Source organism: Pelodiscus sinensis, chromosome 27, assembly GCF_052426305.1.
Source record: "Pelodiscus sinensis isolate ZL-2025 chromosome 27, ASM5242630v1, whole genome shotgun sequence".
NCBI classification, from domain to species: domain Eukaryota; kingdom Metazoa; phylum Chordata; order Testudines; family Trionychidae; genus Pelodiscus; species Pelodiscus sinensis.
The window spans coordinates 6,233,243-6,376,016 of record NC_143078.1 but is presented as its reverse complement, the minus strand read 5'-3'; the positions used below and the strand labels follow the sequence as shown (position 1 = coordinate 6,376,016).

Genomic DNA, 142,774 nt, shown 5'->3' with positions numbered 1-142,774 from the left:
TAATTTCACCTCTGCAATGCCCAGCTTGGGTAATATTGCATAACAGTTGCATAAAACATTGATCGTATTGCACACCTGCTGGGGTAATATACAGTAAGACGGCAAAATCCATATCTTTACAGTCTCTTTATTCTATCCTATCATTCATGAAATGCAGCGGCTTGGTGTATTTACACAGAGTACTTTCCACAAATATTTCTAATTGCTTTACAAAGGGGCTGTGTCTACACTGGCCACTTATTCCAGAAAATCATCCGCTTTTCCGGAATAACTTGCCAGCTGTCTACACTGGCCCCTCGAATTTCCGCAAAAGCACTGACGATCAACTGTAAAATCATCAGTGCTTTTCCGGAAAAACTATGCTGCTCCCATTTGGGCAAAAGGCCTTTTCCGGAAAACTGTTCCGGAAAAGGGCCAGTGTAGACAGCACAGATTTCTTTTCCACAAAAAAGCCTCAACCGCGAAAATGACGATCGGGGCTTTTTTGCAGAAAAGCGCATCTACATTGGCACGGATGCTTTTCTGGAAAAGTGCTTTTCCAGAAAAGCATCCTGCCAATGCAGACGCACTTTTTCCGGAAATACTTATAACGGAAAACTGTTCCGTTTTAAGCATTCCCGGAAAAGGATGCCAGTGTAGACGTAGCCAGGAGGTTAGTAGCCTTCTACTTTTAGTGATGGGAAAGCTGAAGCAAGGTCAGGTAAAGTGTTTTGATGAAAGATCACACTGTGAAAGAAGGGCAGAGTAGGAAAAAGAAACTCAAGTGTCTTGATTCCTGGCATCTTGCTCTAACTACTAAATAGCGCTGCCTCCAAATAAATAATTGCTCTTGTAAATGCTATTTCCAGAGGGTTGGACGGTTATTTTGTTGTTTGAAGAGTTCCTGGGTACAGCCCTGGTTGTTCAGGCCAGTTAGAAATTTACTTGGTACTTCTGAGAGAAGCATCTGACCTTTGCTGTGCTTTGAAAAGTGGCATACCACATTGATGTCAAGGCTGCTTGTGAAGCCACAATTCATGTAACCGCCACAGGCTTTAGAGTAAACGATACCAAAAAAGAAACCAGAGGGTTAAAGGAAACATCTGGTGATGCAGAGGCAAAAGTGAAGACAAGACTAGAACAGAGGAGAGCTAGCAGAGGATAATACATGCAAGTGATTTGCTACCAGAGGTATAGTAGGAGTTTGCACTTGTCTTCGTTGATTTTCCTCTTGTTGATTTCAGATCAATTCTCCACCTTATCAAAGTCATTCTGATTCTAATCCCTCCCTCAAAGTGCTTGCAAATGGTCCTAGCAATAGTCCCACTTTTAATCACTTCCCCCCCTTAAACCCATAATCTCTAGAGAGAAGCAAAATTTTGTTATGGGCACTGGGGTGTATAAACTAATAAAGGAAGTTTCCAGTTCCGCTGCTCTTGATGGGGCTAGGAGAATGATGCTGACTTTCACTCATGAGCGAAATGCATAATCATTGCTGAAGGGACAAATCTAATCTTTAAAAAAAATGAGTAGTCCTGTGGCACCTTAGAGACTAACCAATATGTAAGGTCACGAACCGACAGAAGCTCATGATCCTATATATTTGTTAGTTTCGAAGGTGCCACAGGACTACTTGCTGCTTTTAAAGTTACTAACATGGCTACCCTCTGAGAATTGGAATCCATGTTAGCCAGAGGTTCTTGATAGATAAGGCTGAGATTGTGAAAAGCACCAGGTCCAGTAACATTTGCAAAAGTACGTATGTTCTATTATCAAACGAAGTGTGATTTAAAAGGTATTTAGGCAGTTAAAGATGCAGAGAGAGGGCCTAGCTGGAATTCCTGATGCACCTGGGCACTTAACTCCCATTGATTTCTAAGTTGCTTTGATTTTCATGAGAATTAAGTGCCTGGGCACTTTTGAAAATCCCATTAGGTGCCTATGGGCATTATTTGTAGCTAAAAACCTTCAAAAATATAGCCCACCAGCCCTTAGAAGTCTCCCATTGACTTTGGAATTAGGTACCTAAGTCACTTAAGAACATTTGAAAATGTATAGGAACTGGGCACATCATTCCTTCAAGAACCTTTGAAAAGCCCACCCTAAAAAATAGCAAAACATCTTTGAAGCACAAGATCAGTTGCTGATCAGTGTTGATTGCATTATTCCTCCAATAATCCATACAATAGGGAGGGAACAGGTACAGTAATTCCTCGTTTAACACGTGACCACTTAACACGTTTTCGCGATAGCACGATTTTTTTGGGAACATTTTTTGAATTACATGACTGTCCGCGGAATAACACGATTTCCCCAGCCGGCCCATTGCCAGCGGCTGTGCGAGGCTTCCCCCGCTTCCCTGCAAAGTGGCAGAGGGTTCGCCGCTCGCCACACTGTTTCCTGGTGACACCCCCTAGCCAAACGCAGTGCAGGTCCTGGCAGACCCGTCACAGGGGCATACTCACAACCCAATACTCCTCTCCTCTCCTCTCCTTCCCCAGAGCCAAACACCTCCCCTCCCAGCTGTAACCTAGTCCGCTTTCTCCCCCAACCTTATGTCCTGGTCCCAACAGACGCCACCACTTGAAACGGAACCCCCACCTTTTCCATTTTCAATGGGAAAATTGACCCTGCATAACACGTTATCACTTAACACGATCATTGTCTGAAACATCTCTGTAGTGTTAAATGAGGAATTACTGTAATTGCTAGGTAACCTGACTGTGCACACACCAGAGAAGCTTGTCACTGCACGTCATTTCTTGTGTACTAACGTGTGGTGTTACCCGGCTGCATGGCACATGATTACTGTTGTTAAGCCCCTAGATCTCCAGACAATCACTGTATTTCTTCCCTTCCTTTTCCAACCCCCCCCCCCCCCCCATTTTACAGCTGTATATATGTATGAAATCCCATCCTTTAGTTGTGACACTTTTGGGAAAACACAGGAAACAGTCCTTGAACATCTGATGAGGATGGCACTTATTAAGCAATGTTGTTTGCCCATGCTCTGATGACTAACAGTTCCTGGGGAGATTCAACATCAAGGGGATCTCTTTCTTGGCATGTTATTGCTAGTAAGCATGACATGGGATTTTTCACTCTCGGACACCTGTTCTTTTAGAAGGCTTGCTCTGAATTTAGCAACATGGCCGATATCCTTAACTACTAAATCCCATACAACTCTTTGGAAATTTAGCTGAGTCTCCGATTGTTCATTATGACACACATTCATTTTCAGACTAAACTTCATAGATTTTTAGGGCCAGGTGGGTCATTGTGATCCTCAGACTTAACAAAGAACCTCACCCAATAAGTTCTTCTTCAAGTCCCTGGCTTCTGTTCGAGCGGTAGCATCTCTTTTAGAAAGCCAGCAATTTAAAGATTTCCACAAAATGCCTGGGTGAGTTGTTCCAGATGTTAATTACCGTCACTGTGAAAAGTTTAACTCTTTTCTAGTTTGAATTTCCATAGCCTCTTCCAAACATTGGATATTGCTAAGCCTTTTTCTGCTAGATCCTACTGTCAGAAATCCTTTCCCTACCTAGGTACTTGCAGTCTGTGATCACATCACCTCTTAACCTTTTCTTGGGCAAATTAAATAGATGGAGCATCTTTAAATCTCTCATTGCAAGGCAAGTCTTCCACGCCTCAAATAACTATTGTAGCTCTTTACTGAACTCTTTCCAGTTTTTCAGCATCCTTCTTGGAAGTGCAGACACCAGACACACAGTATTCCAGCAGTAGTCTCACGAATGCTATATGTAAAGGAATACCATGCCCTTACTCAGACTACATATGAAAGCACAGTGAGGGCAACATTGTATGCTTTTTGAAAATAATACAATTTATATGCACTATGTTGCTTTGTGCAGGGACAGGATGGAATTCTGCATTTCCACAGGAAAAGGGATCAATCTAACAACTTGGAAAACTATTTGCAGTCAATTTATGAACAGTGTAAAAAAACATACAAAAGAACAGTGAACCATAATGAATTTCACAATAAGCGTCACTAATGTCATATGCCTTGTGTGGCTATATTGGGCATGGTAGGAACTTTGGACACTCCTGACTGGAGGGGTCCTTTCATAATTCCTACTTGATGAGCTTCCTTAGTTACTCATGTATAGTAATTGCTTGGGGGGGGGGGGGTGGATTTTCCATCACGGAAAGGGTTTCAATTTAGCCTGTTAAGACCTATGCTCTACCTCTGCTAGAAGTTATGGGCTTGATGTAGGAACTGCTTGGTGAAATCCTGATGTCCTATGCAAGAGATCACATTAGGAATTCATAATGGTTCCCTATTGCCTTGGGATCCCTCAATCTATAGGACTAACCATCTGAGTATCAAGACATGCTTCACAGGTGCTAATTCATTAACCCTGGCCATAACATCCCTGAGATGCAGGTAAGTGTTATCCCCATTTGGGGCCAGATCCCGAGATTGCTGTGTCTATAGGCACAAGGTAAAAAGGGGACCTGACCAGGAAATAATGTAAGCAGAGATGAAGGTGGGCCAGCGTGGTGTACCAGTAAGAAGCGGCCGCCAGTATCCGCCTGTATGTAGCTGACATTAAAGTACTGTAGCAGCAATGCGTTAAAGTTGTTGTCCCTTTTACTCCCTCCTTCTCCTTCTGCCCCCATGTCAGTGATCTGATTTATCAAATAGGCCACACTCAAGGCTGGATTTTCAAGTGCCCAGCACTCACTAACGGAAGCAGGTTTTCTAAAGAGTTCAACTCCTGATTATGCACCTAAACCTGGGCTATGTTTTTCAAAGTTCCTCCGCTTCCGAAGTGGGTACTGAGTTCTTGGGTATCTGGCCCCCAAAGGCAGAGCTGAGTCTAGGTTTAAAACCAGGCTGGCCTAGTCAAGGTCAACAGCAGCTCAGACAGGTTCCTTGCCAATGATCTTTGCTAACTTGCGGAGGCTTTGCCATTGCCGCCGGTGGAGATGCTAAGCTGTGGATTGAGTTGTTCTTGTTTCATTCTTTCAGAGCTTTGAGGATCACCACCAGGGCTGTGAAGAGGTTCCTTCTGTGCATGCGCAAAGTGGCTCACCCTTGAGAAATTCTGGACTTTCTTTTTCATTTGATAACATGACAGGGAGCACTGGCAGCAGTAAGTGACACATAGGGCACCACAGATGGGAGTGGGTCATCACAAGACCTTGCAGGGTAACCCGGGAGGTTGAATATCAGTAATAGTTTTGTAAGAAGGGGCTTTCCCCCCCTTTAAAAAAAAAAAACTGTGTGCGCGTTATAATGGCTGCCCCTGAGGGACTCTCCCTTTGCTATTCCCTCATGAAGAATTCTGTCAAAACCAAACTGCCCTGCTGGGTTTGGGTGTTACTAAGATAGAAGAATATCAATTGGCAGGCAAGTATCTATTCAAATCTGACATTTGAACGAGTTTCTGTAACACCCTAAATACAGCCTGTCTGAAAAAACAGAAAGAGCTTGTTTGTGATATGGATTCTCAGAATAACTGTCTCATGAAACCGTGTTTAAAAAGTGATGGTGTGCATTTATGTGTATATAATAGATGGCCACCATGTGCACAGCTTAGAACGTTTGCACCAGAAAAGTGTTGTGGGCAGACACTGGCTATGAGTGATTTAGCACAAAACTATATTTCTGTTTCCCACGATTTGGGCGGGGAGGGTGAGCGGAAATGGATTTGATCCTTCATGTACAAATGATTCTATGTACAAATGGAAATTTTTCAGTAATAAATTACACTTTAAATGCATTGGACACAAAGACATAAAAGGTCTTAATCTCTGTGCCTCAGCTGTTACAGGTTTGTTAACTTACCCATGCTGGTAAAGGATCTTCAGACTGAATAGATGTTTTGTTGCTGTACTGTATCTCAATTAGAAAAGATGTGCTTAAAATTTATGAAGGGCAGAGGGGTTACAAGACATGAAGGCCAGAGGGGTTAGCAGTTCAGCCTGATGGTTGATAATCATATTACCCCCTCGCCCGTGTCAAGAGGTTTTCTCAGCTCCCTCTCTCATTTCAGATACAAAATGAATGTTTGGTACACTTCATTGTCTGGTCTACTGCCTGATAGCTTGCTGTGCATACGGGATGTGTAGTCTAATAGATGAAAGATAGTTAAAAGTTAAAATAATTAAAAGTTCTGGTATGGCTGTCCTAGGTTTGCTAGTGCAATGTGGTAGCAGGTGTATATAAATAAATAGTGAGAAGAGAAGATTTGGGTTTTCCCAGCTGTGTGGACAGAGTAGTCTGAGATCTGTTGTAAAGATCAGCTTCATTTTCTACTTCGGTAGCTTTTGCTGAAGAACAAGTCAATAAGTGGCTCTGGAAATCCTTCCGTGTGTACAGAATGTGTCCTAGATAGCAAAGATGGGCAGTGTCTGCTGAACATATATTTCTTTTCCACCTATGGAACAGTGGTTGTGACATGAATCCCTCTCTTTAGCCAATATCTTAACAGGGTAACCATGATCCCCACTTTGATCAGATCGCTGCTATTTTGGTCTTGGTGGAAACAGTGGAAAAGCAGAGGGCTAGGAGGGGAATCCTGTTGAGGAGGTGAGTTGGATTCTGCTGTCACTGAAGGCAAAGGGGATCCTGCTATTGATTTCAGTGGCAGCCAGGATCAAGCTGACTTCTGTGTTCCTTTATTGGAGTTTTGGCACTGTTTTTGACTTTTGTAATATGGGAAGTGGCAGATGAATATGAAATCTGGAAAATCCCTATCACTGAGTTATGTATATCAATGTTAAAAAAAGAGAGACAGAACAAAATCAAGCATTCTCTGCCAGGTTTTAACTCCCTAGTGTTGAGTCTGCAGTTGATGGCTTCTCTCCCCAGTAAAAGCAATTCTGGCAGGCAGTCCTTTCTTCCCTAAGTGTATCTTTCTCTTTGAATTTTTAGTGTCCGAGTTTTGCATGGCAGTACTTTCCAGTTGGCCTGAGGTAAATCCTGTAGTCATGGAGATGGGGACCCTCTCTTTCATCACAAGCTGACTCTGCTGATTTGGAGGAGGTTCCTGAAATTTGGTGTCTCTTTGTAGATGCATCTTTTTGAAAAAGTCCTATAGAATTCAGTAGAAAATAATTCTGAAGTTGAAATCTTCCCATAGATTTTCTTGAGCTGCTCTATATAATTTAAAAAGAATTCAACCCTTGCTATAGTCTGGAGAAGACTGAGAGGGGACATGATGAAGGTTTTCAAATACAAAAAAGGTGGTTTCAAGGAGAGAGAAAAATTAAACCTCTGAGAATAGGACAAGAAGCAATGGGCTTAAGTAACAGCAAGGGCAGTTTAGGTTGGACATGAGGAAAAGCTTCCTACCTGTCAGGGTGGTTAAGCATTGGGATAAATTGCCCAGGGAGGTTGTGGAATCTCCGTCACTGGGGGGTTTTTAAGAGTAGGTTAGACAGACATCTAGATGGTGTTTGGTCCTGCTGTGAGTGCAGGGGACTAGACTAGATGATTTCTCGGAGTCCCTTCCCTTCCAGTCCTACTGCTAGATACTAACTAAAACAGTGTTTCTTAAACTGTGCGCCACGGCGAGACAGTTGGAGGTGTACCATGGCCTCTTTTCACTTCTTTTTCCCCTTGCTCCCGGCAGAGACAGAAGCTCAGTTGGGACAACATGCACCGCAATTAAAGGAGCCACAACCTTTTTCCTTTTTTTTGCTCAACATTCCCCCCCACCCCCCCGGTGTTCCGCATTTAAAAAAAAAAAAAAAAAAAAAAAAGATTGTTTGGTGTTCCGCGGTCTTTAAAAGTTTAAGAAACACTGAACTAAGATCATGCTGGACCATGGATATTGCCCGACTGGAGAGTGCCAGACTAGAGAGGTGTGCCACTATAGAAAGGATGTGGATGCATTGGAGAGGGTCTAGCGGAAGGCCACCAAAATGATTAGGGGGCTGGAGCACAAGACCTATGAGGAGAGGCTGAGGAATTTGGATTTATTTAGTCTGCAAAAGAGAAGAGTGAAGGGGAATTTGAGAGCAACCTTCAGCTTCCTGAAGGGGGGGTTCCAAAAAAAATGGAGAGAGGCTGTTCTCAGTAGTGAATGATGGCAGAACAAGGAGCAATGGTCTCAAGTTATAGTGTGGGAGGACTCGGTTGGATATCAGGAAAAACTATTTCCTTAGGAGGGTGGTGAAGCACTGAGATGGGTTATCTAAGGAGGTGGTGAAATCTCCATCCCTAGAGGTTTTTAAGTCCTGGCTTGACAAAGCCCTGGCTAGGATGATTCAGTTGGATTGGTCCTGCTTTGGGCAGGGAGCTGGACTTGATGACCTCCTGAGGTCTCCTCCAGCCGTAGGATTCTATGATTCTATTGATTCAACTTGTATTTCTTTCAAGCTGATATTAATTTACATGTTTGTACTGCATGATTCTCATTGCTTGCCATTGAACTTGCTTGAGTATTAGTCATTTTAGCAAGTGTCCTTTATTTAGCATAGGGAAATATGATCACCCTACTTCTAGTGAAACAGCCACTTATCCAAGCAGTTATTTCATGTGTGTTCAGGACAATTTCCGTCCAGCAAAACTGAAACTTAAATTTGAGAGCTGAGTTGCCTGCGGCATTTGCAGACGACTTATTGAACCAGCAGGTTTTGGTTTTGGTGAAAGCTAAATCTATTAGGGTTCTTACTGGCTATTGGAATGATTCATTCACTTCTGAGCTATTTTAAAAAAATTAAGCCAAGAGAGCACTGAACAGGCAGTTTCCCCTCTATTAGGCACCATTTATTGTACGCATCATCAGCATATTTTTTTTTTTCAAATCTCTCAGGCAAACGAAAGCAGCATTGTGGGGAGAGTCTCTTGCATTGCTGGTGTTTGTCCTTTACTGGTAGGAGTAGCGTTGAAGACCCACAGAGATGAGTAATGGGGCCTTGAGTGTGTGCTCTTATTCTCCATGGTTAGCCAAGGCCCAGTCATTTTAACACACAACGAGGCTTTTTGCCATCTCAGGCAATATCAGCAGCGTGTGACTGTTGCGACTCCCATCCCCTGTGCTAGTCTTCAGTTTTGCATTTGGGGATTTAATTTATTAAATTATTTCTTGGTGGTTATGCCAAGTGGGTTGGGGGTGAGAGGAGAGTAATGGCTGAGGAACATATGTGAGCAGGGTCTTCTGGATAGTCCTCCTATGTAGGCCTCAATTCTCCAGGGCATGGGAGGTGGGTAATATAGGCAAGGGAAGGCATTGCCTTCCCAGAAAGGCAGGGGTGGCTCTTTCTATATTCCCCAAGCCACCCATGCCCCTGGGGGTATCCTTCCTCTTCCAGTCTCTCCTGAGCTCAGACAGCTAACAATTGTGCTGGACTTCAGAATGGTAACAGCATGTTTAAGGTGAGGCCTCATTCGCTGTTCCTCTGTGCCTTACGTAACACTTTAGGCCCAGTGCAAAGTGAGCATATCAAGTCAGAATCCTAGTGTTTTACACTCACTTTTCCCTCCCTGTGTCCTGGAGCTTTTGGAAATATGTGTTAAATTTTTTTAGAATTTCATAATTTTGTAGCCGTCATGATTTTTTGGGAGGATAACTTATGAGTTTTGAATGTCTGAGGCTGGTAACGCTGCAAAGTTAAACTGTGGGACTCATTGCTGCAAGGTATCACAGCAGGCAAGAGTCTGGTAGAAGTTGAAAAAGGGTTGGACATTGATATGACCAAAGCATCATGAGAGCTATTTTCTGAAACAAGAGCACAGATACTTTGAAATAGAAGATAGGAAGTGCACAAGGCTCTGGGAGAGATTTAAGGGGGCCAGGGTTCCAAGTTCTGCATCTATGCCTTGGCTGGAAAGCAAATGTATAACATTCAGGGAATGATGTACACAGGTGTTTTTTGTGACTCTTAAAATTCATGTGTGTAGAATGAGAAGCTCATTCATTGACTGAAAAATTCCTCCTAAGAAACAGCTCCCAAAAAAGTGTTATCCTTTCTACTAAATAGTTAGATCTCTTGATGAACCAAGATCTAGGACATCCTGGGACTTACAATGCCTTGAGGATCCCTAACCTCTTTGAAAATTGTCTATTTTTCATTGGTTTCATTTTTCACTCATCACTCCTACCATTCGCCTTTTAGAAGTCAAAATTCTAAAATGTCACATCCCCACATCAAAAGAATTCCTAAACCTTATGAAAACTGAAACATACTTGTGATTAAGTTAGTCTGAGATCTTGCCAGTGGAGTAGACAGACTCTTCAAGGACATGCGCGTTTGCTGAATAGGGTAAACCTAGGTCATCTGAGGGTGTTGGATTTTTTTTTTGCACTTCTTATCAGAAAGCTTGGAGCGATAGTCAATTCCAAAGCAGTTCTTTATTCGCATTTTCTTCCTTGTTTTTGCTGAAAGGACAAGTGTGATGAAAATGGTCAAAAATGAGAACAAAATTCACAGCCTGTGAAATTACATAAAAATGGATTGCCAAACTGCGAAATTCACCCGGGTAGGGTGAAAGTTAAACCCTTTGGAAAATTCCCAGAATGTTGTAGTTCTCTTGTGAAAATTTCACAAGAAGAAACAATACATTTCTGCCTCCAGCTCTTTAAATTAGCAAAAGTTCATTGAACTCCCTCATCTTGGGCCCCAATCCAGCAAAGCATTTAAGCACATGTTTAATTTGAAGTACACAAGAAGTTCCATTTGGACTTCATTTGGCTTACTTGCCCTTTAAATGTGTGTTCAGATGCGTTGTGGGATCAAAGCTCTGAAAAAGAGCTTATTCTAGTTCATGTGATGTATGTTTCTGGTGAAATCCATGAATTCACCCTTTCACGATTAGATGCGATGTAAGATTAAATTGTAAAGACATTCAACATGCATTTCTTTCTGGGGAAGATGACAGCTGTGGTCATTAGAATAATGAGCTCAAGTTTTAGCATAGCTGTGAAAGCCATTAGTTCATCTTCAGGTTTTTTTTCTTTCTGGGGACTCAATTCCTATGTTCATCCCCAGAAGAGGTACAGCAGAAGTAGTGGAAATGGAAGCTTCCTCAAAGGGGAAATCTTCATGGAGTTGGAATATTTAATTTTGTTGCATATAGGAAATCTTGACTCCCATAGGAACTTTGCCAGTAACAGGAATGGGTCAGAATGGGTCTCAAAAAAGATACCTCGGCACTGGAAAAAGTTCAGAGAAGGGCAATTAAAATTATCAGGGGTTTGGAATGGCTGCCACATGAAGGGAGATTAAAAAGACTGGAACTTTTCAACTTAGAAAAGAAGAGACCAAGGGGGGATATGATAGAGGTCTATAAAATCATGACGGGTGTGGAGAAAGTGAATAAGGCAAAGTTATTTACTTGTTCCCATAACATAAGAACTAAGGGTCACCAATTGAAATTAATAGGTATGTTTTAAACAAACAAAAGGAAGTATTTCTTCACACGGTGCACAGTCAACCTGTGGAACTCCTTGCTAGAGGATGTTGTGAAAGCCAGGGCTTTAACAAAGTTCAAAAAAGAGCTAGATAAATTCATGGAGGATAGCTCCAGCAATGGCTATTAGCCAGGATGGGTAGGAATGGTGTCCCTAGCCTCTGCTTGTTATAAGCTGGAAATGGGTGACAGGGGATTGATCACTTGATGATTCCCTGATCTGTTCATTCCCTCTGGGGTATCTGGCATTGGCCACTGTCGGCAGACAGGATACTGGCCTCAGTGGACCTTTGGTCTGACCCAGTATGGCTGTTCTTGTGTTCTTATGTTATGATTTCAGTGCATGTCTCTGTTATCTTCTATCAGGAGGATAGCTCGGTTACCAAATGCGATGGTGCTTTTCGTAGTGTGGGTTCCTCACTACTTATGACCTGTACTTAGAGGCCCCAGAATAATTTCCTGTAGGCCCCACATGGTGACAGATTTTGGGCACCTTAGTGGAAACAGTGACCAGTGATCGTGGACTGAAGGACTCTAAATCCCATTTCCTGTTCCCCATGCTATTTATTTTCCATGTTAAGGTAGAATTTGAACATATACATTTTGCAATACCTGCTGAGCTGTAATTAGCTGCCTGTAGAAAACTGTTCCTTAAACATGAATATAACTTTTTTTAACAGTGTTTGTGCCAAACTGAGGTAGTGGTGCCTGGGGCAGATCTGCAGATTTGCAGGACTGCTGAAACTGATTACAGCTACTTAGGACTCCTTTTGCCTCTGTGCTTGTGTGTTGGAAACTAATTATTAGTAATTATTAGCAGAGATAACTGACCAGTTGTGGATACAATAAGTAGAGAAGTGATTGATCCCCTGGACTAGGACATGGGAAATCTGAGTTCAATTTCAATCTCCGTTCAGACTCCACTTCTTTGTTCCTCAGTTCCCCAACTGGAAAATCAGATGATAATGCTTCTTCTCTCCCAGCTTTGGTCCCTCTTGTTGATTTATGACATCAGCAGTGTTTCCTAAAAGCTCTGTGCTTGTGCAACTGCCCAGGAAAAATTCAAACGCCGCCAAGCTGATTAGCAGAGTGCCCACAGCCTAACATGTGTTCCTTCTGGTGGTGCACATTCACACAAAAATTTATTTTGCACATGGATGGAAAAGATTAGAAGGAACATTAGCCATAAGCTCTTTGAGAGAGAAGTGATGTGTTTGTACAGTCCTGTGCACAGTAACATCCTTACTGGGGCTGGGATGTAAGAAATGAAAAGAAACGAACTACAATTTTGTTAACTATTCAGCAAGAACTTGGAATATTTTTTTCATTTTTTTTCAAAGTAAATTCATTTTTAAACTTTCCATAAGTCTGAAATAAGCCCCTGAACTTTGGCTGTCACTAAAGGGTTCATTATCTTTGAGTCTGTTGCACACCAGGGGTGGAGTCTTGGCCCTAATGAAGTCAACAGCAAAGCTCCCAGGAACTTTAGCGATGCTCAGGATTGGTCTACCTTAAATACATGTATGACTCCCATTTCCCTAGTTCTCGAACATGGCGCAATCATTAATGTAATTACCCTACCCACACACTTGGGAGGTCAACATTATTATCCCTCTCATGCAGATGGGGAATTGAGGTACACAGAGACAAAGCACCAGATTTCTAATACTCCCTTGGGTTTGCCCAACATCACAAGCTAGCAGTTGAACCTCTAAAATCTGGGACCCTTTGGTCCAGCAACATCCAGAGTCCAGTACCACCACGGATATTGCTGGATCAGAGCACCCTGGCTGGCTAGGTTCAGGAGCATGGCCTGGACTCGGCAGGCAGTGGGGAGCACAGCTCAGGCAGGCCAGTGGCAGCAGGGTTGGTATGCTAGGGAGTATTGCCCCAGCCGGAGGGCTGGAGCAGCGAGGATCACAGCCCCAACTGGGTTGGCACCCAGGAGCAGGGCAGACTGCTGGGAAGGGAGCCTTGACCTTTCCTGGTCTGGCAAACTCCATGGCTTAGGTCTGGTCAGGTCCTGAGGGTGCCGCTACATCTGTAGTGGAGTCAGGAACTGAACCCTACTTGCCCAAATTCCAGTGCAGCACTCTCAGTTCTGGAGCACCCATCAGTCTATAGCAGGGCTACTCAACACATGGCCAGTGGGCCACATGCAGCCCGTGGCCCATTTGTTTTCAGCTGGCGGGTGGGAGCCAAAACAAAAAAGTCATCAACGTAATGGTCTTTGGTGTGTATTCGTTTTGGTAGTTACATTCCTGGACTGATATAGCACTTTTAATGAGCGGTCATATGGATGGAAATGGGGTAAATATTGCATTTTATTAATATCAGCAGAACTGACTGAAATGGGGCCTGCATGATTGTGTAGTCTTGCCTTAATCTTTGTATTCATGCCCATCGGTGTGAAAAGTTATTTGCATATATTTGCATTTATATATTTTGCATATATATATTTGCATGTCTATGCAACCACACTTAAGTTGCAGCCCTCGGCATGTGCTGTGAGTATCATTGTGGCCCTTGGGGCTTCCAAAATTGAGTAGCCCCGGTCTATAGCATTCTTGTAAATAAGGTCCTAGGTGTCAGGAAACATGCTTTTTCTATGCTGAGTAGAAGGGCAAATGGAGAGCTTTTGAGGAAGTAATCCTCCAGTTTTGTAAGGTGATTAAACTGCTATTTTTATCTCTTGCCCTTTAGAATATCTGTGTGTGCGCTGAATAAAAGTTGTACTTTGTTAAGCTTAGCCATGAGTGAGCCTTGTGATTCTCCAAAATGTAATGGGTCCTATCTGATTTTCAGAATTATCAAAGCGGTTATGGTCAGAAACGTGACTGCAGAGACAGCACTGTATCATGCCTATCAGCCCATATCAGCTCCCAGCCTTGTCTTCTGAGTCATATCGGCTCAGTTTACTGAGAAAAGCAAATTTTTGCTGCTGTCAGCAACCCTGCGGAGCTGTGGGTGAGCGAGCCGAATCTTACCTTGAGTGTTAAGATTGGCAACTGTACTCTGATGTCAGAATCTTCAGTGCTGTTAATAACATACTGTGCCAAGTGAAAGAAAACAAGTGCAGCCAGATTTTTCCGGCGGCTGGAGGGAGCTGAGCAAACAGTGATGCAAGAATGTGATTCCATCTTGTACAGAGAGCAATTTCAACATGGAAGTTTATTGATGGAGCAAAGAGATTAATTCTGATCTCATGGGCACTAGTGTAAGTGTATTGACTTCAGCAGAGTTTCCCTTCTACACAGGGTTTTCTGCACCCCCCACCCCTGTTCCAGCATCCCTGCATGTGAGTGAGACCAGAAGCTCCTTTTATTTCATAGTTAATTTCATGACCATTAAGCCTCCACTTTTTGGCTGTCAGAACTAAGACTTTCAGGCTAATGCAGCCATTCCGCAAAAGAATTATCAATGGTTACCGTTAGGCAGCACCTGTTACATTTATAAATATGGTATGGTATGATCATTTCTGTGACAGATTGAAGGAAACAAGCAAGCACTAAAGCATCACATCATTAATTCTACTTTTAATCCCCTCTATGTAAGCACCTAATGGAAGCAGCTTCCATGAGATGACAGAACTAAAATGCTTAGCAAACCCATTAGCTTTCTTGCTTGTTACCTGGGAGTCACTGATGATGTTACTTAATATGTGTGGTCATGAGAAACAAAAAGAAAAAAAAACCCCTGTGGATTAGGGTCATTGCAATGCATTTGTACCTGGAAATAGGCATATTAGAGCAAGACTTCCAAAGCCGGGCCCCTAAAATTAGGTTCCTAAATCCATAGTCAGGCTCCTAAATAGGTGGGCTGATTTTTGAAAATGCTGAGTACCTAGCAGTTCCCACTGATTTCAGTGGAATCACTTCTACTTACACTGGAAGATGGGAAATATGCTTCTATGTCTTTTTCCCAGGAGTAGTGTAAATAGGTGAGAATTCTGGTTATCTGATTTAATGGAACCTTGAGGTCTGATAGCTTCTTCCTCCAACTCCCTCCCCCTACCTGTTTTCCTTAACCTTGTATCAGTGCTGGTTCTCAAGGGTCTTTCCCGGAAGTATTTTGCAAACAATTTCTTAATTGGCATTCAGTATGAGTTTTGCTTGTGCATCACTAAAACTTCAATGAAGGCATATTTATAATAAACATCTTCCATTACCTAATGGATAGGAGAGACACACCCAAACCTTTTCTGGAAAATTGGAGAAACATGAAATAACCTGCAAACCAGAAATATTTAGGAAAATGTTTTCAGGTCTGTATATTGGAGCAAAGCTGCCGTGACATGCAACGGATATGAAATGTAGTTCAATCACAAAGTGTACTAATGCAGCTGATGTGTAACATTTTCAAAAGAAGTGAGGTGAGGTGACTGAAGAGTCTAGCCATCATTTTCAAAAGTGACTTAGGAACCTATGTATCACTGAAGTCAATAGGAGGCTCCTAAATCCTATATAATTTTTTACCTGAAATCTAAAATTAAAACTTAAATGAGCAAAGCCATGCCCAGGGAGAGCTTTCACCTCTGGACCAAGACATATGGAAGTGTTTAGGATAAAACAGAGTTAGGTTAACGTAGAGTGTGGGGGTTGTGATGACTATATTCCCACTAGCACAAAGGACTCTGCGTGCTTGGATCCCTTATACAGAATCCCATTGACATAAATACTTGAGTAGGAGCTATGTTCATTTCTACTATTGAATTTCTGTGAACTAAGGTGTCTTTCTGTTTTCTTGAGTGGGAGTCTGTTTTCCTACTATGCAACAAGGTTGCTTGGTTCTTCGTCCTCCGCTCATTCAGTCACTCATTATGTAGAAACCTGGCCTTTTTCTACAATGACTGTAATTATTTTTGCCGACATAATTGTAACGCTGCTTTTGCCATTTTCACAGTGACGCGGCTGCAGCAGCTTGTTTTGCTTTGCAGCGCTGATGGCACTGAATGATAAACACTTTAGTCACTACGCTAATCGGAGATGACTGTGGAGAGATGATCTCGATAGGTAAGGGGGTAGGTTGCCAGAGCAGGAGGAGTGGTTTCCAGAGGAGGACAGCCGTGCTAGCAAGGTGAATGCCTCATGTATGTCACTGGAAAAGAAAGAAACTCTGGACACATCAAAGAAAATGACACGGAGGAGAATTTGAGACTGACGCAGTGCTAGAAGGGAAATGAAGAATGCACATTTCAGTAATGACACTCTAGTTTTGCGTGTGTATGTGTAGGCAGCTGAGAGCACGGCGCAGGTGGGGGAAGGACCGATCTCAGGTGCCCTATCATGTTCGGCATCTTATTTTAATCTCTATTCTAGGTTTCGATGCTTTGCATAGCTCTGTGAGTTCGCTGCTTTTCAGCAGTCCTGTGGTCCCAGCCGGGACCAAGTAAGTGTCCAAGCAGGTGACACGAATCACCGGGGAAGGAAGCTTCTCCAGCAGCTGTATTGGGAAGGGGGGGAGAGTTACTTCCATCTTCCTCCCCCCATCACACATCTATGCCATTCACTGCCTAGCTACTCAGATCAAACACCGGGTTTGGGAGCTGGCCCCTAGGGATTGTCCAGATAAGGAGAATTTCCAGTGGCATAAGGCCCTTGCTCTGATTGAGTCTGGTTACCAGAGCAAGCCTCGTTGGCATCGATGCAGCACATCTCTATGGGAAGTATTCAAATTTCCCTCGTCTTAGACAAAACAGAACCTTACATTCTCCAACTGTGGTTGATAGTTTATTGCCCTCTAGTGCTATCTAGTGGGATTGGATAAACTTAAAAAACCGAAAAATGGTCTGGTAGCACTTTATAGACAAACAAAACATGTCAACAATATCATGAGCTTTCGTGGGCACAGCCCACTTGTTCAGATGACTGGAGTTTTGAGTTTAGATACCCAGACCCAAAATAAATAGGGGAGAAGGGAGAGGGGGGAAGGGAAAAAATGGAAGGGGGCGGGAAACAAGAAGCAGAGGGTATGTGAATATCAAAGGGAAAACCAAACAGGCAACACTGGTAATCTATAAGCACCTAAAGATTGGATAGTTAAAAGAAGCAGATAAGGATCAAAGGATAGCAAGTAGAGAGGAAGAGTACTAGCACAAGAATCTACACAGAGCTGTTGGCACCTTCATTGTTTGTTTGGTTGATAATGTCCTAGCCATCCATTATCTCAAGGTGTGAGAATTAAATTTTTGTGGGTGAATTGTAATTCCAAGCCTGCTCTGTGTACTTGGCTTGTAGAATTGGTCTGTAACAAGACAGCCACTTGGAGATCTTTTAAAGTGTGACCAGGTAGATGGAAGTGTTTCCCCAACAGGTTTCTGTATGTTCCTTTTATCTATATCTGATTTGTGTTCATTGATTCTTTCCTGTAGGTACTGTCCAGTTTGTCCAATATATAGAGCACTGGGGCATTGTTGGCATATGACGGCATAGATCAAATTACTGGATGTGCAGTTAAATGAGCCTGTGATTTGGTAGCTTATGTTGTTGGCTCCAGTAATGAATTGGCTTGTATAGCTATGTGGGCAGAGTTGGTACCGTGGCTGATTGCAGGGCTGGATTCCTGGATGCTTATGATGTATCTGTGTAGCATGGTTACTGGAAATAATTTGTTTCAGGTTGGGGGGTTCTCTGTAAGCGAGAATAGGCTTTTCCCCCAAGGCCTCTGAGAGTGTGGGATCATTTTCCGAGATCGGTTGCAGATTGTGTTTAATGCATTGGAGGGGTTTGAGTTGTGGACTGTGGGTAATAACAATTCTGTTATTTTCTCTTTTGAGCCCGTCTTCAAGTAGTTCATGTCAAGGGACTTTTTTGGCCCTGTCAATCTGTTTTTTTCACTTCTCCAGGTGGGTATTTCAGTTTTAGGAATGCTCTATAAAGATCCTGTAGGTGTTTGTCTCTGTCTATGGGATTGGAGTAAATCTGGTTGTATTTTAGGGCTTGGCTGTATACAATAGATTGAGAAATGTGTCTGGGATGGAAGCTGGAGGCATGAAGGTAAGTGTAGCAGTCAGTGGGTTTCCAGGATAGGGTGGTGGAAATGCATCCATTATTTAATTGTACTGTAGTGTCCAGGAAGTGGATTTCCCATGTGGATTGGTCCAGGCTGAGGTTGATGGTGGGGTGGAAGTTGTTGAAATCTTTGTGAAATTCTTCAAGGAATGCCAAAAAAACCTGAAAAAATTGCTCATGAAGCTCCCTGATGGAGCTCAGGAACAAATTTACACTAACGCACCCCTAATCAGGAGCTTTCTATCTGTGACCCAAAATACACACACCTGGAAATCCCGGACAACCCATCATATCAAGCATTGGCACACTTACTACAGGATTATCTGGCTATATCAACTCCCTCCTCAGACCCTATGCTACCAGCACTCCTATCTACCTCTGCGACACCACTGACTTCCTGAGGAAACTTCAAAACATCAGTAATCTACCTGAAAATACCATCCTGGCCACTATGGACATAGAAGCCTTTACACCAACATTCCACATGAAGACAGATTATAGGCCATCAGGAACACCATACCCAACGACAGCACTGCACACTGGTTACAGAGCTCTGCGACTTTGTCCTAGAATCATAGAGCTGGAAGAGACCTCAGGAGGTCATCAAGTCCAGCCCCCTGCCCAAGGCAGGACCAATGCCAACTAAATCAACTCAGCCAGGACTTTGTCAAGCCGAGACTTAAAAACCTCTAGGGATGGAGATTCTACCACCTCCCTAGATAACCCATTCCAGTGCTTCACCACACTCTAGTGAAATAGTTTTTCCTCATATCCAATCTAGATCTCTCCCACTGCAACTTGAGACCATTGCTCCTTGTTCTGCATCCGTCACTACTGTGAACAACCTCGCTCTATCGTCTTTGGAACCTCCTTTCAGGAAGTTGAAGGCTGCTATCAAATCCCCCCTCACTCTTCTTTTCTGCAGACTAAACAAGCCCAAATTCCTCAGCCTCTCCTCATAGGTCATGTGCTCCAGCCCCCTAATCATTTCCGTTGCCCTCTGCTGGATCCTCTCCAATGTGTCCACATCCTTCCTGTAATGGGGTCTGTCGGGAATAATTCCGGACACACTGGGTGAAGGTGAAAACAAGTTGAGGATTTATGGGTTCACACAGCTGGTGGCGGGCCAAACTTAACCGAAACATACATTAGATTATATAGGCAGCAGATGGATGGAGGGGAAGTGATTTGATAGGTCTAGCAGTGGAAATTAGATGAGCACATAAGCCAATGAACTACGAAGGTTACACAGTATCTCCGCCCATTGCCAATTAAACATGTTATCACTAATACAGGTAGTTATTCCTAACAAGCTAAATGAGCCAACATAAACAAAATGGACATGTTCATGTTAACTTTTGTTTTGCTGAAATTATGATATGTCTACTGCGAGATGAATACTTCCTTGCATTGGCAGAGTCCTTGGAAGGACTGCCAAACTGATTAATCTGAAATTACAAGCGACAGTGAGAAAACCGCACAGCCTGGCTGGTACCAGCCAGGCCTTATCAGAGTGAGGCCCCGTTGGAATGTAGATGCCAGGGGAACCAGGCTCACGGTAACAGCCTGTCTGTGTGCTTCCTAGGCCTGGCCTACTGATTTCGGATTTGAGTACTCAGTTCTCAGCAAGATACCATGGACTGCCTCGGTTTACCCCTACAGGGTCCCAGCACTTAACACAATACTCCAGTTGTGGCCTCACTGATGCTGAATAAAAGGAAATAATCACCTCTCTAGATCTGCTACCTCTCCACAGTGTTGGCTCTTTACATCCGCTTTACCCTGGTGTAAATAGCAACACAATATGCAGGGTAATGGACCCCCAAAATTGACACCATCTGATATCTCTTAGGTCACCTATTTGTGAAATGAGTTTTGATGGTGCTCAGTCCAGTTCCTTCTGCGCTTAAAGAAACTAACCCCAACCACCCATCATAGGCAAGAGCAAGTTTGCTGGGCAGGCTAAGCAAAGAAGCCAGGACTGAACAAGCTTTGGAGGGTCAAATGTTCCTTCCTCCACGTCAGAGAGGAGACGTGTCATTGGGGCAGGTGAGGGGGAGAGTGGGCGGGGATGCCTGTGTTACTGCTAAGCACGATGAACCTGTTCTTCAGGCAGAAGATCTTGCTTTCCAATGATCATCTATTTGGGAGCTTTCACCAACATGGAATTCATCTTCCGTTTTCAGTTCATATTTGATCTGTGTTTATTACAGGGGCTGCTGGCTGGCATTTAGAAATAAAGCATTATGCCTAAAATTTTTCAGCTGAATCTTGATGATACAACTCACAGATAGAAGGTGGCTGGATAGGGTCTGTGTAGGCCTCCTCCCTTGACCACCACCCTTATCTGCTTCTTGAGTCACAGTACTGATGGACTTGTGGATCCTTCTCTCACTGTGGGCCTGGTCTGCAGCCCTCCAGGCAGCAAAGTCCTTTTAAGAAGTTCTCCATCAAGAAACTGCAGAGGTTTCACGTTGCAGCTTTGCCTGGGATACGTGTATTGACTCCAGCTCTCTGGGATCTTGGCAAGGAACTGCGAAAGGAGGCGCCGATACTCACAAAACGCTTCAGTGTCTTCCTGAAGTCCAGCAGCATGTTGCCAATAGTGCCCACGTTCCGCTTGATGTCTTTGCTGCTGTTGATTGCTTTTGGTAAGACTTCCTCCAGGTAAAACCGGATCATGTCTGACACAGATTGGCAGCCCAAATAGCCCTTGCGGAAGAGGAGAGTAATGCATGAATGACACGCCACCATAAGTGGAGGATTCAGCATAAACATCTGTCAGAATCTGTCATTCTGTTGTCATTGCTGACCAGAGGTTTGGTTCTATGGGTTATACAATGTAGGTAAAAGTTCTTTCTTAGTGCTTTCCATAGTGCTGTGCTGCCATCATGTGAGACTGGTAAGGAAGAATTATTGTGTCTGCTTTACAGATGGAGAAATTGAGCTGTAGGGAGGTGAAGCTATTTGTCGGAGCCCATAGATAGCATCAGCACCCTGGAAATCCAGCGTTCCTGGCTCCCAGTTCTGTGCTCTGACCAGTAGCCCAAACCAAGCATGAAACCAGAAGCAGAGCAAGCTCACAGGGAGTGACTAGGATAGAAACCAGACAGGCAAAGATATAATGAAACTGGGCATTGTATTTTTATCATATTACTGTAGCAGTTTTAACACACCCTAAGCTTTGTATAAGGCTTCAAGCTGCCTCTCTTAGAATGGAATATTAACTTAGAATTTGATTCACCATACACAGAAAAGTTCCACCTTACCTTGAAATCTTCCAGTAAATTGTCCTTTAGCAACAAGATGTCAAGTTCATCATCTTTGGCTTGCTGTAAAAGTAGGCAACAGAAATTTCAGTTTTACAAAGGCAGGCAGCCTTTAAAACCTACATTTCTACCATGTGAAAGTATTTCTGTTAATCAAACTCACTTTTTCCAGTATATGTGTGTGTTGTCATTTTAAGGTAAACATTAGAAATAAAAGCCTCTGATACAAAGTCCCATATTTGGCTTTGATAATCCTATGAACTTAGCTTTAAGTCAAAAGATAGGAACAAATCAAATCACACGTGTGGGTGGACAACCTACATTTCATACCCCACTTACTTTCTCTTGATTTCTCATAGCGTGCACGTAAGAGTGCCCAAAATTATGGTGATAGATAGTAACAGGTCTATTTGAGGGTCTGTTACCAGCACATTACTCAGAGACTGGTAGGAAAATTTGATTTAAAGTCTTAAATCCTATCCACCTACCATGTGTCATGTTAATTTGACTGATAATACAAACCTGATGACATTATTTGGTGATCTAACCTAGGGGGAAGACAGATCCATTTTTTATATAACTAGGAAATAATGCCTTTTGATTTTTATATTGCAGTTTAGAGGCATTCAAGGCAATATTATTTCTAATACAATTACAAATGTTACGTATGACTGCTTTGCTCAGCTGTCAGCAAGACCCATTCAATACATACATCTCCCACCACAAAGGTGTAATTCTTCCTTGCAACCTATCCACAGACAGTATTCCCAGGCAGGAGGAGAGGGAAATGGGCATGAAATTCTCTAGACAAAAAATAATTTCGTTCTTGCTCTGGTTGTGTTAAAGAACAAATATTAAGCTACAACTTGAAAGCTATAGTGAAATATTTCCATCTCATTCATCATTAACTTCACCCACTTACATATGAGTTGAATTTATCTCTGTCAGCAAAGGAAACAATTTAAATGCAATATTGAAAAAATTAAAATGCACTACAATTCACTGTGAAAGCTGCTGAGTTTTCCGCAGCTGCATCTGGGTAAAAGAAATGATTTTCTCTCCCCTTAGCAAGATATGAAACTAAACTACTTATTTCACTCCCAGCACCGAACCCAAAACAGAGTGTGCTTGCAGCTGAGCCTTTTCTGAGCGAAGGAACCTGCCTCCTCCGTGGGGATATGCCAAATCACTGAATACACACAAGCAGTAGACAGAAGGTGGTAGTTTTGACAGGTGTCATACTCACAAAATAATCCTTAATTTCAGCAAATGCAATCCTCAGGGCTTTGAGCTGCCGGAGCAGCTGATTGGAGAGGTTCGTGCAGCTTTCTTCAGAGAGCTGGCAGCTGGCATGTTGGATGCTGGCAATTAGAGCTTGGAAAAAGACTGCTGTGAGTAGCTTCATTTCTGAGATGAGTTTCTTTCTTGTGGTCCAGCTATTAGTTCAATTTCACAAGTGGCAAAAAAAGACTGATCTGAATGCCTTCACCTTGATGGAGCTCCTGATTTTATACACTCCAAATATGCATTCAATTTCCTTTCCCATTTCCTGGGGACTAATATTGGGGTTTTAAGACATTCAAAGGTCACATGAGTTTCCCGGCAAGAGTTTTCCCGTGCTCTGCACTTCCCATTTTCCACACCCCATCAAATTGTTTGTTAGACACTGCTTTTTTTTTTTTTTTTTTTAAACATACCTTGCTTCTTGTAAATTTGAATGTGGATATAGATGAAATATGAACAGAAGCAGGTGCGGTATGGAGAACACTTCTGCATCATGGGTATCTTCAATTTTTACATAGAAGGCCCGTGGGGGAGGGCGAATGTTTCCATTTTTAAATCTCTGTAATGCACTTACCTAATTTAGACTTTTGTCCAGTCCATGACCAAGCAAATGTCATTTTAAAGACACTTGAGCCTTTTGAACAGGTAAGTAATTCACTACTACTCGCCAAAAGTATGAATTCCCCCTTTTCCTGTCCTTTCTATGATAAATAACCCTTTTTATATAAAAACATAAGATTGGCCATACTAGGTCAGGACAAAGGACCATCTAGCCCACTACGCAGTCTTCCTACACTTGGCAATGTCAGGTGCCCCAGAGGGAATGAACAGAATACATAATCATCAAGTGATGCGCCCTCTGGGTATGTCTACACTACAAAGTTAATTCGAAATAACAGCCGTTATTTTGAATTAACTTTAATAGCGTCTACACAGCCAGCAGACCATGCACCTGGCACAGCATAAGCCAGCAACCCGCTGCCACCCAGCCCTCCACCGCTCCCCAGGAAAAAGGTGGCGGTTCCCAGGAGTCTGCCAGGGGCCATAAAAGGCGGGCACCTGCCTGGTCTAGTGCAGAGATCGTGGACCTCATTGAGGTTTGGGGGGAAACCTTCAATGCCCACGATCTCGGCACTAGGCGCAGGAATGCGGCCGTCTACAGCCGCATGGCTGCCAGCCTGGCCACCTGAGGCCACATGTGCAGCCAGGAGCAGGGGCGGAGCAAAAGTAAAGAACTGTGACAGGCCTATGCCAGGGCCTCCCAACCAGGGGCTGACCTGGAGGCCTGCCTGCAGTATGAGGCCCTGGACCGCATCCTGGGGGTCAGATAGTCCGTGCCCCCCTCGTCGTCATTGACCCCAGGGCAGAGGGCCCTGCCCCTGACACATGGGAAAAGGATGAAGAAGAGGAGGATGGCAGCCAGGAGCCTGCAGGGAGTGTGCCCTGCGCCCAGGACCCCCAAGCTGAACCAGAGAGCCTGTCAGCAGCCTCATCCAAGGCCGGGGAGGCCTCCACATGTGAGTGACATCACGGTCCCCTTATGCAGGGCGGCGGGAGGAGGGGAGCCCAGGGACCGTGCGCGTGGGCCTTGCTGACCATGGAGCATGTGGCAACCTGTGCATCTGCCGTGCCAGACGGGACATGTGGCCCCAGCTGGGTGCCATGCAGGGGCTCTGGCCTATTCCCCACACGCGTCTACGTGTGCAGGCACATGACAGGTTCCTGACCCCGGGGAGAGACACTGCACACTGCCCTCCCTCCAGACGCCCCCTCTACGCAGAGGCAGGGCACATCTCTTCTCCACCCCCCCCCCCCACACACACACTCCACACTATAGGCAGCACAGGGGCTGGGGTGCAGTCCTGGGCCAGCTCACACTCCAGGGGACGGCAGGACGTGAGGGTGCGGAGACCTGCCATCCTCGCCCTGCAGAGGGGGGCTGGGTTTCACCCACTGTGTCCCCAGGGAGAACTGACCACTTCTCTTGTTTCACCACAGCCACAGCACCTGCGAGTGCAGGGCGCATCACCCCACCTGGAACATCCACCTGCACCCGGGCCAGCAGGCGCACCCGCAACCAGGAGGAGTACCAGAGGCAGCAGCTGCGGTTACAGACACGGCAGGTCCACAGCCAGGAGCAGTGGGTGCAAGAGGACCTGCAGCTGCAGTGGGAGAGCTTCTGGGAGCTGAGGGAGCAGGGCCATGTGCTCCGCGAGCACCTGCAGCCCCTGGCGGACCAATTGCTGCCTTCTGCTGCTCCAGCCCCTGCGGTCGCCCCAGCTATCGCTCCTTCTCCCACTCCTGCTCCCCCTCCCACTTCTTCCTCTCCCCCCCGTCCCTCCTGCCCCACCCTCCATACCCACTCGCTAAAAAAAGCAGCAGAAGAAATGCATCCCTGGACGCGGAAGAGTTTTGTAGTCTAGCCGTATCCTCATTGGGTTGAGACACGAGGTGTGGGCTCTGGGGTGGGAATGAGGGATTTGGGTGTGGGAAGGGGTGAGAGGTGCAAGCTCTGTGAAGAAATTTGGATGCAGGAGAATGTAGAGAAGGGGCTGCTGGCTCGGGGAGTGGGCTCCAGGCTGGGGAGTGTTGGGGTCAGGTGGAGGGTTGGGGTGCTGGGGTATGAAGGTGCAGGAGCTTGGGTTTGAGTGTGTGAGGGGCTAGGGCAGGAAGGTTGAGAGTATGATGGGCTCAGGACACAGAGATTTCTGGTGTGTGGATGGTGCAGGAGTGTTCTGGCAGAAGACTCAGGATGTGGAAGTGCAGAAGTTTGGGGATGTGAGAGGCTCAGGACAGGGAGTTCCAGTGTATGATAGGCTCAGATTTGGGGTAGAGGGGGGTTCAGGAATGTTATGATGCTGTGGCCAGATGGGGGCTTGTTGGCCAGGCTTCATTTTTAAATAAAATATTATGTCAAATACAAAAAGTTTCAGCATTGTCTTTATTTATGAGAGGGGCAGGGAACTTGTTTTGGGTCACAGGTCACTTGCTCCAACTGACTTTTCTGTGGGTCACACAAGGGAGATGCAAAGAAAACCAACCCCTCCAAAAAAACCCAAGATTCACTAATGTGGCCTCAACTGTGCTGGTGGGGACAGGGGTCAGGAAGCTGATGTGTGCTGGGACAGGGGACAGGGTGCTGGGGAAGGGGACAGGTTGCTGGTGGGAGCTGAGGCAGAGTGCTGGTGGGGGTAGGAGATGGTGCCAGTGGGTGCTGGGGCAGAGGACAGGGAATCCCCTGTGTGCGTGCACTCCTCCTCCTGGGACTCCTCTCCTCCGTGTGCAGGAAGGCAGCAGGGGAAGGAAGTCCTCGGCGCATACCTTCTCCCGGGGCTCCTATCCTTCTCCCCACCCCCACAGGGGAAGGAAGTCCCCGGCATGCGTCTCCTCCTGGGACTCTACCCCTCCCCCATACAGGGAAAGGAAGTCCCTAGCATGCATCTCCTCCCAGGACTTCTACCCCCTTTCCCCTCCCTATAGGGGAAGGAAGTCCCCTGCATGCGCATCCTCCCAGGACACCTATCCCTTCCCGCCTTCAGGGGAAGGAATTCCTAAGTGCACCAAAGATCCGGCTTCAGGAAATGTGCTGGCTGTCTGGGGGAGGGGGAGCAGCCCACACACTTCCTGAGACCCCGGAAGTGGCGCTCAGCGGCAGGACTGCCCCCCCCAGCATGCAGAAAGCCAGCACTACCTCCATTGTCACTGGAGGTAGTGTCAGTGGGGCTTCTTGGGGGTGGGGAAAAAAGAGGGGCCCCCGAATGCCTCGTGATCGACTGGTTGAGCCCTCCTTAGTCTCCTCTTTTACAAGCTGAAAAGTCCCAGTCTTTTTAATCTCTCTTCAGATGGCAGCTGTTCCAAACCCCTAATTATTTTTGTTTCCCTTTTCTGAACTATTTCAAATGCCAAGATATCTCTTTTGAGATAAGGTGACCACATCAGCATGCAGCATTCAGTATGTGGGTGTTCCATGGATTTATAGTCAATGAGATATTCTCGGTCTTATTCTTTATCCCTTTTTAATGATTCTCAACTTTCGATTTTTATCAATAAACAAATGTTCTTATGGGGAAATAAATGTCACCTAGGGTTTATGGAAATCAGTACAGAGCAATTAAAAAAATCCTTAGGGACTTTTTCTGTAGGAAAAACTATGTGAGCATGCATTGTCTGGCTAAATGCCAACTTTTGTAGTAATTTTGCAACCTGCGGAAGCTCCCTCTTCATCTTTCAAATATGTTATCCAGTTTGTTTCAACTGGATCTAGTATCCTTTATAGTAACCTTCTTTCTTCTGGGTATTTGACATAACTCCCGTGTCTTTACTACGCTATGCAGACAATATACAGCCATATTCTCCTTTTGTACTCAACTCGGCCCTGGGTGCATGCTCAGATACCACAGAGAAGAGCATTTTATAAACATGTAACAATATTGTTAGTATCACACACCATAGTTTGGGGTATGATCCCAAATTACAGAAGTAGTCAACAAAAGTCTTTCTATTGACTTCAGATCAATGGGTGTTGGCTCTGTGTCTGATCTGTACATGCGATTCCCAAATCTGATGCAAGTGCCACAGTTGTAAGGGAGAACAGCCATGTGGGTCAATGAAGAAAATGTGACCGCACTTTGTAAAAGTGATTCTGGGTGAAAGGGGGTTATAAACACCAACTATTTTCAGACATCTTTTTTTAAAATTGTCATTGTTTTCCCTTTTCTGCTCATCCACTATATATTTGAGAGAGTCTGTCTGTGTGTCTGCCTGTCTGTTCAAGAACTCCTCCTAAATTGTAGGAGCTAGGACCACCAAATTTGTTAGGCAGCTTTCTCTTATCCTATCTTTAAAGCAAGGTCGGGGTTGGTTGTGTGTGGACAATGGGATGTGCAAATGGAATTGCTTCTCAGGAACCATAGAGAAAAGAATCACCAGGCAAGTGAAAGGGGCTAGCAGGGGGCATGCACCCCCTCCAATCCTGCCCCCTGGGATGCCTTTTAGGAATGGGAGGGAGGCTGAAGCTTCTCCCCTTCCCCCAAATTTGTTCAGGAACATTGCTGGCTGTTCCACTTGGTTAGGAACAGAGGGGGAAATGCAGTTTGCTGCATTCCTCACTCTGATGGGGGAGTGTAGGGAACAGATGAACTTGGACCTGCCCCAGCTGGGGAACATGCACCCTTCCCCGGGCTGTGCCTGCTGGCACCACAACAGCCATGGAAAGGTGCTTCTCATCTGGTCCCAAGCTGCTAGGGTGGGAGTCATTCATTGTAAATGATCTTTACTAATCACACATCTGCGCCATGCACTGCCTAGTTACTCAAGTGAAGCATCGGGCTTGGGGGCTGGTCTCTAGGGATTGTCTAGATCAGGAAAATTTGCAGTTATGTAAGGCCCTTGCTATGATTGAGCCTGGTTACCAGAGCAAGCCTCATTGGCATGTATGCAGCACCTCTGTATGGGAAGTATTCACATTTCTCTGGTCTTGGACAAAAGAGAACCTTAAATTCTCCAACTGTGGTTGACAGTTAATTGCTCTCTAGTGCTACCTAGTGGGATTGGACAGAGGAACTTTTTGCACAAAAGTCTCAGAGGGGTTGCCTTGTGAGTCTGTAAATTGAAAAACAAGTAGTTCTGTAGCACCTTAGAGACGAAGAAAAATAGATATATATGGTGTTGTGAACTTTCATTTGCTTTTGTTTTGCCCATGAAACTCATCTATCTCCCCTCATCTCCCCTCATCTCCCCATATCTCCCCATATCTCCCCCTCTCCCCCTCTCTCCATCTCCATCTCCATCTCCATCTCCAATCCCAATCCCAATCCCATCTCTAAGGTGTTACAGACTATTTTTGAATAACTTTAATTCATGTGGTTCCAGAAAAACTTTGTTCTTTCTCACTTCCCCCCAGCAATGAGAGCCTTATTATTGTAGGCTCTGGTGGAGTTTCATACAGATGTGAATTTGTTTTGGCTCCATTTAGCTGTAAGGGATCCTGCCACAGGAATTGCAGTCACCTTTGCAGTCCCCAGAATGCAGATCAGTAAAATCTTTAAAAAATCCTCATTAAGTTCCTTGCTGTTTTTGGTGTGACACCTGTGAGAAATGAGGAATGTTCACTCCCATATTTTAAGGAGAAATGAGTTTTCAGCCAGTCAAGTACATCTGAAGTCACACTGGGTCCCAGAGTTCAGGGCCACATTATGACTTTCGTGGGCCCTAGGCACTTTTGCCTTCATGGGCTCCTCCCACCATAATAATATCCAGGGCTCAACAAATAATGCAATCTACTCACCTGTGGTGTGTAGATTGCAACCCTGAAGAGCCGGGTTCGGGTGATCTCCTCATGCACAGGTCGCCGGACAGCACAGTTGGCGAGCGGGGCTCACCGCGGTTCGGCAAGCCCTGAAATATCAATATTAAAAATTATTTTTGATATAACTTTAAATACTTCAACATTATATTTTTTTTCTGTTTTAGGCAAAATTTAATAGATTTTCGTGGGCCCTAAAAGTTTCATTTTTTTCTGATGTGAGAAAAAAATTAAAACATTTTCTTCGACCCTAAAAGTTCATTTATTTTCTTCTGATTTTAAAAGAAATTAAAACATTTTTGTGGGCCCCTAAAAGTATTGTGGGCCCTCGCCACTGTGCATACTGTGCCTAATGGATAAGTCGGCCCTGCGAGGGCTAAATACACTGCAGTTCTGAAATTGCCCATCACATGGCTGAGAAGCAATTTTTATGATAAAGAATTAATGGAGGAGTTTCTGTCTTGTTCTGTCTTAGTTCTGACTTGTCTAAACAGCAGTCTAATCCCTGGATGTTGCTAGGATTGCTAAGGAACATAAACTTTGTTTGATCATTGGCTCTGTTAACGTTATTTAGGTGCTTTTATCGTTACAGGAGATAGCCTCAAAGTATCAATCCCCTTTTTACCATTCAATGTTCTATATGTATTGTCATCACAGGAAGTTCCAGGAATGCTAATTATCAGGAGGGGGAGGATAAAGGTTCCCCTTCCTTACCAGCCTGTGCGAAATCTGGTTTCATACTGTGTGCAGATGTCATTACCTCATCTCAAAAAAGATATCTTGGCATTTGAAAAATTTCAGAAAAGGGCAACTAAAATGATAAGGGGTTTGGAATGGCTGCTATATGATGAGATTAAAAAGACTGTGACTTTTCAGCATAGAAAAGAGGAGACTAAAGAAGGATATGATAGAGGTCTATAAAATCATGACTGGTGTGGAAAAAGTGAATAAGGAACAGTTATTTATTTGTTCCCATAACACAAGAACTATGGGTCACCAAATGAAATTAATAGATAGCAGCTTTAAAACAAACACAAGGCAGTATTTGTTTACGCAATGCCCAGTCAACCTGTGGAATTCCTTGCCGGAGGATATTGTGAAGTTCAGGAGTTTGACAGGGTTCAAAAATGTATTAGATAAATTCATGGAGGATAGGTACATTAATGACTATTAGCCAGGATGGGCAGGAATGGTGTCCCTAACCTGTGTTTTTTCAGAAGCTGGGAATAGGCAACGGGGGACGAATCACTTCAAGACCCAGTATAGCTGTTCTTATGTTCATATATCCTTAAATGGACCCATTTTCCATGTTTTTGACATTTGTTGGAGAAGTTTATATAGTCTATATCCGGGGACTGGTAGATCCTGAAGCCTCTGACAGGTGATCTTAATTGATTTGGCCAGGAAATTCTCAAGTGCTGGCACTTCAGCTGCTGCTGCTTCCCTCTGCCTTGGACCTGCCCCCTGGGAGCCTTCTGCTTGCTGTGCAAGGTGGGGGAGGCGGAGAAGCGGGGCGCTGATGTCAGGGTATCCCCATCCCTCTGCCCTTCTACCTCATATTCACAGAGAAAGCAGGGTGGGGCAGGGCCACAGAGAAAGGGCCGGCAGGGGTATTTGGGTCTGAGGTAGATCCTGGATTGACTCAAATTCAAAAAGTGATCTTGTGCTTAAAAAGGCTGGAGGCCACTGGTCTAGATCATACACCTGAAAACTTTGTAGAGAAATTTACTTTGCCCCAACCCTGGTTTTCAGTAAAGGAAAAATGTTCTTCATTGTTTTTAGAACACTTTCAATAACATGTTGTATTAAAATGTCGGGAAGAAAGGTAAGCCCTTTTCTTGCCATGCATGGAACACTGCCATTTTTTTTTAAGTTTTCACGGGGGGGGAAGAAAAGTTGTATTTGAAAAATGCAGCCGTCTCTACTATGGTAAGACCCTAGTGGAATGACCACTGCTCAGCTATCTTTGCTTGTAAGTTTCTCACATGTGTGTCAGAGTTGTCAATTTTTAATGAAACATTAGCAACCTTTTTGTGTGTCTGTATTTAAGGTACTGCTATGGCCCTACCGCCTCTCTGAAGTATCTGACCACCTCCCAGTCTTCTAATGTATGTATTCTGCTAACGTGTCTGTGAGGTAAAGCATTTTACAGGTAGGGAACTACAGCAGAGAGAGACTAAATGGCGCGCCCAAGGGTACAAAGGAAGTCTGTGGCAGAGCAGGTAATGATCGTGGCATCCCAGGTTAGTGCTGTAATTGCTGGACCGTCCTTCCTTTTCCTGTCTGGTCTGTGTTTGGCAGACCCACCATTGCATTTCTTTCATTAGTCTTTAACCTAATTTTGTTTTTTGAATACTCAATTGAGCTTTAAAATTTCCCTTCTTCTCATCCATGATTTACATAATTACTGAGTAACAGTTTCCCCCGTTAGTTCCCTACTGGGATTTGGGAGTGGCTTGGGAAAGCTGGGGGGCACATGGGGAAACTGATTTGGTCAAGTGCACCTAACAAGTGCCCGTTCCCTTCTTGCGGGAGGAGCGTATGTTCCCATTGCGTTTGCCAGGTAGCAGCCAGGAACCCAGGGAGGCGTGCACTGTGCAACAGTGCTGCAGGCTACAGGGAATCTTTTCAGCACATTGACAAGGGGAAACCACAAACCGCTTTGGATTTATTTCCGCTTCTAGTTGCACTAACTGTTTTTCATTATCCTGCAGAATAACAGCCATGGTGAGACACGTTTTTCACGGGCAATCGCAGGTGTCTCTCGTATTCCGTGTTCCCATCTGCATGGTCTGGAGCCGCACTTGGTGGCAGAGTAAGTTAGACATGTGCCAGGTACTCGGGGGGTGGAAGGGAGGGGAGACTTAGGTGCCTAACATCACAATGGCTGTGTCTACATTGGCACACCTTTCCGGAAAAGGGATGCTAATGTAGACTTCGGAATAGCAAAATCCGCGGGGGATTTAAATATCCCCCGCGGCATTTGCATTTACATGGCTGCAGCTTTTTTCCGGCTTGGGGATAAGCCGGAGAAAAGCGCCAGTCTAGACGTGATTCTCCGGAAAATAAGCCCTTGAAAGTAGGAATAAGAGATCCTCCGGAAAAGGGCTTATTTTCCGGAGAATCACGTCTAGACTGGCGCTTTTCTCCGGCTTATCCCCAAGCCGGAAAAAAGCTGCAGCCATGTAAATGCAAATGCCGTGGGGGATATTTAAATCCCCCGCGGATTTTGCTATTCCGAAGTCTACATTAGCATCCCTTTTCCGGAAAGGGGTGCCAATGTAGACACAGCCAGTGGGTATAACTCAGCCTTACCTGTTTGTCTTGAGAATTGACAAGGCTGAGGCACATCATCTACTTGTGTGATCCTACCATACTGAAAGACAATCTAGATCAGGGGTGGGCAAATACCGGCTCGTGGACTGGATCTGGTTCGCCAGAGTTAAGCCCATGGCAGCCCCCGACTGCTAGATTTATCTGCTCCTCCAGAGGTTCAGGCGATGGCTGTTGATCGCTGTTCCCAGCTCATGGGAGCTTCGGGAAGTGGTGTCTCAGTCTGCATTCCTTCTCGCTGCTCTCATTGGCCAGGAATGTCAATCTGTGGCCAATGGGATCTACGATTGCTGGTTCCTGTGGCCCTGCAGGTAAACATAGTAGCAGCAGCCCGCTAGGCACTAACTCTGACTTATAGGGTTGCCAGGCATCCGGTATTGGCCCAGATAGTCCGGTATTTGTGGCCTCTGTCAGGTAAAAAAAAAACAAAAACAGAAAATACCGGACATGTAAAATGTCATATTTTCTGTCCTGTCCTTCTTGGATGGAAGGATGCTTGGGACATTCCCCCCCATGCTGTGTCTGGTGGGGGCATGGGGAGTGGTGGGAATTTAAAGGCAAAGTGCCTCTTTTTTTTTTTTTCCTCAACCAATTTTTTCCCACCATATTCAGTATTTTTTTTAAAGTATCTGGCAACCCTCCTGATGTACCACCACTATTTTATTGTCCACCCTGGGCTAGATGATCACAATGGCGCCTTCTGGCCTTGGAATCTATGACTCTATAAACTGCCCTCCAGCCTGAGCTGCAATACCGAAGAGCTGACTACATGGCTGGCTTTAAAGCACTATCCTGAGGTGGACGACCTGGGCTGGGAGGCTCACTCTTGCAGGCTCCAAGATTCTGTGTAGAAATATCCTCTGGTGGGCATGTGTGTGGGTAGAGCCCTGCACAGATACAAAATTTGTATCCACGTCTGCATCTGTATCTGCAAAAATGAGCCACGGATACCTGCATTTACATCCGTGGATGCAGATCCCCAGGGATATCAAACAGATACCTGCAAATTTGCAGGGTTCTAGATACAAAATTTGTATCTGCATCTGCACAAATGAGGTATGGCTGTCCTGCAGATATAAAGCAGGTAGCTACCGATTTGCAAGTCTCTGTTTGTGGATACTGAGAGAGCATTGTCCATTTCTGGTTGTCCTCGTCATAACAACTTCTGTCATGGATTCCTTGCTTAGTTCAGTGCTATGCCTCCTCCTCCCATCCCTTTTATCCCCAACTTTATTACTGAGGTCTTTCCTTCTGCCCCAGAAGGCAGAAGGAAGCAATCTCAAGTTAGACAAGTCCCAAATTGTTTAGGGCTTTATAGGGGGAACCAAATCCTTTATCAACCTCTAGAAATTAGTAGTCAGTGGACCGGACATTGTCCTTCATTGTACAGTGTTATTTCAGCTTTAATTGCACGACATCTCCCAAGTCAAAGGTCATCTTCTGAGATGTTTAAAGCTCTTGAGAACTGTAGATTACTATATGAGGATCAATCCTCCACTGATCCTTAGGGGAACAGCTTGGGTGAACTAAATGTCTGCTGGTGACACCTTTGATTCTGTGAATTTCTGCTCCTTCAAAGACTGTACAGTATGGAGTGCCCAGCAAACCCCATGTGAGTCACTGAGTTTCCACATCATGGCATGTTCAGTCCGATGTTTCCAGGCCTGTGACTGTCCCATGTTTCCGACATCATGTGTCTCTGCTCCTGCATCGTGGATGTAAGTCAAATATTCAAATTGCTTATAACAAAGTGATGGCCAGTTCGATATCCATAGCAGTTAAATCCCCTGATGGAAGGCCACTCTTAGACCTGCTTATTCAGCTTTCACGCTGTCCTTATTCAGGCAAAACTCTTGCTGAGTTTTAGGACCGAGTCAAACTGGAGTAAGGAGCTCCAGATTTGGTTCCTAATAACTACAGTGAAATCTGTATTGTGGCTCAACTCCCACAAGCCAGCACTCTCTAAAATATAAAGATAATTCTCTCCTATTGGCCTACTATTTGCCACTGGGTGGTTGTTAAAGGCAGATGTCACCATCATAATCTCTGCTTGGGCAAAAATTGCATTGATGCTGCTGGGTTGGGAGCAGTTCTAAGACATGGGCGGATTTTCTTTTGGTCGACGTGACCGGAATTCTAACTTGGAATCTAGAAAAAAAGATGACCAGGGCATAGTTACATGTATGTGGGTAACTTGGGACTGTGCAGAGCAGGCACCCAAAACGTTGGCTTGCCTGGAAATCTGACCACTTATTCCGGTGCCTACATGAGAGCTAAGTTCCTTTGAAAATTCTGGCCTCACTGTGGCTCTGGAAATCTCCACTTACTGGTTGATGATGAAATGCAAATAGCTCCGAAGGATATGTCTATACTGGAGCAGACATATACTCACATAGGGTATGTCTACACTAGCTGGTTAATTTGAGCTAGGTAGGCAAATGAGGCGACCGGAGTTGCAAATGAAGCCCAGGATTTAAATATCCCGGGCTTTATTTTCATGGTCCCGTCTGGTTGCCATTTTGAAATTCCACTAGCCTGAACTCACTGCCGCGTGGCTACACGCGGCAGTGAAACGTTAATTCAAACTAAGTCCGCGCGGCAGTGAGTTCGGGCTAGTGGAATTTCAAAATGGTGACCGGACAGGAACATGCAAATAAAGCCCGGGATATTTAAATCCCAGGCTTTATTTGCAACTCCGGTTGCCTCATTTGCCTACCTAGCTCGAATTAATGAGCTAGTGTAGACATACCCATATATACTACACAGGTGGGGAGATGGGTTAGCACAGTCTGACCCGAGGCCTCGGACAGGGATGGGCAATAAAATAGCAGCAGTTCCCCAGGGATAGCCCCTGATGGGCTGCTGCTGCCATATTTATCTGCACCTCCACAGGTAATTATGGCTCCCATTGGGCAGTAAGGGTGATCTGTGGCCAATAGGAACTGTGATTCCCCCATACCTGCAGAGGCACAGGTAAATATGGCAGCATGGAGGGCAGACCGGATCCAGCCTGTGGGCTGGTATTTGCCCACCCCTGCCCTAGGAACATACCATGGGACTGCTAGGTGCTCCCATTATGCATGCAGTTGCAGCAACACTGCTATTTTTAGCTCACTAGTTTGATCAGAGCTAGTACAGGTATATGTACTGCCTGGAAACCCCTTCAGTGTAGACATACCCTGAGTGAAGCAAGCTGCTGTCAGGCATCCTATGGTCTGTCCAATTGGCCTGCAAGTCTGAGGGCGATGCCCCCAACCATCCCCTGTACAGCAGTGAGTTCATCATCTGGCCCCTGTGACTGACACAGCGAAGTGAACAGTGGCTGGGAGCAGCATGGCCAACTCTCACAATTTCCTCGTGAGTCGCACCATTTCAGCTGGCGCCAATCTAGACGTGACACCAGAAGCTCCAGCCTTCCGCGGTTTCAGATCTGTTTCATATCTCTGCTGTGAAGCACCATCCCACACACAAACGTCTTGTCCCCTCATGGGGCCGTAGGTGCGGCCTTTTTCCAGAAACCCCCTGGTAGCACAATTCCTCTGAGACAGGAGGAAGCTGGAGAAAGGGGAAAAGCATGGGTGCTGGCAGCCCCTGGACTCCATCAGATCCCGTATGAGTGGCAGGTTAATTGAGGGAACACCTATGCAAAGCCCTGTTTCTCCCCCGCAAAGGACAACTTACAAGGAAGCTCTGAGACTTCCCATTCCCATGTGCAGGAATAACACGCATGGGGGAGAAAAACTTGGCCCCTTTTAGAAACTAATTAAGTCAGAATATTAGGAAAGGAAATAAAGTAATGAGAGAAGTGGGAAGAATCCCAAAAGTTCATCCAAAGGCGTTTCCTCTCTACTCTTGCATAAAAAGGATCACTGCTTTCCAGGTGAGGCAGCACATCAAGAAGCAAGTGAATACATATTCTTGAATAAGGTAAGGTACCAATATTTTTGTATATCTCTGCAGCCGGTCCACCTGTTCTACCTGTCTAGGATTCATATACTAACTTACTCTACATAGGTATATATGTATATTCATGCATATACACATGCATACCTACCTATGAGATTTTGTTAATTAATTAGTTAATTTTCAGTTGTATCAAAAACGTTAGTAAAAGTATCAGAACTATTTTTGTGATAACCCAATACTTTCAGTGGCTCCTAATTTTCTGAGGGAGCTTTCTTTGGGATACAGATTTACATTCTGAGTCTCAGCACAATTATCAGTCCTGGGGAAAATTTTAAGACAGTTTCTTCCACTAGAGCTGCTTTTAAGTTCAAAACAGTTTGAAATATGTAATTAGGACAACATGATCTTTTCCATGCAAAGTTTTGTTTGAGAAGACTTTTTTTTCATTCAAAATGTATGTAATTTAACAAGTTTTCAACTAAACAAATGAAAAAGAAAACTTTTTTTTTGATAAATTTTAAATCAAAATGTATTATTTTATTTCAATTTTGGTTCTCCTACTCTTCCTTCTGGGGGAAACTGAAAGAAATGGGGTGAAACAGGGAAGAAAAGGGAGGAAATACAAACGAATAATCCAAAAAGCCCAAGCGACAAAAAAAAAAAAGATCAATTTTGACATAATGAATTGAACATTTCAATTTATCTTCATTTTAATCAAAATATTTTTTTAAAAGTCATAGGAAATATTATGTTGAAGAGGGAACCAGGGCTGCAGTCCTGTCCCTATAGATGCATGTGAAATTTTTGCTGCTGATTTGGGGGGGAGTAGGGTGGAGAGGGGGGAGGGAGTACATCCTAGTACAAAACCCTAAGAGTTGGAGAGTATATTTTTTAAATTGTGTAGATAAAGGCTAATGAAGAAATATTTCCTCCCTACTGAACAGCTATCCCGGCTAGCCAGAGCTTTCATATTCTACTGCAATATGAAGGTCTCCTGCCTCTCTCTCAGCCTCCTTTCTGCAACATGCTGGTTGTATCTGACACCAACAATTACGAGCAAAATCGTCCATTCTGGACACTGCATGATTTCAGTGAATGTGAAGGAAATCAGAGCCAGCTTCACAGCGATCAAAGCAACCATTGTAAGTATTGTCCAGTATGCTGCAGAGGGACAAAGCCCTCTGCAATTATAGTTTTCCCAATGAACGTCTCTTTAAAGTCAAATCTCACAGGGGGAGCCATGTTGGTCTGTATCTGCAAAAACAACAAGCAATCTTGTGGCACCTTAAAGATTGAGGCCTGATCTACATCACTGGAGAAAGTCATCCTAAGAGATGCAAATCCAGCTACGTGAACAGTGTAGCTGGAGTTGATATACCTTAGGTCAAATTTCTGCAACATCCCCCCTGTGAGAGGTCAACATAAAAAACTCTCCCATAGACTTCAGACTTCTCTTATTTCTTGTGATCCGGTGGAGTGCCAGAATCAGTGTGTGTTTGTGTGTGCGTGTGTGTGTGCGTGTGTGTGTGCGTGCCATCAGTGGTTGATTTAGCAGGCCCTTAGTAGACCTGCTGAATCAAACCCGGAGAGATGGATCTCCACAGCATTGATGTGTTGGTAAGTGGAAACAAGCGCAACCAGATTTATTTGGGCATAAGCTTTCGAGGGTAAAAACCACTTCATCAGATGCATCTAGCAATGTAATTTTTACTCATAAAAGCTTATGCCCAAATAAATATTTTAGCCTTTAAGGTGCTAGAGGACTCCTCACTTTTAAAATCGGTTATCTGGGGACTGCTTGCCTCAGGAGATTGAGATATGAAGCTTTAGTAGTGACCCAGAACCAGATTCTTCCTTGCTCTGCATCTTGTGCAGCCATTTACATCACTGAGTGAGTGCAGAGCAGGCATACTGTGCTACCTCTCTGTGGTGTTGGCTCTTTACATCCACTTCACACTGGTGTAAATTACAACACAAGGTAATTTACACCATTTGATGTCTCTTAGGTCACCTATTTGTGAAATGAGTTTTGATGGTTCTCAGCCCAGTTCCTTCTGAGATTAAAAAACCCAACCCCAACCACCCATCATAGGCAAGAGCAAGTTTGCTGGGCAGGCTAAGCAAAGTGGCCAGGACAGAACAAGCTTTGGAGGCACAACTGTTCCTTTCTCCACCCCAAGTTCCCTCCATGTCAGGGAGGAGACATGCCATTGGGGCAGGTGAGGGAGGGCGGGGATGCCTGTGTTACTGCTAAGCACAATGAACCTGTTCTTCAGGCAGAAGACCTTGCTTTCCAGTGATCATCTATTTGGGAGCTTTCACCAACATGGAATTCACTTTCCGTTTTTAAGAAGAAAAGTTCTGTTTATATGCTGGATTCATTAGCTGTCTAAAGATCTCCGTAGCTGACATGCATTAACACCATTGTATTTTTCTCTTACTGTCTAGCAAGCCAGAGATGCTGTGAGAACCATAAGCATTTTGTCATACCCATCCTCTCTGCATAATTTCACCGTAGGTATCATTAGCATCTTCTCATACAACTTTCCTTGTGTTGAATTTATCCTTTACCACTAATTTTAAGGAGGCTAATTCTCAAGTCTCAATTCTCAAATTCCACAAAGGTGTGAATTAGGGCTGATTGCAAGGTTCCAGTGGGACATCTTTCCATCAGAAAATGGAACACAGATGTTTTCTATGGGAGTGTGTTGATTTCAACAACATTTTATGTTGAAAAAGAAAAATCAAAACAAAGTGAGCTTTTTGGTATAGAACAGTTTGATTTTTTTAAATTTCAAAATGTATTTTATTTAAGATATATTAAAATAGAAAAATAAAAATTGAGATGAAATACTTTGATTGACCTGAAACCATTTTAAAAATTTTGTTTCACGAACAGTTTAGAAATGGAACATTTTGTTCTGATTGAGAAGGAAAACACGCTTCAAAATTGCAGAATTCACCTTGAAGCAGGTTCCCACGTGGCTGTAATAGGAATATGTTTACATAGCTGAGTGGACAAATATTGTCCGATTACATGAATTAAGAGCACCTGTTAGGGATGGTCTCGATTGTGTTTGATCCTGCTGTATGGGCAGGGGACTGGACTTGTTGACCTCTTAAGGTTCCTTCCAGTTCTATGATTCTAAGAGTCCCTCTTTTGAAAACAAGATTCCACGTGGCTAGTGTTTGATAATGAACAGGGGACAAAACTGTTTTGCTCAGGAAGTATATTACTGTCATTGATTCTCTTCTGCTCCCCAAGTAAAGAAAGCTCACACTAGAAGATCAATCTTTGGGATGGGAAACTACTAAGAAACTCAGGGACACTGCAAAAGGGGGGTAGTATTGATAATTTAATAGGTGGCCTCAGGTATGTTGGAAGATGTTGTACAGCTGGAGGCATCATCTTTTGGAAGAGGCGTGTGGCCAAATTCTTGGCTGCTTGTTGATATTAAAACCGCCTAGAACTTTTCATAATGGGTATGGCGGATACCCCAGCAACCGTATCCTATTCCAGCTTGCGTAATAAGCTTTTTACTTCTACCTTTCCCTGGCAATTTCAGTTGTATCCTTCATGGGTATTCTTGACTTGCTGCGAGACTTTACACTGTGTGTGTTTCCCAAGCTCTGGGCACATGGCAGGGTTGTATTTTCAAAAGTGCTCCACTGTCTACAACTTCTTGTTGTTCACTTGTAAAAGTCAGGTGGCTTGTTTAGGGTCTTTGTCACAAGCTGGCTCGTCCCCGAATGGAGTCAATCCAGTTCCAGTGTGTGTGGACAGATCATAGAATTGTAGAATCCCAGGGCTGGAAGAGACCTCAGGAGGTCATCGAGTCCAGCCCCCTGCTCAAAGCAGGACCACTTGATCCCATTGGGCCATGTGATGGGGCAGGGCAGCACCTGGGGGCTATAAAACATTAGGGCAAATCAGAGACAGGAGAGACCTGCTAAGTCAGAATTGCTTGAGGGAGAGTCACAGGGCCAGGGGAGGTCTGTCACAGACACTGTGTGCAGAGCTGGGAGAGAGCGGAAGGCAGGAGAATAGCAAGAGATGATGCAGGCTGGTGAGATGGCTGGGGGAAGAGTGAGGGATGCTCCCCTGGGAAAGACGATCTCCCAGCCGAAGACTAGAAGTTGCACTTTGGTAAGAAGGTTTGTGGAGGCTTACCTGATAGCAGGACAGAGGAGAACTTCTAGAGTGCTTGGGCGTGGTCAGTGGAGCTGGTGTGTGATATGCGGAGGATTGCGGGATACTATGGCAGGTGATCTTAATGGTAGTTTTCACTGGGGCAAGACAAGTGTTTGGGCTTGTGTTTGGGACCATTTGCCAATGTCTCACTAGAAACCAGCCCAAAGAAGGCTTCCATTGTGTCAAGGAGAGTGTGCATAGAGTTACGGCGGTCTCCGAATGGGGAAACTGAGGCACGCATAACTGCCGTACCATGGCCTGGTGCAGGTTTGACCTAGAACAGTCCTTGGGAGCTGAGTGCTTTTGAAAATCTATCCCAAAGCTACTGTCAACCGTGTAATACAATGTATTAAACAAAACTTGGTAACAAATAAATCTCCTTAGCTGTCGTGTTCAGCCCCAAAAGGGGCTGTCTGCTAGTGGTGGGTGGTGTGGTAGCAGATTATGGGATTTGATAGCCGTTTGTAAAGCACTTAAAAGAAAAGATGCTCTTCCTTTGAAGTCTACAGATAGATGTTGCATCGTCCATCACCTTTTACAATTCTACGTGGACAAGGTCTTCAGACACTGTGAGATTGAGGATTCTCAGGTCAACCGGAAAATCAGCAGCATAGCCAACTCTTTCCTCAGCATCAAGAAGAAATTCAGACGATGTGTATGTCAGGTTTCAATAAATCCCACTTATCTCTAAAATGTATGTTGACTCCATTAAAATGAAGGATAGAAAACTGCGCACAGATTAAATAAAACAGTCTGATCATTTCCTGAGATTCTAAAAAGTTTGCTTAAAAGAGAGTTCAGACTGCTGTGAGCTTCAGCAACGAACAGAAGCATCAAAACACCATGAAAAGAATTGTTCACATGTACTCAGTATTCCCTGGAAGCTGAGAGCTCGGGCAGCCACCCAGGAGAGATTTAAATGCCACCCAACTGTGATTAGCAGAGCACCCACAACCAGCAGCATGTGTATATTCTGGTGGTGGATGTAACAAAATGTATTCTTCATGTGGACAGAAAAAATTAGAGGGAACACTGCTGCGAATCTTTCAGATTTACCTTTGCACCACATAACTCCTATTTGAATCTGAAAATTAGTATTTAATTGGGATCTTGGACTAGTCCTCCACTCAGTGGCGAATGTCTTCCTTAGGTGAGGATGTCTGATTTAAGGGAATGCAGTATTTTGTACAGTTTAGCAACAGCTAGCCTATAAAAGAGTGTCTGTATTAATTAGAAAGCCACGGCTTGCTAAAGCAAAAAAAAAAAAAAAAAAAAAAATTAATGAATTCTTTCTTCTTTTTCTAGCATGAACAAAATGTGTGCAGTTGTGGAGAGGAAGCAACAGAGAAATATAAACAAATTCTCACCAATTATGGACAGGTACATTGATAAGGCTTATTTGCTACCACAAAGACTCTCATTCCTTTTTGCTCATGTTCAGAATGCCATAATTATTTACCAATATTTCTTTGAATTTACTTCCAGATGAACATTACTTCGGCAGCAATGAAATCCCTTGGGGAACTGGATATCCTATTAGACTGGCTGGAGAAGATTTATTAGAGAACAGAATGCAATAACCAATATGCAGCATTTAAAGGTTCTTTAAAGTTGTTCTGTGGCCATAATGATGAGTGTGGAATAAGGACTTAAAACAACTTTCTTTAGGGGTCTTCCCAATTACTTGAATTGGCACTTAGTAGGGCCATGAATGTTGAAACAGAATCTTACATATAGAGACAATTACTTCAAGCTCATCTGTGGGTTTTTTCCCAATTCACAGCACCCCTATTCCTGATTAGCCTTGAATGACCTCTGCTGATAAGTTTTTAATTATTCTTTTTATTGTTGGTTAGATGGGTCTCTTGTAGCAATTTAATGCAAGTATTGCTGAGATTGAGTGCTCTTTGGCACAGGAACTGTATCTTCATCTATGTTTGTAAAGCACCGAGCCCACTTTGGAATCTACTTCAATCTAGCTATTAGTAAAGAATGATGTTTACAAACCAAGGGCTCAGTCTTGCATAACCCCCACAAGTAGCAAACTCCCCTTGAAGCTAACGGGAGTACAGACTGTGGAAGGCTTGCAGGATTGGTCCCCCCTATAATTATTTTTTAATTGCTAAAAGTATTGCTATTGTCTCTGGAAACAATGCTTCGTGTCATTGCGTTTCTCTGGATGCGAAACCATTTTCTATGTAAGATAATTTATTCTCAAACAGGAAAAGAACTGTGTTCTTCCCTTATGTATTATGCTATCTGCATGACACTCAGTAAGTATATATTGTACTGATCAATTGCACTCATCTTAAATAAACACTTCTCTGAATGATGTTAACTCTGCCTTGTCTGTGTTAGTGAAAGTTCTCAATAATCTTGTATCTGATTCTTGTCTGGAACTTATCTGATACGTTCTCTTAGATGACACACGTTCACAATTGCCAGTCCCACAATTTAGAGTAATAATTTAGACTTTCAGTTTAGAATCACAGTTCCTGAGTTCATCCCACATAGAACTGGAACAGTTAAGATGGCCAGATAAGCTTATTAATTACACAACCGTACCTAGAGGAAGAAACAGAGAATAGGTAATTGACTGGAAGCAGGCTCAACTGGGCAGGAACAGAGGAGGCCTATAAAATTAGGAAGCTAGCAACAGACAGGGACCTCCGTCACGCCCCGAGGGGAGAGTTTGGAGTTGGAACTCCCCGAGAAAGAGAGGGAGGGAGGAACCAGGAGTGGTTGGAAGTAATACAGGAAAGGGGAAAAGAGGGCTAGGAGAATAAAACCCAGAAGCATTCAGGGACCCTGGTCTGGAACACAGAGTGAAAGCAGGGGCCTGGATTTCCCTACCACACACTGAAGGAGTGACACCGGAGGCTGTGAATGGGAATACTGCCTAGGATTGCTGAGGGAAACACTTGGATACTCCCCGGAATGAGGGGAACTCAAAGTTACCTGGCCAGAGGGCTGAGACATGAAGAGAACTCTGAGAGAGGGATGGAGTGAGGGTGTATGACTGGAGGAATTGTTGTCATCCTCTTAATGAGCTAATCTCCAGAGCCACCAGGAGGAGGTGCTGTCCTTGTGGTGGGTGGAACATACATTTTTCTTATTTGCCTTCTGGGTTTTGAGCCTTGAGGTGTCATGTCTTCAAGCGTTTGACTCCAATCATTTGAGCTAGAAATTCTTTTGATGTGATATACATGAAAACTGAGATTCTCACATAATTATTACTTTAGGAGGTGGGATTATGAAATAAACGGCAACTTTTTTTTTAAGATTTACTATGACATCGCAAGAATTAGTAACAGGGCATATTATAGGGTCCTGTGCATTGTGGGAGGCTGAGTATCTGGGGTCTATGTCGGTGGAGCACAAGGAGGCTGTGGAGATGGAACTTACCCGGTCCCATCCTAGGTCCAGGGTACCAGGCTACCGTGCTGTTCCCTTCAGCTATTGTTCCTGCAATGAGCTGGAACGTGGCTATATGCAGCTGATGCCAGTTGCATAGGATACTGGTGTCATTGCTAGAAGAGAAGAAACGTGTGATTCCAAGGTGTTGCAATCTGGAAACCCAAAGGGGTCAGATACTGGTGAGATGTCTGGAATATTTAGCTTCTGTTTGTTGCTGTTGATTTATAGCCTGCAATGGCCACTTTATCTCAGGCCACATCTCTGCTTCGATCTTCCGGGGTTTGATTTAGTGAGTCTAGTAAAGACCCACTAAATTAAATGCTGAGGGCACTGCCATTGTGCTGGTATTCCTACTCCTTGCAAAGAGTAAGGGAAGTTGACGGGAGCGTTTCTCCCATCAACCTACTGCTATGAGGCTGTCCCAGAAAATCAATGTAAAGTACACTGATTCCAGCTACACAGTTCATGTAGCTGGAGTTGCATCTCTTGCATCGATTTTCTCCCCTAATATAGGTAGACCTGGCCTCTGTGTGGTAGTTTTCCTTTTAAGGCAAATGGGGAAGTCACTTCAGCCTCCCATGGGCAAGAATGGGAAAACAGGCATTCTGAGGAAAAGTCTGGCCAGGCGCAATATCTTAAGTCCTGATGTAAATATGTGAATCTTTCCATGGGAGGAAATGTATAGTCAAAGCAGAAATACCATGGGAATTCCACCTTTAACTTCATTTCCTTTTCTCACCTGTATATAAAGGGGAAGCAACCTCAGAGGCAGAGAGATGGTATATCACAAGACAAGACAACACACATCTTAAAAAACAAGGTATGCTATTTGTCTCCATTCTATCATTTTACATTACTTTAGCTCAATTCTCCATAAACGGTTAAATATAAAGACCCATTAGACTGATGCATTAGGTCAAATTCAGCATTGGTGTGACTTCAGTAGAATTATAAAAAGATGCATTTGTCCCACTGAATATAGGACTAGACTTTGTCTACCTATCTAGGGTACTTATATGGTCCCCCTCATCATGAAATCTGAATGCTTCACAATCTGTGCTCGATATGTGGTCACAACATCCTGTGAGGTAGGCTGGATTTCTGTGAAGAATTCCCAAACCAAAAAAGGATGTTGTTGGTGGTAAGCTTTATTCTGGTGTACTAAAGGGGGGGGGGGGGGGGATGAATTTTACCTTAGTTACATCAACTCACCCCTTTGCCTATCTCCATAGCACCATGAGTCATCAGGCAGGGACTTACTACATTTCTGTTTGTCCCAGAGAGGAGGATGAACTGTGACAATGTCATACCAGGAAACAAAACCTAATTGTGACAGATAACCTAAGCACTTCTAAGTAGCTGATCTTGTCTTCAAAAAAAAAAAAAAAAAAAAATGGATGGATGCAGCTTTGGTCCACTGAGGTTTCACCTGTGGCTCTGCAGACCTCGTCTTCACCTCTCCCCCATGTATCTCTTGCACACTGGGGCACTGGAGACCTATGGCAGGGTCAGAGTAAGCCACGCTGAGCCCCTAAACTATGTCACGTTTAAGAGGACCCGTAGCATCACCAAAAACTTAAATTTAGGGTTTTTTTTCAATTTAGAGGCCCCTCATAATCTGAGGCCCCAAGATGTATCTTTCTTAGCTCGTGCATAAATCTGGCACTGCTCCCAGCACTTCTGAAGCACCATGAATTCACTGGTTGGTACTCCATCCCTGCTCCACCCCCCACCCCAACTTCCTCCCAGAGCTGGAATGCTGCGAATCAGCTGTTTGCGGCTCTTCAAGCTCTGGCAGTGGTGGTGGTGGGGGGTGGGGGGGGGAGCATAAATCAGACAATTCGTGGCGCTCCAAAGGTGCTAAGAGCTCCAAGGAGGAGTAGGAAGAGCGGGGCTTCATTGGCACAAGAGACATGTGGGGCAGACAGGAAGCCCAGTGGTCTGCAGGCTGCGGTGGCCCACGCAGGTGAAGGAGGGCTATTTATGCGTCCCACTCACTGTTCTTGGCTGCCCATGGCTGGCTATAGCTATTCCCCATATTCCACTCAGGACCTGCTCCATTGAAAGAGAGAACTTGTACAAGCGCTTAGAGAATTTGTTACCAGCAGCTTGAATTTCCTTTTATGATGCTGTTATGATGTTCTAAGCTGTTCACTCTCCTTCCTGGGGAGCAACAGAAACTTGGTGCCTCAACTTAGAGGGAATGGAGAAGACACCTCTCTAGGTCCCTTCCAGCTGTGCATATCAATAGGGTCTCCTAATTCCAGATCCAGGTGCACATATTTAAATACAAGCAAGAAACAGTCAGCAAACCAAACTTTTCTATCACCTCTTGAAATAATTGGCACAGTCCAAGCGTCTGTTTCTCTTTGGCTTTCCTTCCATTCATCCACCTGTCTAAGCTCAGGGTTATAAAATGTAAAAGTGATGTCAGAAGGGACATGCCTCTTGTACACTGGTAAATGGATGAATCGAAGTGAGTCTGTGTGAAGGTAAAGGACATCTTAGCAGGTTAACATAAATGTTGGAAGGAAAGGAGGTACGAAGATGGGTCAGCCTACAGTGACTTAACCCTCTTCTAGATTAAGGTTGCCAGATGGTTTAACCAAAAATACTGAACACCCCACCTCCCCCCGAAAAAACACCAGAGAAAATTTTTTGTTGAGGGCAGGGGGAGGAGGAGAGGGGAGAGAGGTTGAGCACTAAGACCCAGGGAAGGCATTGCTTCCCCTTGCTTCAGTTCTTTAGCCATTTTGCCAGTGGCCATTTTGTTTTTTTGATGGAGCCAGAATGCAGCTTCCCTGTGGAACCAGCTAAGCAGGGGATCCTGGGGCGGGGGGGGGGGGGGGGAAGGGGGAGGCAGGTCCCAGGCCCAGTTGCTGAGTGCATTGTAGGGTTACCAGGTGTCTGGTATTTTCACCTCCTGGATAGGAAAAAAATCAGAAAATACCGGGCATTTCAGGTGTCCGGTATTTTCTGAATTTTTTTTACCAGGCAGAAGGTGAAAATACCGGACTGTCCAGGTCAATATCAGACACCTAGCAACCCTGCTCTAGACACAGGACTCCACTATGAATTTGAACCCCAGTGTCGACAGCATTGGTTTCCTATGTTGCAAAACCAAGATTTAACTTGTGTAAACCATCAATAAGTGAGCAATGTTTTATTTCCTACTGAACAGTTGTCCCGGCTAGAAGTGAGTTTCTGTAATCTGCAGGAGAATGAAAGGTACCTGCTTCTTCTGTATCCTCTCCACTGCACTTTTGATATGTCTGAAACCCACCACCAGCCTCCGAAGACTCCACTTGGGCCAATGTGTGATCTCTGTGAACATCCATGAAATAAGGCACAGCTTTAGAGCCATTAAAGACATGATTGTAAGTATGGACTATTTGGAAACCCACCTATCGCTGTAACTCTGAATCATGCTGATCTATTGAAAGATCCCTCATAAAAGCAAACCTTCACTCAGTGATATCTGTCTGATTTGTTTTTTTTCTTTTCCCCTCTTGTTCAGCAATCTAAAGATGAACATACAGACATCAGACTTTTACACCAATCATATTCTTTGCAAGACACTGAGGTATGTACAATATCTATCCACTGGCCAAGGGAGTATGGAGAGGGGGAAGATGGAATTTGAGGGGTAACAGCCCTTGTAAGAGGGTCTGCTTGGATTCTTCTCCGCACCCTGTTGCTTAGTTTTGATTTGCACCTTCTTTGATGCTCAAACCTCCCTGTCTAGCTGCAACACCTCTTCCCTCCCTCTCGCAGCTCTGCTTAGAATCCATTAAGGATCCAGCCCAAATAGCCATAAAGGAGTAAGGTGCATGGATATTACAGAAAAGGGCAGCAGTTTAAAACCCCAACCAGTACTGAGAACCTGGTGTACTTTGTGCTGTACTATTGTGCTCATTTGAGCTATCCTTTCAAAGGAATAAACCTGTTAGTTTGCTTGAGCAAAAAACAACAAGGAGTCCTGAGGCACCTTCAAGATTAACACATTTATTTGGGCATCAGCTTTTGTGGGCAGGAGTTCCCTTCATGCCTCTGACCAAGTGAGCTCCCACCCACAAAAACTGATGCCCAAATAAATGTATTGGTCTTTAAGGTGCAATAGGACTCCATGTTGCTATTTGTGCTTTAGTGACTTTAGTCATATAAATAGTCATATGAAGTCAAAGGTCTGCTCATGTGAGTAGAGTATGTGGGCGAGGGTCTAGGACCAGAGCCTTGGATTATAAATTCTTCAGGGAAGGAATTTAAGGCAAAGTTCACTGAGAATAAGAGTCATACATGTGGAGAGGGCCAATATATGACTAAGGCACCATTGAAATCCCTGCATAGCAGGGATGAATTCCATCCATACACTAAGGTGTCACGTAGACAGCTGGTTACATAATACATGACTTCTTGATTTTTACAAGGATTTTTGCTGTATGTACTGAGCTGATTTTTTTTTTGTAGCCCATGGACAGGTGTTGTTTCCTTCGTCACTTGTTACGATTTTACCTGACTACCGTTTTCAGCCACTGCAAAGTATCCAGTTCCCCCATCATCAGGAAGGTCAGCAGGATAGCCAACACCTTTCTCAGCATTAAGAAGGACCTGCGACTCTGTGTAAGTCAGAGGGAAAGGGGCAAATTCTGCTCACCGTGTAAATGTGGAGAAAAGCCACTGCAGTGAATAGAATCACTCTGGATTTACACCGAGGTAACAGACCAGAATCTGTCCAGGAATATAAAGGAACGAGTTATAATTATGAGCTAGATTCTGCCCCTGTTACTTGCCTTGAGTAGTTCCTTACTCTGGGAGGAATCCCATGGGATTACTGGAGAAGTAAGGTGCTATTCAGTGTTAGTAAGAATAGCAGAACTGAGCCCTATGTCTATAATGAGGTATTATTCATGTCTGCGTATCTGTCATTAATTGCCTTGCTTTTATCCCTCTCCAGCATCAAGTTAGCATGTGCCACTGCAGAGAGGATGTGAAGCATAAATATGGACTAATCATGAGCCAGTATGAAAAGGTAAATCACTATTTGCTTTCTGATGTAGCTAATGGCTATGCAGAGAGTGTCTCATGCGGGAGGCAGACAACTGGTTTTAGAATGTGACAGCTGAAGTGACGCTGACTTGGGATGCTCTCTTTTCTCTACCCGAAGGAAAGCGCCCTTTGAGAATCTTACTTTGCGGCTTTCGGGTGCTGTAACGATTCTGGGTTGTGTCCAAAGGTCCTCAGGGCTGTCAATGAATTGATTTCCTCTAGGTGTCATCCACAGACTCCTCACAGAAACTTACCTTCCCCCCTCACCCCGACTGTTCTAAAATTTGATTTATCAATTTCACATGTGTTCATTTTTTTTTATTGTATCACTTTGGTATATATGGTTGTGCCAATTTTCTTCCACATATTGATCTGAGGAAGTCGGTCTGGCCCACGAAAGCTCATCACCTAATAAACCATCTTGTTAGTCTTTAAAGTCCTACATAGTCCTGTTTTTTGTTTCAGCTACACCAGACTAACACGGCTGCATCTCTATCACTATTCCTCTAAGCAGTGTGTGTTGTCTGGACCTCTGAGCTCCCTGTTGCCCAGGACCATTGTCAGGATTTCTGGGCCCCTACGCAGTGCTATTAAACTGATGCCCAACGGCAGCAGGGGTGTGTGTGATTTTTTTTTTAGAGATGTGATTTTATAACAATACACTAATGAAATATTTTAAACTAAGGTCCTGCCAACTCACACAGTAAGGGTACATCTACACTTGCTCCTTGTTCGAGCTAGGGATGCAAATGTAGCCGACTGAAATTGCCCGTGAAGCGGGGATTTAAATATCCCGCACTTCATTAGCATAATCTCGCCCACGCGTTATTCCACTCAGCAGCTGATTCGAACCAGGAAGTGCGCTCCTGGACGTTAGTTCGAATCAAACTCCTTGGTTCGAACTAACATTACTCCTCAAAAAATGAGTACCGCACCTGGTAGGGAAAACCTTTGTTGCTTTGAGCTCTGCCTACCAACTCCAGTCATCAAACAGGCTGGCACTGACATTAATGCCCAAATCAAAACCGAGAAGGAGATGAACCAAATGCCCAAGGTTGAGTCTGAGGATGGGGAAGGACTGAGAGCTTGGGTGTGAGTTATGGTCACCATTTGCCAGAGTGGCACCTGAGAGATACAGTGCTGAATACTTATTACTGTCTTGGTTGCAGACACTGGTTCTGGGGCATTGATAGAAAACCAAAAGGCCCTTTAAAAATGTGCTTCTGTTATTGCAACCGAACTAGCTGTTTAGCAAGCAATTCTCTGCATTCCCTTTCAGATGGATGTTCACTCTGCAGGTCTGAAAGCTCTTGGGGAGCTGGATATCCTACTGGACTGGATGGACAAGGCTGATGGGACAGAAATCTAGAACCACCATCCTGCCGAGCCACCCATCTCGCCACCTGAGGATGAGCAAGACAGAGGATGGAGCCCTAAATCAGGCTTTCCAAAGAGTTCTTCTGGGCTTGAATTCTTGCTTTCATTGCAGTTGGTGGAATTGAAACTGAAGACTTCAGTAGGAACAGGATGGGTCATTTCATCTGCAGAAGTAGGGTGCCCAGCACATCACGGGAGGAGGCACTCAGCACCCTGCAGAATCACACCCAGCACCTCCAGTCCAACAAAACACCTGAGCAGCTGTGCAACTTGAAACATGTAAATCATCCCAGGGAAATCCTCTGTGCTCCTGTTTCAGAGTTTGACAAGACAAGCACAGCCCAGATGTTTCACCCTCCCGTCTAATTAAGCTGCATGGCCCAGTCCTTTTTTTTTTGGCCCTATTTTTATCATGCTTTGCACGTGTCTCTTATCATTTCTTGTGACTGAAAAATATTTTCTATGATGCCGATTTTCCCCCAATTTGCATTATGTATTTATTTATTTGTGTATTTATTTATTTATTTAATATTTATTTTATTAATGTTATTTATTGGCCCACCACCTTTTTATTGTTCTGGGCTAAATTTATATACAAGATATCTTTAACTTATTGTTAAACCCAGTAAGCACTGTGTGCTCCCCAGGTGTGTGACGTTTGTGGGGCATTGGAAAACTGTAAATTGTATGAACCCCTCACACTTTTTTTTTTTTTATAAATAAAAAGCACTGGAATGACGACATGGTGCCTAGTCTGTGTGTGAAAATGTTCCTTGGCCAAATCCCCCACAATAACACAGCTGATTAATAGCAGCATGTGATGCTGTAGAGCCTTCCATTCAAAGAGGTCAGAGCACTTGACAAACAGAAAAGAATGATGCATATTGAGAGACCTGTTTAGGGAAGGTAAGAGTATCCCCTTTTTGCAGGTGAGGAAATAGAGGCAGAAGAGTGGTGTGCCTGTCTCTAAAGCGGGGGTCTCAAAACAGGGGGGCTGGCAAGTGCCACATGTCTGCAGTGGTCGGAGCCCCCCGGATTTCCCACAGCAGCAGGAGTTGTGAGGAAATGGAGTGCACTGGGGGAGTTCTACACTCTGCTTCCCTGCCACTGTCGGGTGTGTGGGAGTGTGGGTGCGTGATTGGGGGGACTGCTGCCGCCTTGCAGCGTCAGGCACCCGGTGAACCCCTAAGCTGCGTCCTCGTGGACGGGGTGCCGTGGGGAGGGAGAGAGTGGGGAGGTGGCAGGCGGGGCCAGATTAAGATATGCTGAGGTGCTACACTATGACAAGTTTGAGAGGCCCCATAGCATTACCAAAAAAAGTGCATTGCTCTAACTCAGTGGTCACCAACCAATAGATCGGGATCTACTGGTAGATCTTGGAGCCTCTGACAGGGGATCCCGACAGGTTTGGCCGGGAGGCTGTCAGGTGCTGGCTCTTGCTCAGCCCCGCTCAGCACTGCCGTGCTGCTCCTGCCCTCTGCCTTGGAGCTGCCCCCCACCCCAGGCTCAGGAGCCTCTTGTTTGCTATGCAGGGCCCAAGAAGAAGAGGCGGGGGTGCTGATGTCAGAGTGCCCCTCCCTTCACCCTGTACCCCATCTCCACAGAGCAGAGGGGGCAGGGATGGAGACAGTTTGCTGGCTGCTTTTGGGAGAAGTGCAGGGCCAGGGTAGAGGGGAGCCTGCCTTAGTCCCTTGCACCACCACCCAGAAGCCACCTGTGGTAAGCGGTGCCCAGCTGGAACCTGCATTCCAAACGCCAGCCCCAGTCCTGAACCCCTCCTGCCCCCCAAACCTCTGCCCTAGCCGAGTCTCCCTCCCAGAGCCTGCAGTCTGAACCCCTCCTGCACCTCCACCCACTGCCCCAGGCTCAGCTCAGAACCCCTCTACACTCCAAATCTTTTAGCCCAAGATCAATGTCTGCATCCCCCTCCCAGGAACCTCAGCCCTCTGCCCCCAGCCTGATAAAAGTGAGTGAGGTGGAGGAGAGAGGATGGAGTGAGAAGGGGCGGGAAGGAGGCAGGGCAAGGGTGTTTGGGTTTGAGGTGGATCCTGGATAGCAAGTAATTCAAAAAGTGATCTTGTGCTTAGAAAGGTTGAAGACCCTGCTCCAACTAGAAGGACAATGAAAATAGAGATAGAAATGTAGCCGTGTTAGTCTGGGGTAGTTGAAGCAAAATGCAGGACAATGTAGCACTTTAAAGACTAACAAGATGGTTTATTAGATGATGAGCTTTCGTGGGCCAGACCCACTTCCTCAGATCTGAGGTTTTTGATCTGAGGAAGTGGGTCTGGCCCACGAAAGCTCATCATCTAATAAACCATCTTGTTAGTCTTTAAAGTGCTACATTGTCCTGCATTTTGCTTCAATGAAAATAGAAAGAGTAAAGTTTGATATTTGGATATATACTGGTACATAGGCGAGCGTGCAACTGAAAACTAATCATTGTGTTGTATTTAGAGGCCCCTCATAATCTGAGGTCTGAAGCTGTAGCTCACTCAGCTTGTGCAGAAATCCAGCACTTATGGCAGGAAGGGGCGGGATTTGGGGGGAACGGTAATGGACAGCTACTCCTCCCCCCACCTGCTGGGTGTCTTGGGCTGGATTGCACAGCCTGGGAATCTGAGACCTCTGGTCTAAAGTCATACAAGAAGGTTCTGGCAGTGCTGGAAGAAGAACCCAGGTGTTCTAAACTTCATTCATTGTTTTTATAAATTCATCCGTTAGCCTCCCCCAAGTGTCTCTCTTCCCGTTCTTATCTAATCAGTCAAGGAGTGGCTGCTGTCACCCTCAGCCTAAAGAAATAGCACGGAGATCGGGCTAGGCATTCACGTGCTTCCATCACTGTGGTGTCCAAGTGCCTTCCTTCAGTAATGCTTTAATAAATGAGGCAAGATGAACCACATTTTATTTATTGAGAATGTCCATGAGTGCATGCTTCCTTTGCAGCCCATAGGAATTTTCTGGTTTCAGGCCTGAGGTAAGTAGGTGTAGCCGATTAGCATGGGCATTCTGCCAGAGCGCGCGTGTCATTTATGTTCCCGGTATCACTGTAATCTGAATGTTTAGGATGTTGAAATTTCCCCTGCTGAACTTGTCCCAGGTTGGAAAGTTCAGCTCAGGGGAGGGAGATGTATTTAGGGTTTGGATTTGGCTCATTTAGGTCTGCAGAGGAAAAGTTCCACCTCAAAAAACATCGTGGCTGTGTCTACATTGGCACCCCTTTCCGGAAAAGGGATGCTAATGAGACACTTCAGAATTACAAATTCCGCGGGGGATTTAAATATCCCCTGTGGCATTTGCATGAACATGGCTGCCGCTTTTTTCCGGCTCGGGGTTTTGCCGGAGAAAAGCGTCAGCCTGTAGGAATAAGGGATCTTCCGGAAAAGGGCTTATTTTCTGCAAGATTTTTTTATCATGATTCTTATAATTTTTATATTGGCTCCCACTTTTTTAAAGTGTTTTTCTTAAAGTCCTAGCTGCTGGAATCATACTATTGCATGAGATTCTCAGCTTTCATTAAAAAAAAAGTTTCTTGACTGACTAGAGGGAAAGAATAAAGCAAGTGCAACCTAACTGCAGAAAAGCCAGAAGACAAAAAAAAATCTATCTATCTATCTATCTATCTATCTATCTATCTATCTATCTATCTATCTATCTATCTATCTATCTATCTATCTATCTAATCTATCATTTTTTTTAAAAAAACCTTATTTTTAAACTCTCATAGAATCATAGAACACTATGGTCATCAAGTCCAGTCCCCTGCCCTCATGGGAGGGCCAAGCACAGTCTAGATCACCCCTGATAGGTGTCTGTCTAATCTGCTCTGAAATATCTCCAGAACTGGAGATTTCACAACCTCCCTAGGCAATTTATTCCAGGGTTTAACCACCCTGATAGGTAGGAAGTTTTTCCTAATGTCCAACCTAAACCTCCTTTGCTGCAATTTAAGCCCATTGCTTCTTGTTCTATCCTCAGAGGCCAAGGAGAATTTTTGAGGGGTTGGAATCAACTGGGATTTTTGACTCATTGGATCTGGCAACATTGTTAATTGTTAAGAGGCCCTACACAACCAACCACAGGAGCATGTAGACATGACTTTACTAATTAATACACTGCAGTCACTGAAGCCTTTGGAAAGAGCTCAATGCCTCCACCACCAGCTTTGGGGATTGCCCCATTATTAACGTGCTGAGGTTCATATGAGCCTCTCTTTCATGCCCTGCTCCTCTTCCCACAATGCCTCACTCTTTGTGGCCTGATAAAGTGTCTTCCAGACTTCAGGACAATCCTAGTCATCATAATCTACCCCACCTCCACTGCTACATTGGTTGGCCTGCTGCTGACAATGGCAGTTTCTACAGAAGTGGTTTTCAGTGGCTCTTCCTTACAGGAGCAGAGAGGAGGATAAGAAATCACTTGAGGAAGAGACTGTTTTCCAGAGTTGTGTAACCCTATCCATGACATATGGTAAGCTCTCCAAGTCATTAAACAGAAGTTTCCTATTGCTTGTGATTTCATCTATGTCAGCATTTAGGCAATACTGCCTCTTCACATACATGTTGGGTCTTTGTAGCAGGTGCTGTTAGATTTTAACTGGAACCGATTGAATTGTTTTGTCGTGAAGAGGGCCTTTCTCTCTGCTTTCAAACTGACTCTGATTTCTGAGGATGCTTTTTGGAAAATCATGGAAGACAGGAGAGATTCCAGAAGACTGGAAAAGGGCAAATATAGTGCCCATCAATAAAAAGGGAAATAAGAACAACCCAGGAAACTACAGACCAGTCAGTTTAACTTCTGTGCCAGGAAAGATAATGTTGCAAGTAATTAAGGAAATCATCTGTAAACTCTTGGAATGTGGCAAGCATGTTTCTTGTCCATGCCTAGAGCACCTGCAATATAAACAGCACAATATTTTAAGATGCATAGGTAACTGTAAATATTAAGGACATTGCAAACAGGATCTCATGCCCAAATCAGAAAGGAAACACAACATGCAAGATCTTTTCAACTGTTTTCAGGATGCCTCTGCTCATATTTTGCCTCAAAAACCTCCTCATTCTCTCTTTTATTTTTGGACAAAAAGCTCATGTAATTATTTTGGAGAGGTCTCATTTCTATCCACCATAGCTCACTTCCATCCCCCCACTGTGGTATACAGACTCTATCCAACCCAGCTTTTCACACAAGGGATGCAGGCCTGCAGCCCTTACTCACAAAATAATTTGCACTTTTGTTACTAGCCGCATTCATTGCCTGGTGCTGACTTCACTAAGACCGTGGAATTGGCTAAAAACTATTAATAAGAATAAGGGTTTTAAGGTGGGGCCTTCTCCTTTGCTAGATATTACTGGCATTGTGGCAATTATCTCTGAAGTTAGAATCAAAAGGTTATAAAAATAGTTTAAAGAAAAAGATCATACAATGCTGCCACCTAATGGCAATCCTGAAGTTGCCACAATTCAAACAGAAAATTTGTTAGTATGTGCAGACTGTGCGCTCAGACGAGAACACAGGTCCAACTTTTGCTCCCCTTTCCCACATTGGAACTCCATAAATATTCAGCTCATCACTGGTGTAATGGAAAGTTGGATCTGGCTCTGCTTCAGGCTAGCCAGGTATTTAGGCATTTAAAGATGCAGAGAAACACAGAGTGGGATTTTCAAAAGCTCCTAAGCTGGGTAGGTGCTTAACACTGTGGCTTGCACATGGGACTTGAAACAGCAGATATTATTTTTGCTGTTCATCAGATACACTGCAATGAGATGCCTCACGTCCACTGAAATCAATTGGAGTTAGGTATCTAAGTTGCTTAGGTATTTTTTAAAATCCCAGTAGATGCCTATGTGCAATTTTCTAACTTTTAGCTTTGAAAATCTCACCCTTACTATACATAGCACTGACCTTGTCTCACATTAATTTATGCATTTCTTTTAACTGCACATTTTATTCACAATATGTTGCAGGTCAGTTTTACTTCTGATGCTTTTCCTCTTCAACAAAAAAGTTGGTCCCGGACCAGAGAATATCAGGTGATAGCAGGTAGGAGATTGTGAATTTGTTCAGCTAAGGGCAGATTTGTGTTACATTGGTTTGAAGATGTTTGCATGGTCACTGCCTAGGCTGGTTCCATCCTGGAGATAAGCAGAAGTGTCATTGGCTAGTGTTAAATGAACACAAAAATGCACTTAATAGCTAGATAGTTAGTACATTTTTAATATAATCATTACATCTGATTTTCTGGTCCCCTAAACCAGGGGTGAGGAACCTAAGGCCTGGGGGCTGGATTCGGCCCTTGGCTTGCCTGAATCCAGGCCCTGAGGCCCAGGCTCCCCCCCACCACCACCACTGGGGAGTCAGCACCAGTGCTCCAGCCTCCTTGCTCCCTCGCCCCCCATCGCTGTGGCATCCCTCGCAGGGCTGGAGCACCAGCGCTGGCTGCCACCTGTGGGGGGAGAAGCCCCAAGCCTCGTGGGCAGGAGTCAGGCAAGACAGAGCTGGATCTGATCCTGGCATGGGGGAGGAACCTGCTTCTCTTCCCCCTGGTTTCCTGGAGGCTTTTCCTCACACAAAATCTACTAGCCCAAATCCCCCCAGGTTCTGGTGTGAGAAGGGAATGTGGGGGTGTGTCATTTTCCTCAGTTAGAATCCATGTCGGTGCAGGGCCAGCTCGAGCCATTCCTGCGCCCCAGGCAGCGGGTGTGCAAGGCATATGTGGCCCCGCCCCCCGGTACACTGCGCACCTTACAGTTGCCATCAGGCACCCCCCATAGGTTGGCACCCCGGGCAGCTGCCCAGCTAGCCCCCTGCCCCTCCATCCAGCCCTGTGTCAGTGAGGTTTTTTTTTCTGCTTCTCATTTTTGTGCAGGCCCCGACTGATTTTTCTGTGGGTCAGCAGCCCCTCCCCGCAAAAGGTTCCCCACCCCAAACGATCCTTTTACTTCTTCAAATAGTTTCTGATACCAGGCAGGACTCTGCCTGGGGTTATACTGTATTTAACCAGTCTTGTCACCATCAGGTCTCTGCGTTCTTGCTTCCAGATGTCTCACTGACAGGATGCTGTACGACAGTGTCTCACCCCAGATTGTGTGTGTTCTCCCATGTGCTTTGAGCTCACTTCCAAGAGTCGGTGTTCAGCCTGAGGGAGGCTTTCAAGGATTATATTCGGGGCATGTTTCCTGTTTTCAAGTAAGAGCAAAACCAAACCAAAACAAAAAAACCACCATGAATGAGCTGGTGACTTAATGACGTGCCATCACTTCATCTTCAGGTAAAGCTGCCTGTCACATAATAAATCAAGATCAGGCTCCTGGTCCCACAGACCTTGAAAATAGTCCCAATAGCCGCAGTGGGACTGTTTCTATAAGGGGCTGATCCAATGGAAAGTGAGTTTTCCTATTGTCTTCAATGGGTTTTGTATCAGCTACGCATGGAGTGCTGGATTGGGCTTCATATCTTGGAAGGTCACACATTCATAATCATAACTGAATTCCTTTCCAGGAGGCAATACACTTAATTTCAATGTATGTGCATTAACAGCATTCACCAGGTAAAGTTTAGTCAATCCATTAGGAAGAGGGATGGTGTTGGGGCAGACACATATGTCTGGGAGTCAGTCAGCAGATCTGGTTTCAATTCCTATTTGCTCAACTTTGCGTGAGTTGAAGTGATCTGGGATGAAAACCTGTGCATGGAGCAGGGACAAGAACCTGGCTCTTTGACAGCCCGGGTCGGCATTCTAACCCCATCAGGTTGCAGAATCCATGCCCTTGGGTTTTCATTCCAATGCTGATCAAAAGCAAAGTTAGAAACTTGTAACAAAACAGAATTGTTGCTCCCTGTCTAGCCCCAGAAGCTCTAGATAGAGACCAAATTGTTAAGCAATTGTTCAAAAGACTGGATAGTGTCATATGCCTTTTTATCATATGTAATGAGATCACATTGTGACGGAAACTTTGGGGTGCAGCCTGGGACTGTGGGATCTCTCTGCCCCTTAGCTCTCCAGTCTGGGCTGTCTCTCACAATGCTTTGCTAGGGACAAGCAGCAAACCCCTTCAGGAACTATGATCACTCAGCACAATCACTTGTGGAGCCCCATACCCAGCTAGATTGTATGGATGCTCCTAAAACCACTCATGAATCCCACAGAGAAAGGCACCAGCCAACCCCGCAGCTCCCAGCGCTGTACCTCAGCAATATACCATCTTGCAGTGCTGAAGATGAGCAGTGGTTCACCACTTATATATTAATTGGTTCACCACTTATGTACACCAGCCTTTATAAAACTCTTGAGCAAATTTACCAGGCATTTCAGGCAAACTCACTTCTAAAGATAAACAGTAAAACAAATTTATTGAGTACACAAGATAGATTTTAAGTGACTCTTTAGTGTTAGGCAACAAGTCAGAGGGGTGACACCTGCTACTTTGACCTCTGCAAGTCGATCGTTTGACGTTTCAGCTCTCAGTGAGGGAACCTCACAGCTAGTGCAAGCTGGGGTGTCTCTTCCCCAGAAACACTGTTCCGGAGTAGGTCTAAGGGAGCATCTATGATGCACCGTTATTTCAAGATAACAAGCATTATTTCAAAATAACAGTGCGAGCATCTACATAGCTATTCCGTTATTTTGAAGTAATTTTGAAATAATGGACTGCTTATTCCTAAATCTGTAAACCTCATTCTATGAGGAATAATGCCTATTCCAAAATAGCTATTTCGAAATAAGGCGTGTGTAGACACGCCACTTCTGCTATTTCAAAATAGCCCCTTACCAGGGCCATTCTAAGTTATTCCTCCCCAGTGCCTCTTGGGGCTCTAAATTGAGATAACACATCTACATTAGGGAAGCCTGCCTTGAACTGATTTTGAGGCTTCCCTGCAGTGTAGATGTGCTATTTCAAAATAAGCTATTTCAGAATAACTATTCTGGAATAGCTTATTTCAAAATAAGCATGCAGTGTAGATGAACCCTAAACACTTAGATCTGATTATCAGTGATTTCAGCACTAAACAAAGACTCTCTATGGTACCTAATCAGTTCTGTGCTTGTGATGCTTAGGCAGACTACCAAGCAAAACACACCACTTCTGCTGTGTAAGCGGCGAGGAGTCCTGTGGCACCTTATAGACTAAGTGAAGTGTTGGAGCATAAGCTTTCGTGGGCAAAGACTCACTTCGTCAGAGGCATGTATAAGTATACAGGCCAGAATCAGGCTGGAGATGACAAGGTGGATCCAATCATGGAGGATGAGGCCCACATCTAGTAGCTGATCTGGAGGTGTGAATTCCAAGAGAGGAGAAGCTGCTTTTGTAGTTAGCAAGCCTAACTACAGCAAAAACCTGTAGGGGAACACTTCAGTCTCCCTGGACACACAATTGCAGATCTAAAGGTAGCCATCCTGCAGCAAAAAAACTTCAGGACCAGACTTCAAAGAGAAACTGCTGAGCTACAGTTCATCTTCAAGTTTTACACAATCAACTCTGGATTAAACAGACTGTGAATGGCTCGCTAACTACAAAAGCAACTTCTCCACAGGACTCCTCACCGCTTCTGCAGATTCATACTAACACGGCTATCCCTCTGACACTTGACAGCTGTGTAACTAGTTGACAACGAGGGGCAGGAGTTGGGGAAATTTTTTTGGGTACACCTTCCATATTGGGTGAGGGGTGGGAAAATCTCTGGGCTTTATGGAAGCAAGTAATTGAATTGTAGCTCCTGTGCTAGTCAACAGCTGGTGATTTCTTTTTAGCTCCCACCTAGGTGTTGGTTACTACTATTGTCATTGTCTCTAGAAAGCTAGTATCTGGGCACCTCCCAAACCCACAACTTATTTCAGTGACAGCCTTACAACATATCCTCATAACATCACATGCTTTATTTTTTTTAAGGGTATGGTCTACTGAAAGTCCTTTGCTATCACTGGTTAAACGAGGTGAGTAATTTAATGGGAAATGTCCAAGGAAGTTGTTCTGGTGGCTCATTAATTGGCGCTTTCTCTATATTAATATGAAAAAAATCTTTCAGCAGATCATAACTGATGTAAAGTCTTTCAACCGAGCATAACCTTTCCTCTGATACCTTATATGGTCCACCTTATATGCGATATCACAATTATATGTAAAGGAGGAATATAGAGATTACAGGGTGGTCCCCCTAGAGATAGCGTATCACACACACTGAATATGTATGTGTCACACATATATGTAGTTGTGAGTCCATGTTCTGTGTTGTTTAGATTAGTGGTGGGCAAGCTACAGCCCGAGGGTCACCTGTGGTCCATCAGGGTTCTATATGTGGCCTATGAGATGTTTTGTTTATTATTGCCCATTGCTCCGGTTGCCAGATTCCACTGGTTTCTGTCCATGCTGTTTTTTCCCTATCAGCATACCAAAGTGACATGCACGTAAAGCAAGGGGCACGTGATGTGAGGTGGGTGCTGATTGCTCACCACGCTGACTGTGAGAGCCAGGTGCTTCCTCTGCAACCAATCACAGCGCTGCTCCGGTTCAATCCACACACCCTCCAAATTCTAGGTATGCATGCACAGTTAGAAAAACTGCCCTATCCCAGGAGACCATCTTGCATCCGGTCTACTGGGAAGAAGGAGGCCGCTCATGTGCCCCATTCACTAGCTTAGGTTGCCCGTCACTGCTTTAGATGAGGGATTTGTTCTGGAGGTGACCTGTACATTTTCATGTTTCTCAGTTTCTCCCATCTGAAAAAAACCCACTTTGCTTCCTTGGGATGTTGTAATAAACTCCCATTTATAAAGTACTTAGGCTTGGGAGAGGGAACCCAAATACATGTTGTTTTTCATTTAATTTGGAATCTAGACTCATTTTTTGTCCTTGATGAAATGAAAACCCAAGCAATTTTCATTGGAGGTGAGCAAAATGTTTTCAATGAGGTTTAAAAATGACATTTCAAAATGAAGCTGTTTGTTTGGAAGTGAAATGTCAAAATGCTTGATGTAGAAAATACAGAAACAAATTGTTTTGGCTTTTAAAAAAAATCTTGTGTTTTGTTTGACTGAAATTACTCACCAAATTTGATCCACATTTGTGAATAGTTTCTGTTGTCACTAAATTGCATTTTTAGGGACTTTATTATTCAAAGAAAAAATGTGAAACAGCTCTTGAGAACTGTACTCTCTGGTAATATAACTTCCCTTTGCTTTCAGTGTAATTACATGTGTTTTATTTGCCTGCAGGTTCTTTGGTGTTCTGCTTCCATCCTATGTCAAATGCTAGGCAATGGTTAAAAGAGGTGAGTAATTTAACTGGAAATGTCCAAGGATGTCATGGTGGTGGTTCTGTACCAGGCACTTTTTCTTTTGAATCCATGCTTAGCCAGTGACCGAACTTAGGGCTAGATAATGTGCCATATTTCACATAAGATGGAAAACAGATTTCGGCACTTATTATGGACTGTTGCATTGATTGAACTGTGCTCTCTGGGTAGCCAGGACTGGAATAGCAGGGCATGCTGCCTGTCAGGAATGAGGTGTATTGATAGTCATTTGTGGGGATCCAAGCCTTGGAAACAGAGATGGGGCTGCCTTTCAGAGCTGAGATACACTGGCAGCAATGTTCCCTTTAATCATTAGAGATTAAAGAAGCATGGGAAATAAGCAGGAAGAACTGGAAGTGTTAATAAGTAAGTACAATTATGACATTGTTGGCATCACAGAAACTTGGTGGAATAATACACATGATTGGAATGTTTCTACAGAAGGGTACAGCTTGCTCAAGAAGGATAGACAGGGAAAAAAGGAGGAGGTATAGCCTTATACATTAAAAATGAATACACTTGGAGTGAGGTGGAGATGGACATAGGAGACGGAAGCGTTGAGAGTCTCTGGGTTAGGCTAAAAGGGATTAAAAACAAAGGTGATGTCATGCTGGGAGTCTACTACAGGCCACCTACCCAGGTGGAAGAAGTGGATGAGGCTTTTTTCAAACAACTAACAAAATCATCCAAAGCCCTAGATTTGGTGGTGATGGGGGACTTCAACTATCCAGATATATGTTGGGAATATAAGTCACCAGGGCCTGATGAAATTCATCCTAGAATACTCAAGGAGTTAATAGAGGAGGTATCTGAACCTCTAGCTATCATCTGTGGAAAATCATGGGAGACAGGAGAGATTCCAGAAGACTGGAAAAGGGCAAATATAGTGCCCATCTATAAAAAAGGAAATAAGAACAACCTAGGAAACAACAGACCAGTTAGTTTAACTTCCGTGCCAGGGAAGCTAGTGGAGAAAGTAATTAAGGAAATCATCTGTAAACTCTTGGAATGTGGCAAGGTGATAAGGAACAGCCAGCATGGATTTGTAAAGAACTGGCTCTGTTCGATATCTTCATCAATGATTTAGATATTGATATAGAAAGTACGCTTATTAAGTTTGCAGATGATACCAAGCTGGGCGGGGTTGCGACTAATCTGGAGGATAGGGTCATAATTCAAAATGACCTGGACAAATTGGAGAAATGGTCTGAGGTAAATAGGATGAAGTTTAATAAAGACAAATGCAAAGTGCTCCATTTAGGAAGGAACAATCAGTTTCATGCATACAGAATGGGAAGCGTGGACCACAAGTTGAATATGAGTCAGCAGTGTGATGCTGTTGCAAAGAAAGCAAACATGATTCTGGGATGCATTAACAGGTGTGTTGTGAGCAAGACAGGAGAAGTCATTCTTCCACTCTACTCTGCACTGGTTAGGCCTCAGTTGGAGTACTGTGTCCAGTTCTGGGCACCACATTTCAAGAAAGATGTGGAGAAATTGGAGAGGGTCCAGAGACGAGCAACGAGAATGATTAAAGGTCTAGAGAACATGACCTATGAGGGAAGGCTGATAGAATTGGGTTTGTTTAGTTTAGAAAAGAGAATATTGAGGGGGGACATGATAGCAGTTTTCAGATATCTAAAAGGGTGTCATAAGAAGAAGGGAGAAAACTTGTTCATCTTGGCCTCTGAGGATAGAACAAGAAGCAATGGGCTTAAACTGCAGCAAGGAAGGGTTATCTGGACATTAGGAAAAAGTTCCGAACTGTCAGGGTAGTCCAACACTGGAATAAATTGCCCAGGGAGGTTGTGGAATCTCCATCTCTGTAGGTTAGATAAATGTCTATCAGGGATGGTCTAGACAGTATTTGGTCCTGCCATGAGGGCAGGGGACTAGACTTGATGACCTCTCGAGGTCCCTTCCAGTCCTAGTGTTCTATGATTCTATGATTTCCATCCATGTGCAGAATAATTTTTCATGTGCATTATGTGTGACTGTGCACCACCAGTAGAAACAAAAAACGTATCTGTGAGCACTCTGCTAATTAGCTGGGAGTCATTTGAATCTCTCCTGAGTGGCCCCCTTCTAGGGAACACTGACTGGCGAGTTGTGTGTGAGGACACACTCACTCTGGTCAGGGCTATCCAACCCTCACTTTCACTAGAATGTAGTTCACTCTCTTTTTCTGGCAGAGTGATACAGCAGAAGAATGGGGACAAGAACAGGGCAGAGAAGGTGAGCAGAAGAGGGAGCAAACTTTTTTGTTTTCCTTCTCAGGAAATCCCCAGCCTGAAGCATTCCCCTCCATCTTCCGCGCTTGCCACTCCCTGGAGGACACTTTCCGTGTACACACCTTTTTCCGTTGCACCAGAGCCATTTGCTCATTTCCAGCAACTCTCTGCAGGTTGGGGCCTGTGCAACACCCTGCCCATTCCGTTCTGTATCTAAGTACACAGTCCATTCACTCCTTTAACAACATGTGAAAACGTAATGAAATAAGAGAAACTGTTCCAAGCAGCAGTCTCCCCATTGAGGAGAAGCATAGGGAACATACATTTTATACATCATGTTTCTATTGACCAGATTAAATATTGTCACGTTTTTAGCTACATTCAGGATCAGCAGTATTTAATTGAACAGGCTGGCTTCATTGAAGATCTATGGGATTTTATTAGGATGAAAACAACAGAGGTTTATAGAATTAGAGTTATTTTAATATTAATGCAGTAGGGATGAAGCCATCAGGGTTTTACAGCAGTGACTAATCTCTGAATACTGGGTGCGTATGTGGTCACCTCATTTCCGAAATGATATTGTGGCATTAGAAAAAGTTAAGAAAAGGCCAGCAAAAATTATTAGGAGTATGGAATAGGTGCCATATGAGGAGAGATAAATAAGACTGGAATTTTTCAGCTTGGAAAAGAGATGACTAAGGAAGGATATGATAGAGGTGTATAAAATCATGAATGATGTGGAAAAAGTGAATAAAGAAGAGTTATTTACTCCTTCCCATAACACAGCTACTGGGGTTGACCAAATGAAATTAATAGGCAGAAGGCTTCAAACAAACAAAAGGAAGTATTTCTTAACACAACACACAGTCAACCTGTGGAACTCCTTGCCAGAGGATGTTGTGAAGGCCAAGACTATAACAGGGTCCAAAAAAGAGCTACATAAATTCCTGGAGGTTAAGTCCATCAATGGCTATTAGCCAGGATGGGCAGGGATGCTGTTGCTAGCCTCTGTTTGTCAGAAGCTGGGAATTGACAACAGGGGATGGATCACTTGAACTCCTATATCATTCAGTAGAAAAAGCTAACCTTTCTTTAGGTTTGGGGGAACACTACAGAAGGGATTTAAGTTTTTGTTACATTCTACAGGATTTTTCCATAAGGGATGGGACAAATTCATCTCTGGTAACATTCTTTTAACCTTCTGTTTGTTAAGCTAAATAGACTGAGCTCCCTGAATCTTCCACTGTCAACATGTTTTAAAATCCTTTGTTTATTCTGATGGCTCTTTCTTGAACTCTCACCAATTTTTCCTCATCCTTCTTGGAGGTGGACAACTGAACTGGATGGAATATTACAGTAGCAGTTGCAGCAGTGCTTAAAAAAAAAGAGCTAATGTAACCTCCCTCCTCTTCCGACTTGGTAGTTGGCTGTTTATGTTACCAAGGTAATAGAGATGTAGCCGTGTTAGTCTAGTCTAGCTGAAACAAAAAAACAGGACTATGTAACACAATCTTAATGGGTTGTTAACTCCTGTTTTATATTACCAAGGGTCGCATTAGACCTTTGGCCACACCATAGAAGATCTTCCACCATCACTCCCAAAGTTTTTTTCAGAATCACTCCTACCCCCGATAGCATCTCCCGTCTTATAAGTGTGGCCTATATTCTTTATTCCTGGATGTTCCTAGACAATATGATTGAAAGCTTAGGGGACAGCTAATGTAACTGTGATGTAAAAACAGTGTGACGCTGTTGGGAAAAAAAGCAAACATGATTCTGGGATGCATTAATCAGAGTGTTGAGAGAGAGAGACATGAGAAGTCATTCTTCCGCTCTACTCTGCGTAGATTAGGCCTCAGTTGGAGTATTGTGTCCAGTTCTGGGCCCCACATTTTTGAGAAAGATGTGGAGAAATTGGCGGAAGGTCCAAAGAAGAGCAACAAAAATGATTCAAGGTCTAGAGAACATGAGCTATGAGGGAAGACTGAAAGAACTGGGATTGTTTAGTTTAGAAAAGAGAAGACTGAGAGGGGAGATGAGAGCAGTTTTCAAGTCTCTAAAAGGGTGTTATAAGGAGGAAGGAGAAAAATTGTTCTCCATTTTAACCTCTCATGATAGGACAAGAAGCAACGGGCTTAAATTGCAGCAAGGGAGGTTTAGGTTGGACATTAGGAAAAACTTCCTACCTGTCAGGGTGGTTAAACACTGGAATAAATTGGAGAAGTTGTGGAATCTCTCTACCTGGTGATATTTAAGAGCAGGTTGGACAGACATCTGTCAGGGATGATTTAGATGGTGCTTTGTCCTGCCGTGAGGGCAGGGGACTGGACTTGACCTCTCGAGGTCCCTTCGAGTTCTAGTGTGCTAGGATTCTATTCTATGATTCTATGACAGCTGCCCTGAGGCCATGAGGGAAGACACATAATTAGTGCTTGAACTATGTTCTCAAGGAAGAGAGTTTTACTCACCGTCCTACTCAGTATGGGCCAGACCCCATCAGTGAGCTGTGGGGCTGACAGCCTTGCCGGCGCCTGGATCTATGTTCCGGGAATGGCTAGGCCCTTAGGTGGAAGGGGACAGGGCCAGAGCAGCACCACTCAGAGTGTGCCATGCTATGCCCTCCCCACCTCATTCCCTCGTCCTGGGAGTCCTCACAGCTGCCCAGAGTGCACAGGGCAGCACTCCATGGGCGATTTAAAGGGCCTGGGATTCTGGCTGTCGCTGGTTCTGCAGTGGCAGCTGGAAGCCCAGGCCTTTTTGGATCATCAGGCCCTGGGACATTTACCCCCTCCTTCTGTTCCTTCCTTTGCCTCCTTCCTGCCCCCTGTCAGCAGGCCTGCCAATGTGTGGAATAAACTCAAGGATGAATCTGGCCCCATGACTTTCATTCTCAAGGAAGGCTTCAAATCTGGGTCTTAAGGCAGAAATGCCTGTACCCTGACTTTAGAAAAAAAAAACCTTTCATCGTTGAATGCTGTGTTGTTGTAGCCATATTGGTCTGTTGGTCCAAGGATATTAAAGATCAGGAGGGTGAGCTAATATCTTTTCTTGGACCAACTTCTGTTTTGTTTCCAGTAAAAGATATTTGTCACCTTTCAATTCTTTGGAAGAAAACAGACAAATTATCAGTGGTTGAACAACTTTCTCTCTCTCTTAAATGTAATTAATATTCTTGCATGTTCTTGTAAGTATCTATCTATCTATCTATCTATCTATCTATCTATCTATCTATCTATCTATCTATCTATCTATCTATCTATCTATCTATCTATCCAGACATGATCTCTTCTGTGTGTAAATACACATGCAGACACAGAAATAAAAGCATAGTCCCCTTAATATTTTCTAATACAGTTACAGAGGGTACCATGAATGTAGACTGTTCAAAAGATTATTTTTTTAAATCATTCCAGAGAATAAGGCTAGACATACCCTCTTCTCTTTTTTTAACTTTATCATAGTCTATCAGATGTATACATGATAAAGACAATGACTCCAGTGGGATGTTGGAATATGAATTTCCCTATCCCACTGTCCAGACACCTCTGCCCCTTGTTTAACATCTCCACCCAAACTTTCACTAGCCGATCAGACTCCAAAACCTCCCACTTGTTCCAGAAAAACTGAGAAACTCACATCCATGCTTTGTTGAAACTATTTCATCAGAACTATTTCCTAACTAGCTTTCTCTACAGACCATCCTGCCTACCTCCCACCTCATTGACAAGATAACAATGTAAACTGGGCTATTTTTAAACCTCTGCCTTGATAAATTGCTTCTTCCTGCCTCTCTACCCTTTTTTGACCTTAGGCCAGGAGCTATGAGAATCATCCGTATTGTTAATGGCTTTCGGTGTCTGAGAACCTCAGCACCAGCTGGCCTCAAGAAAAGTGATTTCACTGCGGAACGGCAGTAAATTAGACTGTGGAGCTATACTGATGCAACAGAGGCTTAGGGCTAATAGACTAAAGGTCAGATTTTAGGAAGCTCTGAACACCCAGCATGCTGAAGGGTGAGCTCTTTCAAAAATCTGGCTGCAAGTGTCACAATGAAAGTGACTGGGTGCTAAGCACGTTGGATAATCTTGCCCTAATATGTAAATACCTATTCCTGAGTAATCTCCCCTAATCATAACGGTGTGGAAAGGAAAGGGTTCTCTGTAGGTGTCTGACTGGCTGAGCTCCTGGTGCAATGATTATTGCAGAGCTGCTGGGATGTCATTACACAGTGTAATGAAAGAGGTGTCCAGGTGAGGAGCACCTTGGAGAGGCCATTTTTGTTCATCATTTTAAATCTGAATCAATGAATAGGGGTTCGGGTGCTGGCGGCTTCCCAGCTGCTCGTGGTGCCTCATTTGTTCATCCTTGACTAGGTTGCAGGTGCGGAATATGAACCCATAGAACACTGTTGGAATATAAGAAACTGCACAAGAATGTTAGTTTAGAGCAGGAGATATACCATTTCATAGAGCTGGAAGGGACCTTGAGAGGTCATCAAGTCCAGTCCCCTGCCCTCACGGCAGGGCCAAGTACCATCCCTGACAGATTTGCCCCAGATATCTGAATGGTCCCCTCAAAGACTGAGCTTACAACCCTGGGTTTAGCAGGCCAATGCTCTAACCACTGAGCTATCCCTCCCCCTCAAGCAGAAGTGGGGCAACTTTTTTGGGCTGGGGCAGTTAAGCCACAGAAAAATCAGTCGGGAGCCATACACAAATGGGAAGCAAAAACAAACACACACTCATGGACATGGGCTTCTTCCTGCCTCCCTACGCTTTTTTGACCTTAGGCCAGGAGCAGAAAGATCATCCCCTGTATTCCCCCCCCACACCAGAGCCTAGAGGGACCTGGGCTAGTAGATTTGGGTGGGGGGAACCTCCTGGCAGCTTTACAGCACAAGCAAGGGAGCAACAGCCTACAAAGTCATTTCCTCCCCCACCAGGCAGAGCATGTAGATTGGATTGGATCTGGCTTGCCTGACTTTGGCCTGTGAGGCTTGGGGCTCTCCCCCAGCATTGGGGAGCCAGTTCTGTGCTCTAACTCCACAGGGCAAGATTGCAGGGGGCATGGAGTTGGTGCATGAGAGTGGGGCCCCCAATGCTGGGGTGGGTCGCCCATTCCCCACCCATCCTCTAAAGTTAGTTAATGAATCTCATACAGTTGCTGGGATCAAGACTAGAACTGGGTCTCGCCACCACTGTTTTTCTGTGAAAAATGCAGGTTTCATGTCAGTGAAACATTTTGTGGATTTGTGTTGGGCTTTGCTGAGCCAAATGAAAAAAAAATCAAATGTTTGAAAAAATTTTATGGGAAAAAACGTACTGTTTCAAATTAGAATTGCTTAAGAAATGTTTAAATGTTAAAAATTGCTCATATTGAAATAAAATACTTTGTTTTGGGTTAAACCAAATGTGAATTTTGACCCCAAACAATTTGTTTGTACATTTCAATTTGCTGGAAATGTTGGAAAGGTATTTTTTTGTTTCACCCCCAAATATTTTTTTATTGACCAGGATTGACAGCAACCAAAAAAAAAAAATATTTTTTAAATCCATTTTTGTTGCAGCTCCACTAAAGTCTTTATGGACATTTTGGTATTATTTTGATTTTTATTTTGGTTCCTTTTCCTGTAGTGCGAATGTAGTTATCAATTTTGTATCCATCTAGGTCTCTAATTTTATCATTTTTTTCTTAGCTTGGGGCTTTAGCCAACATTTTCTTCAATAGGACTAAAATACATGCTTAAGTGCTTCTCTTAATAAGGGTGGACGTCAGCATGTTCTTAAACATTTGGCTGAATCAAGGTGTTGGTCTGCAGAAATTTTTAAAAATGAAAAAACTCTCACCTTGTTTCAGATAGATACAGATAATCCTCTGATACCCCCTCCATTTACAAATCTGGCATAAACTAAATATACTATGAAATCAATAAGCAATCCAGTGGCACCTTAGAGACTAACCAATTTATTAGGACATGAGTGGTTCGTGGTTAAAAGCCACTTCATCAGATGTGTTTTGCCCACAAAAGCTCTTGACCTCATAAATTGGTTAGTTCCTAAGGAGCTGCAGGATTGCTTGTTGTTTTTTCAGTTACATCTACCCGTTTCCAGCATTTATTTCAGTCATGTGCTGGGCTGTGGAGGGCGTTAAGGCTACATCACTTAGCAGATGATCAACACTCCAGAGGTCGATCGTCTAGCGTTTGGTTTAGCAGGTTTAGTATATACCTGTAAATTGAACGCTGAGGGCAGCCCTTGCCAGTGTCTGCAAAGAGTAAGGGAAGCTGATGGAAGCGTTTGCTCCTGTCAGCCTCCTACTATGTAGATGCCGCCGTGGCTTGGATGAAGGTAAGCCGACTCTAGGTGCACACTTTGGCTGTGTCTAGACTGGCCAGTTATTCCGGAAAATCAGCCGCTTTTCCGGAAAAACTTGCCAGCTGTCTACACTGGCCGCTTGAATTTCCGCAAAAGCACTGACTTCCTACTGTAAGAAATCAGAGCTTCTTGCGGAAATACTATTCTGCTCCCGTTCAGGCAAAAGTCCCTTTTGCGCAAAACTTTTGTGCAAAAGGGCCAGTGTAGACAGCTCAGATTTGTTTTCCGCAAAAAAGCCTCAATCACGAAAATGGTAATCGGGGCTATTTTACGGAAAAGCGCGTCTAGATAGGCACAGACGCTTTTCCGCAAAAAGTGCTTTTGCGGAAAAGCGTCCGTGCCAATCTAGATGCTCTGTTCCGAAAATGCTTTTAACGGAAAACTTTTCCGTTAAAAGCATTTCCGGAAAATCATGCCAATCTAGATGCAGCCTTTGCTGCGTTGAGTACCATAAGCCTTCCTGCCCGGTATAGTATAGATCTGGGCTAAAAGTGATGTTGATAGGTCTGGCTTCTTTATCTATTGTTCTGCCTCATGTTTTGGCACTTAGAAAAGAAACTAGCTTCTACAGCCAGCAATTCTGTGTGTCTTTAATAAAAACTTAGTAGCTAAACAGATGTTTTACTTTCTTTTGTTAAAAGGAACAACGGTGTGAAACTTTGGTAATTGCATTGTTGCATAGGAAGTTGGTCCTGAACCTGCCTCCTATTCAATTTCAAAATCGTTATAAATCTGCAAGTGTATGAAGTCATGACTACTCATGACTAGGGTATTTTGGGGGGTGCTTTTGTGAAACTGTTGAAATATGCAAATGAAGCCTTGACAGGAAGGTAGGAGAAGCCACCCCCTCACTAGTGCACCTAACAGCTGAAAGAGTTGGCAGGAAATTTGTTTTCACCTGTATAAAAAGGACCAAGAGCCCATAGTTAGACTCACAAATCCATAAACACCAAGCGACTGTCACCAAGGAACTCAGGTAAGAAATGGAACTGAGTACTCTATGCTAACATAAAAATAATGTTGCTATATTTTTTAACGAATTGTATATTAAACACCAGTGTGGTCTAATAGGTAGGGTATGTCATAAAGATTCAAGAAAGCTGGGGTTTATATATCCTGCCACTGTTGACATGATATTTGTGATTATGGGAAAGTCTCTTCCATTTGTCTATGCCTCCATTTTCCCTTCTGTAGAATGGTGATGTTACAGATGTATGTTTGTAAAGTACTTTGAGATATCTGGATGAAAAAAGCTATATAATACAAGATTTCTTAGGGTATATTTTAAATAGGTTTAGACATTGAACATGGATTGTCTACAGCTGGAGGAATTAAATTTTTTCACTTCAGTTTATGAACACTTTCCATCGCAACAAAACCAACTTTAAACTATGCTTGAAAAACAGACAGAAATCCCTCTTCCTGAACATGAAATCAAATATTGTGACTAATCATATTTTTGCCCCGAGCACAATCTGGATTCTATACTTGACCATTTATACACCAGGAAGAATTAAAATGACATCTAAATATTATTTTCCCATATGAGATCACATGCAAAGAGCCTAGAAAGGTCATGTTAAATAACCTTTAGAATAATTAGTAGATCATTAATAATGACACTGATTATTTGGAGGGTTCGCTGTTCATGTGGACTATGCCTTAGATCCCATTATTATATTTGGTATGAAAGTAAAAATGATGATATTGTGGTCAAGTAAGAGGACTGGGAATCAGAACTTCAAGGGGCAACTTGAAGAGAGTCTGTAAGTACCTACATGGAGAACAAATATTTAATAACCTTCTCCTCAATCTAGTAGAGAAATGTACTTAGAAATGGAAGCTAGACAAATTGAGCTTGGAAATGAGGTGTACATTTTTACCAGTGAGAGTGATGAACTATTGGAACAATTTACCAAAGGTCACAGGTCAAAGGTCTCCATCACTGACAATTTTTAAATCAAGATGGGATGTTTTTCTAAAAGCACTCCTCTAGGAATTACTTTGGTGGCGTATATACTTTGTGCTATATAGGACAATAGACTGGCTGATCCTTTCCAGCCTTGGAAACTATGAAACATCTGGTTCTCTCAGTTCTGCCACAGCCTACGTAGGTAAAGTCGGTAAACCTCAGTGCCTCGATTTTCTTCAGGGCTGCCCAGAGGATTCAGGAGGCCTGGGGAAAAGCAATTTTGGGGGCCCTTTCCTGGCACTCCCTGACTCAGACCTCAGATTTCAGAAATTCTCGTGGAGGCCCTGGGGCCTGGGGCAAATTGCCCCACTTGCCTTGATTGCCTGGGTGGTCTTGATTTCCCCACATATATAATTCTTACAGATTTTTCAGAGGTGCTTTAAGAGTACATTCATTTATGTTTGGAAAGTGCTTTGAGATTGTAGTATATAAAGTGCTTAGAAAGGGCTAAGTATGTTTCCAGAGTAAACTCATCTAAATATTATTTTCCCATGTGAAATAACATACAAAGAGCCTAGAAAGGTCATGTTAAATAAGTTAGAATAATTAGCACATCATTAATAATGATCCTGATCACTTGGAGCGTTTGCTATTCATGTGGACTATGCTTCAGGTTCCGTTATTATATTATATTTGGTATGAAAGTAGAAAGGATGATCTTGTGGTCAGGTAAGAGGTTTATAGAAGTTTCAGAACCCAAATAGAATAGAATAAAATAGAATAGAAAAGAAAATGGCCCATTACTCTTAAAATTTATCAGACTTACTTTTCTTGGTAGCATGGTCATTTTGTTCATGTTTTCCATAAACAACACACCTGGCATTTAATAACATTTAAGAGTTTTAGTGGGTGAACAAAATGAACGGTACAGTTGCTCCAGGGAAGTCATAGAAATCCCGTCACTCAATTTAAGATTATGATTTAACAAAGCCTGTAACACACATATTACTCCGTCCCTGTTCAGCAAAGTTCTTAAGCATATTATATATGACTATGCTGACTTCTACTACCCGAGGCTATCCCACTGAGTCAATGTGCTGAAGAAACTGTCAAAAGAAACATGAGAAGATAATGAAAGAAATGAGAGATAAGGCAGGTGAGGCTACAGCAACACTGCAAAGTCAAAAGCAACCAAGCCTTTCATTTCTAATGACAACTGAAAATGGCCAAGTGAGATACTTTGGAAGATGTTAGAGATAAACGAACAAGTGGAGAACACATTGACTCTTTCTCGTATAAGCAGCAAATTATGCTACCAGATGACTTGTATCAGTGGTGCCAATCATCTGTAACTCCATCATCTCTGAAAATCAGGCTCAAAATGAGAGTAAGATTATAACCCCCATTTCTTTTGCACAGGACAGAATGATGATGACCGGAAATCGTCTCTCCTGCCTGGTTTTGCTTCCTTTTGTCTTTGGTGGTGTTCTGATGACAGAAAGCAGAAGGCTCCGCTTTGGGGCATGTGAACTGAGTGGTGTTTCTTTTCAGGAGCTAAGGGACTACTTTGGTGCTATCAGAGGAGCCACTGTAAGTACCAGCAGGGAATGCTTGTTGACTTCCCATCTATTCACAGGCAATCACTAGTGCATATTGAGAAGTCCGAATTAAAGGGGGGAGGTGGGCATGCAAAATGTTGGAATAATATGACAGCTAGAAGCAAGTTCAGGGACAGAACAGCTGTCAACTCAGATGAATGGACCACCACCTTGGATTATTCCCTACAGGAAGTGAAAGGAATTTGGAACCAACATTCTGCTTCCTTCACTATTTATAGCCATTATTCGGTTGGAACAAATATCCATAGATACCCAGACCAATAGCATTTGAAACCAATGTAAAAAAGAAACTGTAGCCCTGAGCAAAACCCTCAGGTGGTTGACTCTAAATTTAAACCCAAAATAAAGGAAACTAATCTCCCCTTTTCATGTCATCATTCAAATGATGTCTCTTCTTGTTGTGACTGCAGCAAACCCAAGACCGCATGACGGACGTCGTACTGCTGAAGAGAGTCGCTCTGCAAGGAGTTCCGGTAAATGCTGTCATTTGTCAACAAATCCAATTGCTCAGAGTAGGGCGGTTCTCATGTAATTTCCTGCCCTCTCCCCTCCTGATTAGAATTCACCTTCACACACACACAAGCTTTTTTTCATTTCCTGTCTTCCTCTTGCCATGTTCAAAGTTCCTTCACTACTTACTTCCTTTCCCCACCACCCTCTCCTCCTTGTCCCACATCTTTCACTTTGCCCTCAAGACCAAAAATATTGGCGTTGTTTTTCATCCCAAATGTGTTTGTTTCACTGGTTGTATGTCTAAAAGTCACCTCCCACCTGCATTCCCTCTTTCTCCAGAAAGTCCTGTCCCTGTGTCTGTGACTCCTCACAGCTGAGTGTGGTCTTTTCATTTCATTGCAACTTTGTCTACACCTAAAGCCCCTCTTTCTAAGGCACTGTGTCATTTGCTGCCTAAAGAGCTCACCAGAAGAGCTGCCTCTACAGTTTAGCGTGATGAGTGTTTCCCCTAATGGATTCTGGAAAGAACTTTACAAAGAACAGATTTTCTCCTTTTCACACTGCCTCTGGCTTTATTTCCTATTTTGCTCTCCAGCTTTGTGCAGAACTTCCATTGGTCTCCATGGAGAGTTTCTTGTGCACTAGAGATCTGATATTGCTGCACAGACTGAACCTCTCTAGTTCAGCACTCTCACAACATCCATGGTCTGGCATGATTTTAGTTAGCCCGATGTCCACTGATCATGGGTGTGGCTAAGTTTCCCGCAGTCATATAAAGTTTGTTCACAGCCCACCAGTCCTGGCTCTCAGTGTTCTGTGGTGTTATTTGTCTCTAATGTACCCCTCAATGTCTTTTACGTAAGTGGAAGTGTTGGCAATGCTGCCAGACAATATTGACCTCCCGGGGTTCAGCAAATTCTCTGGTTCAGTGCCAGTCAGGTCCCAAGGGTGCCGCACTAGAGAGATTCAACCTGTAGTCACCACAGATCCAAAGGTGGGTGGAAAGAGAAGAAGGCTGCCCAGATTACATTGCAATAATCTTATTGACCAAAGCTTGTTGGGAGCTTGCTCAATGAAAACCGAGGATGAATACAGTGGAAATAATATTGGAAAATGGACCTGGCCAAGCAGGGCTTCATGTGGCCAGGGGCACCACCATACGGATTCAAACTGCTTGAGCATAGTTTTGAATTGCCTATGATCTCCCTATGTGCACAAGGGACTTTGCATGCGACTGAGTAAGAGACATAAGATAGTTTGACTGTTGAATAACCCTCATCTCCTCTCCTCTTGCCTTTAGATTTCAGAGAGCTGTTGCTTACTCCGCCATCTGTTGAGGTTCTACGTTGAGAGTGTTTTCAGGCACTACGAAGCAACAAGCTCCCTTCTTCGCAGAAGAACCAGTAGGCTGTCTAACTCCTTCCTCAGCATTAAGGGGAAGCTGAGATACTGTGTAAGCATGGAGGCTACCACAAATGTCTTTAATGTCATGAAATAGGGGCCAATAACCTCAGGAGATGATGGAGATTTGGGTCCAACAGTTATAAGAACAGTGTATGAAATATATTTTAAAAATCAAACTTTGAATAAAATAAGCTAGCATGGCCTTTGCTGTCTGTCCGGATAATGCATACCTGCTGGGCGACTGAATGCCTCAGATATTAGAAATGAGATATGGGCTCAGGTCCTCAAAAGTTCTTAGGCACTTAATGCTTCAGTGATTTCAATAAGAGTTAGATGTCTAACTGCCTTAAGAGAGGTTCCATGGGCTTGATAGTTTTTCAGAAATGAGTCGGTAGATCTCTGACTAGCTCCTAGTGGACATTCATGAGAAAAATACCCCATAACTGGTGCTGGTTCCCATTCTTTTGCATTCTAAGCAAAGTAAGAAAGGACTAAGAGGACCATGGAGATGGAGTAAGCTTTCTCTTTTGTAAGCTGAGGGGAGCAGTATAGGATAGCTAGCTGAACTCCAGAGCATGGACTTCAGTCTCCAGGATGGCCCTTAAGCCACTCCCCAAAACTGGGCACTAAGCAAATTTGTTGGCTTTGCTCAATAGTTCTAACAACATATTTGTGTTTTCCCTTTATGTAGCATGATCAGAAGAAGTGTTCCTGCGGGGAAGAGTCAACCAGTAGATTTCAACTCATCAGAGAGGAATATGAAAAGGTAACTTGGGGGTTTCTCTTAGTCATCTGTTGCACTATTGATTTCTATCTCTGTTTGGGAAGAGGAGAGGGAACAATCAGCACACCACCCCGTTGTTATTATTAATTTGAATTATAGTAGTAGTTGGAGGCTGCAAAGAAGAGAAGGCCCCATTGTACTTGGTGTTGCACAGGCAAACAGGGAGAGACAGTCCTTGCCCCAAAGAGCTTAAACCCAGATTTTGAAAGGTTTTCACATGTTGTTCTATTTGGTGTTGCAACATGTAACTTATTTAGGAGCCTAAATCTCATTTTCAAAAAGGATTTAGGCACTTTTGGGATTTAAATCCCATCAGTTGTTACCAAATCATTTTTGAAAATGGAAATTAGGCTCCTACAGCACTTAGGGTTTTTTGAAAAAATTGCCCATTGTTTTTAAGATTCAGAATTTGCAAATAGTTGGCACACACTGATGTACAAGCCACCACAGTTTCCCTCCAGATTATACTTAGAAATTAATGGTGGTAACTGTATTGGCAAGTCTGGAATTTTTTACAGTGGGCTACTATTCCATTCGCCACTCTTCATTTTGTCAGATTAAGAGAGCATCAGTTAAAAAGAAATTAAAATGCACAGCTCCTTCAGAAACGTCCTGCAAGATAACTTTGATTATAGAAATAGGACCTGGAATATGAAAAACCAAATCAATATGATCAACCTTTAATTGTATCTGCAGTTTTTTATGACGGTACTAATTCCTTGACTTGGTTTTATTTCTCTAGCTAGATAGAAACTCTGCAGCAAACAAAGCATTGAGTGAAATGGACATTCTTTTAGTCTGGATGGAAGAGATTAAGAACATGGAGAAAATCTAGAGTAACGTCTTATTTTTTATTTCAATAACTTATTTATTTTATTTTAAAATTATATATATATTTATATTTATAAATCATATCCGTGTTGCTTTCCTTTGTACCGTGGAATAAAGTCTCAGATGGTTTAAATTGATGGAGCTCCATGGAAGCCCAGGGAGAGAGGTCAGTTTACACCAGTTGAGGATGGTCTGTGTAGCTAATGGTTTGTTCCTGAAAGAGGCAGGAATTCCTGAATATCCTTAACTTTAGAATCTCAAGGGATCTGGTGCTGTAGGCTGAGAGCTACTTTGATATGACAGAAATGAACAGCTAAAGCAGGTTATCTGATCCTGGAATTGTTAGCATGCACTGCTTCTCAGCCCTAGGCCATATGATTGGAAATGTCACATCAGGAATAAAATGATCCTTCCATTCCACACGCCCCCACAACATTCCATTGCTACTTTTCTGGGACTTACTACTAACGATGGGCCTGAACCAAAAGCTGGAGCCAAATCAATTCAGGAGCATGTCTTTCCACCAGACTGTTGGACCAACTGTAGTAAGAAGCCAGACTATTCAGCCATAGCTTCCATAGATATATTTTTTAATTGTTCTTTGCCTCTGTTGTGTGTGGTCCTAATCTGAGCTAGAAATGGAAGCATCTGACTATTGTGAGAAACACTCTTCCAACAGCATTTTCAGCCCAGCTGGAAGGAGGTACCAGAAAATTCACAAGAGCCTCTTTTCTTTCTAGATGAAGGCCAGCCTCAAAATTCTGCAAAATAAACCTGTTAACTTGAATGAGACAGTTTCTCTGAGTGTCAGATTTGACACTACCCTTTCCAGCTGAAATGGCTGGATTCTCCTTTTACTTACACCCATGTAGGCTAGAAGTAACCCTACTGAAGCTATAGGAGATATGTGTAGCTATATCACTGGTATGAAATCCTGGCTCTTGTGAAATCAAACGGGAGTTTAGCCATTGGCTTTGAAAGGGGCTAGGATTTCACTTCTGGTGTCAGTGAGATGAGAATCAATCCCATGAGGTTTAGATAAAGTTAGAGAAGTATTCACCCAAAGTAGAATGTCTTGAGGGTCTCACATTATGTTAAACACAGGGATAAGCGACAAGATGCAAAGTTCAGACACTAAATTGTTTACTAATTAAAAAACCTTAATACTAAAACTATATTTCCATCATGACCATCACCGTGGTAAAGCTCTTTGAAATCTCTGTTGCTACACATGTTCAATATGTTATTTATTTTAAATAAGCTCTATTTAAATCATGTTTTATTTAAAATGTATTTATAGTAAAACATATTTAAGGTGTATATGTTTTGTATAACTAATATGGCATGATCATATTGTCTGTTGTTCAGTAAGTACATACTGTACAAGCTACTGGCAGTAAACCATGTCCTAAAGAGACCGACATCAGTTGTAACGACAGTATTTGTTCTTGCAATTTTTTATATGCCTGTTTTTAAGATGTATGGTCAAAGTTCTTTGCTTTTTCTCAGCTAATAAAAGTGGTTCATTTCAAAACAGATGCGGGGAATTTCTTTTTTGAAGATGTTAAGGGAAGGACAGAATCTGAGACGGGGGAAAGGGTCTGATTTGTCCTCCTCTCTGCAGAACGCACAGGGCTCAGCCATGAAGAATATAAGGAGGATTCAACCACAGGATGAGCTCTGTGGTTGTCTTTCGCTCCCAGACTAACACAATCCATTCCATCCCATTATACCTACATGGAGGCCATGCTAAGTCCTGGCCAGGAATCATGGAAAGGAGTGGTGGCTATAGAACAGGTTTCAGTTCCACTGTCAAGGTCACTGTGAGGTAATCTGGGATGACACTTTCCGTGTAGAGCAGCCCCACCCCTCAACAGAAGTGGGCAAAGGAGGCAGTTATCTCGAGGGGCGATGATTCAAAAGGGCCCAGGGCTCCCAGCTGCCAAAGCTATCACAGAATCATAGAGCTGGAAGAGACCTCAGGAGGTCATCAAATCCAGCCCCCTGCCCAAGGTAGGACCAATCTCAACTAAATCAACCCAGCCAGGGCTTTGTCAAGCTGAGACTTAAAAACCTCTAGGAATGGAGATTCCACCCCATCCCTAGGGAACCCAGCCCAGTGCTTCCCCACCCTCCTAGTGAAATAGTTTTTCCTAATATCCAACCTAGACCTCCCCCACTGTAACTTGAGACCATTGCTCCTTGTTCTGCATCCGTCACTACTGAGAACAGCCTGTCTCCATCCTCTTTGGAACCTCCCTTCAGGAAGTTGAAGGCTGCTCTCAAATCCCCCCTCACTCTTCTCTTCTGCAGACTAAACAAACCCAAATCCCTCTGTCTCTCTTCATAGGCCATGCACTCCAGCCCCCTAATCATTTTGGTCGCCCCCCACTGGACCCTCTCCAATGCGTCCACATCCTTGCTATAGTGGGGGGCCCAGCACTGGACACGATACTCCGGATGTGGCTTCACAGGAGTGACAGTGGCTGGTGCCCTAGGCCCTTTAAATTGCCACTGGAGTGCCAGGCAGTGCGTTCCAGGAGGCTCTCAGGGCTGGTTGGAGAGTGGCGGGAGGAAAGGCCAGCCTGGTGCGCTCTGGGTGGCACTGTAGGCTGACTGCGCCAGCCTTGTCCCTCCCATCTTATGCCCCGCCCCTTCTGGGAATGCAGAGCCACTCCCCCTTGCTGAGGGCCCCAGCAAGCCTGTTGGCCCCGCCCCTCCTGGCCTGGATAGTGACAATACAAGTTCCCTCCACTCCACCCCACTAGTAGGGGAAAACATGGAAGGACCTACTTTAGGGCTGCAAGAGTAGTTTGGAATCTGAATCTGATTTCACTTACACTGCTCTAAATTAACAGTGAAACACGGGGGTCCAGTTCTATTGGTAAGAGGCACAAGCTACACAGAGTTCTTCAGACCCGGGGAAGGAAGCAGAGTGTTGGAACTAAATGCAAATTGGGGCAGATTGTTAAGCAGAAGGGAAAGCATGTTGGAATTAAATGTAACCTCACTAAAGTCAATGGATTTACCTCAGTGTTCAGTTGGGATCACACCCATAGTACCAGTAAAAATAAACACTGCTTAAAAATTTCTCCAAAACGTTTTTATTTGTTTTAACAAAAAAAAAATGTATAAAGTGTTTGGAAATGCAAAACAATCTCTCTCAGTTTTCCAGACAGTTTCATAACTGATCAGAAATTTAACACCAACTATACATTGGATGAAATTTTTGCAAAACAGTTCCCCTTCGTCTTTTTTGGGCACTGGATTGCTGACTACATTCACCTAGTTCAAGTTGACAATAAAGATGAATTTTAACATGCGAGTCAAAATGCCAGTGAACTTAGGGTGAAATCTATTCCTGTGCAAAGAGCACATAACCTATGCAACACTTCAGTCTGTTCACCTAATTTGAGGCTATAATGTAAGGCCAGGTCTAGTGTGGCGGAGAAAATCGATGCAAGATACGGAACTCTAGCTATTTGAATTTCAAAACTGGAGTCAACGTACTGTCCATCAATTTTCTGGGGCAGCCCCACAGCGGGAGGTTGATGGGAGAAACTCTCCTGTCACTTTAAGAACATGAGAACGGCCACGCTGGGTCAGACCGAAGGTCCATCTAGCCCAGTGTCCTGTCTGCCGACAGTGGCCGATGCCAGGTGCCCCAGAGGGAGTGAACACAGCAAGTAAGCCCCAAGTTCATCGTAAGACACAGTTAAGGGGTCACACCTGAAAGAAAACCTGCTCAGAAACTAGCACCTATGCAGTTGGGTCTGGTCAGAAGGTGTATGTATGGGAGTGGGAATAACACACAAATAGTGTGGCAGCCAGTGTGAAAGAGGCAGGCAGGGGGAAAAGCTGAAAGCACAGGGGCTAACCTGGAAAGAAACCTGGGGAGAGATTTATGTGCTAGGGTGCGGATGAAAAGAAGTGGTTAAGTGCTGTGAACCGAAGAAACTGGTTCCTTCTATTTGCTTCCCTTTGACTTCACAGACACAGGGCCCCACTCAGTATTCAGTTTAGTGGGTCTTTACTAGACCTATTAAATCAAATGCTGAAGACCTAATCCCTGAGTGTTGATCTTCCGGTAAGTTGAGACATGGCCTAAGTGGTGCTTAGGTCCTGCACTGGCCCTCTGCATAGGATACATCTTCATCCATAGTCAATAAATATTGAAGGGGAAAAGGGTGCCGCTGCTTATAATTGTTCACCTGAGCTGCGTGTTTTGGGAACCATCTGTACAGAAACACTAACCAAGATCTGCAGAACACACAAGCAAAACTCACATGTCAAAGACAACAGCCAATCCATTGTACCTCGGTAAACACAGCAGGAGCGCATTACGTGAAAAAGCGAATAGACCCGTTTCTGCAGGGCATTGTGGTTCCAGAGCATGTCAGGGTTGGATGCGGTGCCAGATGACCCAGGCACAAATGTGCAGTCACAGCAGCTCTCTTATAAGTTGATTCTGCAGTGATATGACTCCTGAGGTACATGAGAACCTAGGGAAAAATGCAGAGACAGCAGGTGGTACAGGAGCGTCTTTTTATCAAACATGAAATCTAGCAACGGGTCTGGCAATGCAGCAGAGTGAGGCAGAGTGGAATACCGTGACTACCTACCCATCTCAGGTCTGACTAGAGGCAGTGGAATATATCCTCAGACTTTTGCACTGCCGGCTCCTATAAGCAAGGAAGGAGTATACTGGGGAAGACACATTTATACTGAAATAACTGTGCCCACAAAGGGGTTGCATGGATGTGAGGGGAGCTATTGGGGTTTGGGAGGGGGTGCTCCAGGTTGGAGAGGAGAATTGTGGGGGTTCCTACCTGCTCCCAGGTCTTGCTCCCTGCCCTGATCAAATGTCCACGTACCTGCTCCAGACCCTTTGGATGCCTCCTCCCACTTCCCAGCTCAGTCCCAGTGGCAGCTGCTCCTGCCCCTCCAGATCCTATGCTCTGCTCTCCAGCTTATTCCTGAGCCCCACGGCAGCTGCTCCAGACCCTCTGCTCTGTCCTCTGTGTCTAAGTTTATGCAGGGATAGATCACTGCCAGGTGCTGCTGCCCTGGAGAGGCGTTATAGAGGTAAAACTGTTTTGGTAACCCTACCCCTCTCACCAACTTAGTTATACCATAAACATAGGTGACTGGTGCCTGCAAGGGGAGGTTGTCGGGGAGGGCCACCCACAGAGGCAGGGTGGGGGCAACTGGGACCACCCCATTTATCAATTCCAATTTTGGCAGGGGTATAGTGGGCGGTGCACCTCCCAGGTGCTCCCACGCGTCGCCAATGACCATAAAACGTTTAAGTGTCATACAGGCCCTGAGGCGCACAGGCCGAGATGCCACTGACACATCATCCAAGGCGTTGCCAGGCAACTCAGAACCATATGGGCCCGGTGTGACTTCGAAACCCTTCCTCGCAGAGATCCCATTGACATCCAGTGGCACCAGCATGCCTCAGTGACCTAAGTGCTTCTGAAAATCCCTCCTTTAGGGTTGATGCTGTCAGAGGTTTATTCCCTAGCGGTTTTTTCATAGCAGCTTAAGAGAGCTAGGGCAACTTTGTTGGGGGGAGGGAGGGGACACATAACATAATGAGCTAACTGAAGCAGCTCAAAAGCTTCCTAGTGTGCCACAGCTGTTGGAAACACGTAAGCAGCAGGACAGTCAGAATACAGGCGACCCACCGCACTTACGACCTAATTGGTTCCATTGTAAATCGAACCCTTATTGCCCATTGGGGCAATGTTATGAATGGGGGTTCCGTTCCTGGCCCACTTTGCCTTCTGGGAATTGTAGTCTCTTGGATCCGGCGGCGTGACTGGCACCCAGAGCTGGCTGAGGGCTGCGCCAGGCGGTGGTAGGCAGCCCTGCGGCCAGGGGCGGATATAGGGCAGGGTAAGCGGGGCAGCCGACCCGGGCCCCGTGCTTCAAGAAGCCCCACACATGTGCCGTGGCAAAGGGGGGGCCTCGTGAAATTGTGCTGCCCTGGGCCCCGCAAAATGGTCATCTGCCCCTGCCTGCAGCATGGCACAAGTGGTGCCCTGAGCTGGTCGTGGGCTGTGCCAGGCAGTAGGTGACCCCGCAGCTCCTGGAGCAGGGTGGCTGTAAATGCAGGGGGAGGGGGAGTCACAGGACGGTCGGTCATAAGCTAACTTTTTTATCCAGTGCTTTTCAACAGAAGAGCTCAAAGCCCTTTATGAAAGAGGTCACTGTAATTATCCCTGTTTTACAGATGAGGTGACTGCGACAGAGAGAGGACCTGACTTGCTCATGATCACACAGTAGACCTGTGACAGAGCTGGGAACAGAATACACTGCATCCCAGACCAGGGCTTTAACTAATAGGAAGTATTGCCTCCCTGACATGATGATGTAACTATTCCAGGGTTTTGCAACACAAATTAGAACTCCTTGGGTGAATGCAACTGCATTTTTCCAGCTTAACACTTTTCTGAAAAGGCTCCTGGCTCATCAGTGCCTCAAGTGGCCCAGTGAACATCCAGTTATTTAGCTCTTCTTTCAGATATTGCCAGCAAAAATGCTGAGTCTTGTCTATGATGCAAGTTCTGTATGTTTCCCAAATGAAAGCATTTCCTGCTGTTGCTTCTCATAGCTTCACTACCTGAACATGTATCCAGCCTAACAGGCAAAAGAATAAAAGAATAGGGTGTGTAACACAGAGGAATATTATACCCCTTCCTGTAAATTAACTCTGGAAATACCCATGGTCACACTGTGATGATCACTATCTGTGAAAGTTAATGTATCTTTTCTGTACTCATAGGTCTATTGTTAAGATACACAGGTTGGACCTCTCTGGTACAGCAGCCTCAGGACCTGACTGATCCCAGATGAGGGATTTTGTGGATTCAGGGGAGGTCACTTCTGGTCCCCCTGCTGCCATCCCTGCTGCTCCATAGGCTTCTCTGGGCAGTCACGCTGGGTTGTGTGCTGGGCTTCCCACCCCTCACCCCTTTACCCTCATTCCCCACCCCCCTTGCTGGCCTTCCTGGCTCCCCCAACCCCACATCTCCGCTGAGCTGAACACCAACCCCTCCTCCTCCTCTGACCCCAGCCCAGCTGCACTGCCTGCTGGGCTCCACCCTCTCCCCACATCACACCAAGCTCCCAGGATTCTCAGATGCTGGACCATCCAGACAATCACAGAATCATAGAACTCTAGGACTGGAAGAGACCTCAGGAGGTCATCAAGTCCATTCCCTTTCCAAGGCAGGACCAATCCCAACTACCCCAACAATCCCAGTTTATAGAGGGGCAACTTCTCTTGTTTGAGGTCATTATTTTATTACAGTTTTCTAACATTGTTTACTATGCACACAGCCACCTATTTAGAGCTGTATGAAGAGGATGACATTTAAAAGGAGAAACTGAATCTGAGTATCAGGAAAATGGTCTAATTGTGAGCTCTGTTAGGCAATGGAGTAGACTAAGAAAACACAACATTCTTGTCATTGGGGATATTTAAACAAGACTATAAAAAAAATCCTTAAATAATGCGCCCTATGCTAGCCAGTAAGAATTCTGTGCCAAGACTAGATAATCAAGTTGTCTCCAATTTCCATGATACAAATCAGTCCCTCAATTTCCCCCATTTACTTCCTTTGGAAAGTTCTTTGATCGATACTGCGGAGTAGAGCAATATGTCATTAATTATTATTTACACCCATTCAGACAGTCAGTCTGAAAAATGGCAGTATTATAAAGGTTGAACCAGTCAGATAAAAATAACCTATCGGTTAAGTCACACATCTTGCAAGTTATTTCCTAGTGTTCTGGTTTATTGCATGAGCTGAACTCGCCCTGGGTAGCTCCATAGATCATGCCAAAATTCTCTCTTTCTCTCTTAAGGGGTTGACTATTGATCTTTTCTCTAGAAGAAGGGAATGGAACTAGCCATCCCAAAGAGAGGTAGCAGGCATTCACATAAGACATCTTCCCATCTATTACTGCTGAGAGATGAGCTTTCTGTTTGGCCTTAAGATATATGGGGCTGGTTGCCCCTAGATGGCTGATAGAGGAAGGCACAGGTAGACTTATGAATGGATAGTTTGCAGCAATAAAGGAAAGAACCTGCCCTTGAATGCTTTTGTCTCTCTCTCTTTCTCCGTCTTTTGAACCCTCTCCACTGGCCTGAAATACATATTCACCCTAGAACAGGCATGTCCAAAGTCTGGCCCGAGGGCCAATTGCGGCCCGTGTTCCGGTTTAATACGGCCCCACAGGTAATTTGGCAATATCTATCTTTTATGGCCCCCAACGAATCCATATGTATTGAGATGAATACATTGTAAAATCTCAGTTAGTCAGTTGGTCTAAATCAGTTATAAATATATTTGGACACAACATGTATACTTGGTGTTATGTTCCTTTCATATTTTTTGAACTTAAAAGTTGACAGACAACCTTTATTACCAATAATATGTAATGTACTTTACAATGTTCCTGACATATATTTCAGCTTCCTGGATTTTTTTTCATCTGGCCTTCAGATATGAAAGGCAGAGTGATTTAACACCTGTTTAGATTTGTCATCCATGTGACGAAATGAAAAGTATGCCGTTTGCAATAAACTTTGCATAAAATAGTTAATTTGCATTTAATTTTAATGGTTCAAAGAATGTCAGGCAAAATGGTTGGCCCTCACGCATGTTCACTTCATCAAATCTGGCCCTCTTTGAAAAAAAGTTTGGACACCCCTGCCCTAGAAGCTCAACAAGTGGGAATGTACGTGGGGGTAAGAGAGTGGGACCAAAGATCTGGAACAAAACCTTAACACTTTCTCCCCAGCCCCTTCCTGCTCGGCATAAGAGCCAGGGTAACACAAAGTGGTTGTAAAAGTCTCAATACCCACAGAAATCTAACTGCCCCAGGAGAGGCACTGCAGAACACAGCCATAAGGTTGCTTCCATCAAAAGCCCTCTTGTGGGGGACATGCTGGGGGCTGGTGGGGTATGTTGCAGTGGGAGATCTGGGGCAGCACTGCAGCCTATGGGATAATTCTGGAAGGTTGCTGTAACCTAGACAGGCCGCTCCAGCCATCGGAGCAGCCTGAGAAGATATTAAAGCTGCCGAAAGCTGCCTGAGCTTCGCTTCCCGCTGGCCCGTGAATTCTAAGAGGCACTGCACCAAACCCCCTCCCTAGAGTCTGTTCTGAATGCTGCCATTGAGCTCCGGCAAATCATTTAGCCTCTCCGGGCACCAGTTTCTCCAACTGTAAAAAGGGGGCGACTACCAGCCCTCGAGCCTTCTGTAACTGGTTTTCCTCAAGCCCTGGGATGTATGAATACAAAGTGTTATTGCTTATCTCCTTTATTAAGCAGACATGTCCTCAGACAGTCTCCTCAGTAGTTAATTGCCCGCTGCAGGTGGATATAATCTTGACAGCAGTATTAAAAGGTGGGTTTAATAGGGGTTGATTTAAGTTCCCATATTAGGAGGTAACCCTCCAAAGGTCTTCAGACTCCATTTGGCTTACTGTCCAAACCTTTGGGGTCTGAAAAACAGGGCTAGAAATCTCTCAACATTCACATGCTGTATTTCAACTCTTCCCTTTCTGCTTCCTGATAGAATTAGAGCAGAGGGCATGAAAATTAAAAGGAGTGATGTGTGTGGGGAGAAGGAGGGGAGGATTAAAAGTAACCCAGCTTTTAAAACTTATTGTTAATCTAGTATTGTTGGATCAAATTCACCTCTACTGTAACTTCCAGGCAGTTACATCAGGATTGGATTTGGCCCAAGCATGAAAAATGTAATATATACTTTGTCTAACAAGAGACAGGATAGAGTCACTGGGGTGGGTTGTATGGTTTGCCCTATGAGTAATTTGTTAAGTTGACTTAATAGGCAATCTGGGGTCAGAGACAGTACAAGTGACTGTAACTTCATTAAAGTCACTGGAGTTTTGCTTGTTTAAACCAGGACTCCATTCTCTGTGGATTAGCCACCTGATTCTCCATGCAAAGTCCCATAATGCACAGCAATTCCTGCAGTTCTGGCCTCCATTGAATAGCTGCTGCAGTCTAAACAGACTAAAAGCTCCTTTACTCTAGCCTCCTTTATGTGTGGGAAGGATTGCCAGGTTTCTGACATTTCTGCAGCTTCTGAGCTTTACATTTAAATTTCATTCTCACCTAGAGGAACAGTGTGATTGATGCAATGCAAGAAACAGACGCGTGGTATCTTGGAAAAGGTTCAGACAAGGGGGTGACTTTGAAGAGAAGCCAAAACATCTGGATTTCATCAGGCCTCTGTTCCTGACAGCTCAGGTAATTGTGGATGACTGTATCTGCCTAATTATACTGGAGGGAGAAATTCCTACTGACGTGAGAGATCTGGGAGAAAGAAAAAGGCCTTAAAATAGACTCCTTGTTGATTTATGCACCTCCTACTGTGTCTGTTCTTGTGGTAGGTGGGTAGGTCATGGCTCTGGGGTCTAAGCTCAGATGGGGAACAACTAGATTTCTTAGCACCCCACACCCAAAGGCCTTGTGTGCTAAGCGCAGCTCAGGTATGAGACTAAGTACTGAAGTCCAGCTAACCAGAGCAATCCTGTGGTAAGCAGCAGCTTGCTATAATGGATCATTATAAAGGAGCTGGGAGCCCAACCTGCCTGGTGACAGGTTCTCCTTTCTTTCCCTTTGCACCACTCCCAGCCCGTTCCTTGTCAACATTAACACCCAGGGGTTTTAGTTGGGACTATCTGCACAAGGTTGCCTCCTCCAGCTTGCTGTTGCAATAGGGACATAACAGGAATGTTTTCAGTATTTGATGGTCTTAGAGTTGGCCTTATGGGCAGGCATGTGGTCAAGGGAACACCAGGGTCAAGAGACAAGGAGTGGGGCAGGCCCAGGGAACAAGGCTGCAGAATGGGGTCTGGGGTAATGTGTGTGTGTGTGTGTGTGTGTGTGTGTGTGTGTGTGACGGGGGAAGGCAACAGAATCTGAGGGCAAAGGATTGGAGGTTGGGGAAGCAGCAAGGATGATGGGTGGGGGACAGTGTTCCTTGTAAACTGAGCACTGGGGCAGCTGCCCAGGAGAGATTCGACTGGCTGATTGGCAGAGTTCCTACAGCCGGCAGCTAGGGTTGCCAGATTGTTTAACCAAAAATACCGAACCCCTCCCCCAAAAAAAACCACTGGGAAAAAAATTCTGTTGAGGGGGGGGGAAAAAGGGGGCAGGAGACCAAAGTTGTTGGGGGGGGGGGGGGAGGAGGAAGACCCCCGAAAGTTAAGGAAAAAAAGTAAAAAAAAAAAGTAAAAATAGTAAACAAACAAACAAACAAAAAAACCCAGCGTGGCCCCTTTAAGAAATGCTTTTGAGGCTTTTTGGCCTTAACTGGCTGCTGGCAGCCGTCCGCCATCTTGCCTCCCTGCGCCAGGCCAGATGGCTCCCCTGCAGAATCCAGTAAGCACCTGGGATTTTCGCTTCCTGGCTGGAAAAAAATCAGAAAATACCACACATTTCAGGTGTCCGGTATTTTCTGCATTTTTTTTACTGAAGGCAAAAATACCGGACTGTCTGGGTCAATACCGGACACCTGGCAACCCTACCAGCAGCATGTGTTTCCATTGGTAGTGTACCTCCGCACATAAAAAAATTTATTCTGCACACTGATACAAAAAATGAAGGCGTGTGTGTGTGCTGGGGGAAGGGTGTCAGAGCACCAAAATATAGGTTTGACCGGGATGTCATTTCCCCTAAAGCCTGCCTGGGAAGGTCTCTTGCTCACATGTGTGTAGCCTGTGCTCACAAGCCACAGCCTGTGCTGAAAAAGTCTGCCCAGTTCCATGGCAGTGCGCCATGTGCAGCACATTACAAAGCCTGCACAGGCTTCTGGTAGGTTTCCAGCTGCTGTCAGGAATCCGGGAAGATGGTTTGCATGCCTAACAGTCTGCCTTCTTGTGCGTCATCCAGACAAGTGCTATGAGCGGGGTGTGCTTGTACTGCCAGCCCTCAGCGCTGAAATTCTCAGGGATGGGGCCTGGAATTTATTTCTTCTTTTGATCCGGCAGGGCCTGACCTTTGCTGACCCTGCTGTTTATAGAGGGCTTTGCCTATGGAAGCGATTAGATAATGTAAAAAGGAGCAGAAGCCAGTGCGGTTCGGTGTGTGCTGCTAGCCAAGAGTGTATATATGTTCAACCCCCAGCTAATTTCAGACCAACTCCCAGGGCTACACTAACCTGTTGGTTAGTAATATACATTAGATGGGTTTCATTTCCCAGGATTACCCCCTACCATTTGGATTTGAGTCTGTTGCAGAGGCTGATCCTACTGATTTGTGCTCTGTGCCGTTACACTTCATGGGTAAGCTGAGTACCGTATCTAGCCCTTTAGAGATTCTCCAGGGATTCCTGCATCTGTACAGACACAACATTAGTATCACTAGACCTGCCGCTTTCCTTTTCCTTAGGGCTGCCCTGATGCTTGTTTGTCCATCTATGCAACTTTGCTTCCGTGATTATTTTTTTTTCTTCCTTTTTTTTTTTTTTTTGTAAAACCAACTCCCTGAAAAACCAACCAACCAACCAAACAAACAAAACCAACACGGAAAGAAAGGAGACAGACGCGTTTCACAAGGCCCATGCTAATCTGGGAGCACCCTGCGCTCTAGCCAAGCATTACTAGCACAACAGAGGCTGTATAAACCAAAGGGACTGGGCTTGTTAGGTATATGTATGAACAGTTCCGTAACCATATCCTGCTAGCTCTCCACCCACACGCACCCCAGCCAGCAGGGCACATAACATGAGTAACATTAGACAGCGAGACCAGTTCTGTTTTCTGCTGGACTGTGTGGGAGACAGAACTTTTTGGGGGGCTGGTCCAGGACTGTGGAATGAACCCCCTCTGCAAATTAAGAGCCTTCACAAGCCTTATCGCTTGTCACTCCGAGGGCAAAGTGTGTTCCTTTGACCGTGTCTTTTCTAACATGTTCCTAGCCACATGTATATTTAAAAAAAACCCCACACATCTAAACCCCAACCAAAACAGGATATTGCCCTGAATGCTTCTCCCTCTGGAGAGAGGACAGCACATTACAGATGTTGGTTACAATATTTAATGAACTATGGAGAAGCGCTCAGAGACAGGCTAGCCCATTCTAGGGGTTGCCAGATGATCTCCCAAAAAATACCGGACACAAAAAATCGAGCAAAAAAAAAAAAAAAAAAGGATAAGCGGCGATTGCAACCTCGTCTCGCAGGTGGGACTCCCAGGCTGGGAGGAGGGGCCACTATCGGTGCTGGGAATAACGGACACCTGGCAACCCTATCCCATTATGAGAGCTTGAGTAGACATGAGTACAATAGTAGTACTGGGGGTGTGAACACAATACTGAGTTCAACATTATACGGGTGTAAATGAGAGAAGAATCTTGCTTTCTGTCATACATGAGCATCTGTGGAGGGAAAGACCATAGGTAGAGAATAATTCATTAGAGATAGAATAGTTGTGGATGAACTTACTGTTCTTGTCAGCTCCCTGGAGCCTGCGGGGACACACGCTGTAGATATTTTCCACTGGAGCGTTTCCTTGGACCTGTTCAAGCGCACTCAACCTCAGGTTTATTCCGTAGGTTTCGCTGGGAGCTGCTTTTCCAGAACATCCGAACATGTAGATGGTAATGCCTATAAATCAATGGCCATCAGCAGGTCTACAGGCTAAATATGTTTAGCGTTCATGATTTGTGTTATTTCAGCTTGACATAAGTGAGTGCCTGGGTTTGAGAGGTGCTGAGTGTTTGTCTCCCACCAGTGGAAATGTGCCAGTCCTAAATTGGACTCTATAGCAGTTATAAAAATGGCGCTTCAATAGCAGGGTACAGCCAAAGATTCTGTTCACCGGACTGTACAAAATGGATGACAAGTTACTTCCACTGTCTTCCCTGAAATGCAGCCCCCTCTGGGATGGAAGGCAGGTGTATAGCCACATAGCACAACAATTCAGGTGAGCCAATGAAGCAGGTTATGCATATGAAAAAGTATGAATTGAAACGATAGGGCAATTTTATGCAGGCAGAATGTATTATAGTCATACTGGAATTTGGCTGGGACCTAGCAGCTAACATCCAGTCATCAGATATGGATGGTCAGGACATACATTTTGTTTCATCTGAAATGGTTTTATTTCCTATCTTGCTGTTTGAGTTGTGGTGTTTTTTCCCTAGAAATAAAGCCATTTAACCGGTAATTTCCCCCTTGATGTGACAGGTACACATGTGATTGGGTGAGGGACAAGAACCAAAATAGAATAAAATATCTGTGCAAGCATCTGCAATTTTCATGAGGAGTTGTGCATTTGATCCAGGGTACAGTTTTAGGGTTACCAGATACCTTCACAAAAAATCCCGTACATGGCGAGGAAAAAAATTGGTTGAGCAAAAAACAAACAAACCCCCCTCCCCCAAAAAACAAAACTGGAGACCAAACTTGTTAAGCACACACACACAAAAAAGTTGCTGCACCTTTAAATTCCCCCACTCCTCACTCTCCATGCCCCCACCAGATGCACAGAGCAAAAATGTCCCTGCTGGCTTTCCACCCGAGAGAAACAGAAAATACTGGACATTTTACATGTCCGGTATTTTCGGGGTTTTCTTTTTTACTGGAGAGAAGATGCAATTACTGGAGTGTCCGGGCGAAAACTGGACAGCTGGCAATCCTATACAATTTGCTTTTAAAAGCAGCTACCTGTGATTTTCATAGTTAGAACCCTGTAAATCCACTGATACCCGCTTTGTATCTGTGCATATTTGCATCTGCAATACAGATGCAGATATCCAGGGTCCATTTTTGCAGCTGCAGATACAAATTTTGTATCTGTTCAGGAGCTGTGTTTATAGTGGCACATAAGGACATTCTTTTCAAGAGGCAAGGAACCATGAGACTTTATCCAAAGCAGAAATCCATCCTTTCCAAAGAGAAATTATAGCTCTCCAAGTGTGGAAAGTCTCTTGTCCTTTCTTTTTATCCCGGAGTGGCAGGTTAGCAGGTACAATGTATCATGGGAATGTGACCTTTATCTTACCTTTCCTTCCTTGTAATTGTTTTCTAACTATGGTCATGGAAGCCACAAGCAGCATTATTATCAGGAGAATTGGTATCAGGATTTGAAAGATGTCTTTCCCATAACTGCTTCTCGGGAGGCTGGAAAATATTGAGTCACAGGGGGAAATGGTTTCACTGCCAGTTCTGACATGCTGACCCACTCCTCCCACAAACAGCTTGGTTGACCAGGTGACATGTGTAAGCTTGAGAAGAAATGAAGGGATCTGGGGGGACTTAATTCTGGAAAATCGCTGATGGGGGAAAGGTGGCAGTACTCACAGCTTTCTAGGCCTGGGATGGGCATAGCCGGTTGTCCTGGAAAACCCCTTTGTCATACTTCCAGTTGTTGCATCAACAAGAGTGTTGCCAATTTCTTTGGCAGGCATGATTTTTCTGGTGTCAGGGAACTGGGTGCCAGGTGCTGTGTAAGAGGCATATTTTGCCCTGGCTGTCATCACTGGTTCTGTGACTCCTGGGGGAAATATATTAAAATTTACTGTGGCTACATTTCCCATTCTTGAACACATGTATCTTTTCCAGTGAAGCAAGTTCCCTAGGGATGAGTGTGAGGGGCAAATAAATCTGGAGATACAGGTTGAATCCCTCTAGTTCAGCACCCTCGGGACCTGACCTGTCCCGAGCCAGAGAATTTGCCGAATCATGGGAGTTCTATAGTGTCTGGCAGCATGACCAACACTTCCACTGCTTGCTGAGATGTTAGAAGACATTTAGAGGTACATTAGAACTAAATAACAGCACAGAACACGGAGAGCCAGGACTGGGGGCTATAAACAGACTTTATGGGACTGCTAGAAACTTGGCCACACCCAAAAGTGAACATCCAGCTAATTAAAATCATGCTGGATCACGGGTGTTGCTGGACCAGAGAGTGCCGGACTAAAGAGGTTCAACCTGTATTCCAGTGGCTTCAATGGGGTTTTATGTGGATTTGACACTAAGTTGAGCGAGACCACAATTTAGCGTTTTCTTTTGTTAAATTGTGAAGTTCTTGAGCAACACTCTGCTCTCATTTCCTCATACTGTGTTCAGTTGGGTTGCTACGTGGGCGTAACTGAGGGTAGGATTTTTTTTTTTTTTTGGCTTGAAGGATCAAAGATCCGAGCTGCAAGACTGGAGCCAGGCCCCATCTTTGAAGGTTATTACTGATTGGTCCATGATAAATGAACACTTACTATCGAAACATTTAGATTCTAGAACACAGCAGAGTTGATTCTGCTCTCACATAATAATAGGCAGAGGCTGGCTGGGAGAGGATATAGGGACACCACAATGATATTGCCAAATATCTACTTGGGAGCCTTTGGAACAAGTACAGATTTAAACACCCCAGGAGGTTTTATGGGCACCAAACTGAAAATGCTCTAGACCAGTGTTTCTTAAACTATGTTCCACAGCACGAAGCAGTCGGAGGTGTGCCATGGAGAACAACAGAGTTCAAAATATCCACATTTAAAGGGGTAGCCTTTTTTTTTTTTTTTTTGGTCAATAACTTCCCCCGACGCTTTTTTTTTTCTGGTCAATAACTTTTCCTTGGTGTTCCTCATAAAAGAAAAATATTGTTTGGTGTTCCTCAGTCTTAAAAAGTTTAAGAAACACTGCTCTAGACAATGAAGTGGCTAAGGTTTTATGAACTGCGGCCATTGTCATAGACCAAAAGAGGACAGGTAAATGGGCTGCATATAGGTGTTGTAGAAAAGAACACAAGGCATGATAATTGATATTGTTATACTAGCGAATATATATGAAGAGACAAGAAGAGAGGATAAAAAAGTTTGGGGAACTTTGCCAGGAATAGGAATGATTACAGAAAACTAGAACAAAAATTCTATGCAGACCGTCACAATTGGTTTGTAGTCAGGATTCACTGGGATCACTGTGGATAAATTTTAGACAGTAGCTTTCCCCTTTTAAGCTTAATGGTCTTGTATATTGTTAAGGTGGTTGGTTAAAAAACATCCAATGCCATCGTTAAAACAGAGGTATAATTAATATACTTACCTCATTTACAAATGCACATTTTTAGATCTGCGAACATGTTCCAAAAGAACTCAGTATTTACAGCTGGGGAAATGGAGGCACAAATGAAATGACTTGGCCAACATCACCAAGCAAGCCAGTGGTTAGAGCTGGGAGGATGGGGACAGATCCACAGTTGGCATAAATGATCATGTGCTAGCTGAAGACTAAATGTTGCCAAATTAAGTGATTGGGTAACAAAATGGCAAATTAAATTTAATATAGATAAATGTAAAGTAATGCACATTGAAAAAAATAATCCCAACTATACATACAATATGATGGGGACTAATTTAGCTACAACTACTCGAGAGAGATCTTGGAGTCATTGTGGAGGGTTCTTTGAAAACATCCACTCAATGTGCAGTGGCAGTCAAAAAACCAAATAGAATGTTATGAATAATTAAAAAAGGGGATAGAAAATATTTTATCACCTCTGTATAAAACCATGGTACACCCGCATCTTGAATATTGTGTACATATATGGTTGCCTCATCTCAAAAAAGATACATTGGCATTGGAAAAGGTTCAGAGAAGGGCAACAAAAATGATTAGGGGTTTGGAACAGGTCCCATATGAAGAGAGATTAAAAAGACATGGATTTTTCAACTTAGAAAAGAGGAGACTGGGGGGGAGGGTTCAGATATGATAGAAGTTCTATAAAATCATGACTGGTGTGGAAGAAGTGAATAAGGAAAAGTTATTTAGTTATTCCCACAATATAAGAACTAGGGATCACCAAATGAAATTAATAGGCATCAGATTTAAAACAAACAAAAGGAAGTTTTTTCTTCACTCAGTGCACAGTCAACCTGTGGAACTCCTTGACAGAGGATGTGGTGATGGCTAGGACTTTAACAGGATTCAAAAAAGAGCTAAATAGATTCATGGAGGTTAGGTCCATCAATGGCTGTTAGCCAGGATGGGTAGGAATGGTGTCCCCAGCCTCTGTTTGTCTGGAGGTGGGTGTCAGGAGAGGGAGCCTGGGAGGATTCCCTGTTGTGTTCCTTCCCTTCGGGGCCTCTGGTATTGGCCTCTGTCAGCAGACAGGATACTGGGTTAAATGGACCTTTGGCCTGACCCGGTATGGCTGTGCTTATGCTTTTATAACTGTGCCTTAAGTTTCCAGAGTCCCAATCTGATGTCCTATTCCAGGGGTGGGGAACCGAAAGCCTGGAGCACAGAAGTGGCACCTGAGTTGCCAGGATCTGGCCCCCAAGGCGTAGAGCCTCCCTCAGATCTGGGGAGCCCACGGTGGCACTCCAGCCCCACCGCTGCCTCCTTGCAGTCCCTAGCCCCCGACTGATTTTTCTATAGGTCAGCATTCCCTGACCCAAAAAATGTTCCCCACCCCTGCCCTGTTCATTAGGCCAGATTGCCTTTCCATTGTACCACAAACAGGACTCCATTGATTTTTAATGAAGGCAAACTCCATACTCCAGCCAAATAAAGACTCCCACTGAATATAACCATTACAACACCAGCTCTAGTAGTGTCCTAGTTTGGGCAATATAAGCCAACAGGCCTACGCAAAGGAATGGAGGAAACAAGCGTCTGCCCTAAAAAAGAAGGCAAAAAGAATGAGAAGGATGTGTCCCCTAGCATTATCTGGTCTTCATGCTTGTGCACTGCACCTAAGGGAAGATAGAAAGCTCTATAAACGAAGACCTCAGGGTCTGAATATATTTGCAGTAGCAACTGCCATGTGTGTATGACGTTAGTTAGAGAAAGTAACAAAAAACTACAGCAACTTGTTGAGTCCAAAAGCTTAATCTTGATGGGAACATTCAGAAATAAATGTCTCTGCATTTAAGATTTTTCTTTTAGAGAGGAAAAACAATCGCACAGAGAAATCAGCTCTGGAGATTTTACTCCACCACCGACTTCCTGTGTGACCATGGGCCACTTACATGGACTACCCTGTGTCCCAGCTTCCTGTCTGTCAAGTAGGGAGGATGCTTCCCACACCTCACAAAGAGGCTGTGAGGATAAAACCCATTCATACATGTGAGGCGATCTAATACTACAATGGTGGGAAGAAGCAGATAAATCCCTAGATGAGATTGATAATTCTAAGTGAATGAACCTAGTGCCAAAAAATGGTCTGAAATCTACCAAACAAGCACAGCACAGGCAGCTGTGGCATAAAATTCCGGGGTGCATCACCTCATCAGTGCGATCCTGAGAGACCTCCCTCATGCTAGAGGGCACCAGTTAATGTCAATTCCCTTTCCTGTGGGACAATACAGAGGGATGCAGCAAATCTCACCTTTATCATCAACACCTTTGATGCCAGACTCTGCTGGGACCACGACAGGTCTGTCACGTCTTGGGGGGTCAGCCAGCAACATGTGTGGAGCACCCCCTGCATGGAACAGAAACCAGATGTGTTCCTAGAGCATGAGTCACAATCGGATTCTCAAGGCTAAAGCTAGACTGTCAGAGATACGGCGGAGAGAGCATCGCCAGGGACTCTGTACAACCAGCGTGGTACTGTGCAGGGTAATCCCAGCACCTCAGTGGCACTGTATCAGCAGTGATGCTGTACAGAGTGACTCTGGATTAGCAGAGACACCGAACCATCAGAGTGAGACTGTAGCATGGTCCTGATACTGTGCACAGCGACTCTGTTCCATACAAAGTGATCCCCTACCATTAAAAACATTCAGCTCCACTTGCAGGGTCTTTCCACTGTCTCTGTCATTGTGATATCCTGTCCCACATGCATACAACCCAGCGTCCTCCTCTTCCAGCCTTCTGATTGTGACTTGAAATAGTCTTTCCTGGGGCCTCTCAGAGATGGATATTCTGTCTTTGTAAGTCTCATCGATGTACGGAGAGGTCGAAATCATGGTGACACAGGCCTTTGTGATCTCCCTGCACCAGAATTTTCGCTCGGACATGTCCTCCACAGGACATATTATAGTAATGGATTTTCCAACCTCACCGGTCATTTGAACGCGCCGTCTTGCTGCATTCGAAACTGATGACACAGAGAAAGAAGTCACAGGGCCTTAGTTATGTTCATGCACGAGGGCCCTGTCTTCTCTAAGCTAAAAGGTTGGTCCTTACCGTGTGATAACCAGTGCCAGCTCACAACATTTTGGCACCTGAGGCGGGGAGCTCAAATGATGCCCCCATGTCCCCTTGTGTGGGCCAAAACTTTGAAAGGTCTCAATTCTGCCTTTTTCCCGTTCTACTCCTCTCATGGTACTGCTCTGCTACCTACATATGCACCAGCAGCAGACACAATTTTCTACACTCTGGGTCCTACTGTCCCCCCCCCCCCCCACACACACACACAGTCTGGCACCTAAGACAGCTGCCTCAGTTCGCCTTATGGTAAGGCCAGCCATGGTGATAACTCACACGAGGTAAAATCTAAGTGAAGTCTAAGGCCTCATGACCCTTTACAAAATCATACAAGTGTGGGACTAGAAGTGTGGGTCAGCTAGTCTGGGTCCCTGCACTTAGAACAGGACTACAAAATAACTCAGCCATTCCTTGTAGGTATTTGTCTAACCTATTCTTAAAAACCTCCAATGATGGAGATACCACAACCTCCCTAGGCAATTTATTCCAGCACTGAACCACCCGGACAGTTAGAAAGTTTCTCCCAATGTGCAACCTTTGCTGCAATTTAAGCCCATTGCTTCTTGCCCTATCCTCAGAGGTTAAGGAAGACAATTTTTCACCATCTTCCTTGTAATAACCTTTTATGTGCTTGAAAAGTCTACTGTTCTGAAAGTGTAAATCAGTCTTAGAGTCAAGCTACGTTACAGCTACACCCACGTTCAGCGCCTTTTGCACAGCTAGTGTAAATGGAGAAGAAGCTCATGTCCTTTTTCAACGGACTAAAAATCTGTCCCTGAGTTCTGACAGTGAAGAATGTGGGATTTTCTAAAGCACAAATCACATGAGCTCCCTAAGCTAATTGCCCTAAGTCATTGAAGTATTTTTGGAATCTCACCCCATATTCCAAAAACCAGAGATTATTTGAAAATTCTTTTAGACCCTTACTACTGCCAGTCTTCTCACTAGTGCAGATACAGACACTCTACACAAATAAAGCCTTTACTTGATTGATATCATATGTCTGTGAATGGCTTGATTCCTGATCCTTCCACCCTCTTGGTACTGCAATGCCTGAGTTCCATTGGGACACTTTTATTTAAACTCCTTGTATTTAAACATGAAGGTTTCCAACTCTGTAATTCATTACTTCTCTAGCGTAAGAGTGCTCAGGTCTGTCAACCTTCAGCGTATAACGTAGTGTCCTTCTGTGAACTGTTTCCTGGTGGGGCAGGGCAGTGTGTGGATCTGAATGGGTGGGAATTGTTTTCAGATTTGGTAATGCTCTTTTCTATTGGCTTTTTGGGAATAAAGACTGATTTTTCTGGAGCATGAAGTACCAACAGCTTCAAATGAAGTGCACAAAAACCGGGGGGGGGGGGGGGGAGGAATCAGGACCCATGTTTTTACTTCATGCCATTCACATGCCCTGAGCTAGGCAAGAGAGGGAACCGTTTATAAATCTATTAACAATTCAATAAAATAACACCTTTGTATATAGGCAGGGTTCCTCATCCATCTATTTGTGCTGTAATCCTTTGCTGTAGGTTTGTTTTCCTACCCTATCTCTGTAAAAATGACCGAATAAATTCCACGTACTGCTAAAGCGAGGAAGCCCATGGCTAGCTAACCACAAAACAACAAGCTGAGGGACTGCTTATGATAGTATCCAAATTCTGGCAATCTCTGAGGCAGTACAGAAATCTTGATCAAAATAGGAGTTTTGCTTGAGTAAAGATGGCTGGCTGGATTTGACCTTTTTCGTAAAATCCTGGCTCTTTTGAAGTCAAGAGGAAAACTCTCATTGACTTCAATGGCATCAGGATTTTATCCCTACATCCTGAACACACTAAATCCAATTTGAAATGTGTGTTCATTTAAACGCTTTTAGGTACCCAGTAGGCCATTTTATTTAACCGTACATCAACATTGGGGGCCCAGTTCACTAACTTCGGTTTGTAAATCATTCTGCTTTAGGAACAAGGCGCCCATGATGAACATCTCTAAAATGAAAATGTTCTTCTATTCTGCAAAATTAAAGCATCATCTGAAGAAGTGGGCTGTGCCCACGAAAGCTCATGATCCCATCTACATGATTTGTTAGTCTATAAAGTGCTACCAGACCATTTGTTTTTTTTTAAGTTTAAGCTATTTATTGTTCTTGGGAAGCTACAGCAACCGTACGTAGTCCAGTGTCAAACAGTTCCTGACATATCAGGTTGACTCAGATGTCAGAGCCTTAATTCCTCCCCCCTCCCACCCCCCAAAAAAGAAATGTACAGTAAAACTCCAGTGGTCCGGCACTCCTGATAGTCCGGCACCACTTGGAACCCGGAAGTGCTCCAGGCAGCTGGACAATTGGAGCTGCTCTGCCCTGGGCTTCCCAGAGCCAGCCGCTGGTCAGTTTCAGCAGCCGCTGACTTGGGGCAGAGCAGCTGGGGTGCTGCCAAGTTGGTCCCACAGTGCCAGCCCCCCCAACCTCCCCACCCCACCCCAGATCCCTCATAGCGCCCCCCCTTCCAATAGTCCAACCTATCTGATAATCCAGCACCCCCAGGGTCCTAAAGGTGCTGGATTATCGGAAGTTTACAGTACAACGTTTTAAAAATCACACTGGAAGTTCATGGAGGGTAAAAAACCCTCTGCAATTTATGATAAAAGGAAACAGGCCCAGTAAACTGTTTAACTGAAGATGACCCAAGCTTAAAAACAAAGTTCAAAAGCATCTTCTTCTTACCTGCTATTTCCATTTGGACTCCCTGACACTCTTATTAATCTATACAACTCTTACCTTGCAGCAAGAAAAGTAACATACTGATGAAGTCCATCTTCTCCTTTTGTAAAACAAGATCTGGTGTCTCTACCGCAATAGTTGGAGCACCTTCACTGGTGGCTGCCTACTTCTCTGTGGCATGTGTTTCCAATAAGAGAAAGTTGCAAAGCACCAAAAAGGTACTGGCTAGGCTTGAGATTCTATATCAGAACCTTTCTAGCTCTGCAAATGGTATGCAAACCAGAAAGGAAGTTTTACAGGAGGCTTCAAAACGTATGGGACCAAATTCATCCCAGGAGTAACCCTACTGTGGGGTTGCACCTGGGCTGAATTATTTTCTGTATTTAGATGTCTGTCTTATCTGAACCCCACATCAAAGAGCACTCCTCCCCCATCATCCAACGCTCTAGGCGCTTTAGACATTTAGTTAAAAATACAGGCGCTGCAAACTAAAATCAACCCGAAGCAGCAACACTTCCACTTCACCTACTGCACAACATCTGGTCATCAGTTATACGGCCAATGTAGATGAAACCCCTCCACTATTCTCAGGCTTGTCTACACAGAGGAAAAATCTGGCAGTAGCTGCTGTGCATTTGTTAGCATTCACTAGCTACTCACTGTTAACTCCGGGCAGGTGCTCTGCCTACTTGCTAACACTGCCCTCAGCTTAATCCCCTCCCAAAGTGAAGCTGATTCACACGAAGGCTGTCGCCTATGTAGGCATAGCTGAGCTGGCTTTGATGTAGCTAGCTCCAGTTACGCTCTCAATTGCACGGGTCAGCATGGGCAGTAGAAGCCTACCCAGCTACGTCTACACTGCCAGTTTTGCCGGCAGTGAGTATGCAAATGAAGTGTGGATTAGTATATTGCGGCACCTCATTTGCATAATTTATGCATGAATTATGCATAAGTAGTGTAGACTTTTTCTTTTTGAGCAAAAACCCCTTTTCCTGACAGATGCTTATGCCCCCAAGAAAGAGGTTTACCGATCTGGCGGGAAAAGGGGTTTTTGCGCAATAAGAAAACGTTCACATTTATTTTTTTTCCTGCAAAAACCCTTTGCGCAAAAACAGCTTGCCTAAATTATGCAAATGAAGCGCAGCAATATGCTAATTTGCAAACAAAGTGCTTACTGGAGTGAGTGGCCCAAACTGCCCCCTCTGCTACCAATTTTTGCAGTTGGCCAAGTATCCTTGGTAGGTATGTCTACACACGCTGTGGGGACACCTTTGCAATATAGACATCTCTATGGATTCAGGCCCATTGTGCTTAACATAACCAGTATGGCAGGAGCGTATCGGGACCTTATTTGAACAGCTGGAGATATAGACTTCAGGCTGACTCCGGGTTGTTACTACTTTCAAGTTCTGCTCGAGCGGGATTGTGAGGAAGGAAGCCCTAAGGGGAAGCGAGACGCAATCCAGTGAGGAAAAAATAATGAGCAAAGCTGGAGAAGAGTGTGCGGTAGGGTGGAAAAAAAAAACCAACCAAGGGAAGGAGCCTGGATCCAGAAGGCAAATTCTCTCACCTTGCTGGTCCTTTAGATTGAGGTGCGTAGGGGTTGTGGAGAGAGCGGCTTCTCTCTCCTGCCCTTCCTGGAACTCTTCATGGTTCCAGGTTTCCATAGCTATTGGCCCGGTACCTCTCAGCCGCGTGTTATTAAAAGAAAGAAACACAGCATCACTGGCCACTGCTCAGTGTTGTTACTGAAGGAATTAACAGGGTGAGTGGCCCATGAGAGGCACACCCTTCCTTTTTTCAGTATGTATTTATACCCTTCCTTTTGTCAGTATGTATTTATATCCCTTTAGGGTGTGAGCACCCAGTTGGTGTTGTTTAAAAAAAACCAGCCTATTTTTACCTTTAGTGTGTGGTACAATAATACAAGAAGCAGTCATGCATCTCCGAGCAGGTGGCTTGAAGCAAGGTCTGCCCCTTTTGCTTGCTTCAGTGTTATCGCTAGCATCATACCCTCCTCGTAGCGAAGCAAAGCTCTCCAGTTCCTCCTGCCCGAGCTCTGATGACAAACCACAATGGCCTTCTTTTTGGCGAGGTCAGGAAATAACACTGCCTACGCTGCGGGTGTCGTCATGGAACCCGGTGGAGCTGAGAACTACCCAGAATGTTTTCTTGAACGTTAAGACTATGGGTCTGATTTTCTTCCTGTTTGCACCAGTGTCACACTGGGGCCATGCCGCTGCTGGTTTTACTGAGAGGAGAATCAGACCCCATGGACCTGAATCAAAGCCTAGGAAAATCATCGGAAAGACTCCCATTGACTTCTCTAGATTTTTGGAGCAGGGCCCATGTTGTAAACTTTTGGGTGGCTTTAAAACTCTTCACTTCTTTTTGCCCCACTCTGTGTCATGCCTCCTCTCCCTGAAACAGCTTCCCACTTTTCCAAGTGTGAAGCACCCACCGTCTTAAAACTCTCCGTGAAACTTTCCATTGTTTTTCTTTGTACCTTCTCAGGTGTGAACTAAGCATGTAAAATCCTGTTTAATCAGTTAAACATTAACATTAACTGGTTAACGTTAATCAGTTAAATGACCCATAGTTTGAAAACCACTGATTTAGATTCAGATTTTGAGTGTCACAGACTGGCTCCCGGATAATCCCCATCCTTCTTTCATTGTAATGAGCAAATTTCAGCACAGGAGAGAATCTTGGTCCTTTAATGCATTGCTGTACAATATAAATGTACCTGGTGTCTCAAGAGAGTTCTAGTTTTGAGTAACAAAAAGTAAGAAATAACTCCAAATCCCAAGTGTTTTTTTAACCCTTGCCTACCCCCATAGCATTCACCCCATGCAGTATAAAAGTATACAGAAAGTAAACCGAATAACTGATCTGCTAAAATACAATCATATTCTTTATTAGCTGCGAAGAAAAATTCAGGTTACTTGTCTGGTCTATAGGTTGTGCCTTGAAGATTAAAAAGCTCATAGAAATCAAAAGAGTCATGCTGTTCTAAAATATTTCCTGGTGTTGTAAAATCAAATGAGATTTGAATCTAAAGTGCATCCTTAAGTCATTGCCATCCCTGGGACTGGTGAACTCCAACCAGGGAGCCCAGCCTGCAGGAAAGTAAAGGCGTTAGAGCTTTATTGACATTTTGCATCAAATGTGCTTGAAATGACACCCTTTGCTCTAATTTTTTTTAAAAAAATCAAACTTCTGAGGGTTTAACTTCCCCCAGGCAAGTTATATTTCATCTAGAAGATTCTTATTATATTACCACTCAGAACTTCATTAAAATATCTTTTGAGGAACTGAAAGATCTTGATGCAGCAAAAGATTTGACAGTAAGAAAAAGTGCGGCTTGCAGATCTGTTCTTCACTGATTCCAAACACCGTATTGTTTTCAGTCGTTATTGCTTTGTGCTTGTGCTATCTCCAGAAGCAGTTGTCCTGGGACTGGTGAGGAATTTGCTAAGCATTTCCCTCGGCTACTTTGCTTGCCTGAAGCAGGAATGTGCTGTAAGCCATATCGGCCTCCTCCTTGGAACCCTGAGAAAAGGAATCACATTATTCAGACTTCCCCAGAAGAACCAACGATGAGGCAGAAACGAACACGTAAAAGTGCCACATGCAGCCAATGTCTAAAGAGACTGTCTTATCCAATACAAACAAGGTCCCCAGCATCTCATCAGAACCTTTTTGTTATGCTCTTGCCTACTCAAGAGGTTCAGGGTGTCAGGATCAACTTCAGAGAAATGTTGGAAACTTGGAATTCTTTGCTATATTCCCTTCACTGCATCCCAGTTAGTTGTGTTAAAACGGCCATTAGATTTGCCTGTTCTAAAGCAAGTGCCAAAGTTGCTGTTTTTGCACAATTTTCTCATGGCATAAAGACCTCTTGCACCTCTCTTGAGTGATGTTCAGCTAAGGACCTCAAAGAAATATACAAACCTTAGTTAATTCAAAGCTATTAGAGAGCCATTCTTCATGGAGACTTTGGACCTTGCTCTCTATGCTCACCTTTTTGGTCAAATAGCCTTCTGGGAATGCTGCAAAAGTTTTGGGGGAGGTGTAAGGAGTAAGGTGATGCTTTGATTTACTGGTTGTGTTCCTGGTGCCATTAATTTGTAGGGCACCTAAAACTGTTTGTTACAGATATTTTTTAATAGCTGTCACCAGCTAGAGGAACAGTAATTCAGCTGTACAGCACTCCTGTGGGAATGTGAGAATATCATGATATCACTTTACAGTTGAGCAAAGTGACTTGCCTGTGATCATACACACAGTCAGCGGTGGACTTGGCAATAACCCACAGGAATCCTGGTGTCTAATTCTCCCACTCAACCCACCCTACAGCACTCTGCATTAGAGATCTGCTTGACTGAACAGGGAAGAACCTGAAAGCAGCTGGATCTCTGTGACAGGCTCACAGCTTCTATTCACCCTGTAAATCTAGCAGTTTGGGATTGATCCTTCTCCTCCCCTGGTCTCAGGCATTCAGAACAATAACACTGGCTAATTTTCCCAGCTGCACTGAAATCATGAATCAAAGCTAAGGCCAGGTCTACAATGGTGGGGAAAATCAATGTGAATTGTGTAGCTGGAGTTGATGTACTTGCACTGATTTTTCTGTGGTTGCCCCACAGGAGGAGGTAGATGAGAAAAATTGAATGCTGAGGGTGCTCCCATCAACTTCCCTTACCCCTCGTGACAGCAACTTGTACTGGTGCTGATGGGGGCACCCTCAGCATCCGATTTAGCGGGTCTTTACTAGACCCACTAAATCGAACTGCAGAGGATCGGTCGTCAGAGCATCAATCCTCCGGCAAAAGGAAATGTGGCCTAAGTGACTGCTGTTGAGTTATCTCTATAGTGATGTGGGTGCTGTAAAGGGTTAGAAAGTCCAGTGTAGAGGCTCCAGATGAGATGCTTAACAGGCTGCTAATGGAGAAGGGAGTTAATCCTGAATAGGGCAAAGGAAAAAAGAGGAGCTTTTTTTGCTGAAGCTCTAGAGAAAGAAAAACAGGCTGCGGCACCTTAAGTTATATATTCTAGCTGTTCTTACCCTTTTCACCACCTTTGGTTCTTCTGCACTCTCAGTATTGGCAGGAACGGTTACAAATTCTGAAATCATAGGAGATGTTAGAGTACCGGGCCTGGACAATCATGCAGCATAGACCAAGCCCCATTTATTCAGTAGCTAGTTTGTCCTAAACTGGTACTGATGTTCAGGGTACAACCACCTCTCTAGGCTGGATGTCAGCTTGCAGCAGTGGTACAATAAGGCTTTTGCAAATGCTACCCTTCCTTTCCTTTCGACCAACTGTGCTGTGCCTGTGTTAAGTGCTAAGCAGCCCTGCACATAGTCAGGGAAGGCCCTAGATTTCTAGGGAAGAACAAACATTTTTGACGTTTCTTTTCAGAAGTTTTATTGTCCCTTTTCAAAGATGATAATCACTAGCTGCTCTGTGGCCCACACTCTCAGGGTATGTCTACAGTACAAAAAAGATCGAAGCTGCCGCTGTTGATCTTCCAGGGTTTGAATTAGCGGGTCTAGTGAAGACACGCTAATTTGAACTGAGAGGGGCACTCGAGTCAATGCCAATAGTCCTGCTTCCATAAGGAGTAAGGGAAGTCGAAGGGAGAGTGGTCTCCCTTTTACTTCCTGCAGTGCATACGGCACCAAAAGTCGAGTTAAGGTACTTCAACTTCAGCTACACAATTAACGTAGCTGAAGTTGCGTATCTTAATTTGACCTTACCCATAGTGTACATGTACCCTCAGTGTGGTGATCTAGGTGCTGGAACTTTTAGGCTTAGCATTCAAACAATAACCCCAACTATCAAAAAGAACTTATTTTAACCATTTCTTGCTAAGTTAGTGCTTGTGAAAGATGCTGAAGTCAGAAATCTGGAGACCAAGTCTTGATTGCTCCTGTTTGTGCTTTTACACACCCATAATGGGTGAGGCCATTGGTCCTTCTAGCCCAGTATCTTGTCTCTGGCTGGTGCCAGATGCCCTAGAGGGAATGAGCAGAACAGGGCAATTTCAAGTGATGCACGCTTCATTCAGTTCCAGTTATTGGCTGTTGGAGCTTTAAGAACACTGGGACTGCATCCTCGCCCATCTTGGCAAATAGCTGTTGATGTACCTCTATCCTTCATGAACTTTTCTATATTCTTTTTTAACCTAATTAAACTTCTGACTTGCACAACACCCAATGTCAACAAGTTCAAGAGGATAACTCTGTTGGGTGAAGCAGTTCTTCTTTCGGTTTGTTTTAGATCTGCTCATAATTTCACTGGAACTTACTTCTAGTGTGTTATATGAAGGGGAAAATAACACATACTTATTCAACAAGAGTGGTCCAAAGTATTCAAAGTGTAGGCCTCGCAAGCATTTGTCCAGGGGCATTATTTCTTTTTTACTATCTATACCTTTCCTAATGGTTCCTAGCATTCTGTTAGCTTTCTGTTGACTGCCACTATACATTGAGCAGATGTTTTCCGAGACTATTCACGATGACTCCAATGTCGTTCTTTAGTAGTAACAGTTAATTTATTTTGCTGTGTGTAAGTGAGATTATTTTTTCCAATGTGTACTACTTTGCATTTAACATTGTAAACCTTTCTCGGAGAATCTGTTTTGTATGTAGTACATCTTAGTCCACTGTAGAAACCATCCAGTTTGCTGTTGGTTGCTAGATACATTTTTAATATATATTTTGCTTTTCCACAAGAAAATAAGAAAAGATCCCAGCACCTACTCTATAGCCACCACCTCAGTTCAGAATCCTCTTGACATGTCCTGTTCCTTAGGTGAGTCATTGCTTTACCCCAAGATGTGCTACAAGTGGTAGAGTTTTAATATGCAACTTACCATCCACTCCCCCAATCTGCGTCTCCTGAGAATTATTTATGCCCGCATTCTCCTTCGCTCCCAGCTCTCGTGGATTGTCAAACTCGGACATGCTAATATTTGTTCTGTAGCTTCCAACCGAAACCAGCTCTGTTCAAGGGAGGAATGGAGCAGACATGTGCACACAACATTGTTTAATACAGTGGGTGCCTTTGTTTGATACTTTCAAGGAAAATACCTCACTATTGGCCATAAATTCTCCCTCCCTTATTTCACATACACATTTATTAGCACCAGATGATGACCTGCAAAAGATGCTGATGCTAAGACTGTAGCAGTCGGGTATTTATCTGAGCCTCACTGATATAGAAACCAGGCTAGCTGTGTAAAAAGAACAGTCTTCCTTCAAGCTTTCTGCTATGGCCTGATTTTGAGAGAGACGCGTCTGGAGAGCTGAGCACAGGTCAGGAGGAGCAAACGTGCGAATGCCAGGAAAGACACCACTCCCTTTGCAGCCTCATTTACCATGTCTGTACAATGGGTGTGAAAATCCTCACCTTACCACTGCCTCATGGAGGGGCGGGTAGGTCAATTCGCTAAACATAAAGTGCTGTGAAGCACAATGCTATTACTGAAGCCAGGTCATAAATATTATACCTTGCCAACCATTTCTTTTTATACGGAGTGGCTTTGTTCTGGGGTTAAAGAGTGGGATACTGTTCCCCACTGTTTCTATATGAGTGCTCTGATGGGGCGGGGGGCTCACAGGACCCACTCAAACAGGTACCAAGAGCATTGTTCATGTCACATGCCCGCTACCCCGAAATCTCCAGTATTTCCAAAGCTCTCTGGGAGGCTAATAAAGTAAGTTGTTAGGACTCACCTGTGCGCTTCAGGAGCTTGAATTTAACAACAACAAAGACTGTACCAAGGAGTAGACACACAACAGCAATGGGGATCAGGACTGAGAGAATCACCTTAGAGTTGTCATGTTCCTGCGAGCTGGAAAAGGAGCAAATGTGTAGTACTCTTGTATGTTCATGTGACTTTATACTGATCTATACAAGACTGAATCACCTAGGAGATCCGGTATACAGTAGAAAATCTATATAGAAACGTGCACAACAATGGACACAGAAATGCCCAACATGGAATTGCCAAACCTGCACCGTCCTTTGTGGAAGATGAATCTGAGGAACTGTCCTGGATTGAAGTGTCATTAGAGGAGGTTTTGGAACAAATAGAAAAACTTAACATTAACAAATCTCCAGGACCGGATGGCATTCACCTAAGGGTTCTAAAAGAACTCAAATGGGAAAATGCAGAACTGTTAAATGTGGCTTGTAATCTATGCTTTAAATTGGCTTCCATACCTACTGACTAGGGGAGATCTAATGTGACACCAATATTTAAAAAGGGCTCTAGTGGTGATCCTGGCAATTATAGATCAGTAAGTCTAACATCGGTACCAGGCAAATTAAAAGAAACAATAGTTAAGAATAAAATTGTGAGGCACGTAGAAGAACATAATGTGTTGGGCAAAAGTCAACATGGTTTCTGTAAAGGGAAATCATGTCTTACTAATCTAGTAGAGTTCTTTGAAGGGGTTAACAAACATGTGGACAAGGGGGATCCAGTAGATATAGTATACTTAGATTTTCAGAAAGCCTTTGACAAAGTCCCTCACCAAAGGCTCTTGTGTAAATTACATTGTCATGGGATAAGAGGTAAGGTCCTTTTTTGGATTGAGAACTGGTTAAAAGTCAGGAAACAAAGGGTAGGAATAAATGATAAATTTTCAGAATGGAGAGGGGTAACTAGTGGTGTCCTTTAGGGTCAGTCCTGGGACCAATCCTATTCAACTTATTCATAAATGATCTAGAGAAAGGGGCAAGCAGTGAGGTAGTAAAGTTTGTGGATGATACAAAACTGTTCAAGATAGTCAAGACAGAAGCAGACTGTAAAGAACTTCAAAAAGATCTCACAAAACTGAGTGATTGGGCAACAAAATGGCAAATGAAGTTTAATGTTGATAAGTGTAAAGTAATGCACATTGGAAAAAATAACCCCAACTATACATATAGTATGATGGGGGTTAATTTGGCTACAACAAATCAGGAAAAAGATCTTGGCGTTATCGTGGATAGTTCTCTGAAAACGTCCACACAGTGTGCTGCGGTGGTCAAAAAGGCAAATAGAGTGTTAGGAATTATTAAGAAAGAGATAGAAAATAAGACACAGAATATCTTACTGCCCCTGTATAAAACTATGGTACGCCCACATCTTGAGTACTGTGTACAGATGTGGTCTCCTGACCTCAAAAAAGATATTTTTGCCTTGGAAAGGGTTCAGAAAAGGGCAACTAAAATGATAAGGGGTTTGGAGCAGGTCCCATATGAAGAGAAGCTAAAGCGACTGGGACTTTTCAGTTTGGAAAAGAGGAGACTGAGGGGGGGATATGATAGAGGTATATAAAATCATGAGTGGTGTGGAGAGGGTGAATAAAGAAAAGTTATTCATTAGTTCCCATAATATAAGGACTAGAGGACACCAAATGAAATTAATGAGTAGCAGGTTTAAAACTAATAAGCGGAAGTTCTTCTTCACACAGTGCACAGTCAACCTGTGGAACTCCTTGCGAGAGGAGGCTGTGAAGGCTAGAATTATAACCGAGTTTAAAGAGAAGCCAGATAAATTCATGGACGTTAGGTCCATAAAAGGCTATTAGCGAGGGGATAGAAATGGTGTCCCTGGCCTCTGTTTGTCAGAGGCTGGAGATGGACGGCACGAGACAAATCTCTTGATCATTGTCTTCGGTCCACCCCCTCCGGATCCCTTGGTGCTGGCCACTGTCGGCAGACAGGCTACTGGTCTGGATGGACCTTTGGTCTGACCCAGTACGGCCATTCTTATGTTCTTATGGAAAAATCATAGATTGCCAAAGTTCAGAATTGAGTGGGATTGTTTTTAAGAACAAAATCATTGCATTCACATAATTCTATTCATTTAGAGAAGTCAGAGCTATTCATAAACAATTGATAAATTATCTCAACATCCCAGTGAGGCAAATATTTTTATCCCTGTTTTGCAGATGGGGTAATTGAGACACTTAGGGCAAATAGGCTTCCCCCAATCCCAAACGGAAGGAGCATCACAGCTAAGAATAGGATCCTAGGTTTCTGTGTTGTTCTAGCCACTAGAACATGTTGCAATGTTTCTACCAACAGAAGCCTCTGACAAATCAGTATTTGCCAAATGGCATTAAGAGAAATGATGGACGGAAGTAAAAAAGTTGAAGTGCAGAGTGGATTCTGGGTTAGGATGATTACTGTGACAAAGCTCCTAATTTCTCAAAATGGGTCCTGCACTTCTGGGTATAGAATCATAGAGCTGGAAGAGACCTCACAAGGTCATCAAGTCTAGCTCCCTGCCCAAAGCAGGACCAATCCCAACTAAATCAACCCAGCCAGGGCTTGATGTAAAAACCTCTAGGGATGGAGATTCCACCACCTCCCTAGGGAGCCCATTCCAGTACTTCACCACCCTCCTAGGGAAATAGTTTCTCCTAATATCCAAGCTAGACCTCCCCCACTGTAACTTCAGACCATTGCTGCTTGTTCTGCCATCCGTCACCACTGAGAACAGCCTCTCTCCTTCCTTTTCAACCACCCTTCAGGAAGTTGAAGGCTGCTATTAAATCCCCCCTCACTCTTCTCTACTGCAGACTAAACAAACCCAAATCTCTTAGCCTCTCCTCATAGGGCATGCACTCCAGCCCCCTAATCATTTTGGTCACCCTCCGCTGGACCCTCTCCAATGTATCCACATCCTGTCTATAATGGGGGGCCTGGAACTGGACACAGTACTCCAGATGTGGCCTCACCAGAGCTGAATAAAGGGGAATAATCACTTCTCTAGATCTGCTGGCAATGCTCCTCCTAATGCAACCTAATATGCCATTAGCCTTCTTGGGCTACAAGGACACACTGTTGATTCCTATCCAGCTTCTTATCCACTGTAATCCCCAGGTCCTTTTCTGCTACTTAGCCAGTCAGTTCCCAGCCTGTAACAATGCTCGGTATTCTTCTGTCCCAAGTACAGGACTCTACACTTGCATTGAGGTAGCAGTAGGCTAAATATTATCTTTCCCCTTCTGGGGAAAACAGCAGCTCCTGATCTAATTGCTCACCTCGGTGGCTCTCTATAGCGCTCAGCCTAGTCTACATTGTCATGTTTTGTCACCAAAAACTGCCTTCCGGTGACAGAAAAGGGAGAATGTTTACACTGTAATGCAACTTTTGTCAGGAAAAACACCTGGTTTTGGTGACACAAAACCTCCACCCGTGCCAGAGTCTTTTTGCTTTTCTCCTCCCTTTATTGTTGACAAAGAGCCAGTGTAGATCTGTTGTTTGTTTTGTCGGGAGAAAATATGAACTGGCTTCTGCCAGTATCTCACAATGCCTGCCCTGATGGCCGTGCTCAGCGTATTGTGATCTCTGCTGCCCTGTAGGCATGTGCCCCTCCCCTTTCAAAGCTCTGTTTGTGGAACAAACAAAGAACAAATCATTGGACTGCTTCTTTTCTTCCCTGCTAGGAACACTGTGGCAGGCAGGCTGCTGCTGCAGGAGGAGGGCTGGAGAGACTCCTGTGCTGCTGTGACATTCCTTAGCACGAAGAGCTCACAGTGCGATGAGGGAATCCTAAGAAGAGCAGGGATCAGTTCTGCCTTCCCACAGCACTGCACTGTGGGACACTCACTCACCTTGCTTTGCTCTATTTGTTAACAGGGTGCTAGTGAGGTGTCCGTGAAATGTTGACAGTAGGACGTAGAAAAATCAGTTTGATCAATTTTTCACTTTTGGCCACTTTTGCATGTTGACAGCACTTTTGTCGCCAAACCTTCCTAATGTAGACAAAGCCTAACTCCTTTACTTCAGGGGCAAGCCATGGTCTGATTTATTCACTCTCATTATTGGCAGAGCAGGGGGAGAAATCTTTTAGTCTCTAATGGTCTCTCCAGATGTGGAGACAACAGACTAGATTTTTTTAACTCAGTTTCTCCCTGTCTAGCAGGGGTTTACCTCCTTCAAACTTCTGGGATCCGAAGTGGTTGTTCCCTAGCAGGGCCTTCACCTCTGTACCTACAGGGATCCTCGCGGTACCTGACAGCATCTCTACAGTTCCTGCTCTCCTGTAGTACATCCTCCTCTCACCTTGCTTGGCACCCCATCAAACTGACTACAGGGAAGGCTTTTAATCAGTTCCAGCTGGTCCTTGTTTGGCTCCAGGTGTTCAAATCAAACCTAACTGTCTCAACTGGTTCTAGCAGGTTCTTGATTGACTCCAGCTGTCTTAGTTAAACTGGGGTCACCTTGTTTGATTTCCAGGGAAACAGGGACTTGTTTAACCCAGGACAAATATACCTGCTTTTTGTTACTTTCTTGTAGTCCTCTACCCTCAGTCAGTCACATTATCCAAAGCTGATCCACAACTTTGATATGGACCAAAATTGGCTGGGAAAACATGACCTCTGACCATATGTAGTATTCAATGGAATTGAACATAGATCAGAATACACAAGAACCATACAAGTGAATTAAGTTGTAAAAAAGGACAGAGGTTGAATGAGGCAGGGGAACTCTTGCTTTTTTCCAAAACACTTTGGAACAAAGTTTTCAACAGACTGACCTTGGTGAAGAACTGTCAGCTGGGAAGTCAGCTCTTTTTCCAGAACCACTGTTTGAAATATCAGGTTCTTCATAGTCTGCATTGCGAGGGATGGTACCTTTAGTTCCGAACAAGTTGTAGACGGGAATGGGTTATTTGGGTCCAGCATCACAGCAGAGAGGCACAGAGAGAAAAACAAATATATTGTCAGCATCTGATTCTTAGGTAAGTCAATTTTCAAAAGCACCAAAGTCTCTTTTTCAAAATGTTCTAATTGATTTTCAGTGGGACTTTGGCTCCTAGTGTCTTTTTTAAAGGGGAGTCTTTGTCAAAATACCTTGTCAGAAAATCTTGAGTGATCTTTTGAGCCATGTATTTTAAAAAAAAAACATTGTTTATAATCCCTACCTATATAACTAGTACACTCCAGAATATGGCTCACTATTTGATTTGCTTCTCCCCATTTATCAGGCATGTTACTTTTTGCAAATCACTCATACAGGATGTGCTTCCCTTTCATTTCTAGCCACTGGCTCTTCCTGGTTCTCATGCATTAGTTAACACAATGATATTGGGTTTTATGTTTCCAACACCACATGCTTGTGTTTGCCCCCAGCTTCCTCTGAGCCCCTATCCCAAGAAAAATCTTTTATTTTAAAGATTTTGAGATGGAGTGGAGAAATAGTTCCTCATCTGTAAAAGAGTTTAACAGTCTTTTGTTTCTTGCTCCCTGTATTTTTATCTACATAGACCAGAGGTGGGCAAATACTGGCCTCCAGGACAGATTCATTTTCCCAGGGTTGTCCTCTGTAGGGCTGCTACCACTATATTTATCTGAGCCTCTACCGGTACAAGTGATTGCCACTCCCATTGTTCTGTGGATCGCCTTTCCCAATGGGAGTTGCTGGAAGTTGTGCAGCGTGAGACACCACTTCTTGCAGCTCCAATTGGCTGGGAATAGTGATCCGTGGCCAATGGGATCTGCAGTCGCCTGTACTTGCAGAGGCACAGGTAAATATAGGAGTGGTAGCCTGCTGGGCACAAACTCTGGTGGACCACTACCGTTGTATTGCCCACCCTGCTATAGACTGTTAGCTTTTTGTGGCAGGTATGTCCTGTTCTGCCCTGCTAGGAACACAGCAGCAGGCTGCTGCTGCAGGGGGAGGGCTGGAGAGACGGCTGTGCTGCTTTGATATTCCTCAGCTTAAGGTCAGTGCACCATTAAATATCCTCCTGCCCCCGCCAGACGTAGCAGGGGAAGAATGTTCCCACCGGCCTCCTGTCCAAGAAAAACAGAAAATACCGGACTTTACATGTCCAGTATTTCTGGATTTTTTTTACTGGACAGAGGCAGCGAAAACTGGATTGTCTGGGCAAAAATCGGACACCTGGCAACCCTAAGCATGGCAGGATCCAGGTTCTGGTCAAGCAGTCTCAGGGTGTGTCTAGACTACATCCCTCTTTTGACAAAGGGATGTAAATTAGATGCTTCGAAATTGCAAATGAAACCGGGATTTGAATTTCCTGTGCTTCATTTGCATATTTGTGTCATGGCGCTCTTTCGAAAAAGCGCTCTTTTGAAAGTGAAACCGCAGTCTAGATGCAGTTCTTTCGAAAATAGAAGCCTTTTTCAAAAGATCCTGTAAACCTCATTTTTTGAGGAGTAAGGGATCTTTCAAAAAAGGCTTTTCTTTTTGAAAAAACCGTGTCTAGACCGCGGGTTTACTTTTGAAATAGCGTTTTTCAAAAAACCCTGCCATGCGCGAATGTGCAAATGAAGCATGGGAAATTCAAATCCCGGCTTCATTTGCAATTTCAAAGTGTCTAATTTACATCCCTCTGTCGAAAGAGGTCTAGACGTACCCTCAGTGCTGCTGTAATACAAATAATAACATCTAGGGGGCTGCAATGCAAAATATTGGGGCAGGCTCCATTCTTTTTACTGGCTAGTAACCGAGATTGGAAAATGGAAGAATGCTGTGACCCATGTGTGAATGAAAGTTAGGGATACATGTTGTGAATACAGTGAGAGCCTTAGTGAAACAGGAAGTGTTGTCTGTCCTAGACAAAGAGCCGGACGATGTTCTAAAAGGCCACCACTTAATTGAGGTTCAGAGTAGTTTCTCTCAATGAAATGACACCATTTTGGGTGAGCATTGTGACGGCAGAGAAAACCTGGCCTGTTTTTGCCCTGTGGTAAATTCTTAGGCTCACCTCCATTTACTCTCAGGAACACGGCCATGGTTTCTCCATAGTGACCCGAATGGCTCACTCCACACCAATACCACCCTTGGTCCGTCTGTGTGACTTGGTTAAAAGTTAAGTAGAGTGTCTTATTCTCCTCGTCACAGTTGACAGCTGGGCTGGTTTGGTTTTGCTCATAGGAGACGAGAGGTTTGCAGCCCCTATTATTCCACTTGCACCAATATTTCTGGTAAGAATAATATTTGCACGGGTAAGAGCATGACAAAGTGACCCGTGTACCAATGACAGCATTAACCTCTTTCAGTCCTGTTAAGCCTGGTTGTCCTGTTTAGAAGGGGGGGGGGGGGGGGAAATCAATGAGGCGGCTGTTAATGATCTGAACAATTAAAATGCAGAAGTATCCCCAATATGAGCACGGTGTTAGTAATTATAAATTCCTATTATGTAACTACATGGCATAGAATGTATCTATGATGGTAAACTTACCTTATGTTGCTATCATGCACCTATATGGTATATTTAATTTTATGCAAACATATCTCCCTATGTGCCTATGTGACATTTTAAATAAATCATGTGTCAGAAAAGCTTTAAAATGTTTGGTGGAAAATTAGTGAAAACTTTCAGCTCCTTCCTCCCCCAATTTCAAACATAGTCCAAAAACGTTTCTGTGGAATTCGTGTACTTTTGAAAATCTTCCACCAGCTCTAATTTGTGCCTTGCAATATTACATGTTGCCCATTGAGATGATGAAGCTATGAATTAGAAAATAGTTCTCCATAGGAAAACAAGGCTCTGCTCTATGCTGCTGCTTTAGGAGGAACAAAAATAAAGTACACACATCACTTGCGCTGGAAGAGACACTAATCTCTACCCACGTTTTCATACCATCAATAATCTTCAGCTCCTTTGAAGATTTCCTTTCTACATCTCCATCTGTCATACACCAGTAATATCCTGCATCCTCTGCTACTAGCTGGTTCATTATTATAGTGAAGGTTCCATTTTTCGGGTTATCATGCATGACTATCCTTCCTTCGTATGAATCTATCATCATGATAAGGTTGGTTATTAATTGAGTGCACCCATTCTTTCTCCATTTGCACAAGTACTTAAGTGTGTAATTCCGACGTGGATCATAGCGGCATTCGACAGATACTGAACCTCCGATAACTCCATTGATTGTGTGTCGTCCCTGGGGCACAGCTGTCTCTGGAGATACAAAAGGGGACATGTGCTGTTAGGCTCCTCTGGTGCATTGCGTGCTAGGCTCATGTGCACGCAGCATGTGCCTTGTGTGGTTGTGCGGATGGATCTGTTCCTTGTAAAAACATTTTAAAGTAAATTGCAGGGATGCAATGTAACAGACTGCTAGCCTGCTGTAGAATCTTTCCCCTGACTTCTGTGGTCCTATGTCTCAATCCTGAATAGGAGGAACTGCCCCTTCCCCCAGAAGCCAGCAACTTAGCTTTTTTGGGAACAAGAGGAGCATTTCCAGCAGATCTAGGGAAGTGATTATACCCCTTTATTCAGCAGCACTGGTCCAATTCTGGGCCTCCCATCACAGAAAGGATGTGGACACATTGGCGAGAGTCCAGCAGAGGGCAATGAAAATGATTAGTGAGCTGGAGCACATGACCTCTGAGGAGAGGCTGATGAATTTGGGCATATTTAGTCAACAGACGAGAAGAGTGAGGGGGATTTGATAGCAGCCTTCAACTACCTGAAGGGGGGTTCCAAAGAGGATGGAGAGAGGCTGTTCTTAGTGGTGGCAGATGACAGAACAAGGAGCAAAGGTCTCAAGTTACAGTGGGAGAGGTTAGTTGGGATATTACGAAAACCTATTTCCCTAGGAGGGTGGGGAAGCCCTGGGATGGGTTCCCTAAGGAGGGGATGGAAATCACCATCCATAGAAATGTTTAAGTCTCGGCTTGACACAGCCCTGGCTGGGATGATTTAGTTGGGATTTTCCTGCTGTTAGTAGGGGGTTGGATTCAATGACCTCCTGAGGTCTCTGCCAACCCTGGGTCAGGAGAGCCAGCAAGGACACCAACTATAATGGGCGTTTCCTTGTTTAAGGTTTAACATGATTGGTTCATGCAAAGTTTTGGTGTCCCCTTCACTTGGAATCAGTGGAGAAACCTAGACACAAAGGCATGACATCGCTCCAAACAATGTCTCCGCCAAAGGTCAGAGAATCTACACACAGAGTGGAACAGTAATAGCCACAGGCGCCTCAAAAGGAACAGCAGCCATTAAGGGCAAGTCTACACAACAAGCTTTTACTCCACTTTGGCAAGAGGCATAAGCTGTGTCAGTGGGAGAGCAGCACCTGCGGACATACTGCTGGGGTGTACAGTGAGTGCATCACTTGAGCGGGGGGGGGGGGGATTTTCATACCCCTGAGCATTGTAAGTTAGATCGCCTTAAGCAGTAGTATACACCTGCCCTAAATCTGTTAGCAAATCCACCTTCGCATAGAAATACCTTTGGCTTATTGCTTACAACATCTGCTTTTTGCCCTTTTACTTTGCAAACTAATCCAGAATGAAGCAACAATGTTAATTTGCAGCAGACTGATTATTCTATTTGACTATGCCGTCGTGTCCCTAAGAAAGTGGTGGTAACTCCATCCTGCGAGATGTTTAAAACTAGACTGGAGAATAGATGGTAGGGAGCTATTCTGGGATAGCTGAGGGGGCAAACTGTATGGGCTCCAACAGATCTTTCCCTTTTCTAAAATCTATACAGTTGAACCTCTCTAGTCCAGCATTCTCTGGTCTGGCAAGTTCCGTGGTCTGGCATGATTTGAGTTAGCCAGATGTTCATTTATGGGTGTGGCCAACTTTCTCATGGTACTATAACAGTTGTTTACAGTCATCAATCCTAGCTCTCAGTGTTCTGTGCTGTTATTTAGCTCTAATTTACCCCTTCTCAGAGCCCAGGAAGCAGTGGAAGTGTTGGCAATGCTGCTAGACAATGTTGACCTCCTGTGGTTTGGCAAATTCTCTGGTTCTGCACTAGTCAGGACCCAAGGTTGCTGGACTAGAGAGATTCAACCTGTAGTTATTTCTCTTCCTATTGGAACAAAGTTTGTAAAAAATTACTTAGGCAGGCAGCATGTCTAGTGGTCAGGAAAATGTCTGGGATTTTTTCATCTGTAGTCTGCATTTAAGATACGCTGTTAAGTGGATCAAGCAATAGTTTCCTCATCCCAAGTCTGAAAAGAGAACTGGCCGTTTGCAAGTATCATCATCAGGGCTCGACCATTTAGGTAATCTACTTATCACAGGCAAGTAGATTATAGCCCGGCACGGCGCCACAGCGCAATCAGTGCATGCGCAGTGTGGTCTGTGAATGCGCAGCATGCTGAACCACGTGGATGGTGAGCAGGGCTCGCCGCGGCTTGGCGAGCCCTGAACATCATGAACAAAAGGCTAGTTCTCAGGCAGGATTACAGCGTGTCACTGTGGCCTGCTAATGGAATTACACCTTCAACTCCTAGGATAGCTTCTCTGATGAAAGCTCAAGTTTAAAACCCTGCTGACAACACACAGTGGAGATAGCAACATTGAGTCTTTGGGAAAGGGACTTTGTCTTCTTATGTATATATTGATAAATATATATATTGATAATTTATTTATATATATTCTTATTTATATATTGATATTTAAGAGCAGGTTAGACAGACTTCTATCAGGGATGGTCTGGACCAGTGTTTCTTAAACTGTGTTCTGCGGCACAGCGGTGTGACGTGGAGAAGAACAGAATTCAAAATGGCCACCCTTAAAGGGGCAGGCAACTTTTTTTCCCCTCAATAACTTTCCCCCTGACCCTTCCCCCCCCCCCCTTTATTTTGGTTCAACAAAAAATCCTTGGTGTTCCTCGTAAAAAAAAATTGTTAGGTGTTCCTCAGTCTTAAAAAGTTTAAGAAACACTGGTCTAGATGGTATTTTGGACTGCTGTGAGGGCAGGGGACTGGATTTGATGACCTCTCAAGGTCCCTTCCAGTTCTAGTATTCTATGATTCTGTGATTTGTCTGTGACAGACATATGACATTATTGGTAAATGAAAAAAACATAAAGGAATAATAAGTACAATGCTTATACTCTTATCTTTAACTAGAGAGAATCAGTAGGGTTCTCAAGGGAAACTCAGACCCACAGGAAATTAAACATTAGACTGTTGGAATGTCTGAAATCCACACACCCTGCCCATTGCTCACCTTGGTAAACATGCATATCCAGTTCCTTGGATTCTCCTGTCTCCCCATATTCTCCAACTCCGCACAAATATAAACCTGAATCTTCCTTCCTCAGCTGGGTCATGTAGATGACGAATGACCCAGGAGTCTCCTGAGGACTTAGCAAAGCTCGCCCTTTGTAGGTTGGGTTAACGTTCCCGTAGGTGTCGATGACCGTAGAGCAGCCGGTTTTCCCCATTTTGCACAGATACTTCCTGACACTAGCATACTGCGTGCCAAATACGCAATTCATGGTTACAGAACCTCCCAGCTCTTTGTAATAGAGTTCAGCTCCTTCGGGCACTTTTGGACCTGTGTAAATGATAGGCCAAGTCAGTATCCAGAACCCAGACTGTACTGCAGTTTACCACACTCTTCTATACCATGCTCTCTTGCACTGCAGCAATCAGACTTCTCTATACTACTCCAGATTGTACTATAGCCTACTCCAGTTTAGTATATCCTGCTCAACCATAGCTCTAGACACCTTTACCATACTCTTCAACCCTGCGTCATTGTGTACTAAGCCACCCCACATGCACTGCACTGTAGGATATCTTTGATGCAACACATTACTGCACATAGCATCATATACTTCTGCCTTATGTCACATGGCACTGTTTGCTGTACTGTTCGGTACTGTGTTAGGCTGCCATGCATGACTGCATATGGTGGTATAAATTACACACCACTTTTATTTTGACTGAGTAAACACCTTCCATTTAGGAGAGTAGATACATCAAGGACTGGTGGAGAATTTTGGCTGCCTTGAATCTATGTACATCTCCTTTTTTTTTTTTTTTATGGTACCTTTATACAACCATGATAGGAGCACTAGAAATGCAGAAAGCTCTTTGGGTATGTCTACACGGCAAAGTAATTTCGAAATAACTTTCCTAGCATCTACACAAGCCAACTGCTATTTCAAAACTAATTCGAAATAGTGGAACGCTTATTTCAAAATTGGTAAACCTCATTCCACGAGGAATAGCGCCAGTTTTGAAATTGCTATTTCAAAATAAGCGCTGTGTAGACGCTTGTTTCGAAATAGGGGGCCTCCTGCTTGCTGCCCTGGCCACAAGATAACTTCTGACCTGATGCCTTGCCAGAACCAGTTTCAGCTGGCCTTAAATGCGATTCAGCGTCCAATCAGTGTGGATGTGCTATTTTGAAATAGCAAAAAGCTATTTCGAAATGCATTTTGTGTGTGGACATGTTATTTCAAAATAAGATATTTAGATATTTCAAAATAACGCTGTAGTGTAGACATACCCTTGGTTATTACTAAAGGCACCAATCCCCTTGCTCTCTTGGATGTTGTCAGTTGGGTAGATTTCCCAATCTCAAATACACTTATTACAAAAGACAATAAGATAGGAAGCCCCCAGGTGGTAACTACCCTGGGAAACATCCAGCTTGACTTCGAAGGAGAGTCCTCTATCATTGAGACCAATGCCACATTTATAAAAGCCGATGTCCTTTAGCCCTAGCTTCGAGAGCTCCATGATGAAGATGCCTTGCTCTGGGAAGTCGGTGATGGTCGCTCTGCCAGCGAAATCTTGAGCAATGTAGCCATTGGACGAAATTACGGTTGCACACTGCCGTGTTGATTCCTTGCACCAATATTTTCTGTCATGTCGGTTCACATTGGTGCGAGGGTAGAAGCATTTCACAGTAACTGATCCTCCCAGCAAACCGGTCACCTGTCTGGGTCCGAATATGGAACTTGAACTTGAAACTGGCAAGGGGAAACATATTTCATGTTATTCACCACAATTCAAGTGATTACCACATGAGCATCTTCAGGCCCCAATTGAAATCAGGACTTCAGTGAGCCAGGCGTAGCTACAAACAAATAGTGTGAGACAGTCCCTGTCCCCAAAGAATTTTCAGTCAAAGTAGCCAGGACAAACAAAATAAAAATCAAATGACTTGCCACAGGTCACACGAGAACTCTAAAAGAGAGCCAAAAATTAATCTCTTGTGTCACAGTCTAGTGCCTTAACCCCCAGGCTCACTTTGTTTCAGAAAGTGCTCTGAAATGTCTGTGGTAATGTAGAGTGGTTGTTATTTGTGATACTTAAGCTGGCATGGATGAAGTAAGAATCAATTCAAACTTTCGTGCCCATTTGAAGTGAAACCCCATGGTTTTCGCGCACTTGGCTTTTTAAACTTATTTTAATTTTCTTGCAATCTTGGTTTCAATTATAGGCAGATATCTACTATATATTTGAAAGAGTCTGTCTGTCTGTGAGTGTCTGTCTATCCCGTTTGTCTGTCTGTCTGTTCGAGAGCTCCTCCTAAACAGTTAAGAGCTAGGACCGCCAAATTTGGTAGGCTGCTTCCTCTTATCAGAACTTAAAGCAAGGTCAGGGTTTGGTTGTCCCAGGACAATGGGATGTGCCTGAAATGTGATTGTTTCTCGTTAAACAGAAAGTGAAGGCTTTGCAAACAGGGATAGTTATATTGTATAATGACCACAGGGAGGCAGCAAGGGTACAGAGATGGGAATTGGGACAGCTTTAACCCCACTGGGACAGCAAGGGGCAGTGGTGGAGAAGGGACAGCTATCTACTATATATTTAAGAGAGTTTGTCTCTTTGGCTACATCTAGACTACAAGCCTCTTTCGAAAGAAAATGTCTAGACTACAAGTAGATTTTTCAAAAAAGCGAGCCGCTTTTTCAAAAGACATTCTAGACACTCTTTCGAAAAAGCACAGTTTGCATTCAATAGTGCCTTTTTTCGAAAGAGTTCTTTCAAAAAAAGGTGTTATTCCTCATAAAATGAGGTTTACCGTGATCAAAAAAACTGCCGCGTTCTTTCGATTTACTTTTGAAAGAACATGGCTTCAGTCTAGACGCAGGTGAAGTTTTTACGAAAAAGGCTACTTTTTTCGAAAAAAACCCAACAACAACCCTGTAGTCTAGACACACCCTTTGTGTGTCTGTCTGTCTCTCTCTGTGCCTGGAATGGGATTGCTTCTCATAAAACCATACCGAAGAGACACAGAAACACCAGGCAGGGGAAGGGGGCTGGCAAGGGCATATCGCCCCCCTCCTGGACTGTCCTAGCCCCGTGTGTTCTGCCCCCCATTTGCCCTTTAGGGAGGGAAGAAGGAGCTGAATCTCCCTCCCATTCATATGGGGATGCATAAAACCATACAGAAGAGAGACAGAATCACCAGGCAGGTGAAAGGGGGTCGCTGGTGTGGCCCCCCTCCCAACATCCTGGACTGCCCCAGTTATGAGCCTCCCACCCCACAGGCATTTTTTAGGGTGTGGTGGAAGGCTGCAGCTCCACCCCCCCCCCTCCACAGTTCATACCGGAACATTGTTGGCTGTTCCCCTTTGTCAGGGAGTGAGGGGAAAGTGCACAGTTGGCTGCATTCCTCATTCTGCCTGGGGGAGGCAGGGGCAAATAGGGGGCTGTAGTGGCCATGGAGAGATGCCTCTTACCTGGCCCCAAGCTACTGTGGTGAGGGAGGGCTGGGGTATTCCTCTCTCCCTGGGGGCAACCTGCATCCTGTGCCCCTCCTCCCTGGCCCCACCCAGAGCAAAGATTTAAATGAAGCCTGGACATTTTCATTTTCTTTTCCAAAAAATAATAATAATTGAGTTAAGGACCCGAGCAATGCCCGGTAAATCTTCTAGTTCTAAATAGTTGTGGAAACAGTCACTGCACTGGCTATTCTATCCTGGCTCAAACCAGCAGAGATCTGAAATGTTGCAAAGCAATGGGTCCCAGTCAGACCTACGGAACCTTTCCTTAATGATGGTTTCATCTGCTGGGTTGGTTGCAAACTCAAAAACTCAGCTTTTTTTCCATAGTTTCATTGAGGTTCAGGAACCTTGAAAGGGGGAGGCTGAATGTGGAGAGAGCCCTGAGCCTGATTTTATCTTTTGAAAGACACAATGCTAAACGGGAGGGGTAGCCTATTATTTCGGGCCACACCCTGTCACATTGATTGAGAGAAGCTTAGCACTTACATTTTCCGTCCAATCGAACCCCAAACTCAAAATGGAGCTTGGGGTTTGGAACCCAAACTACAAAATTGCAGAAAGGTTTCTGGGAGCTGCCCCCCCTGGACAAAAAAACGCAAGGCCTCACACAGCTCTAGTGCCCAGGAGATTTCAGACCATATACCACAACAGAGAGAAAAAGACGAGGAAATGAGAAAGCCCAGAAATCTGAGATATCAGCAGAATTGCCTCTAATCTGAATGGTCTCAAGAGATCAGCATGAGTGTAAAGAACATTCATCTATTTGGTCATAACTATGCCTTCAATGTACTGCGTAAGATCAGCCTTACAGGTACTGTTGATACCAAACATCAACATGCTTCTCACACTCATCACTCAGGCACTGGTTAAATACTTACTTTTTGCAGACTCCACTTGGAGGAAGGACAGCAAGAAGATGAACACCAAGAAAGTCATTTTCCTTTCAAACGCCTGGTTCCCCAACCTCTCCTGAAATCTGTAAATAACTGCATTCAGAAGGTCACGTTATTTATTTAGTAGGAGATTTAAAAATTTTTAAAGCCACCTGTTGAACAGGGTCTATGAGACCAACACCTTGAGTCACAAGTGAAGCCACACGCATGGAGTGTTACCAGAAACGTAGGAATGCAACAGTTTGTACTACAGGAAAAACAGTGCTCTAACATTCACAGCAGGCAACGGAACTTCTGTTCGGGGTACTTCTGTTCTTGGCTTTATCATTGACTCATTAAGTGACTACAAATAAGTTACCTAATATCCCTAGACCATAGTTTCCTTCTTAGTAAAATGTGGCATCAGGTTGCCTGGGATGCAGTCCAGATCAGTGAGACATTGAGTCATTATCTGTCCTGTAACTGTGGATGCCTCAAAAGCCAGGCTCTGGTAACGCCCTGCTTGGGATGTTTAGCAGCAAACATGCAGCTCACACTGGACGGTGTTTGCATAATATCACCCCTCTTCCAGCAACTCTGAACCCAGCAGCCTGCTGGTAAGACACCAGTCACGCTCCTGACCTTTATCAATCTTGGTTATTACTTGCGGAGTGACCCCCACATACTCCCAATCCCGAATTTTCCAAAATCATGTGCTCTGTAATGTCTAGTCCTCTCTTGGGCAGTTCAGAAGAAAATAACGTTTATTTTTTCCGTCTAACATCTCAAAAGACCATCCTAGCTAATTTACTTTACTGGGGCAAATACCCCCTTCCATTTAAACACAGCACTGAGTTGATTTATAGTAAAAAAAAAAAAAAAAACCAAATGTATTAACAATAAGACATACGTTAAGTAGCTACCCAGTAAGAGAAATAAAGTTAGAAAGAGTTACCAACAAGCACAAGTGACAACACATGTCTAAACATCTAAAACTTAATCTAGCAAGATACAGGTTTTGTTTGTTTAAAATGTTTTTCTCACCAATCATTCTCCTTCCCAGCCATCATTGACTTTTTCCTCTGTCAGGACCTTCACAGAAGTACACGAGGATGCCTTCCCTTGTCTGCCTTGGTGAAAGATCTTTGCCTGAGTGATATTCAGTTTCTAGAGACATCAACCTCCCTGGTTGAAGAACCCATCTTCCTCAGCTCCCAAAAGCTCTGTTGCCATGTGTCGGTATACTCCTATCTCTGCTTATATCTCCCCAAATGGAATGGCTTTGCTTCAAGAGACAGGATGACTTCATTCTTCCCTCCCCATGGGTTTTCCATCCCATGGTGTGTAGATAGGGCTTCCATTGTCTTGAATCCATCATGCTTAATTAACTCAGGGGACTGCTGGGACATTCTCTCCTGTCTGGGAGAGACCTGTTCCTCTCTTTGTTTGGACACAGACCGTAAAGCCGTACATGAATCAGTGTCCATAATTCCTTGTATCGTGCCAATACATACACTTTGCGATAATATTAAACACCAATGTGTCATTTCATAAATACCTACTTGATACACTTGAATACAATCAGTTGAGTCAGTTGGTTATCACTTGGGGTTCGGTACCCCTGTCTTTATAGACCAATGAACCTTCGCAGAGGAGTCTCTGGAATAAAATCCTGGACCAAGTTTCTCTCTCCTGCTGGGTGTGAGCACAGACATTCTGCTGTCTCCAGGCCAGCTCGATAGCTTTGTTTACTTGTGTGATGGGGGTGTCCCTCCCAGCACATGTCCTGAGGGGGGTAATAGAGGTCTGATGGACAAATTAACCTGTTCCTCTGAAGTCTGAGAGGAAAGCTCTGATTAGGGGAAGTTCACCTGTGTGGGAACACAAGGGCCTTCTATAAAGGTATGGAGCTAAGAGCAGGCCAGGGGCTGCAAGGAGGTGTCTGCAGTCACTTCATTGGAGAAGGGAGGTGTGTCGGGCCTACAGAGCTAAGTGAATCATGGTACCCCCCGGGAAGAGGCAATAGAGAGGCCCTCGAACATGTAATGGGGAATGCCAGGGCATGAAGTAGCCTAGCAAGTAAGCAGCAAAGATGAGGACTGAACTGCCCTTAGCTGTGTGTGGTAGGGTCCCCGGGCTGGAACCTGGAGGAGAGGGGGGCTTGGATTCCCTTAAGCTGTACTGGGGAAATGACACTGGTGGGGCAGTGAATGGAAGACTGCCTGGGGCTCTGTGCGAGTGACGGAAACTTTGAAAAACTATATCCTGGAAGGGAAGAACGCTGAGTGAACTGGGTGAAGGGCTGAGGCACAGAGAGGACCCAGCAACTCCTGGAGTGACAAAGAAGTGGCAGGCCAAAGAGAGAGATGGAGAGACAGCAGGCAACCACAGGCAGGGGAGTTGGCCAGGGGAGAGATTCCCCAGGAGAAGGTGCCATGCCTGTGTGAGTGAAGGGCCCCTTTTGGAAACCAGTGTGTAAAAAGGAGCCTTCGTTGTCTGCCCAAAGACTGGGCTGGTAAGGGACTCCAATGACCATTCCTTTGTCCAAGGTGCACTGTGTGTGGTTTGCCAAACACATTTTAAGAACATAATTTTAGCAAGTATTGATAACTTTCTGCATGCACCCTGTGCATACATGCATGAATATTAGTGCTCAGTGACTTGTTGGTTTTCCAAGGGTACCTTGATTTCCTGACACCTTTTTAGATACACATTGTAACCACAGTTGAGTTGGGGTTCACTGAATTGGCCAGGCCAGAGGAAGCTCCTAACTTGGTACCAATAGGCCTCTAGCCCTCCTGGCATCAGGATGTTCTCGGAGTCATATTTACCTGCCTCCCATGGGGCATTGCTATGTTAAATTAATGTCTGTGAAATTCTTTATTATCTTAAGAGCCCTGCAAATCTGCAGATACCTAGTTTATGTCTGTGAATATCCACATCCATGGCTCATTTTTGTGGCTATGGATATAGATTTTGTAAGTACAATCCTGCAAATCTGCAGATATCTGCTTTATATCTGTGGGTATCTGTCTCTGTGGAGGTGGATGCAGAAATCTGCAGATCATTTTTGTAGATTTAGATGCAGATACCAATTTTTTGTCTGCGCAGGGCTCTAATTAACTTTGCATAAAAGTCACTATAGTTTGTGGACCTTCAACAAGAAAGGTTGCTTGCAAATGTCTAATTTCTAGCCATTAGAGGGCAGTGGTATCACAAAAAGTACCATCTAGTGCCTGTCCCGATTTATGGTACAATGGTGTTCTAAACTAATCCTGTTTGGGCAGGGGTAGCCTATGCTCTGCAGTAAGAATGAAATGAATTCTATGAGAAAAAACATACTGTAGATCTCTGCTCACCTGAAGGTTTTCATTGGATACTTCATTCTGGAGGAAATCATTCCACATTTTGATGTGAATTATTTTTTACTTTCAGTACCATCTTTGTCTGGAGAATGGATTCCTCTGGTGGCCTTTGCCATCCTCTGTACCGTCCATGTCCCCGGAATGAGTGAGATGCCTGGATTTTGTAACCTCCAACAGGCTGTAAAAGCCAACACTTTCCTACAAGAGTTCCATATTTGTAAGGCATAGTCTTACATTCAGGATGGTAGCCTGCACTGCGGAATTACCTTCCTCGTCCTTTCAGCCCCTCTTAGTTCTTTTCTTAGGAAGATCACCTCAAATCTATTATACGTGTAGCTATTGTTATGCTAAACAGCTGCTCAGGCCAAAGAATTGAGGTCCAGTCCCTGCCCCCCCCCCCCCACCGTCTTTATAGACCAATGAACCTTGGTAGTGGAGTCTCTGGAAAATAAAATCCCAGACCAAACTTCTCTCTCCTGCTGGGTGTGAGCTCAGATATGCTGCTGTGTCCAGGCCTGCTTGATAGCTTTGTTTACCTGTGTTATAGGGTGTCCCCCATGGCACAAGCCCAGAAGAGGTTAACAGTGGCCAGATGGACCAATGAACCTATTCCTCAGAAAGCTGATGGGAAAGCTCTGATTAGAGGAAGTTTACCAGGCAAAGACCATAGTGGTCCACAATTTGATAAGAGTCAAAAATAATTGATGGTACAATCTTTGCTGGAGAGTGGAACAGAAGGGGCTTCTATAAAGGCAGGAAGCTAAGAGCAGACCAGATGCTGCAAGGATGTGTCTGCAGTCCCTGCGACAGAGCAGGGAGGTGTGTCTGGGGGCGTAGTGGCAAGTAGCCCATGGTGACTCCTTGGGAGGAAGCAATAGAGAGGCCAGCGACCAGTAATGGTGGATACCGGGGTAGGAAGCAGCCTAACAAGTATCTTTCTCGCTCAAGGCTGTGACCCGCCTCTCCCTGAGTGCAGCAAGTTACAGTGCTGTGAAGTGCCAGTGTAAACAGGCTCCCAGTGCTGGGCCCTGTACTTTTTGTGGAGGTGCTTTACCTAGAGTGCTGGGAAAGCCTCTCCCCCAGCACTGGTGCCCTGACCACATTGCCACGTAAAAGCACATGGCAATGTTTTTCAGCCTGGAAATGAAGACAAAGCCTTAGGGCTTGTCTATGCATACAGCGCTGCACCTGCGCTGCTGTAGCACTTAGTGAAGGTGCCACCTAACCTGAAGGGAGAGCTTCTCCTTTTCGGACAAATATTCCACCTCCCTGAGAGGCAGTATCTACTCGGGTGGAGAACCTAAGGCCTGGGGGCCAGGTGCAGCCCCCGGCTTGTCTGGAGCTGAGCCCTACAGCTTTGGTTCAAGGTTCCCCCACAGCTTTGGGGAGCCCGCACTGGCTCGCCAGGCCTCCTCCACGTTACCACAGGGCTGGAGCATACAAACTCTACTAGCCCGGGCCCCAGTAGGCTGTGGTGTGCAAGGGAAACGTGGGGAGTGTCCTTCTTCTCAGTCAGGGGCCAAGTCAGTGAGGTGTGTTTTTTTTTTTCCTTTTTTCTTTTGCTTCTTGTTTGTGTGCAGCCCCTGGCTGGTTCTTCTGTGGGTCAGTGGCCTCCGACCCAAAAAAGGTTCCCCACCCCTGATCTAGATCAACCGGAGGAAGCCATTTTGTGCACACCAGTGTCCACACCAGCAGTTCAGTCAGAACAACTGCATCGCTCTGTTGTCCATAATCCTGACCAACATGGCTACCCTGAAATACATTTGTAGTATATGCCAGGGCTGAGTCTTGTCCACATTACAAATGGGCCTAACCTAACCCTCTCCCTCAAGATTTTACGTTTTGAAGATCCAAAGCAAAAACTTTTTCTGATGGCTCCTCGCCTTATTCTGAGCTGAAACCAAACCTAGACCCAAGCATCTTTAAACTGAGGGGAAGAAGAAAGTCTGAAAACCAGACAGTTTGGATCCAGACTCTTCAATGTGGGTCCATTTCAGAACAAAGCCCATTTTACAGAGTTTGACACCTCACTTTCTCCCTTCTGCATTTTAACATTATTCACACAGCTGGAAGAGATTGTTCACTTGGCATCCCATTGGGTGCCAGAACCAGGCCTTTAAAACCGTCTTCCATTGTTCCTGCAAAACTATACTTGTCTTCTGATAACTGTTCTTCTGCCATTTTCAATCACAGATGCAGGTCTAAAAAATGAAAGGTTTTTCCTCTCCTCCTGACCCCCCTCAGCTTGTGGTAAGTCAATGGGAGATGCAGGTACTCAATGTGGCTTAAACTGGGTAGAGAACTTGTCACACCCCATCTGTCATACTGTGTCCAATGCAGCACTGCATCTAATGGAGGGGAAAGCAGACCAGCGCCCCCAAAATAAAACCAAGTGTCAAGTAGGGCTGGCCCTACCATGATGCGAACTGAGGCGGCCACCTTAGGTGCCAAACTCGGGGGGGGCCACTAGGACCCAGAGCGTAGAAAACTGTGTTTGCTGCTGGTACAGATGTAGGTAGCAGAGCAGTCCCATGAGAGGAGTAGAACAGGAAGAAGGCAGACTCGAGACCTTTCAAAGTTTTGGCCCAAGCGAGGAGGCAAGGGGGCATCGTTTGAGTTCCCCGCCTCAGGGGCCAAAATATTGTGGGCTGGTCCTGATGTCAAAGATCAAAATTCCAAACATTGGAGCATTAGGATTCTCCTAATCAAACTGTGCTCATCTTAATCAGAGTCTGTCTATAATTCCTATGTTCCTAAAACCTTCATATGTCCCAAAACTTTGATGGTTTGGATGGACTTTTGTGCAACAAGCTGGGGGGATCTGGGATTGTTCCTGTTTTAAACATGCTTGCCTATTACTGAAGGATAGTGGGGAAGTGTGTGTGTGTGTGTGTGTGTGTGTGTGTGCAATGCATGATCAATGACGCATAGACTAATGCAGGGAGCAATGTTTGATTGTTCAGTTACTGAGAATATGATGGCTGCCAAGAAAAGTTTGTACAAATAGCCAGACTAGTTTATTTTCTGGGTATCAGGTGACAAGTTTTATTTTATAAGGGGTATTTCCCAGCAAAGAGAGGGTTTTATTTCCTCCTTTAGATGAAAGGTGTTCTGTTGTGCTTTCTTCCTCTTGCTGTGAGACCAAGTTGCTCAATGGCTACTTGTCTGTGGCTAATAATTAACTCCTGGAGCATGAAAAAATGCCCTTAATTATCCACCCCCAGAAGATGCTGGTAAGATAAACATGACCCACTCAGCTACAGAATACCAAATCAACAGAATAATGGCCCTGCTTTTTATAACAGTTACTGTGTTTTATTAGAAGTGGCCTAAGCAGTCTTGTTGTGGAAGGACCAGCTCAGTCTCTACTTTGCCAGCCTAGGAAAAGTTGGGAAAAGCCAGGACTGCCCCCCTCCCCAATCTTTCCTCCTCCTTGGACTAGAGAGAGGTTGTGGAAGAGGTGGAAAAACCTCTGTGGGGTCAGCAGCTAAGCTGGCTTCATTGTGAACAATCAGGCCAGGTCTACAGTAAAGGGGAAGGTTGAATCAAGATACACAACTTTAGCTATGTTTATTATGTAGTTGGAGTCGGCATATCTTGATTCAAGTGTCCCCATTGTCCCCACAATGGGAAACTGATGGGAGCAAATACTCTTGTCATCTTCCCTTACTCCTCACAGGAGCAGGAGTTATTGTTAGGTAACAAAGAAATAGCATCTATGGTCTGTGAACTCCTGAGAACACAGCTGTCTCCTTGCTCAAGGAGAGAGTGAATGTAGGAGCATGTTCTGGTTTGTGCACATGTGTGTTAAATGACACGTGTGCATAACATCATGCGAGCACCCATGCGTACATTGACACACAAGTGCACCTGTATGCATTGGTGTATGTGTGAGCACAACTGTATTAATATGTGTAAACAAACACACTGATGACCACTGAACTCATTCCCCGTGTTACTTGCAGTCAAATCCTGAGACTGAGTTCAGTTCCTTCGCTGTAAACATGGCATTTATGCAGAACAAGCCCCAGCGAGTACAATCAGCTGTTGTGTAAATTGCTCTTTGTCTGATGCCTCCATGACAAGACTGAAGATTGAACCTAAGACTTAGCTCACTGGAAACCCCCTTTTCTCCTGCTGCGTATTATGAACCGTGCCCAGGAAGAGTGTCATTTTCCAGGTCTACAACCTGCGCTGCTCAGTCTACAAGATCCAGGCACTCAAGAGGCTGGAAGAGAATTTTATCAAACCTCTGATGCTTTCCACCTGAATTTGCAGGAACAATATGAGACTGAACATCATACGACCCGCAGAAGGGAAATGAACAGCACTGATGTGAAGGAGAATGCAAGTGAGTACCACCGAAATTCACTCCACTTTATGGCTTTGTGCAGCCAAGAGGCCCTTAAAGGAAAGAGAGTTTGAGGCAGTTAGTGTTTGCCGGGTGCTGTCCAAGGAATAAAGAGGACAAAAGCAACGTAATGTGCAATATGGATTGCACTTCAACCAGCGAAGAAAAGGGTTCATAATCTCCCTGGTGCAGGTTTGATTTAGAACAATGAGTGTGCTCTAAGTTTTGATTCTTGATACGGGGCTAGGATTTACATAAATTGACGTCTGTTGAGAAGTGCACTCACTCCAACTCTTGGCTAACCCTAATGAATGTCACGATCGAGTGTTGAAACCAGTTTCAGACTAGTGAGGTGTGTTTGTGTCCATCTGCATGTCTATCTCGTAAAGATTTTTATCCTGGGTTCTCAGGGGTGCAAGAGGAGAAAAATCGCCTTTCTTTGTAAGTCCATATCAGGGTGAAATGTTGGCTCAGCTGAAGTCAATAGTAAAGCTCCCATTGACTTCATTTACACCACTGATGTGAGCATAAGAATTGCAGGACTGGATCAGATCCAGGGATTCTCCAGTCCCATAGCCCATCTCCGACAATGTCCAGAACTAGCTGCTTCAGAGACAGGTGCAAGAAGCCCTGCATTAGGCAGTGAAGCGGCCACCTCCCCACAGGGGAAGATTCTGCCTAAGCCCTCCTTAGTGCCTCAAACATGAAGGCTTATATCCTTTCCAGATGAAAGATGACCTTGATTGCACTGAGATTTGAAAACCATTATGCATGATAATTAATAACTCCGCTTTGCGCCGCAATCCAAAGGCTTCAAGCCACTCTGCCGGCTGCTGTTCATTCTGCTCACGTTCTGTGTGAGTTCAGTGACAGCAGGCTGATGGTGGTGCTGTGTAATTAAATGGGGTCTCCCTATATTTTTTTTCGCACCAACCGCAGATCCTTCTAAGATAGAAACCACCTGTCCAGACGTACCATTTCTCCAGAGTGATTCTGATCAGAAAGAGCACAGTTCAGCAGGCCAAGGTAGCCCAAGGAATGGTTAATGAGATAGAAGAAACTCCCTCCCCTATAGATCATCAGGTCAGGGGCTCAGTTCAGTTAGGGTGCATGCTTATCTCCACCAATATCAGCCCTACCTGTCCAGGATTGAAGGAATCCTGGAGGATAGCCTATGCTGTCCCCAGTTGATGGTCTCACTCTACGGCAGGTGTTAGAAATATTATGGGGTTGTATATTGGGAGGAAGCAATGTTCTCTCTAATCTTTTCCATCCCCGTGTGGATTTTTTTTTTACATCCAGGTGCAGAATACATTTTGTCATGTGCATCAAGCCGTGTGAGAATGTGAACCACCAGAAGAAACACAAAACCTAGCTGTGGCTGCTCTGCTAATCAGCTGGGCAGCACTGGAATCTCTCCTGAGCGGCTGCCCAAGCGCTCGGCTTACAGGGAATACTGGGGGGAAGTTTGGATTGCCGCTGCTTGTGTTGTAGCTATGCATACAGACTGAGTGTATTGGTATCCAGGGCTGCCCATCTCAGCATGAAAACCGCAGGCTGAAAATGCACTTAAAAATAAAAATATTAAAGTCACCGAGAGAATCTGCACGGAGGGAAAGAGGCTGGGGAGAGAGGAGTGAGATGAAAAGATCCAGTATATCCGCACTGTGGTGGGAGACAGCAGAACTACCATTGTGCAGGGAAACAGGACCAATATATGCATGGTGCAACAGGAAGAAGCTGTGATGTAGCCCTGGAGCTGATGGTTTCTGCATCACTCCCTCTGTTTGCATTCTTTCACCTTTTTTGCTGGTCTGCACTGCCTGGATGCACAGCTGATTTGCAGCTGCTTTCTTTTTCTGTCTACGTAAACAGAAAGCAAACTGTTGGAGGGTAAAACAGGTTGTACCAGTTCCCACTAATACTCTACCTTTCAGCAGATAAGTGGCATGGGAAAAAACATTTGGGTAAAGGTGTGTTATCTAGCATGGCACAGGTGCGTGCAGGCCCGGTTTAGAAATTCCCCTTTTGCAAAATACAAAGGGCAAAATCCCTCAGCTGATCTAAATTGGCACAGCTTCGGTGAAGTAAGTCAGCTACTCTCATTTACGTCAGCTAAAGATGGGGCACATCATTTCTATTAAAGGACATGGCTTGTGCCTGGCTATTAAATGAAAATTCAAAATGATCTGGATAAGCTGGAGAAATGGTCTGAGGTAAATGGGATGAAGTTTAATAAGAACATAAGAATGGCCAAACTGGGTCAGACCAAAGGTCCATACAGCCCAGTACCCTGTCTGCTGACAGTGGCCAATGCCACTTCCTTTTATTTGTTTTAAACTTGCTGCCCATTAGTTTCATTAGGTGGCCCCTAGTTCTTACATTATAGGAACAAGTAAATAATTTTTCCTCATTCACTTTCTCCACACCACTCATAATTTTATAGACCTCTCTCATATCCCCCCTTAGTCTCCTCTTTTCCAAGCTGAAAAGCCCCAGTCTCTTTAATCTCTCCTCATATGGGACCCGTTCCAAACCCCAAACATTTTAGTTGCCCTTCTCTGAACCTTTTCTAATGCCAGTATATCTTTTTTGAGATGAGACCACATCTGTACGCAGTATTCCAAATGCAAACCCAATTCTTTCAGAATAGTAATAGAAATGTAGCCGTGTTAGTCTGGTGTAGCTGAAGCAAAATATTTGATCTGAGGAAGTGGGTCTGGCCCATGAAAGCTCATCATCTAATAAACCATCTTGTTAGTCTTTAAAGTGCTACATAGTCCTATATTTTCCAATTCTTTCAGTCTTCCCTCATAGCTCATGTTTTCTAGACCTTTAATAATTTTTGTCCAAGGACAAATGCAAAGTATTCCATTTAGGAAGGAGCAATCAATTTCACACACACAGAATGGGAAGTGATTGTCTCGGAAGAAAAACTGCAGAAAGGGACCTAGGGGTCATAGTGGACCACAAGCTAAATATGAGTCAACAGGGTGACACTCTTGCAAAAAAAGCAAACATAATTCTGGGATGCATTAACAGGAGTGTTGTGAGCAAGTCACAAGAAGTAATTGTGCCATTCTACTTTGTGTTGATTAGGCCTCAGCTGGAGTACTGTGTGGCACCGCATTTCAAGAAAGATGTGGATAAACTGGAGAAGGTCCAGAGAAGAGCAACAAAAATTATTAAATGTCTAGAAAACATGAGCTATGAGGGAAGACTGAAAGAACTGGGTTTGTTTAGTTTGGAAAGGAGAAGACTGAGAGGGGACATGATAGCAGTTTCAAGTGTGTAAAAGGGTGTTACAAGGAGGAGGGAGAAAAATTGTTCTCCTTAACCTCTCATGATAGGACAAGAAGCAATGAGCTTAAACTGCAGCAAGGGAGGTTTAGGTTGGACATTGGGAAAAAATTCCTCATTGTCAGGGTGGTTAAACACTGGAATACATTGCCAAGGGAAGTTGTGGAATCTCCATCACTGGAGATATTTAAGAACAGGTTAGGCAAACACTTGTCAGGGATGGTTTAGATTCTGCTTAGTCCTGCCATGAATACAGGGGTCTGGACTTGATGACCTCCAGAGGTTCCTTCCAGTTCTGTGATTCTATGATTAAGGTAGAGGGGATGCTTTTGATTTTATTTTAACTAATTAATTGCATTACAACCTTGGCAGCACCCTAGAACTGTGAGCATTTCCCACCATACCAAAGCTTTGGGTTCATGCAACAGAATGAGGCAGGCACTTTTTCTATGTGTGTATGTACAGCACCCAATACAATGAGGTTCTGATCCTGTTTGAAGTGTCTGGACATTAGTGTAATATGAACAATATCAAGAACCAGGAGATTTGGATCATATAATCCAACCAGCTCACCCTCCTGGCCTGTGCAGGATTGTTTCTGACAGTGTGTTTTCTATTGCTTTGGTTGGTCTGGTTTTTAACCACAGCAGGCAATGACCTCTCCACATCTCCTTTGGCAAGGGCTTCTCATATATCTCTGTTCCAAAAGGCAATAGATTTATTCTAATAGTCATCCTCAATTATCCTTTTCTTAAGGCTCTGGGATGATTCCCAATAGATGCTGAGATTTCCAGAGAAAATCATGCAAAAAAGGCAAACATGAATATATGACCAACATCACCACTGTGGCCTGCCAATCCAGACATCAAGGATACATAATTGCTGTCACATGGAGGATACGAGTCACTTTTGTTAAACAAACCAGGCCATTGGTGTGAGCCTGATTATAATGGCCCGTAATATACCTCTCTGCGCTGTTTTCCTTGGATTAGACTGAAGTTTATTCTGCTGTGCAAGGCCAAAAGCTAATTGGGTATTTGCATATGAAACATTCCAATCTCTTCCTGGTTAAGGGCAAGGATTTGGACTGCAGGCCAGACAGTTTCTTAACATCGAAAAGTACATTTATCCATGCAGAGGGTGATACAAGTGTAGTTCTTGTGAAGGATTTTGCTGCTATGGAGTCTCAGTGTGCATTCATAGCTGCATGCTGGGCACGTCTCCCTTCCAGTCATCATTCACCTGGGAGAATCTGTCATGGAATTCCTCTTAGCCAACATACAATGTTAAATGCAAATGCACATTTTGTCTTCATTACTTGGAAATTATTTTCCCCAGTGATTGTCCATGTTCCGGTGGTTACATATTACTTATATTGTGTTAGTGCATCTGAGCCCCATTGGGCTAAGATGTGTACAGACAAAGCACAAAAAAACCCAACACCTGGGTAGGCCCAGGAATCTCCCTTCCCATATTAAACTAGCCTTGTATGAAACTCAGAAGTTCACCACTGTTGCTGATAAAGAATTAATTCAATTAAGTTCTTATATGGTGTCCACCCCTGTGGATGCAGATTGTCTGTGAGAACGGCCTCTAGATTTGCGTTTGCTTTAAAACCTCTAGTCTATTAGCTAAAGCAAGAAAAAAAAAGGCTAATTCCCTCATTAAAATATGAGCCACTAAAATTATAGGTGCATTTAATAGCACGGTTGATAGACCCTACATTCGAAGTGGTTTAGTAGCAGTGGGATATTAATATTTACTAGGAACTTGCTGTGTGAAACAAGGTCTCTGAGTGCAACATGTCGCTTTTCAGGAAAAAAACAACAACATTTTTATTTTTTTGAATTGCAGGTGTGTTTAAAGCAGGGGAAGATGGTCTGCTACCCACAGTCCAACTGTACCATTCATGGAATCCCCACAACCCCAAGAATGCTTCAGTTGCTCTAGGCCCAGTTTTCCTGTGAAGCAGATTTCTGGGCCATGCAGTCATGAGAAACAGACATGCGCCATCTCTTCCCTGGCACAAAAGAATAATTGTAGCCTGTGGTGAAAATTGGATAACAGTAAAATGTGAGGGCACTGCCTGGAATACTGAAGGGCAGCTTTTAATGGGAATGAAGAGCTGGTGGGAGGGAGCTCTACACACAACATCTGAGTAGAGATGTAAGAAGAGTCAGTTTTGTGGTTAGAGAAAGGGATAGGATGTCAGGATTCCATGTTCGTTTGTTTTTCCTCAGCTCTGCCACTGCCTGTATGTGCAATAGTGGATACGTCTGTGCCCTTCGGATTCCCTCATCTGCAACATGGGAACAGTAATGCATATGGGATGTAGACGGTGTAAGAATCTTCAACGGCTGGCTAAGAACAGACTTCCTCCTCTACAGGTGGGTGGCGAGTCTGAATGCACTAATATTTTTGAAGTGCTTTGAGATTCTTGGTTTAAAAACATTATAGGCGGGGGCATAGGAATCATCCTGGGATCTTCCACTTGGTCGTCCTTTCTATTTTTATATTTTTCTTCTTCTTCCAGTAAAAAATCTTTTAAAAAACCCCTCCCAAGGGATGATCTTAGCTATACCATTAGAATTCCATTGGAGACGTTCCAGATTGGCACCAGTACAACTAAGATCAAGAGCTAGCCCCAGGATTACCTAAGAATTGGTAAACACCTGTTCTTGCTGTACAGAGGAAGGTGCTAAAGCGCCCCTCCCAAACTCCATTGGTGCAGCTCTGTGAATGAATCTTAAGGAATTGGTATTTGCTAGCAGTACAGAAAATGCAGGGTCAGCACACTGCCCAGTCTAATCCATTAGTCATTAACTCTTGCTCTTAACAATGGCCATTGTCAAGGGAACATTACTTGATCATCAAAGCATTAAAATACAGCGCACGGTTTGTAATTTCACCAAATTCACTTTCTTTTTTAAAAAAGATTGCCACCATCAAGCTGGTCACCTTTTCCAGGAATGTGAACAGAACTGATCACCTCCATGGAGAGAGAGCAGTTTCTTTTTATTCTTTTATTTGGAATGGACTTTTGCATCTACTCTAAATATTGAGTCGCATGAGCTGGGAATACAGGGATTAATGGTTGCAAACTGACTCCTTTCCAATTCAAAAGGAGCTAATAATAATAATCGTGGCAACTTCCTTGAGTTTTAATAATATATTATTGGGCAAATTCCCAAAATCCAGCAAAATGCGATGAACATTTTTAAAAGCAGACTGTGCTTCCCTTCCCTCCCTTTGGCGTCAGGTGAAAATGGAAATTGCGTGTTATTGCACCTTGCAGGAATATGAGGTACAATGGATTTCTTTCCACATCACAAAACATTAGCACCCCTTGGTCTTTCATTCTATTTTTCCAAAGCAAGACCTGTTCCAGACAAAGTCAATCTAAGGTGGACTTATGACAGTCTTGAGCGATGCTATTTCTAGATGTTCTTGAGTTTCTAGGTGCCTTCAACATCAGTCAAACTAAATAACAGGTGACAGTGATGCAATAGAGCAAGAATGTTTCCCCCCAATGCCTTTTAAACCCATGCACCACAAAAGCACTGAATTAAACAAAGCAATGCAGTGCCTTGTATGGACACGGGTAGTGACCATTGTTTGCTGAGCCATAGCCAATGGGCATCCTCAGAGGTTAGAATCAGTTATATCATGAGTAAGGCTAAGATTTCATCATGGATAATTTTAGTAAGTCACAAACGATAAAGAAAAATTCACGGAAGCCTGTGAGCCGACTCTAATTTTTACTAACAATATCAGTGACAAAATGGGGAATGGCGGTGGCTGTGCAGCTGGGCCACCCACGGGGGCTCGGAACTCTGTAGGCATCTGGGAGCTGGAGTCCCGCTATCCCGCCGCCCACAGCGAGTCCCCCAGTGGGAGCCAACAGCTATGGGATGCCTGCACTGCACACGGCAGTTCGGAGCCTTGAAGGCTGGAGGTGTGAAGGTTTCTGAAAATCACACATGCCGTGACTTCCACGTCCTCTGTGACAAAATCATAGCCTCAGTCACGCGCAGGGAGGCTGAGTGGGAACCAGGGGCTACTCCCTAACCTTTTTTGAAAGATGCCACAGGCTCATCATTTTCTCTATGCCAAGTAACCAGAATGGGTCAGATGTAGACTTCTCTTCTGTACAGAAGTATTTTGCTTATTTAGCTGCCTTGTTAAGGCCTTTTGCTGCAAAAGGAAGAAAGCGGTAGGATGATAATTAAGGATGAAAACCCGAGCCTGTTTCTGCAAAGCTTTACCGGCACAATTAAATGTCATGCGTTTGAGTAGCCAAATTCAGTGGCCACAACTGATCTGCTCACCAACAAAGTAAAAGCAAGGTTGAGGCTCAATAAGGGAATATTCATGACCCAGATCAGCCTCCAAGAGAGGCTCTGATTTCACTTTGGCTGTGTCTAGACTGGCCACTTTTTCCGAAAAAGCAGCCGCTTTTCTGGAAAAACTTGCCAGCTGTGTACACTGGCCGCTCGAATTTCTGCAAAAGCACTGACGATCTCATGTAAGATTGTCAGTGCTTTTGCGGAATACTATGCTGCTCCCGTTCAGGAAAAGTCTTTTTCCGAAAAACTTTTGCGCAAAAGGGCTAGTGTAGGCAGCAGAGATTTGTTTTCCGCAAAAAAGCCCCGATCGCGAAAATGGCGATTGGGGCTTTTTTGCAGAAAAGCGCATCTAGATTGGCACGGATGCTTTTCCACAAAAAGTGCTTTTGCGGAAAAGTGTCCTGCCAATCTAGACGCGCTTTTCCGAAAATGCTTTTAACTGAAAACTTTTCCGTTATAAGCATTTCCGGAAAATCATGCCAGTGTAGACATAGCCTTCAAGTTTAATTTGATATTAGGAAAACCTTTGCTCTCCTAATGGGTTTATAACAAATAACTGACTAGCTAAAATTCACATTTGTCAGCCCTACCAGAGAATAGGAGTTTTTACTTAGAACTAAAAGCTGAAGGTTTTGGTCACACCTTAGAAGAGTTTACTTATGTAAAATCTTCTCAGAATTGAAGCGTTGCTGCAGAGTCCTTTCACAAAAGGGATAATGAGTAAAATGACTAAGTAAGAAAGGACTGCAGGAGGATTAATGACATGAAGAGGGTAGGAGGATCAGTTTGCTGCTGATGTGAAGCAGAAACAGGACAGTGAAAATTGGGTAAAGCAGCAGCTGCCATCTCTTTCTGTCTCCTTTTCCAACATTGCTAACTAACATCTAGCACTTCTGTGTTTGGTAGGACCTTTTCTTCTGAGGATCTCGACCAGTGTTCCCGCTAATCTTTTTCATCCATGTGTGGAATGATATTTTATGTGCACTGAGGCATGTGTGAATGTGCACAATCAGTAGAAACAAAAAATACAATGCCGCCACCCCCAAAAAATCCCCAACACCTAGCTATGGGTGCTCTGCTTATCAGCTGGGCAGCATCTTAATTTTCCTACACAAGCTCATAACCAACAGGGAACACTGATCTTGATGGGTTTCGCATGGACACTTGAAGAATTTCTGCACCCTTCTGAAGGTAATTGTTATTACAGACATTTTACAGATAGGAAAACAAGCACAAAGCAATAGTAACTTTGTCTTGGTCACATTGGAAGGTCACTAGAGAAGCTTGATTCCCCATTCGTGACTATAATTACTAGACCATACCCCTTTCTATGCAATGTAACATTCTTAACTTCTGAGAATTCAGCCAATAGGCTGCATTGGCAATATTCAGGAATTAACGTAGCAGAATATTGGATATTCCAGTGGGATCCACTAACGTGCATTTAGAGTGATGAACTTTTATTGGCTGGAGAAGGAAATGCAACATGTCTAGAGGGATGGAATATGTCCAATGTATTTTGGGGGGCTGTGAGTGAGCAATAGATCATTTCAAATGCTAGTAATACCTGCCAACTTGAGCACCTATGAAAGTGAGGAAATTCTTCGGGTTCTGAATCAATGTCCCGTTTAGGGCATTGAATGAGTAGAGAATAAATAATCATCATTAAACTGTGATGTGCTATACAGAAAATGCCCTAAGATTTAGGATAAAATCTACTATTTGCCTATCTGTGTTAAGGTTCTGAGTACTATAGAAACCCTAGTATCTTACCACTTACAGACTAAAATAGACATCCTAATATTTTAAATCATTGTAATATGTATAACCATTAGATCATGTCTTAGGAATTACTCACGGAAGATGATTTTCAGCATGGAAAGTGAAGTGACTAATGTCAGACGTAAGACTGAAATTCACAGTACCAAGAGGAAAGCTCTCAAATGATCTGGCCTCATATTTAAGCTAAAACTTTATACTACAATATACTATTTTGCCAAATCTCATATATTTGGAATTCTTAGTTTGTGTCTCTAGATTTTCTACTTGTTGTATTTAAGCAGCTTTCTTTGCAAAGGGAATCCAATTACAGTTAAATGCCATTACAATGGCAAGCAGGGAGTCGTTTTAATCCAAAGATACTACTGTGCTGCTGATGATTATACAATAGAAAGTTTGACAAAAGCAGATATTGCACCAGGGCACATATGTTAGGATTAAATAAAAGTTTATGTTAGTTATTTATCCATAGTCTAAATGATAACACAGACCAATAATTGTGTTAGCCTATTTACTGGGCAGAGTAAAAATGTGTAGAAAAAGTCCTTCACTGATGTGACATATATGTTGGTAGAGGGTATTTCCATGATCTGGGGATAATAACGTATGACTCATTTATAGATTATGCTTCCACTACTTTGCATCTCTGTCTACTGTGCTAATATGATTGAGATGTTTTTAGTGCCCACTAAGGGAATTAGTAACACAACTCCCACTGAAGTTAGCTGGAGCGGTGTAGCTGAATTCCCTACCTGGCTTTGAAAATCTTGGCCCTTAAAAAATATACTACAACTTTCTGCACTAATGATCCAAAATGGTAATCCGATACGGATCTACAGTGTTTTCAATAATGGCTGTAGACTACACTAGTACTTTTTAAACAAGGCAAAAGTACATTTTTTTTTCTGCAGATAAGAAACAATAAAAATCTTGGGGCTAATTCTGCAGTGCTGACTTCTGCAAAACCAACAAACAAATCCACTGTGTGTCTGTGTATCTGCCTATGGTATGAATAAGACTCACTGAGTTTTCAGGCTGGAAATCTTGCTTTAAGTTCTTTTGTTTCTCCAGCCCCAACATGTAGCTCATTTGGGGATTTCATATTTTAGGGAGACAAATTATAAACATTACTCACAGTAGGTTCTGCAGACTATTTGGGTGTCGTCTTCTTTTCTCTGTTAGTCTGGTCACTTGAATTCTGTTTCCATCTCAGGAACCTGTCCTCTGAGGATCTTCTGTGTGTGGGTGTGAGTATGTCCTGCCTCCTTCTCTGTAGCCAGCAGGACACTGAATTCTGTAAGAATTGAAAGTGGTTTAAGTACTCCTCTCAACGCTAGCCCTGGACTTCTACCTGTTGAGCCTTCTTAAAGGAATATCATCCAAAAATGCAGGTAGGTAGGAATATCGCATGGGACTGTTTTCAGCTAAGCCACATTTTCGTTTTGCTGACCAGTTGGTTGTTCACATTATTGTTTACTTTTTTGATTAAAGGTTGCAATAGCATAATAGTGGTGTTGCAGTTACTATTGGACTACATGATTACTGTGAGTGTGTGACTGTGTGTGTTCATGACCAGCCCTCTCTTGACACTCAGGATCAGGGGAAGGAATCATGCAGTGGGTATTGGAACCAGACTTAAAGGAAATTTCTATGCCTCTTCTCTTGCCAGGTGTTTGCTGGATGGGCTTCCAAAGCATGGATTTAACTGGTGTCCCTAACTCAACAACATCCTGCCTTCTTTCCCCCCTAGGTTTCCACAGTGTAGGCTTTTGTGGGCCAGCTGCAGGAAAATGGTTTGTCTTCTCCTTTCATCTGTCACTGAGTTCCCAAATGCGGGACATGGAGAGCACATGCTGAAGGTCTGCAGAGAGCAGGCGGACTGCATGATGTCTGGTTCCTCTTCCTCATTTCCAGCTGCTAACCATTCTGTCCCCACGTTCACTGTGGACAGGACAATT

General features: G+C 44.1%; 6 protein-coding genes across 8 annotated transcripts; 3 read left to right on the top strand and 3 right to left on the bottom strand.

Moving 5' to 3' along the window:
- Positions 1-20,847: 20,847 nt before the first annotated feature.
- Positions 20,848-23,052, bottom strand: LOC149521395 (interleukin-10-like). Its single transcript, XM_089773564.1, has 3 exons — positions 22,894-23,052; positions 21,648-21,710; positions 20,848-21,090 (listed from the first exon to the last, which is right to left on the bottom strand). The coding sequence occupies exons 1-3, from the start codon at positions 23,050-23,052 to the stop codon at positions 20,848-20,850; spliced, it is 465 nt and encodes a 154-aa protein (XP_089629690.1).
- Positions 23,053-36,417: 13,365 nt separating this feature from the next.
- On the top strand, positions 36,418-42,846 carry LOC142820892 (interleukin-20-like). 2 transcript variants are annotated; one of them, XM_075910270.2, is made up of 6 exons: positions 36,418-36,495; positions 37,419-37,616; positions 38,923-38,988; positions 41,169-41,321; positions 41,972-42,046; positions 42,152-42,846. In XM_075910270.2, the coding sequence occupies exons 2-6, from the start codon at positions 37,458-37,460 to the stop codon at positions 42,227-42,229; spliced, it is 531 nt and encodes a 176-aa protein (XP_075766385.1). In that variant the 5' UTR covers positions 36,418-36,495; positions 37,419-37,457; the 3' UTR covers positions 42,230-42,846. The 2 variants fall into 2 exon arrangements, with proteins under 2 accessions (XP_075766385.1, XP_089629817.1); XM_089773691.1 differs by lacking the exon at positions 36,418-36,495 and having other exon boundaries at positions 37,336-37,616.
- Positions 42,847-47,289: 4,443 nt separating this feature from the next.
- Positions 47,290-50,498, top strand: LOC142820862 (interleukin-20-like). Its single transcript, XM_075909852.2, has 4 exons — positions 47,290-47,460; positions 47,601-47,666; positions 48,551-48,703; positions 50,409-50,498. The coding sequence occupies exons 1-4, from the start codon at positions 47,305-47,307 to the stop codon at positions 50,496-50,498; spliced, it is 465 nt and encodes a 154-aa protein (XP_075765967.2). The 5' UTR covers positions 47,290-47,304.
- Positions 50,499-67,257: 16,759 nt separating this feature from the next.
- On the bottom strand, positions 67,258-101,168 carry FCMR (Fc mu receptor). The gene is made up of 7 exons (XM_025178568.3): positions 100,382-101,168; positions 97,172-97,501; positions 96,788-96,883; positions 92,761-92,953; positions 92,462-92,580; positions 90,901-91,062; positions 67,258-81,911 (listed from the first exon to the last, which is right to left on the bottom strand). Exons 1-7 carry the CDS (start codon positions 100,416-100,418, stop codon positions 81,865-81,867), a joined length of 984 nt encoding a protein of 327 aa, XP_025034353.3. The 5' UTR covers positions 100,419-101,168; the 3' UTR covers positions 67,258-81,864.
- Positions 73,775-77,446, top strand: LOC142820875 (interleukin-20-like). The gene is made up of 5 exons (XM_075909973.2): positions 73,775-73,908; positions 74,348-74,410; positions 75,691-75,843; positions 76,486-76,560; positions 77,321-77,446. Exons 1-5 carry the CDS (start codon positions 73,810-73,812, stop codon positions 77,411-77,413), a joined length of 483 nt encoding a protein of 160 aa, XP_075766088.2. The 5' UTR covers positions 73,775-73,809; the 3' UTR covers positions 77,414-77,446.
- A 2,044-nt stretch (positions 101,169-103,212) lies between the features above and the next one.
- On the bottom strand, positions 103,213-142,110 carry PIGR (polymeric immunoglobulin receptor). 2 transcript variants are annotated; one of them, XM_075909935.2, is made up of 11 exons: positions 141,952-142,110; positions 123,682-123,789; positions 120,701-121,039; positions 119,284-119,613; positions 115,946-116,269; positions 115,067-115,381; positions 112,874-112,970; positions 108,069-108,187; positions 107,207-107,335; positions 105,393-105,451; positions 103,213-103,876 (listed from the first exon to the last, which is right to left on the bottom strand). In XM_075909935.2, exons 2-11 carry the CDS (start codon positions 123,737-123,739, stop codon positions 103,799-103,801), a joined length of 1,848 nt encoding a protein of 615 aa, XP_075766050.2. In that variant the 5' UTR covers positions 123,740-123,789; positions 141,952-142,110; the 3' UTR covers positions 103,213-103,798. The 2 variants fall into 2 exon arrangements, with proteins under 2 accessions (XP_075766050.2, XP_075766051.2); XM_075909936.2 differs by having other exon boundaries at positions 123,682-123,779; positions 141,952-142,109.
- Positions 142,111-142,774: the final 664 nt, after the last annotated feature.

Coding starts and splice junctions, on each gene's coding strand:
- LOC142820892 (XM_089773691.1), top strand. CDS start 37,389: ATGAAGAAATATTTCCTCCCTACTGAACAGCTATCCCGGCTAGCCAGA. Junction 37,617..38,922: donor CAGCGATCAAAGCAACCATT/GTAAGTATTGTC, acceptor CTTACTGTCTAG/CAAGCCAGAGATGCTGTGAG. Junction 41,322..41,971: donor AGAAGAAATTCAGACGATGT/GTATGTCAGGTT, acceptor TTCTTTTTCTAG/CATGAACAAAATGTGTGCAG.
- PIGR (XM_075909935.2), bottom strand. CDS start 123,739: ATGACTTTCTTGGTGTTCATCTTCTTGCTGTCCTTCCTCCAAGTGGAG. Junction 115,382..115,945: donor GGAGCTGAAGATTATTGATG/GTATGAAAACGT, acceptor CCTTCTAAACAG/GACAACCAGGCTTAACAGGA. Junction 107,336..108,068: donor CAAGCTCCTGAAGCGCACAG/GTGAGTCCTAAC, acceptor TCCCTTGAACAG/AGCTGGTTTCGGTTGGAAGC.
- LOC142820875 (XM_075909973.2), top strand. CDS start 73,810: ATGACAGAAAGCAGAAGGCTCCGCTTTGGGGCATGTGAACTGAGTGGT. Junction 74,411..75,690: donor TCGCTCTGCAAGGAGTTCCG/GTAAATGCTGTC, acceptor TCTTGCCTTTAG/ATTTCAGAGAGCTGTTGCTT. Junction 75,844..76,485: donor AGGGGAAGCTGAGATACTGT/GTAAGCATGGAG, acceptor CCCTTTATGTAG/CATGATCAGAAGAAGTGTTC.
- FCMR (XM_025178568.3), bottom strand. CDS start 100,418: ATGGACTTCATCAGTATGTTACTTTTCTTGCTGCAAG. Junction 96,884..97,171: donor GGAGCTGAATGTTTTTAATG/GTAGGGGATCAC, acceptor TGTTCCATGCAG/GGGGTGCTCCACACATGTTG. Junction 92,581..92,760: donor CATCCCAGGCCTAGAAAGCT/GTGAGTACTGCC, acceptor AATATTTTCCAG/CCTCCCGAGAAGCAGTTATG.
- LOC142820862 (XM_075909852.2), top strand. CDS start 47,305: ATGAAAGGTACCTGCTTCTTCTGTATCCTCTCCACTGCACTTTTGATA. Junction 47,461..47,600: donor GAGCCATTAAAGACATGATT/GTAAGTATGGAC, acceptor CCTCTTGTTCAG/CAATCTAAAGATGAACATAC. Junction 48,704..50,408: donor AGAAGGACCTGCGACTCTGT/GTAAGTCAGAGG, acceptor ATTCCCTTTCAG/ATGGATGTTCACTCTGCAGG.
- LOC149521395 (XM_089773564.1), bottom strand. CDS start 23,052: ATGAAGCTACTCACAGCAGTCTTTTTCCAAGCTCTAATTGCCAGCATC. Junction 21,711..22,893: donor CTGAAATTAAGGATTATTTT/GTGAGTATGACA, acceptor CTACTTTTACAG/CAAGCCAAAGATGATGAACT. Junction 21,091..21,647: donor ATTTACTGGAAGATTTCAAG/GTAAGGTGGAAC, acceptor CTCTTCCGCAAG/GGCTATTTGGGCTGCCAATC.